Below are 144179 nucleotides of genomic sequence, written 5' to 3' on the forward strand. Positions count from 1 at the left end.
TAGAAATAAATATTTCATTCCAATCAGAGAGTAAATTTTGGCAAATTGAAATCATTCCTGGGAGTTCAACCTAGAGCCTGCTCTTCCAGCTACTGCAAAATTTATTACCCACTTGAGTCCTTATTTTTAAATTATCAATTCTATTATATGCAGCTGAGAATCCAACTACTGTGTTAGCCATCCCTAACATGTCAGTTTGAAGTTATGTCTCCTTTTGTCAGCTCTTTCTAATATTTGAACTCCAACTAGTAAAAACAAACAAACAAACAAGCAAAAACCTTATTGTGCTTGTATGTTCCAGCACTTTTACTAGGAAAGTGAACAAATGCTATAATGGTTGCATAGTGCATCAGATTAAATTATGAAGATATTTATCATTATCTGATGAAAACAAAAGGTGAAAATGTCTCCTAATAGAATTTCCTCAAAACTTTCAATCATATTATTGTTCAAGGTACTACTTAACATCAAAACATTTATAATTTCACTTGTATTTTAATTTGGTTAAGTACTGTTAATAAATTGTCTTTAATATCATGAAATATTTACCACCAATTAGATGATAAAATTTGCTATCAAATGAAAATATGATATTTAGGAAGAGAATAAAGATAAATTAAAATATTGTCTCCAAAATACCTCTCACATCAATAAAAGTGGATATCTGCTTTTCATTAAGCATTACAAATAACATTTAAAAATAATAAAGATAAACATGAGGAAAACAAAAATTATATTTTTTAATACATTTCATCTCAAAGATGTTGAAATACATGTGTCTCTGTTTATTCATAGCATATATAATGTCTAGGTTGACATATAAGCTAATGTCTAGTATATGTTGACAAACTAATGGTTAAGTAAGCATAAAATACTTTATGGTAGCAATTTCTACTATAAGACATATTTTGATATAATAGAAATAGTGAAAGAAGAAGTTACTTCATCTTGAATTCTTGAAAAAGATATTTATTTTCACATTTTGAATATTCATTCCAATTCTGCCCTTCTAGAGCACATGTAACTGTATATTCACGGTAGTGATAAAAAATGGTTCTGAGAATTTCAGGATCAGTGTTTTTAGTGAAAATGATAAAACGAAACATGGACAAAAACCTTAGACATTTCTGAACTTGTTGATTCATTTGAAACTTTTTTACTTAGGAATGCTAAAATATCTTTTCCTAGTTAATGAATTATGGAATTATTTTAAAAAGAAAGTACTAATAAAAATCTACCTTACTAGTATTTCTTTCTTTTTCTCTATTTTTAGCTCTTTTAAATTTTTTAAATATATTTTTGCCATTCTTTATTCTCTCTTCTGCTATCCCCCATAGATGTATAGCTTTGAAGAGCAATATCATCTATATGCACTAATGACTACCAGGAAGGACAGTATCTCAGTCATTTAACCAAATACCTAAAACTAGATAATTCATAAAGGTAAGAAGTTTATCTCTCATAGTTTTAGAGGTTAGAAAGTATTAGAGCATGGTGCTGGCATTTGATAAGGCTCTTTTTACTCATCATGACATGGTAGAAGACATCAAAAGGCAAGAGAAAGCAAAGCACCTAGCTGAAGTCTTTATTCCTCTTCACCTGAAGCTACTAATACTATCAAGGGGGCCCATCCTGTTGACTTCATCTAATTCTAAATGCCTCTCAAATTTTGCTTCTCCAAATAACATTAACATATGAACTGGGAATTCAGTTTCTAACATGAAATTGGGGGTACCCATTCACACCCTACCAGGTAGTAGTCCAGAGCTATTTTTATTTATTTATGAACAAAGTAAACAATATAAAACTCTAATATTAAATAGTTTATATTAATAGTGAGGAATAATTTTCAAAAAAAACCCTTGTATTTGTAGAACTGATATCCTCCAGTTATAAAAGTATTTGTGATTTAAAGGATTAAAATTTTATTCTTTTCCACTTTGACATCCTATCTTCAAAGAGTCACAAATCCTATTTATTGTCCTTAAGAATGGAAGAAAATTACTAATGCAAAATAAGTATAATTGGGTACATATCCTGATCTAAAAATTAGTAGGAGTTTATGTACAATTATCTAAAGGACATAAGGAATATAATGTGAATGACTATTTTATTGTTTTGCTATTAATGTCATAAGAAGTATAAATGACCATTAAAGGATTTATGAAAACTAATTATGGAAACTCAACAAGGCCCAAGTAACTTTACTCAGTTTCCCCGAAATAGGACAATGAGTCAGATTCAACATATTAAAGGTATGAGAGGTCCTCAGTCTGAGCAGCTACCATGGCCGAGGTCCCCAGCGCGGCATTGTCCCAGGCTGGTTGGTATCTTTCAGATGAAGGCATTGAAACTTGCATAAGTTCTCCTGACAAAGTCAATATAAATGACATCATCCTGATTGCTCTCAATACAGATCTGAGAACAATTGGCAAGAAATTCCTTCCAGGTGATATCAATGGTGGAAAGGTAGAAAAGCTCAAAGGTCCATGTGTTTTGCAAATTCAAAAAATTGCAATGTTGCTGCACCAAAGAATAACAAGGAATCTCAGGCTGCACCAAGGGTGATGCCTTTGCAGATGACTGATGGTCATACAAGTTGTGCAGCAGTAGAATTAAGTTATATGCCAAAAATAAGCTTGAACACACCACCTGGAACTAAGGTTAAGCTCTCAGGCATTGTTGATGTAAAAAATGGATTCCTGCTCTTGAATGACTATGATACCACAATTCTTGGTGGTGAAGTGTAACGTCTTATTGAGAAATGGGAGTTACAGAGAATCTTATCAAAACACAATAGAAGCAATATTGGAACTGAAGGTGGATCACCACCTTTTGTGCCTTTTGGACAAAAGTGTGTATCTCATGTCCAAGTACATAGCAGAGAACTTGATCGAAGAAAGACATTGCAAGTTATAATGCCTGTTAAACCTACAAATGATAATGATGAATTTGAAAAGCAAAGGACTTCTGCTATTGCAGAAGTTGCAAAGAGTAAAGAAACCAAGATATTTGGAGGAGGTGGTGTTAGCGCCAGAAGTAATCTCAATATGAGTGCTGTTGGTACCGAGCAGAAGTTGAAGCCCTCCATTCTTCTGGTATGACAGCAGTTGTTAAATTCATTGATTGTGGAAACTATGAAGAGGTTCTGCTAAGCAATATCAAGCCCATTCAAACAGAGGCATGGGAAGAAGAAGGCATCTATGACCAAACTCTTGAGTTCTGTAGAGGAGGAGGTGGCTAGACAAGACGATCCACTAGGCCAACCCAGCAGTTTTACCAACCTCCATGGGCTCGGAACTAATAAGACAAGTCTTTGTGAAGAAAGGAGCCCTTGACTAAAACATGCTGGTCAAAACCTGTTGATAAACCACCTACTTTCCCTTCAGAGTAAGATGGGCCATGGTGGATATTTTTATTTGAAGAAAGAGAAAGCAGAATTTTAGGGGGAGAAACTTCAACATATAAAGAATGGGAAAAAATACTGAAATAAATGAAGCAAATAACTTTTACAAGTGAAAGGAATTTTTTTCTTCTGCCATCAATAAAACCAGTGAGCTATTATTAAAAAAAAAAAAAAAAAGTATGAGAATTTTAAGAAATAAAGACAAGACAGGAAAATAAGTGAAAACTGGGGACACAGTGGGATGATCCAGCTCTGATGGAGACTGGATCTAACAACAAAATGGAACCCACATGCTTTATTTAAATGGTAAAACTTACAATGGGATTCATAGAGAAAGACTTCTGAAGGAAAACAGGTTGGGTCTTAGCAAGTTAAGCCCAGTTCCTCTATTTCAGGACTGCTGTCTGAATGGGTGCAATTTCACCTAGAGTTCTCAGAAAAGCAACCGCTAGGCCTTGAGATGGTGCAAACAAACACATAATTCATTCATGAACTCCTGACAGTAACTTTTTTTCTGTTTTTAAAAACAGAAAAAATTACTTGACAAATGGTGTTTCAACCATCTTCATTTTTCCAAGTGGACTAAAGTCTGCCTTTGAAAAGCATATTAAAATGTATTGTACTTACTTTTTGTATGAAGTCCTCCTACTTCATTTAATATTTTCATTTAAACATTTTGACTTTGAGATTTTTCCTCCATTTATTCATTGGATTCCATGTATCTTTCAATGCTACAATTCATCCTTCTATTCATTATTTTAATTATTATTTATCAACTCCATATAACAACAAATAGAATACTTACTGACCCCCAAATGGTATAAAGTTTGAAGATATAAAATTGGCAAAAAATACATGTCAAATATTGGATAGATAGACCAATATTACTTTCATTCAGATCCATAATGTTGCTTTCTATTAATTTCCTAAAATAATTTTTTGTCCCATCAGAAATAAATTAATGTATCTGAAAACTTGGAAGACAAATTGTAATGCTTTGAGAATCACATATTTAAATCCCATGTAATCTTTAAGTTCTTGTACAATTGACAATATATTTAAACATTCTCAAATTTAACTCAGGATTGATTCATTTCAATTATCAAACTCATGTTGTAATCTATTTTTTAATTTTGCTATTGTTCTATGAAATCTTATCTGGAAATGAACTCCTAGATGGCAAAAAAACGAGTCATGTTTCTGAATTTTTGTCTCATTATCGTGCAGGAAAGCTCCTGAAAAAAGAGTGTTTAATAAATACTCATCACTGGGTGCAGTAGTATTTGCCTGAAATCTCAGATTGTCAAGAGGCTGAGACAGGAGGATCACAAGCTTGGGCAACTTAAGATCTTGTCTCAAAAAGAAAATAAAAATGACTCATGCCTAGCATGAGCAATGAATTCCCTGGAACCAATCCCCAGTACTACAGAATAATAAAAATAAAAATTAATACATAAACAAGTATTTACTTAATTAATTAGTAAATGGAATAATATGGAAATGGCAAACACAGAAGGCACAATTAGGTGAATAAGAATACTAAGGAGATCAATAAGATGAAAGTTGAGTTTTTAGAATCATATGCAGGAAGGTAGAGAGGATAAAGAGGAGTGAATATTAACTCATAAGTATCCTGAGGATAAAATGAAATCTATCTGCAAGCAATTTGAAATACAACAAAATGTAAAGTATTATTTTTTGAAGTCTTCAATTAAGCATCCCCCCAAGTTTTTGTTATCCAACTGTTTAAGAGGAGAAATGAGAACCAATAAATAACTTAATACTTCTAAAATTAGTAATACAATTTATGTGCTCTTCCTATTGTATTTTCCATAGTTCTCCTTCTTAAATGCTACAAAGGAAACATTATACAGTAAATCGCTAATTTATTCTCTCAGTTTGTATCAAAACCCCTAGCCCAAAATAAAACTTATAAAACATATTGTAAGGAAATATTTTAAAAAGCACAGTCTTAACTCATACCACCTTAATTATCTCTACTCAGATTAATTTAACTACATTTGACTTTAGCATTATAATGATGGTAAGTGGAAAATTGCAGTTTTTACCACATATATTCATGAATGGTTCATGCCATAATTACACACATATTCTGGTTTTGCATCTCATTCAATCAAAGTTCCTATTGATTTAAGTGGACAAAAAAAACCTTATGAAAATTCTGACTTTAAAAATGTAAGTAGTCTTGACAGTTATAAAATATCTCTATTCTCTTGTGTCAAGTAGAAGTTCAAGTTTTTCCTAGTTTTATACATTTCAACAAGAAGTAGTGCTAGAAGAAAATTGCACAGAGAAGGTGTAATTTGTTATACACTTGCTGGACGTTAATGATGTGCTAGCAAGTAATAGCACTTTAACTCATGGCAGATGAAGATACCAGTCTAAGATTACATGTGGAAAGAAAACATGATAAACTGGCCTATTTTGAAACAAAATACCTAAATTAGAAATCTTTTCAATGATATATAATGTTAGTAGTATAATGGCACAATCTTTGATTTTTTTTTCTTAGCAGTTATGAGATTCAGTTACTGAAAGAGCTTTGATAAGATTAGGAAATTTTAGAGTTGTTGACTTATCAGAGTACCACAGCTTATCATGTAAATGTAATGCATGCAAATTTATAAAGATAAGAGACAGGCACTTTTATAATCTTACTGAAAGAAACACTTGTCAGGTGAGATGAGAATACCCTGAAACTTGATTCTATATTGACTCACAGTGGATATAAAGAGTACAAATAAACTTGACTTGGAAATGAAGCAAACAATTATACAGAAAGGAAAAGTCTTCTCAGATATCAGGGAAATATCCTGGTGGAGTAGGTTAAAAGAAAAAGAGAAGAAAAAGGTAATTTTAGGAACTTTACTGTCAATGGGGAAGGTTTAAATAAATTAGTCATGAAGAATTAAAACTATGCCATTTGCTCTTCTTTGAATATTATTCCTATCAGGTAATCTTACATGCATTCCCTAAATTGAGCATTTTTTCTTTTAGCAAACTTAATCTTCCTTTCAAAAACTGATCCTCACATTAGACATTTTTATCTATCTGAACTGTACTACCATTGAAATACAGAGCCTCATAGTTCTCTGAACATATTCCTTATATATCCTTGAATATCTGCTTCATTATTTTTATTCTTATATGTTTTTATATATCCTTCTATTTCCTAAATGTTTTCTTTTGTTTTGCTCTCATATTTCTACTTTCATCTACCTTTTTATTTCTTTTCTAACAAACCATACCTCCTGGTAAGGGACATTAACCAGTATGTTTAGGTTTGACTTTGTCACTCTGATCCTCCACATCCTTCTTGTGCATCTCTAAAAGATTTATGTTGTTCATATTTGGAATTCTTTCTCTTTTTATAAGGTATTCCAAATGGTTAGCATTCTTTGATTCCTAAATCAATTCCTAAAAGTTTATTTTCATTAATTATTTTATTAAGAAAATAAGACTGTCATGAAAATAATCAAATATCTTTCTTTTGGATTTTTGAATTGCTTTACATGTTTATTTACCATGATCTGACTCTATTAGGCAGAAGGATTCTCTCCCTTCCTTTTCAAGGACATCTGTCCAGATTTTTCTTCCTACTTGATGTCCAAACTTGGATGTTAAGAGATTTCTCCAACTTACCATCTTCAGAACTGAAGTCCTGACTTCTCCCCACTCCAAACTTCTTCCACTATAATCTCCACATTCTCATTAAAATCAATGCTATTTTCCCATCAGTTTAGGTGAAAAAGAATGGATCATCCTTGACTGCTCTCTTTTATTCATAACCACATTTAATTGTGCAGGAAATCTTATTCGTTCTACCTCTGAAATGTACCCAGAGATGAAAATAGTATATTATTTTGATTATTAAACCTTATAGAACCAAATATTTACAGAAAAAACAGTTTGATTTTTGTAAAAGTACAGGGGTAGTATTTATCATGTCTGAATCTTATTCTGAAAGTTGTGCAGCAAAAAAAAAAATTCAAATATTATATAGATCAATGTAGATTTTGAGAGAGAAAAGATGAATTAAGAGAAAAAGAGGATGAAAGCACATGTGGTAAAACTTTAATTTGGGAAATCTGGGTGAAGGTATTTCGCAATAATTTTATGTTTGCAAAAGTTCTCCGAAGGTCTAAAATTATTTTAAAATACAAATTTGCAAAACAAGGATACGGGATAGCTCAGTGGTAGAGTGCTTGTTTAGCATGTATAAGACCTGGCACTCAATTCCCAGCACTGCAAACACAATACAATATATAATACATTGAATTAATTTTTCTAAAGAAAAATGTGGGTGCATATGTATAGAACCTGAGTTTTCTATCCACTCTTTCCCCCTTCAGTATAAGTTAATATTTTTCTCATTTTAGCTGTTCTAGTAGTTATTTTCACTTATTTATGTCTTGCTTTCATAATTCCCAGTTTCTCATCACAGCTACCATAAGGATCTACAAACTTATAATTCAATGCATGCAGTCCTCTGCAATGAATTGCAATGGTTTCTCAGGTAAAATTCAAAGTCTTAGAATGATGTAAAAATGTCCTGTATATTCTCAGTCATCATTATCTTTCTCACTTCCTCTTGTCCTGTTTTCCATCTCTCTCAATCTGTGACAAGCTCAGTGACCCTGCACATCAAAAATCCTCACTGGATGGCAATGCTATGCACTATCTAAAATATCTCACATATCCCAGTGTTAGTAGTATCATGATTTGGGAAAAACTACTTACTGGTGTTCGGTAGGTGGATATCCATATGATTGAAATAAAGTGAAATATACTCTTTGAGTACCTTGTATTTTCTGAACATAAGAATTTAGCAACTTTGCGTATTATTTAAAAAACAGATTTCGTCCACTCTTATAAAGTCTTTGATACTAGGGACAGAGATAAATATTATGCATTACAAGGTTTAAAGTTCTGGTTTAGTTAATATTTCACAGTTTTATCCTTATTTTCTCTGTCTCTCCCTCTGTCCCCTAAAATTCCTTGAATTCATGAATACATTAGAGACTCAATGTTCATTAACTTCAGTTTTTTACATATCTAAGCCTGTATTCTTAATTGTCTCTCATAGTCTTACGGCAAACAACAACCCACTCTCCTTTATTCAAAATAGTGCTTTGAATGCCATAACCAATCCAAGTGTTACTTCCCCAAGCTGTAGTGATTTGGAAATAGAGTGCATATATTTATTTACTTTATCATTTTTAATATTACATCTCTGAAAGTGACATGGAAAAAGGCAATTGTGGAAATAGATCTCCTGCTCAAATACATGATCTATGATTAATATAAGAGATTGTGGAGTCATAGCACATAAATGGCATCTGAAGTAGTGAGTGATTGAGACTTCTCAGGGAACAGCACAAATTGAAGTTCACAAAGTCAAATACACACCCACACCATGGTTGTTTATACAGTGGGATAAATAAGAACTTTCCAGATGTAAAAATAATTAATAGAAAAGATTTGAAACTGGATGCTACATACCCAGTTAATAGGCCCAGATTATCTTCAACACTAGAGAATTGCAAAATCATTCAATTTTAAATTAAAGTTGAAAGTCTATATTTTTACTCAAAGTATCCTCTGTACATTCTGATATTTGTTTTAGTAGCAATAAAAGTGGTCTCTGGAATGCCTTAAGCAAAAAGCAAAACTTTAGTCAGGGGTAGTGGTACACACTTGTAATCCCAGTGGCTTGGATGCTGAGGCAGGAGAATGGCAAGTTCAAAGCCAGCCTCAGCAACTTGACAAGGTTCTAAGCAACTTAATGAGATCCTGTCTCAAAATAAAAATTATTTTAAAAAGACTGGGGACTGGGCATATGGTTCAGTGGTTAAGTACCCCTGGGTTCAATCCTCAGTACTAAAAAAAAAAAGAGCAAAATTTTGTTGATATTTACCATTACAGAACTGATTTCGAAAGACTGAAAATGTTTCATGCTCAGCAATTGGATAGGTTCAATGAGGAATCTTAGGAGTCTTGGCCTTGGCCTTATAAATTATTTTCACATAGTGTCTCCAAATTAGCTTCTGAATATCAACTTAGGTCTGCTTATATTCTCCCTGTTCTAGATTCATAGTTCCAAAATGAGGTTCTGACTGAGCAAGCCAAGGACAAATACTCTTTGAATCCTTTGCTGGTGAGTAGAAGCAGAAAGGATTTACCTACTTAGGATTTACCCCATCACTCTCAATTCACATGTGTCCTTTCTGGATGACAGAAAGGCACTGCATCCTGTCATCACTATATAAGAAATCATCCTCCAAGAAAAGTGGAAGATCAGTGCTAGACAGCTTAATATCTTCCCCACAGAGAAACTAAAGCCTTATTTAATGCCTTATTTGTCAAAATGTCTATTTCTGGTTCAAAGGCAATATTTTGCAGCATTATATATATATATATAATATTATATATATATATATAATAAATAATATATATATATATTATTTTATATTATATAATAATATAAATTTTATATTATAATTATTATATAATTTTATATTATATATTTTATATTATATAATATATATAATATATATAATATTTTGCAGCATAATATATATAATATATATATATATAATACATATATATATATATAGAGAGAGAGAGAGAGAGAGAGAGAGAAAGAGAGAGAGAGAGAGACAGGGAGAGGGAGAGGTAGAGGTTTAAACTGATAAATACCAAAATTCAAGAAATGTGTATAGGGAACAGACTTCATATGGGACTAATACTGGACTAATATTCCCTATACTGTTTGAATACAAATGCCTGGTATCATTTCATTTGGAAGGGATGAGCAGCAATATGCAGAAATAAATTACTATATTACACTAAAATGTGTCCTTTGAATTTAGATACACATGGATTATGAATGAAGAGGGATTAAAAAATGATAGAAAGTGAAAATAATAATTTAATAAAAACATTGAAACAATGAACTTTTTGAAGTATTTGACTATGAAGGAAAGTAAGGGGAATAGTAGAAAGCTGAATGACCTGTGTGTCCCCAACACCATCAGATGGGAGAGATTTGGGCAAGTTTAAATGATGGTATAGAATATATAGAAAGGGACAGATTAGTGATGCACAGAAGTGACCCAAGAGGAGATGTAGACAGGTTAGAACAAGGTACGAGGATTAGTGATTCCTTCTAAGTAATAAAAGGGGTCCAGGAGAATATTGAACAACAAACTTTTTTAAATGGTAATAGATAGCTGTGGATATCCCTTTCCACAAATGGACAATCTGAAACAGGAAGAATTATCACCTCTTGAGATTTAGGGGATGGTGACTAAGTCCAAGCTTTGTGAAGATCAAAAAATATTTTAAACAGTTGTGAAATTGGAAGGAGTGTATTTTTAAAATTTATTTGGGACAATATTACTATCAACAAAAGTTGAAATCTTGTTCATGATTATGATTTTCCCCATCGTTCACCTTAAATTAATGTCTCCTTGGTTTCTGAATTCTTTCAACACCACCAATCAAATGTCTCTCAACTCAATCACTTTTTTTTCATAATATAGTCTGTAATATTCTTATATACTGTGATTCATTTGATCTCTTAATAATTTCTGCTAACTATAATCACTCCTCATTCTACTAAATATGCAATCGTATTTTATAATGTTGTCATTCATGTATTAAAAAACCTTATTTGAATGGCAGATGTGATAAAGTAGAAAGCTATTAGCACAAGCAAATCTATGACACTTTGGTTTTACACACCTAGATTTCTATTCTAATCTTCTGTGCACTTAAACATTATGCTCAAACTGAGGCTTTCAAAATTGTCTCAAATGAAATCAAGATGCCCATTTAATCATTTGCTTACTTCTGTTCTACACTTCTCTTTTTTTAGTGAATGCCCATTATTCAGAATTTTAATGGAATATTTTCTTCCCTTCTAAACATACCCTTTCATTTCTTTTATTTTCATGTTCCTAACAATTTCACCTTAGATTTCAAAAAGATTTTGTGCATGTCTTTCATATCATGCTTGTCCCACTAAATATTACTTACATTTTTGTCTGTTTCATCCACGTCAATGTCTGCTACTTGAACACATGATCAGTATCTTCAGAATGAGTGCTTTATTTTCTAGTAAATATTCTTATTTATTTATATTTTATAAAATGCATATTTCTATTATTTCAATTTTGATTTTTTTAAAGTTTTATTAGCAAGTACCCTAACTCAGCTTACCCTATCCATGGAAAAGAGGGTTCATTCACTTTGGCTTTGGTTTTATTTTCTGGAAAGTCAATGCAAAAGTAGAAGAGAGCTCCAAATTCCTCACAGGTCAGCATATTTATTGTGAATATACAAGTTTTCTGCAAATGTTTTTACCTGAAATGTTTAGATATTTGAACAGCCCTAGGGTATATTTATTCATGTGGAATAATTATTCCTATAGTTTCATGCAGAGATATATTTACAAGCCCTAAAATTCATGTAGAAAAGTGTCAGTGTCAGCAATGGGATTAGCTGCCAGGTACACTTTGGGAATTCTTTAAATGGGGCTACAGTTCCCAAGTACAGAAAACAAAATGTCTTCCCATATGCATCACCTCAGAGTTACTTCTCGTACTATTGAAATATGGTCAGAGAAATTTAAAATAACACTGGAAAAATAATAAAGTATTTTATACAGGTAAATGGAAATTAAAAATCAGTGTGTATGATCTGCTATTACCAAATGTTTCAACATTATAAAAACAACTCATAGTTTAGTTTCTGTTGATAATGTTATAAAAATTATGTTCATTTGATAAAGTCACAGAACATTGATGTTTCTGATATTTATTATTAATATATAAATAATCTTACTCATAGTAAAAATAATAAACAATAGAAATTGCATTAATATTCAGTATTTCACAAATACATATTGCTTCAATAAAGATTTCTCTGTTACATAAACTACTTAATTAATAAATCCATAGGGTTGTGTAATAGTTAAATCCGTAGAGTAGAGCTTCATCTTTAGTATGACTCATCTTTTTGAACCCGTTTTGTGACATTTGCTCCTTTGATATAAACTAAGACAAATCTAACACCTTAAATTCTTATCTAGTGGTAAAAACTCTTCTGATCATTTTCAACCCCAACCACAATAATAACTGTCATTTAATTAATATGTACAGGCCAATGTAATGACTGAACTCCAAGCTTTGTTCCAAGATGAATCTGCTTCCCTGGTCTAGCTCTAACATGGTGTTAGCTAAGACATTTGGGGGAAAGAAAACTGGAAAATTCCTTCCTTCTGGACAAGTTCTCCTACTCCCTCCTTCCCCATTAACTAGACTGCTTCTGATGACACCAGAGTTAAAAGGAGAGAGCAAAATTAGAGGTAAGTTTCCCTCTGTCCTTCTTTCCTGGTATCAGTGTAATTAGGCTTTGTTACTTTTGATCTTGGTAGTCACCAAGTTGACCCTTTTTTGTTTTTACTCTTCTGACAATTTTATTAATCATTTTTTACCTTCAGTATTGAGATCTGAGCACAAAACACAGTGGTCATGCAACAAATGGTTTTGAGAGAGAAGGGAGAATAGGAATAAAGATAATTTTAAAGTTCCAAAATATGAAGTATAATTGTAAAGATACATTAAGACTTTAAAAACAGGAAGGTTCTGTTAACAGGCTGTCATCAAAGACATGCTAATTGCTGAGACTATTGCGAGTTCTTCAGAGAAACCTGCTGGTGATCTTTGAGTAGACTTCCTCTAACATGCAATATTTTCTCCCTGGTGACCACTTAAAACTCTTTCAACCTTGAGAAATGGCATTCTGGCCAATTTATTATGATTATTATGATTATTATTATTATGATTATTTATTATTATTATTATGATTATTATCCTTTCTAAGAAATATCACAGGAATGATTTAAGATTGCCATAGGATCCTATTCATTGATATGTAATATATAGTTGACAACTAAACCAAAACCAACCTGTAGATGTTCAGAGATGGGTTTGCTGAGGGTGAGGACGAACGATGCCTACCCTACCTAGCCTTACCCAGCGTGCTGCTTACTCAGGCATAGGAGATCGAGCTCTGAAGGCACGGATCTAACTTTATTTAGGTTGCACAGGACATATATAGGCACATTATCAAATCAGGTTAACACACTTGTTAAAGTATAACAGAGTCAGCTTATAGGCAAACTATACTTCCAGGGTCCAGGTAGTGTAAACAAAACAAGCATACCTAAGCAATTCTGCCCAGCAATAGGTCTGAGACAAAGGACTGGGGGAATGGCAAGCTCCAGCAGACAGCATGAGGCAAGGCAGCGTGGGTGAGCTCACATCACAGCTTTCTGTGATGCATGACAGAACGAGGTCTCCCCTCAGCTCAAACTCAGCCTCAGCAACTACAAAGACCTTCATTCCATGGCGAGTCTTTACCATTACCTCAGTTTCTCTTTTCAGACTGTTTGGCTTACTTAGACCATGGTGTCAGTGACTACTGTCAGATAAGCTTGAGGAACGTTCCCTACACCAACCAACTAGCAAAAATAGAACAAAGAAAATGGAAGAACACTATTGACCCTTTCCTTTGTAGTCCATGTATACACAAACCAGTAAGAGGTGCCTAAGATATTTGATTTAAATTTGGGGATCCTTCCTCTAAAAGAAAGAAAAGATACCGTAAAAAAAATCACAAAAATTCTACTTTTTGTATTCTCTCTCACCAACTGTCTTTTTAAAAAAATTTTCCTATATAATTTCAAGCTCCCTCAGGCATAAAGATAATTTCAGGCCACCTGAGAATTCTCACAGGTACTTGAGGCCTTCTGAACAACTTAAGGATTGTCTCAGTGACTGCTGGGTTTCTTGTTATTAAGCTGTCAGACAACTGCATAGTGTTCTGTCCAGAGGTAGATACTGCACCTACTCATCAATCAACCATCAAAGTACTGTAATCTCTGGAAAAAAAACAAAAACAAAATAAGGTCTTGAATCAGGGGTGAATAAAATGCTGACCCTTTCAAATCACCATCTGAATATGTCAAGAACTTTCCCCTCCCCAGATGTCACAAGATGTATGTTCTAATCCTTTCTATGACTTTGTAGGTCTCCACTTAGGGCAGTTGACGGTGGCAGACCACAGAACTCTTCATGTCAACATCACTGTGGGAAGGATGACAATTTAAGCTTGGTAGAAGTAAGAAGTGGGAGGCTGGGTGAGGCCCTGAGCACCAGAGGAAGAAAATTGGTTTCTAAAACCCGTCTTGGGGAAGCAGGCAGCAGAGTCATCTTTGAAGCTCCAAAGTTCCATTGATTTTTAGACATCATTTCAAAAATGTAGATTTGAAAATACAAAAGTAATATGAAGCTCAAAATATGATCATAGAATATTTAGTCCCAAATTCAAAGTCTCCTGAATGTGGGTCCTGTGTGATTACAGACACTACCTTTGGAGACTCCTCCCCTTCATTCCTTCTTCTTTTCTCTGATTTGCCCTTTTAATTTTACAATCTATTCCTCTCTTTCATGTATTTTTTCCTCAATTTTATCTGATACTTTAGGGTGAGTCCCTTCTCTTCAGAATTCCTAAACAGGTACAATACAACCCTAAAACTATCATAAGATTTACCAACTCACCTCCACGTGGGACTTGCTTAAACTTTTCTTAATAGCAGTTAGGGAAGGAAAGAAGTGGGAGCAGAACATACCATATTTCCTTTATGAGAATGAAGAGCATTGAAGATACAGATTGGACTCACAGAACACTGACAAACGTCTTCAAAAACATTTCTCCCTTTAATTTCCAAAAGGCTCTTCTAACTATAAATCACTGGTGTGTAAATGAATGACCTATTTGAAAGCATAGCTCTTTGGTAATAATCCTATAAAATTACTCACGTAGCTCATGTTGTGATGAATAAGAGTAGTTAGCATCTATTCTCCCACAGTTGATTCACACAAAGTTAACATCTTGCTAATGGTGGATATTATTTGTATTAAATAAACAGAAATACAAATATAAATGTGAGCACACTAGACATTATAAATCTATAAACTAAATTATCCCATCTAAATAATTTCATGAGGATAACCCACTTGATTTTGCAGACACATTCTTTCAAATTAAAATAGTTGTTAGGATACATTCTGAAAAGATAACAAACATACTCATTTTCCCAATTAATCTCAGAATAACAAAATCAGATATTAGTGGATTAAATAGCTTAGAAAAACCTTTTAGGGTATGCATTTTATGACATTTGTTTTTTTAATTCTGAAGTTACTAGCCTGGCATTTTGACCCACCTCTGTAATCCCAGAAACTTGGGAGGCTGAGGCTGGAGGATCACAAGTATGAGATCAGCTTTGGCAACTTAGCCAGATCATGTCTCAAAATTAAAAAAAAAAAAAGAAAAAAGAAAAAGTTCTCATGGTAAATGTCATTCACTTCCTTGGTTAGATTTATCCCCAAGAAATATTTTTTGAGGTTATTGTGAATGGGTAGGTTATTATGAATTTGACGATTTATGTCTCAGTAAATTCATTATTGGATTATAGGAAAGCTATTGATTTATGTAAGTTGATCTTGTATGTTTTTACTTTGCTGAATTTGTTTATGAGCTCTAGAAATATTATGGTGGAATTTATTTTTTTTCAAGATGTAGAATCATGTATTCAGTGAGCAGAGATAAATTTTTTCTATTTTTTCTATTTGTAATTTTTAATTTCCTTCTTTTAACTGATGACTCAAACTATACTTTCAAGAACTATTTTGAATAGGAGTGGTAAGAGTGAACAGCCTTGTCTTATTCCTGATTTTAGAGAAAAATGCTTTCAAAGGTTATTTTTTCATTTATTGATAAGACCATATGATTCTTATCTCTAATGCCATTTTTGTAGTGAATTACATTTACTGATTTGGTTATGCTTTACTAACCTTACATCCCTGGGATTAAACCCACTTGAAGATAGTATTCTATCTTCTTATGTGTTTTTGAATGTACTTTGAAAAAATTTTATTAAGAACTTTTGGTATCTACATTCATCAGGATTATTTGTGTATAATTTTTGTGGCTTGATGTGTCTGTCTGGTTTTGGTATTAGAGTAATTCTGGCTTCATAGAATTAATTTGGGAGTTCTCTCTCCCTTTCTGTTTCTTGAAATAATTTGAGACCAACTGTAGTTAGTTCCTCTTAATAGGTAAGATGGAATCTGGCTGAGAACCCATCTGGTCCCAGGTTTCCCTTTGTTGGAAGACTTTAAATTCCTACTACCATGTCATTGATATTGATCTATTCAGGTTTTCTATATCCTCTTGGTTTAATGTAGACAGGTTGTATGTATTTAGAAATTTGTCAATATCTTCTAGATTTTTCCAGTTTATTGGAGTATAAATTCTCAAATAATTTTTAATGATCCTCTGTATTACAGAAGTTTCTATATTTATATATTTTTTTCAACCCTAATTTTGTCAGTTTTGTTCTCTTCACTTTGCTTTTGACTAGTTTGTCTAAGGGCTTAAAAATCCCATTTATCTTTTTTTTGAATTAATCATTTTATTATTTTGTTCTTATTTTTCTTAAATTCATTAATTTTGCCTTTGAACATAATCATTTCCTGTCTTCTTCTACTGATTTTGGAATTGGTATGTTCTTCTTTTATTAAGGTATTGAGATATCACATTAGATCTATGTTTTTTTAACTATAGGCATTTAATGCTATACTTTCCTCTTAGAACTATCTTTGTACTTTCCCAGAGATTTTTATATATTGAATCTCTGTTCTAATTCATTTCTAAGAATTTTTTATTTCTCTGATTTTTTCTATGAGCCATTCCTCTTTCATAAGTGTATTATTCAATATAGAAAGAACACTGAAGTAGGAAATTGAGGAAGACCTTAGAAGATGGAAAGCCCTCCCATGTTCTTGGATAAGCAGAATTAATATTGTGAAAATGGCTATCCTACCAAAAACATTATACAGATCCGGTGCAATCCCCACCAAAATATCAATGACATTTTTCACAGAATTAGAAAAACAGTCCTGAAGTCCACATAGAAGAATAGAAGAACCAGAATATTCAAAGCAACACTGAGCAAGAACAGCAGTGCTAAAGCATCAAAATGCCTGTCTCAAATTATACTACATTCTAAGTTTTCTAGGAATCCCCATACTGCTTTAAAGAGAGGAACTTTAGGTTATGTAGAAGGAAATGAGAGGTTGCAGAGGTATGAAAAATGGTGGAATGAGACAGACATCATTATCCTATGTACATGTATGTATATTTACACGAATGGTATGAATCTACATCATGTACAACCATAGAAACGAAATGATGTTCCCCTTTTGTGTACAATGAATCAAAGCGCAGTCTGTAAAAAAATAAAATAAAATAAAATAAAAAAAGAGTGGCTGCACCAATTTACAATTTCACCAAAAATGTATGAGTGTACCTTTTTCCCCACATCTTCGCCTACACCTATTATTGATTAAGAATAGTAGCCATTCTAACTGGGGTGAGATGAAATCTTGGGGTAGTTTTGATTTGCATCAATTTATTATTAAAGATGCTGAACAATTTTTCATATATCTGTTGTTTGTTAATAGATCTTCTGTGAAGAGTCTGCTCATTTCCTTAGCCCATTTATTGATTGGGTTATTTGTATTCTTGGTGTAAAGTTTTTTGAGTTCTTTGTAGATTCTGGAGATTAGTTCTTTATCCCAAGTGTGTGTGCTAAAGATTTTCTCCCATTCTGTAAGCTCTCTCTTCTCATTGTTGATTGTTTCTCTTGCTGAGAAAAAACTTTTAGTTTGAGTTCCTCATTTCTTATGCTTTGGGAGTCTTATTAAGGAAGTCTGATCCTGAGACAACATGATGAAGACTTGAGCCTATTTTTTCTTTTATTTGGTGCAGGGTCTCTGCTGTAATTCTTTGGTCCTTGATCCATTTTGAGTTGAGTTTTGTGTAGGGTGAGAGATAGGGGTTTAATTTCATTTTGCTGCTTATGGATTTCCAGTTTTCCCAGCACCATTTGTTGAAGAGGCTATCTTTTGTCCATTGTACATTTTTGGCATCTTTATCTAGTATGAAATAACTGTATTTATGTGGGTATGTCTCTGTGTCTTCTATTCTGTACCATTGGCCTACCTGTCTGGGGCCAATACCATGCTGTTTTTGCTACTATTGCTCTGTAGTATATTTGAAGTTCTGGTATTGTGATGCCTCCTGTATCACTCTTCCTGCTAAGGATTGCTTTGGCTATTCTCAGTCTCTTATATTTCCAAATGAATTTCATGATTGTTTTCCTTATTTCTACAAAGTACATCATTTGGATTTTAATTGGAATTGTATTGAATCTGTATAGTGCTTTTAGTAGCGTGGCATTTTGACAATATTAATTCTACATAATCAAGAACATGGGAGGTCTTACCATCTTCTAAAGTTTTCTTTAATTTCTTTCTTTAGTGTTCTGTAGTTTTCATTGTAAAGGTCTTTCACCTCTTTTGTTAGCTTGATTTCCAAGTATTTTTTTTTTTTGAGGTTATTATGAATGGGGTAGTTTTCCTAAATTCTCTTTCAGAGGATTCATCACTTATGAATAGAAGCACATTAGATTTATGAGCATTGATTTTATATCCTGCTACTTTGCTGACTTAATTTATTAGTTCTTGAAGTTTTCTGGTGGAATTTTTTGGATTCCCTAAATATAGAATCACATCATCAGCAAATAGTGATAGTTTCAGTTCTTCTTTTCCTTTTCATATCCCTTTAATTTCTTTGGTCTATCTAATTGCTCTGACTAGAGTTTCAAGGACAATGTTGAGTAGAATTGGTGAAAGAGGACATCCCTGTCTTGTTCTAGTTTTTAGTGAGAATGTTTTCACTTTTTCTCCAATTAGAATGATGTTGTCATGGGTTTAACATAGATAGCCTTTACAATGTTGAAGTATGTTCCTACTATCCCTATTTTTTCACGTGTTTTGAGCATGAATGGGGTGTTGTATTTTATCAAAAGTTTTTTCTGCGTCCATTGAAATAATCATGATGCTTAACTTTAAGTCTGTTGATGTGGTGAATTACATTTGTTGATTTCCAGATGTTGAATTGACCTTGCATCCTTGGGATAAAACCCACTTGATTATAGTGCAGTATATTTTTAATGTTTTTGTATGTGATTTGCCAGAATTTTCTTGAGAACTTTTGCATCTATGTTCATCAGGGATATTGTTCTGAAGTTTTCTTTCCTTGATATGTCTTTGTCTGGATTGGTATCAGGGTGATACTAGCTTCATAGGATGAATTTGAAAGGATTTCCTCCTTTTCTATTTTATGGAATACTAGCTGGTGGAATAGCAAATTGGTGCTGCCATTATGGAAAGCAGGATGGAGATTGCTTAGAAAACTTGGAATGGACCCATCATTTGACTCAGCCATCCCACTCCTTGGTTTATAACAAAGGACTTAAAATCAGCATCCTCCAGTGAGGCAGTCACATCAATGTTTATAGCAGCTCAATTCACAATACCTGAATTGTGGAACCAACCTAGATGGCCTTCAACAGATGAATGGGTAAAGACATTGTGATATATATACATAATGGAACACTACTCAGCCATAAAGAAGAATAAAATTATGGCATTTGCAGGTATAGATAGAGCTGGAGAATATCATGCTAAGTTAAATACAGTCCCAATAAACCAAAGGTGAAATGTTTTCTCTGATAAGTGGATAATGATACAACATGGAGTGGGAGGGGATAAGGGAAGAATGGAGGAAGGATGGATTATGTAGAGGTAAATGAGGGGTGGGAAGGGGTCAGGGGGAAGGAAAGATAATGGAATGAAACAAACATCATTACCCTATGTACATGTATGAGCCCATAAATGGTGTGACTCTACTTTGTACAACTAGAGAAATGAATAGTTGTACCCCATTTGTATACTATGAATCAAAAAAATAATAATCTCACAACCAATAACAAAATGGCAAACAGATCAACCAAAAATAATAATAATAAAATGCAAAAAGAATTACACTACAGAGTGATAGTAATAAAACAGCATGTGACTGAAATTAAACCAACATGATCAATGGAAGAAGTCAGAGTAGAACTCACATAGCTGTAGTCATCTGATTCTTGACAAAGGTGCCAAAGATGTTTAGGAGCAAGGACAGCCTTTTTTAACAAATGGTGCTGAGGAAACTAGATAGTCATATGTGAAAAAAATTAAACTAGAACCCTATCTTTCAGCTGGAATAAAAGTTAAATCAGAGTTGATGAAAGACCTAAAAATTAGACCAGAAACTTTGCAACTCCTAGAACAAAACAAAGTTTCAACACTCCAACATATTGGCACAGCCATCAACTTCCTTAACAAGACCCCTAAACCTCAAAAAATGTAATGAAAAATCAGTAAGTAAGACAGTCTCAAGTTAAGGAACTTACACAGAAAAAGAGAACAATAAAGAATGAAGTTTATAATATTTGCTGGCAAATGGATGGAAATGGAGACTATCCTCCTTAGCAAAATAAGCAGACTCAGAAAGCCAAGGTTCAAATATTTTCTCTTATATGCAGCAAATAAAACAAAATAAGGAAAAAACAAAAGGAGGAGAGGAATCTCATGAAAATAAAAGGGAGATCAGTGGAGTAGTGTAAGGGGATTAATGGGGAAGTAGTAGGCACAGGAAATGAGAGGAACTACAGAATAAAATCGTTCAAATTATGCTATGTATGTATATGAATATGCCAGAGTGAACTTCTACTTCATGTATATCTATGAAACACCAATTTAAAAAATTTAAATAAATAGAAGGAAGATGAGCAAAGCACATTAGGGGGAACAATGAAAAGAGGAATGGAGGGAAAGAGGAAGTATCATTAAATGAAAATAGCAAATTTTATTCCATGTGTGTAGGGTTATCTCAAAATACACCTCAATATTGTGCATAACTATAATGCACTAATAAAACTTGAGGAAATAAAATCCACATATCCAGTTGCATTAAGAGAAAAATAAATACATTTAAAAAAAAAGGATATGGGTATAGCTCTGTGGTAGAGTGCCTCTTGATTCAAACTATTATTTATTTAATAATTCAAGAAATGTAAAATGGACCCCACCAAAATCACTGTAGTATTTTAATTTGATTTCTTAAAAATTTTGATGCTATAAATTATTTTCTTCACTATAGACTACCATCTCTTTAGAGGCTAAGTGACATATGCTATTAATATGTCAATATAGAAAGAAAATGGGTTTGAAAATTGTATATGAAAGAAAACAAATGAATAATTTGGGTGTCATGGCTCATGCCTATAAATCCAGCAGACTCAGCAGGCCGAAGCCGGAGGATTACAAGTTCAAGGCCAGCCTCAGGAACTTAGTGAGGTTTTACACAACTTAATGAGAACCTATCTGAAAAAAAATAAAAAAGTCAGGGGATGTCATTCAGTGGTTAAGCAGTGCTGGTTTCAATCCTGGTACCAAAAAAAAAAAAGAAAAAAAAAAAAGAAGAAATAAATAATAAATAATATTAAATAATAAATTAGTGAATAAATAAATGCATAATGAGGAATTTTTAGATGGTGCATGTGGATAACATGCACAGCTTGAGGGAAAAAATTCCATATCTTAGTCCCAAAAAATGAAATAAATTATGTGAATTTGAAGATTATATTAATAATTTCAGGACTTCGTAAAACTACTTCTAAAGCCTTTCATGATACTTTAAATGCTGCACTTAACATATTAAGTGCTCAATAAATGTACACTAAAAAACATGAAAACATAAAAATCTTGTCAAATAATGAAATGCTGAATATACTAGTCATCCAAATAATATTTTATGTTTGTATTTGGCAATGACATAAAGCAACATGTAATATTTGTTATGTGTAATAAAACTGAAAAATGAGAAATAAAGATCTATAATATATTTATGATTGCCTGAAAAGATACCATGGATCAGAGGATGTATATTTTAAACTGCTTGAGGTGGGTTTGAAAGATTGAGGCAACTATTTTTAGCTACCTCTTATTTCAGAGGTTTTTCTGGTAGAAGGTTGTTTTAAAGATTTTATACACATTGGGAATTTTCTTTCTCTATTTTAAAAGACAGATCAAACTATAGCAACAGAGACTAAAGAGTATTCCAAATAGTGATATTTGGGGTTCATATAGCCCTAGAGTTGCCACCTAGATAGAAGTAATGCTCAGAATAAAATGCCAACCACAGCAATGAAACTAACTGAAGGGAAGTGTAAGTTCCTATAGATCATGATCATTGTTCAAATTAAGCAGCACCCACAAGGAGTAGTGCTACTTGCAGCTGCATAAATAAAATTTAGTAAAAATCTGACTTTAATGTGTGAACTTAAAAATATGTTCTGACCACAATTAGATTAAAAAGTCTTAACACAAGAAAAATATTACATTATATAAAAATTATATTCGTATAAAATGTTTAAATTGGTATGAGATTATTTAAAATATTCTGAGAAAACACATAGAACATACACATATACAAAAAATGGAAAGTGATAAAGGAAGACATGTTTAAATGGGATTTGGATCTATTGTACAATAAAAAAGAAGTAATTCAAGATGAAAAACATAACATATACTATTCTAAAATTTAGGTGTGTATTTTTATCAAAGGAAAGGAGGCACACTGAAAATAGCCTAATGTAAGTAGGGCTTAATCATAAGGTTAGCAATTTCAAGGTGAAGGACAAACAACAAGATACTTAGGTAACTAAAGGATGGCAATACTATCCACAAACTATCACCTTCTGTAGGCCCGGTGGAGGAGGGGAAGGAGTATATCACATCAGTCACCAGTTATTATGACAAATTAAAGATATACATCAGAGAAAACCATTGGACCAGATAGTGAAAAGGGTCAGTGACCTAGAGATTAATGCTATTTTGGCCAAGTATTGAAGTCAGAAGCTTAAGTCAACTTTGTAGGAAAATGCATAACTAAGTAAATACTCTAACCTCATGTTCTCTCTCTCTAAAATCTTCTAAGAGGGTTTCCATTGTCTGAACCCAGCTGAAGCTGAGAAGTACAGAGCAATACCATAAATAATAGAGGTCCATTCTCTGCCACAGAGGAAGGCAGAGGTGTGTGACAGAGAAAGTAGAGAAACAGAAGAGAGAATAAGCAGCTATGAAAAGGCTGATTGTTTAGTTAATATTCACATTTTATTTCATAATGTGTGCTTAGTTGTTACTTATTATTCCTTGGATTTGAATCAATTCATCACTTTCAATATTAAAAAATTGAAATGGCAACCTCATTTGAGATTCTGGTGCTCCTATTTTAGTAGACAAAGATGTAATATCCTCAATAAAAAAGCGTTAATCTGAATCAAGTTTGATTCTCTCGAAATGCTTTGACTTGAGAACTCAGACTATGATTTGCAGATGCATGGATTATTAACAGAGGGATCTCATTGAAGAAACGCGGAAAAATGGAGAAGCAGAGCAGGGAAAAGGAAGCTTTTCTGAATAGAAATGTTTACGAAGATAATAATTCAATTTTCTTAATTGAATAGTAGTAGGAGAAGGAATTTGAACATTCTTCAGTACCACAAATATATTCTAAGGACTTTCATTATTACACCACACTCAGAGGTCATTGATGTCTGTGATCTTGTTACCTCCACAGAATGAGCTTTCTTGTTTTAAATGGAAGACAACGGGGAAGACTTTTTAAGTCAACATTCATTCCTGTCTTTGATTTCTTTTCAGGGTGTGGCCTTCTTTGTAACACTGTGCTACATCCACATACTCACCTCTAACCATTAATATTACCCCATTTACAAATTTCCTTTGTGCTATGAACTGGGGGAACAACTTATCAGGTTACATTTGTATTCAATTTAAGCTAAAAATGTCAGACTATATTAGGCAGATGGAGGGCTGTAATGTTTGACCTTACGGGGTTACAAATGAGAGCAACTTAAGAACTACTTAATACCACAGGTTCCTTTGTTCCAAGAAAGTGTGTGAGTGTTCTGGTAAAAGTGTCTCTCAATTTTCACAAAAATGTTCAAGTGCAAATTAACCTGCCATGAGAGTTTTGTGACTATTAGGTTGATTATTAGATATAGATGATTAACAAATCGCCTTCTCTTTTATCTTTTTTATGAGCAAACTTAAAGTGTTTTTAAATGTATTAATTTTGAAATTTTGGAAAACAGTAAAATTATTAAAATATGTATATTATGTGAAAAGTGAACTGTTTGGTAAGCCTACTATAAATATTCCCTTCAAAATTTATTTTAATGCTCAGGTAAATAAGTGTTACTATACATACACCCAATGTTTAAACTTATTTACATACTCATAAATGTATGTGGTTATACATATATTTTGACCATGTATACATGAGGAGATTTTTATAGTCTTTCTCATTCACTGAAAACCAAATTGTAATACTTTTTTTAGCACTCTGACTTTTATTTGTTTATAAAAATAAACAGTACAAATATAGGGCCTAAAATGTTTATATTAATATTGAATGGATATCAGAAGCAGAATTACTTGCTCAAAGTAAATATATTTGTAAGGGTTGCCAGCACTTTCCAGAAGTTTTATATCCTAGTTAGCTTGTGTGAGACTGATTCAACAGTCCCTGTTCAGCACTAAATATCATGTTCACTTGTTGGCTTATTTACCAATATTTGCCAAATTTACACACACAAAAAAATGGTATGTCTACAGTAAGTATGCAAATATTCTATTTCTGGGATATTTGAATATATTTTTATTTCATTTGAATCAATTTGCATTTCTTTAGGTTCTTTGACTATTTTTCTATTGGCACTTTAGAGTTACTCTGCTTAGTCATTACTTTTTTATAAAAATGATAAGCCTATGTTTGTAAGGTTGATTGCATTTATATTGTTACAAATATTCTAAAGTATGCTTCTTTAAAAATATTGTCACTAGTATGAAAATATTTGGTAATAGAAAGTTCATAAACATCTACATACAGGATCCAGACCTGCTGAATTTTGCTCTCACCTCTAAAAGTTCAGCAGTCACTTATAATTCACTTTCACTTGAACTTTGTGTTTTCTGAATCTGTGTTCACCAGAACAATTTCAGGAGCTTGTCCCAAGCCCACTTAATTTTACTCCACGTGTATCTGCCTACATTTTTCTTGAAATGCCTGAAGGATAGTCAGGGTCAGACCAATTAAACTAAATGTTATCATAGAAGTAGCAAAAGGTTAGAAAGTTTATTTGGTTTGTTGATGACAAAATAGATTGTTTCTTCCTCTTAATGAACACAAGTAATGGCAAGCACTTTAATGAATCTATATCCTACTCAGAAAAGCCAAGTAAGTTGCCTTAGGGAGGTCAATTATTTTTTATATCTTTTTAGTGTTCACTTTATGGGTTTATATGGATAAATTAATTAGCACCAGTACTATGTAGGAAAACAGTATGAAAATAGGCTGTTTTACCTAATGTGAGTAAGCATGACATAAAATAATTAAAATGTAGTCATTTAATGGATATATTCAAATGTGATATTATCAATTTTTGAATCAGTATATGCCATGTACATCTATCAAATGACAGAATTGTTTTATTTTATACTTTTGCTACTTTACTATTTGCAGTTGTACATGAATGTTTACTTACTTTCTATATCATGTACATAGAGTAGAGATAATGCATTTCCTGCTCTTTGGCATGATTAGAATATAAGAACAAGACATTAAGACATGCATTTGTATGATAGCTCAACACTTAAAATCCATGAGATATATGTTACATGTGACAGAATCACAAGAATTCTATTAGATGTAAAGTTAGACCATCTAGGATAGGTCACTTTTTTTAATTTTATATTTTTAGTTATAGATGGACACAGTACCTTTATTTTATTTATTTATTTTTATGTGTTGCCAAGGATAGAACACAGTGCTTCACATGCGCAAAGTAAGTGTTCCTACCACTGAGCGACAACAGCCCACTTTTTTAAAAATGAAAATTTTATATGTCCATTGAATAAAACTTATGAACTATTTGCTCTACATAATTACAAAACAATGATTAACATTCAGTTACCATTTTCTGCATTAAAATGTGCTCTTATTTGTAAGCATTTTAAGCAATTCTTTCTGGGTTAAGCAGAAAGGGTTTATTAAGAGGATACTGGTCACCTTACAGAATCATTAGGAAGGCTGAGAACTAAGCCAGATGCTAAGCAGTAAAAGAAAAGTGTTCTAAACCTTATCTTAATAACTAGTATAATAATACTGCTATATTTGGTCAACACCAGTAATTCCTATAATAATGTCCCCAAATTGTACCTAATAATGAATCTGTGTTTCCTTTTTTTTCTCAACTTGTATAAAACAGTTACGCTACTTCCTGTTTTTATCTGCCAGCAGACCCTGAGCTCACAGTGTCCTAACCTGATTGTCAAAGCTTGGGTCACATGCTTGCATCCTGTTTAATTTGGAGGGTATGAAATCAAGCAAAGAGCATTGTAAACATCTGTGGGGAGTGGACAGGGCTTACTGTCAGGTAGAAGTCATGACACAGAGATAGCCAAGAACATCAGAAAATCAGACATCCATTAAAATATCCACGTGCCAGAACTTGTGTTCAGAGCTTTGTAAAAGAGATCCAATTTTTGTTATGTATGTGAGAATATGGAAAAAAGGAGAAGCTAAGCAAATATCTCACCATCCCAGGCTAATAATCTACATAGCCAGTAGTCAAACCAAGGTTTCCTAATGCCTAGATTGTAAAATTTCTCTTTAGCTCTATATTTAAATAACAAAGACATGACATGTGATTTTCTTAATAGTAATATTTGTTAGATGACAAAATTTCCCAGGTTTTTGTTGAGCTTCAAAGCACTTCCACATGTAAAATAGAGGCTTTGAAGGTAACGACATTTTGAAAATAACATTGAGAGTAATGGGAATCATCCATGTAACTCTGAGTGATTAACTTCATAGTGAGAGAACGTTTTCCCCTAATTAGACATATCAGTAGACATTCTTTAAAGAAACCAAACATCTCTTTTATTACTAAGGGGAAAACTTTATACTTGTGAAACTTTATTTTTGTATAATAAATGACCTAAGTTAAAGATATTAAATGATTCCGGGCAGGTTGTCAAATATCACATTTACACATTTTCCTACTTTAGGATAAAATCACAAGATATCTCAGGAAGCATTAAAACAATGTAATTAAGATCCTATTTTTATTGTAATGATAACCTATTAGATCTGCAAATATAAAATTAAAATTAAAAATGATGCAATTATGAACTTTAAAAAAATGCAGTGTTCCTAATGTTAAACATGGCATTCGTCTGTATTGTGTTGAAACCATTGTGTGTGACTACATAATCTCCCCTCCCCTTATTATAAGGAGAATTGCAAGAAAGTATGCAGAAGATGAAAAGCGAAAATCTATGGCAAAGGTAATGATCTTTGAAAATTTTCCCTAATGAGTAATTTGTGGCTCAGTGGATTTCAAGAGATTATTGGTTTTGGAAATGGATTCTATCAACTAAGGAGATAATGAAAATCATTAGGGCTGAATAAAATAAAACAGCAAATTTATAATGCACACAATCATTCTCCAAGTTTCTACTTCTTACACAAGTTGGAAACCTTGTTTAAAAACACAATTATAGAAAATTGTCTATGGATGCCAATATATTTCTGTGTGGTACATGTTTATATTTATAGCAAGGATTAATATTAGTTTACCATTAAATAATACATTTTTTAAAAATCTGAAATTTAGGATGTTATAGAATACAAAACAGTAAAACTTCTCCATGTATTTGATATTAAGTAATCAATTAATTTATATATACATTATATAAGAATAGATAAATGCAGTGTATGTTCGTATCATATATGTAACACAAAAACAGTTCCCAGCTCCATTTCTGGACAATTTGCCTAATGTTGTAAACCACCTCTTCCTTATCCTTTACATCTTCCTTCATCTTGTACTTTTGATCCCTGTTGTATTCTCTAGAATCAGAGCAGTGCCTCTTACACAGGAGCAACTCAATTAAAATTTGTTAAATAACTATCTGAATGAATAATAGAGATTCACACTTACAGATAAACTATGAAGATTTGAATAGCTTAAGGTTAAAGTGCTTAGCACAACAAACTCCTTAAAACATGTTACAAAATTTATAATAATTTATGAGATAATGAAGAGATAATACTGATAAAGGTAGGATATTAAAACCTTAGTTTGAACATTTTTAACAAGTGGAAAACAATTGTCAATGACAGTCTTATAAAACTTTATAGATTTTCTTGAAGTAGCATAATATGCATGCCAACATATAGCAGCTATTTATTAAAAACTAAAATGAAGAAAACGTCAACTTCATAAAGTTTACCTGATCACAACCATTTCTTCCCCCTACATTTTTTCTTGTATAAGCACCATTGTAAAATCAATTTAAAGAATTTATTAATTTTTATTTAGCAGTGCTGTGTTGATTATAAATGCTAACAGCAAAGGACATTGACTAATACAAAAAACAAACACAGCACTTGGAAATACAGACATGATATATTCTTATTGTATTATTTTAATATCACAAATGATGTGATGAAATAAGAAAAAATGTTGAGTTTATCCAAAGTAAATAAGGTATTATATAAAATGATATATTATTCATCTAAAAGGATATATAAACATACAGGTAGAGGCATTCATTATGCCTCATTCATTATATCCATCTATCCTGTAGGAAAAAATGCAAAACTAATATCAAACTTTCACTTATTTAGAAAGTTTTTATCTAGTTGATTTGTATCAAACAAACATCCTATGTCTTATTTATATGGACCTATTTTTTTTTTAATATGAGCACATATTTTAGGTACTTTTAACTGGAGAAGTTCCAAATAAGAGATATGTGTCCACATTAAAAATATGTGTTCATATTAAAATATATATATAATGTATTTTACAGGTATGAGTTGTAATACTGAATTCTCTTTCTTCAAAAAGCAAGAAGAGAAGGAAAACATGTTACTTCCTTACAGTAGTCTAATGGAAAGTGGGTCATATGGTTCTAGTGCAACTATTTCTAATAGCTCTATTGCCACCTATCCCTCTTATAGCAGCATGCTGGCATTTGATTAACATATTGATATTTCTGTATTGAAATATTTTAATTTTTGTGAAAAATCAGATTCATGATTTCAATAATATTAAAAACTAAATAAAATTTGAATATTAAAATTGGTGGAAAATGAAAAAAACAATTTATCATGACTTTATAAATATTCCCAATTATCTGAACCTCAGATTTTAAACAATATAAATCACATATTTCTCATTTTATGTATTTGGTTTCTTTACGGATTTGTAATTCAGTTTTAAAATTAGTCTTACTCATTCTTTCAAATTTTCTCTGAATCTAAACTTGATCAAAACTCACACCTATATACATGTACACACACACACACACACACACACACACACACACACATCCCACAAGAAATACTGTGAATCTAAACTTCAACAATTTAAATTCCCTTTTGATATTTGTGCTAGAACGATGAGGATTATTTAGCATATGTGAACACAGGCCATTCATGATTCGTAGGAACTTGAGAAAAAGTGTTAATCACTTAGTACTATGGTTTCTTCTTTTACAAACTTGAAGTAAGATTTATTGGTATATTATACAACCTAACATTATGCTTATTCCATTGTAGGTACTCATATATTACATCTTCTTTTCATTTATCATCAAAATATCTTCATGCTCATCAAAGTGTCTGTAAGCTAATCATATAAATCCATACCTAATATTTGAAATCAATTGCTTGTGGTGTATTTCAACATATATTTATTGATTTAAAAAGACAGGGAGAAATAACTAACATGGTTTTGCTGGTTTTTTTCCTCTTCATGACATTCAATCAACTAGAAAATTCATGAATATCATTTTTTATTTGTTCTTTCCATGAGCATCTTAATGACACTCTTGCCTCATGACAGAACTTTCCCCAATGGGTTGTTATATAGGTTCATAGTTTGATATTTTATACCTGTAATGGTTAATTTGAATTGTCAACTTGATTGGATTAAGAGATGCTAATGATTAAGAGGCTTCTGGGTGTGTCAATGAGGGCATGTTTATAAATGACTGGAATGTGGGATAGTGAACTGAGTTGGAGACCCTCTCTAAGTGTGGGTCGCACCACCCAATAGGATTAGTGATTTCGATGGAATAGAAGTTGGAAGAACAAGAAAGCAGATGCAAATGCAGATGCAAGCTAGACCCTTCTTGAGCAGGTTCTTGATTGCTGCTTCAATCTTCTGAGGATATCTGACTCTGGCTCCTTCCCTCTTCCAAAATGGACTCTGCCAGTGATTCTCCAGGTAGTTTCCAGAAGCCTTGGTCTTGGACTAGGGTAGCACTGTCGATTCTACTTGTTCTGGGGCTTCTGTGTCTTGGATTGTGCAGCTGCTGGTTATTCCAGCTGTCCTGGTGCAGACGCCCATTGAGGATTATCCAGCTTCTGGTCATGTAAGCCAATATAATAAATTCCCTTTTTATAAACATACTTCTTGTTGATTCTTTCCTTCTAGAGAACCCTGACTTATACAATACCTTTCCTATTCTACTACATTTTCTCCTTCTTTCCTGCTTTGTGTTGTTTAAGTTAGAATTCCCCAAATTTGCTTTAAAATCTTACAGTTTTCATAGTATGAGTTTAATTATGAAGTTGTTATATAAGATGAACCTCATGAACTATAAGACTATATGATAGAGTCTGAAACTTATTATGATAACATATATACAATTTCTGTAGTCCAAATGGTTATAGGAAACCAGAAATGAAACTAAAGTGAGGGTGGTATAATTTTCTCTAGGATATAAATTACTCAGTAAAGATTTGATGTATATATCCAAGATAACACTTACAGACATTATTGACTGGGAAAATTAAATTGTGATTCCCAGATGCTTTCTTAATATTTTCCTTTTGCAAATGGATATGTTTATCTCGTGTTTTATATTCATTCATTAAATACAGTCAACAAATAGCAGCAATAATCACTAAGTAAAATCCACTGAACTAGAGAATAGGATTTTGTATCTCCATTATGGTCTGAAATTTTGATTTGATTGTCAAACATGACTCTCCTCAGCTACATCTATTCTTTTTCCTTTTAGGTATATTTATTTATTTATTTTTTGCTAATCTTCTCTTCTTGTCCAACCATTTGTATCTACAGCATGACCTTAGTAAAAACAATTGGAACCCAACCATTTGTATCTACAGCATGACCTTAGTAAAAACAATTGGAACCCAACCATTTGTATCTACAGCATGACCTTAGTAAAAACAATTGGAACATTCACATATTTTTCCATATGCATAATTAAAAATTTAAATTATTATAATAAATTTATTAATAAATGAGATATTAGTATAATATTTACTTAATAATTTTGATATTTTAATATAAAACATGTTAGAATCTTTCAATAGGAGAAGAATGATATAATGTACATTGTTTATATAGCACAGGAGTTATGGTATTGCTGGTCATGTTATTTATGTGTACTCTAAGGAATAACATCATTAGCATCAATTAGGAAATTTTTGGAAATTTAAATTCATGAGATCCACCCTAAAAGTTGTGACAGATTTCTTGGAGGTCAGCCAAGCTCTGCAGGCCATTCTGACGGTCTGATTGGTAGGATTTAGATTACCTGGCCAAGGTTATAACTACTTATGGGTAAAATAGATCTTTAAGAAGAAAAGTAATTCAGTTCTTAAGTTCAAAATTAAAAAAATAAATGCAATAATTATAAAGTAAACCTTAACTATACACCAATTTTTATAGAACGAATGCAACGTGTTGGCATATTTATTACTTCAATGTTTAAAAATATCATTTCAGACTAACAGCCTGCTAAACCCAACTAAGATAAAATAATTTATTTTTTGTAGCAATTATTCTCTGTTGACCACAGGCCTTTATTAACTTGAGAAGCAGGAATGAGAGATATAACCTGTAGATGTATATATTTTATCATGTAAATTTCTATAAGAAAATGTTCTTCAGAAGATCTTGAAAATTGCTGTAGATGATAAGTGTTCATGAAACTTTACATTGTAGTTATGACATTTGTAAAAATTAAAATTGTAATGAAAGTTTTTCCTCCACATTCTTCTCTTACTTGAGATACTTTTGTCAGTAAAGCGTAATGGGATGACTTTATGAAGAAGACCAAAATAGTAAGGGTGACATATTCATCAAAATTTTACATTAACAGATACATCTTTATTACTTCTCATTATTGTTAACCAAATTTATGCATGAAAATTTCTGTGAACCACTTTATAATTGTTAAAGGCTTATAAAATTTGCTTGTCAAGCTTGAAAGTTAATGGGGATAAAAGTAAGGCAGAAGAGAAGAGGGAATGAAATGAAAACATAATAGTAGATTCATAATTCAGATAGTGTTTTAATAATAAAGCTATTGATCCACCCCATATTAAAAATAAAATCATAGGTGATAATACCTATTATTGATATCATCAAAGCATTTGATCAAGTTAAACGGATAATTGCAAAATCATTATATGAATATGAAATTATAATTATAGTTTTCTAACAGACCTATTCCAAATATATTAAAATGTTTAACACATTTATTATTTATGAAGACTATTTTGTCAGAAAAAATAAAATTAACCTATAAAATATTCTATCAAAATTAGAAAATTATTTCCTAGATTGCGCCTGATTAACAATTTATTTAATAAAAACCTCTCATCTATATAGGAATATATTGAAAATATCTCAGTGTGAACAAGGACTCCTATGAAAATCTACATTTGATAATCTGCTTAATGGATGAAATAGTGAATTTCTTTAAGGTCTGCAGCAAAGATGTATAATCTCATCTGTCTTTATCAAACCTTTTCTATAAATTCTAAGAAATTGAAATAAAGCAAGGAAAATGAATGAAAAATTCAGATTAAAACGAAAGTTCTAATGTACTAATATATTTCAAAGGAGGCAGGTAGAGATGAAGAGAGTAACACAAACAAATAAACAATAAATAATGACAAAATAAATCAAATTTAGACATAACACAAATTACATTTTCAAAATTTCTTAAATTTGGAAAGAAATTTAACAACAATGTTCATTGGATACATTTTGATAGAAATAAATACAATGAAGTTTTCTATAGTTCTGTGGTATTATAGCATTATTCTATCCATTCAGTCAACCATCTTATTATTCAGTGACCAGAACCATTTTGAAAATTTTTGCTAAGCAAAAATTGTTTTTAAAGTAAGCAAAGGATCTCATTAATGTTAATACACAAAAACCCTAGCAGCAATCTAAATAGTTGTTTAAGATTAAATTAAAGGAATTTCTCAATATGTAAAGAATTTTAGTTAAATGTTTTCACATTTTGCAAGTCATTACTTACAAATTGCTTACTATGTTTTTATTCAGAATGCAATGAGAGTATCCCTTCTTAGTATTTTTGTTCTAATAAAAATATGCAATTTCTATTATTTTATTTCATAAGATATAATATTCCCATTCATTTTTCTTTTTAAGGGTTGTTTTTAATATTTATTTGAGAGTTTGAAATAATTATTACAGGTAAGCAAATTTATATATCCATCACCTTTCTGTTTTTTTTTTTAATTTGTTCTTATTAGTTGTACATGACAGTGGAATATATTTTGACATTATACATATATGAAGTATAACTTCTCATTCTTCTGATTATACATGATGCAGAATTACATTGGTCATGTATTCATATGAGCATATAGGAAAGTAATGTCCAACTCATTCTACTATCTTTCCTATTTTCATTCCCTCCCTTCCCTTCCTTCCCCTTTGTCACCTTCCATGGTTACCTCCTTTGTTTATGTGTACACATTTGCACATGCATGGGGCAAGAGCTCTAAAAATCCACTTTCTTAGCAAATCTTCAATATACATGGTGATATTATTAACAATAGTCCTGGATTTACATAGGATCTCTGGAATTATTCATTTAAGTAATTGCAAGTTGTATCTTTAAACTATATCTGTTGCGTTCCCCTACCCTCCTGGATAATCACTGTTATACTCTTTGTTTCTATATATTTGATGTTTTTATAGATTCAATATGTAAGTGAGATAATGCAGTATTTTTCTTTCTGTACCATGTTTTCTTTTCTTTCTTTTTTTTAAATAAAGGCACCTTTGGGATTTCATAATTCTCTCCTTTCTGCTTGCAAACTACTGCCCTCCATGATTCTCTCCACTCTGTGAAAAAAAATCCACTGATATTACAACAGCAGAGAAACACCGGACTTTTTTAAAAATCACAATGTATCTTAATTACTTGAGCAGAAGATACAAATCAGTATCTCTCAAATTAGTATTTGATATAATTAGCAATATTGCTACAAGTTATTCACATGCTTCTTTTGTTAAAATACTTTCACTTTTATACTTTTCATAAGATAGATTTGCTATCTAGAAATCAGTAAAGAAAGGATAAAAGAATTGAGTTTATTTTATATATTTATAGTAATTTGATATTATTTCCCTTGTGTTATCTCATGGATCAGTAATTTAAATATCAGGATTCTGTACTACATATTTTTTAAAATTTTGCTTTTTGTCATATTGTTTTTCTCATTCTAATCTCTGTCTTTGAACTTGGAATTATGTTACAATTTATGTTCCTAAGTCATCCAAAGGAGATAGAAATTACCAAACAATGGCATAAAGCATTTGTTTTATAAAAGTGCAATCCTTGTTTTCTATTTAATGCATATAATTATAATATACAAAAGTAGATAAATATATCGTGTATCTTTATGCCAACATGACATAAGTAGGGTATTTTTATAACTTAAGCTAGTTCAAATAAATTTGTATGCCTTAACATATTCAAGTCTTAACATCTTAGATGGATAAAGTAGCCCGCCATTTGCCCTTTCCCCCTTGTGATCACAGCACTTCAATTGCCACCAAGGATCCAAAGGCATTTCATGTGTTCAGATATTGACAGCTCTGTAATGAAGATATGTTAATAACAAAATGGCAAAGCTTTCAGGGCTGTATATATTATGAAAAGTTTAATGAATAGAGCTACCTACAGAGCCCTGTTTACCTGAGTGACATTTTATTGACTTTTGATTTTCTTTTTTGAAAAATATGTTCATTTTGCTTCATGAAAACATGCACACATTCATGCCTCTTCATTAATTCCAATTGTATTGTCTATTTTGGTTGCCATAGAAAAATATCACTGTCAGACAACTAAAACAACAGAAATTTGTTCTCGCAGTTGTAGAGCCCAGACATTATGAGGTCAGGGTGCTGATGTGACTGGGTTCTGGAGAGAGCCCTCTTCCTGAGTGGCAGAAGGCTGCCTTCTATTAGATGTTCACATGGATCACATATATAGGTATCATGGGGCCCCCATCTCCAAATCCCATCACATTGTGGCTTAGAGATTTAACATATGAACATTGTGGACTGAGGCACAAACTTTATGTCCATAACAAAAAATTTTTTTTTAAACTGGAAAGAAGGATTACCAATTAAAATATTACTAATTTTGAATGGCTAACCTATTTGTTTTGGGATAAAAAAAGTGGGACTAAATTTTTTCCCTTGTTGCTGTATTTTATTTTATTTCTTTGCCTTCCCTTATTTATGGCAAAGTTTAATTTTTAATAAAAATGATGATAATAAAGTAATAGTAAGAAGGGCATTAGTGTTCTTAATTACAAACAACAGAACTTGCTCTATTTCAGGTAAAATTTTAACACACTGAGTGGTTATGGGAAATCACTATAAGGATTATAGGCTGGTGACCCAAACTAGGGAAATTTAAAAAATGAGATTTAGAGGATTTGCCAAAAGAAAAATCTGCAGAGAAAATTGGTAGACCCTAGTCTACTCTCACACATGTCCTGCATGGGGAGGGAATAAGTAACCCTCGGAGACATGGGTCAACTGGAAAAGTAGTATTAAGAAATAAAGCAAAGAAATAAAACCCATGATGCAAGAAATATATATATTGCAAGTGAGGGTTTGAAGGTGGAAAAGACCTAATGGGTCTGATTCTAACAGGGGAAAAAACCCACAATTGCTTTATTTGTAGTAAAACACACCAAAGAAATTTATTGTGAGGAGGGGTTTTTCAAGGTAAATAAGAAGGGAGAGGCTGTGTGGAAGTTCTCATGATTGGGGACTGATCACTTGTGCATTAATTCTTCCTCTTCCATGCAGCTGGAACCTCAAGGATATTTAGGTGCACTGGTATCTCTTTCACCCCAGGGCAACAGGCATTTGAAGCCAAAACTATGGAACCCATAAATTCCACACCAGGCATAGAATCTGCCCCATTAACAGTGACCACCTGCAAGTGGACATGTCTTTCAGCCCCACTGTAATGAGAGGAACCCAAAAGGACAGTCTAGTTATTTCACAGGTCCCAGTGCATGGTCAGTGAACTCCATTGTTTTGGATCCAAGGTGCTGCAGAACATTAAGAAGCAGAGTGCATGAGTGTGAAAGAGGATACACGAGGAGCCAGGGACAAGATATATAAACTTCAAAGGCATGTCCCCAGTCACCTACTTCCTCCAACCAAATACTACCTGTCTGCAGGTACCTCCCAGAACAAATTATTAACTCATAAAATTAATTAATTTACTATTTAGTTTATATCTCTTATTATCTAATCATTTTAGCTCTGAATATTCCTGCAAGGACATATTAATTCAGGGGGGGTGTGGCAGGCACCTCATATCCAAACCACAACAGCATATAGAAGTATGTCATAATGAATCACACTACTGTCTAAAATTATAATACAATCAATGAAAAAAACTCTAAATTCTGACTTCCAGATTTATGAAACTGATGGAGCTTCACCATTCTAGAACTCTAATTTAGGGGCTAAGTTATTGTCCTTTCCATTGTGGGGTTGACCTCACTGAGGAAGGTGCTGTTTTAACCTCAGTTGCAAAAAATAGAAAGAGGTCTTTGTACTTCTTCACTTTAGGTATTCAAATTCAAAGGTGCTGCTTGCCTGTTTCTACATTTATAATAATGTAGTTATCTTTAATGAGATAATCATTCTCTTAACCAGAGGGAGAAAACTCCTGTTATTATCATTAGTTGTGATGCTCTAAGTTCAATCTTTGGATAACATTCTTAAAATTCACTTTAAAAATTTATAGGAATTAATTTTAGCATTTTATAATTATAGAAAAATAAGTGGAAAGAACAGAAATCCATATATATTATGTCATCTGCATCCCCACCATCAGTTTCTCTTATTAATGGTCTCTTGTACTAGTATGGTACATGCTTATTTTTTTAAATCAATGAATTAGTATTGATACATTATTATTATTAACTAAAGCACATAGTATCATTTGGGTTCACTTTATATGATATATGTTCTATAGGGTTTTTAGAATTTTTTTTAGTTGTCAAGGGACCTTTATTTAATTTATTAACTTATTTGTATGTGAATCAAACCTAGTACCTCACACATGCTAGGTGAGCACTGTACCACTGAGCCACAAACCCAGCCCTCTGGGTTTTGAGGAAGGTAAACTATCATTATAAGGTAAACTAAAGTTTCATATGGAGTTTTGGTGCCCTAAATTTTTCTTTTTATCTAGTTTTTCATTTCTCCTTCTTACCTCCCATACCTGTTAAATTCCCTATTTAACTCATCATTTTACTGTTTCTAAAATTTTACCTGTTTTATTATATCATGTATTTGGAATCAGGCAATTTGCAACACTTTGATTGGCTTCTTTCACTTAGCAGCATGTATTATTAAAGCATTTTTCTTGACTTTTCATGGCATAATAGATTTTGTTTATTTTTTATTGCTGAATAATATTCCATCATATGGATATATCACCATTTGTTTATCCACTCCTCTGTTGAAAAGACATTGTAATTGCTTTCAGGTTAGTATAAATATTCACATATAGATTTGGATATGAACTTAAGTTTCCATTCATTTGAGTAAATATCACAGAGCATAACTGTAAAGTCATATGGTATGGATGTTTGTCCTTTCATAAAACTTCCAATTTTTCAGAGTGGCAGTACAATGTTGCCATCCAATTAGTAATGAGTATTTCTCTTCTTCCACATCCTCATTAGTATTTGATATTCTCAGTATTCTAGATTTTCCTATTCTACTAAGCATGTAGGATTATACTGGTGCTGTTTTTGTTTAAAATTTACTAATGATTTGCTTTTTAAATACTGCTTAATATGCTTCTTCGAAGTTTTTTTTTTTTTTTTTTTGCATTTCACTCATAATCTCATTGTGAGAATCAGCAAATTATGAAGTCAATGTTAGCAATGTCTAAGATGAACTCACCATCTAAATAATTACTCCAGAAAAAGGCCTAACTATTGCAAAACTGCAAGTGTAGATACTTGCGTGCTTTCCTTCCAGCAGCTGTTTGTACGTACCTATCAAGATTCATAAATTCTCACTTCTAACACTCATTATTGCCTCCAAATAGGGATTTTCTTTCTGTTCTGCCTTTAGAGATGGATATATAATTCATTGTAACTTAGAACTGAAAATGAGAATATGATGGAGTAAACCTGAGATTCCTAGTTTTATCTGTAGTGCATTAATCTCCAACAAATAGCAAGAGATCTATTTTTCAATGATAACTAGAATCTACCACCCAAGTCAATACTGTGAACACACCAGTTTATCTATTGATCCTGGGATTCATTAGTGAGAGATTCAAAATTAACCGAATCCCTCAGAATAACTTTTGGTTTTATTTTGAAAGTATCACTTTATTTCCAATTATGCTGTCTTCTCCTAACATCATAAAAGTATTCTAGAAGCCCAGGAAGCAGGATTATTAAAGAAATTATAAGGAGTTGGAATTGCTAATTCACCTGATTTGATAAGTACATGCTATATGCCTGTATTTAAATATTTTACTCTGCACCATAACATGTACAATTATAACACAGTAATAAAAAATAAAATACCCTTCTTATGCATACACATGAACTCAAAGAAGCCTAGCAGGTGTTGTGTTGGAGCATGAACACAATCTTTGAAACAAGCAGTGGTCACACGTGGAAACGATTTAGTATGATAATAATGAGCTTCCATAAAAGGAACACACACACACACACACACACACACACACACACACACAGACAGAAAAAAAGAGAGTGGGGTTGGTGAGAGTGATAAAAAAAAAACTGTTATTACTATTTTCTCCTTTCAAAATATAGAACAGATAAAAAGCAATGCTAAAGTTATTTACTTTTTGATATTTCAGGATTGAAACATATTTTATCCATACCACTTTACAAATTATTTCTTACATGACTTTCCATTATCTCCAGGATCAGAGTTAAACTCCTTTGAATGGCAAAGAAAACCCTTTCATGATCCAGTGTCTGCAAATATTCTGAACCTGAATTTGTTTTAATCTTATCTGAATTTCAATACTCAGTTTCTACCCCAAATGTCCTCACACTTTAAGTGCTATATGCTCCAGAAATTCTTAATTAACCACCAACTTTTGAGTATCCCATTCACCTCTCTATCTCTGCAGCAGCCCTTTCCTCTGTCTGGAAAGCCCTTTGGCACATTTACTCGACTTCCATAGAACAGATACCTGTGCCTCAGAATGTACCTCAAATGTCACTCTTGCTATGAATCCTTCATTTACATTCTCTAGCAATTTTAATTATTCTATTGTACTCTTAGGGCATTTAATACATAAAACATTTGTTATATTGCTCTGAAATTATGTTTTTTACCCAACTTCTTACCTACTAAATTAAAAGAATAGAAATTATGTCAGTCTCTCAAGTATCTCAAGTGATTAGAAAAATAGGTACTCATTTCTTAAGTGTTGAACAATTGCCATTTCAGACACTAATTGAAACAGTTTTTAATGTTAAAAGTATTTCAAATGGAAATTTGACCCTGAAAAATTCATTTTCAGCATGTTTATTTTTTCATTTACTTATTGAAGATATTACAATTTATTATCTGATTTGATAGAAACATAGATACAAGAAAAGCTAAATATAAATAAGGAATCTTTCATTCCTCATATTAGAATAGATGTTCTGAGGATTTTGGTGGTTTTTTTTTGTTTTTTTTTTTGTTTGTTTTTTTACTAACAAGAAGAAAATAGAAATTTTCACTTACTTCTACTGGCATATTTTTTCAAATTTAATATCTTTGAAAAATATTTTTAAAATTTACTCAAGAAATAAGCAAGCAATATTGATAAATGGATGAATAAGTACATAGTTTTGGTTTGACATATAATGACTGATTTTATTAATTTTAGTACTGATTCTTAGCAAAGATGTAGGACTTATTTTGGTAGTGGGACTACTAATAGAACAGATTAAGTATTTAGTTATGAGTTTCAAACCTGAAACTAACAAACATTTTAAAAGACCATTTTTTGATTTGACAAAGGCCTGGCATATGAATATACTGGATAGCTAAAATATGACCCAAACCTAAAGTAGTTAAAATTATCATCAGTCTCTGGTTTAACAATGCAATTTTGCAATTTGATTCTCAGTTAGCCCCAGGGAAACATGTTAAATACCAATAAAATGATGGCAAATGTCACATTCTGCAATATAACAAAATAGACAAATCCTCCTAAGTTACACCAATATAATATAAAACAAGTTTCAGTTGACAAATCTTGATGTGTGCCTTATGTTTTCGTAAAACCTGAAAGAGAAAGTAGGAAATGAAGCATCACGACAATATGCTGGCGCAAATTTGTTTGTTGATGCCCAGACTATAAGAGTAGGACTGTAAGAGTTAGGTCCAAAGATGATTAAATCTGAGACCTAAAAAGTAAGCAAAATGTGGTGAACCTTTTATTAATATATGCACATGTTACACATACATTCATTCTCTAATACCACAATGGCCACAAAAACCCATATATTGAAATAGCTAATTATTATGAACTACCATTGTGATATTTGCTTTACACAATTTATAAAAATCTGTTTAGACTATATCAATGAAGAATGAGGTGGTGGGAGGCCAGTAAGGAGCTAGAATTCAGTTTGGAGACTTACATAAGTGCAGCACCCACACAATCCCTCGAAATCAGAATGTGAACAACTATTTTCTGCCTTCTTGCCTGGACCTTATAAATGAATGCAGACACAGAACATACCGACTTGATAGACAACTAAATTCGAATCATTAGAAAATATTTTCCTTTTACTGGTGATTTCAACTTTAGGACATTTTGAGGAATGAGAGAATCAGGGTTTGGATTGATGAAGTAATATAGTCAAAATCATGAAGATAGAACAAGAAATAGAGAATTTTACCTCTAAAAGTTTGAAATTCAAAATCAGTGTTCATAACAACAGGGCTGTCCAGTTCCAACAATAACCCTGAACATTCATATTTAAGAAAGGGTCAGTGAAGCATAAGTTATAGGGCAGTTTTAAAATTAAGTAAGTTGTATAAAATGTCAGTTACATAAAAATCATAAAAGACTTTATTTTATTATTCATATTTAAGTTTTATAGAAAACCATATCAAATATTTATATTTAAATAAAATAATACTATTTATTGTTATAGCTATATTTTTAATTTGGTTGAATGATCTTCTAGAACTCACTATTAATTAGGGTACTTTGTAATACACTTAAAATGTATGTTTAAAAGATATTTTTAAATAATTTGCATTATCATCTAATTAATGTGGAAATAAGAAAATTAAACTCTTGAAGTCACTGCTCTTAGCTATCCATGATTGTTTTTCAAATTGTCATTTTAATTTGTTCAAATTATCCAGGTGCTATTAAACCAGGAAAATTGGCTTGTGTCATCAGACTCTGCTCAACAATGATTTAATGAGAAAATTTTAAATTAAATTCCTTTTAATCTAGACAATTTCTATTGTTCTTTTCCCAGGAAAAAACCTGTGGAGGAGTACAGATCAAAGACGTTATCCAAGCAGAGAAGAGACACTCATCTAGGTTCTGTGTTCCAATCACAGTCCTGAGCTGCCTCCCTAGGTACCAACTCCATGTCCTACTCATCTTGTCCTGATATAAGCACCTCTGAGGATTGTCATATTACATAGAAATAAGGGCATTTTATTCATTTTTTATTGAATTAATTTCTCCCATCAAGTTATTGCAGACAACAGCCTAGTCATTATTGACCCTACTGTCATATAACCTAAGGATGAGGTTTTAAATTCAAGGAAATGATATAGAGATAGATAATAGATGATAGATGGAAGTTCTCTTCCTATTATCGACCTAGCAATTATAATCAGACTAAACAAACAAACATAATAAGCCATAATTACTGTAAAAATGTAGAAAGCAAGATTTTTTTCAGTCCTTGAACAACAGATACTCAATAAGATTTTAGGTTTTAGATTATAAAAATACATGAAACAAGTTTCATGATCATACTAGCTCTCTTCCTGGAGACAACTTTCTGACCACAGTGCAAGGAGCTGGAATCTAACTGGACCATGGCAGTACTGTTGACCAGAAAAAGTTGTGTTCACTGATTGGAATTACTAAAGTGACGGAATTCTATGGAGTCGGTCACCAAAGAGAACTCTGTTTTATGCAGTAGGACAAATTGGGTGAATATTATCACAAGATCTGGACCTAGGACTGGGCTTCCAGTACAGAGAACAACCTTACAAAAGGTCTATCAGAGAATAGTTGCTAGAAGTTTAACAACAAAACAGAAGTAACTGCGGTTAAGCAGTTCTGGAAAAGATTTAAGGTCTGGCATAAATTAAATTACTTGATGAAAGTTTAACATCTTTTGGTCACTCCAGTACTGAAACTGAGACATGGGCTATAACACTTTCAATTCTAGGCCTGCCCTATCAAATCTACAAAAAATTCTTGAAAAGAACTGGTAGGCATATAGTTTACAGTTCTATAATCTCACAAAGGCACAGGGGAAATACCATGAATCTTAGACACATTTTTTTCCTATAAATACAAACCAGACAAACATAAATTAAGGTAATCCAGAAACAGGTGACACATCTACTAGATTAAAATGATCAGCCTCTTGAGGAATATAATAGAATATAGAGTGTCTAAAAGGTATCAGTAATATTCTTTATATGAAAAATAATTCACTCATATTAATAAACAGAATATGTGACCAAGAGTCAAAAACATACATAAATGCATATATAACTAAGGTAATAGAAAAGCATGAAAAAATGTCCTAGACTAGAACACTGGCCTACTATGTATAAGAACTTAGGTTTGATTTCCAGCTATCACAAAAGTAGATAAAAAGTATAAACTTTCAAAAATTAAAAATAAATTACCCTAAAATGGTAGATGGATTTTGACTTAAGAGACAAGAACTTTTATTTTTATTTTTAGATACTTTAATATGATTTTATTAATGCATTGTAGTTATACATAGTATTGGGGTTAATTTGATATAATTTTACATGCATGGATTATAATTTGCTTCATTTCATTCTCCACTGCTTCCTTTTTCCTTCATCTCCTCTCTCTCACAGTTCCTCTTTCTCTTCTCTAGTGGTCTTCCTTCTATTTATTCATATTTCATTTTTTTGGCAATGTGTTGAAATTGACCATAGTGTATTTACTATAAAGCAGCTCTCATAAATATATTCAAAGAATGAATTAATATCTTAATGAACAAAGAGAATTTTAACAGAAGACTGGAGTCAGTTATAAAAAATTTTAGACCTTAAAGTATAATCAATAGTCAATTCCCTACACAGAAAGCAGAGGAGAAAGAGATTGTAGAAAAAATGAAGAGATTTAAGAATCTATAGATTAAACTGTTTATCATACACATAGTATGACTTCCAGGAGATGGAAATGAAGGTGGATACACAGAAAATAAATAAAGTATAATACAAGAAAGACTGAAAAATGCCAAATTTGATAAAAATTCTAATTATAGATCTAATAAACTCAGCAAAACTCTAAATATATGTTCAACTAAAATCTGGCACACAGTTATCAAATAGGTAAATATAAAGAGACATTCTTGAAAGTATGAAGGGAAAAATGACATATTACATACAGGTTATCAAAGATAAATGATGGCTGACTTACACCAGAAATAAAAGGATCAAAAGGTAAAAAAGGCATTTAATGAAAGTCTAACAGAAAAGAAACCATGACCTGTCAATAACTGAACATCCATTAAGAATATCCTTCAAAATGCATTTTTAGGTAAATAAAAGTTTCCCAAATTTGACATTAGCAGGAATACATTATAAGATATGTTTATCTGTTTCTCAGACTAAAAGGAAATCATACTAAAGTAGAAAGTGGAATCCATAGAAAGTTAAAAAAAAAAAAACACTATAAAAGGTAAATGTGTATTATACACATCAAGATTTGCTATTTTAAAGATTTAACCAAAGGATACAAGTAAAAATTAGTATGATGGATTTTAAAGTGTGAAATATATTCAGGAAATTACACACTAAAAATAAAGATTTTATTATAGATAAAAGTGAAGGAAGAAGTCATGAGAATATTACAGAGATAATCCATTTAGGCAAAAGACAAGTGAGGGAAAGATCTGGAAGCAAAACCATGTAGAGAGTATTCAAGCTTCAAAAAGGAAGTTGGTGGATGTTATGGTTTGGATGTGAAGTGTCCCCCAAAAGGTCACATGTGAGACAATGCAGGAGGTTCAGAGGAGAAATGATTGGGTTGTAAGAGTCTTAACCCAATCAATAAATTAATCCCTGATGGGATTAATTGAAGTGCTAGGGTGTGACTGGAAGAGATTGGAATTGAGACGTGACTTTGGAGTACATATTTTCTATCTGGAGAGTAGAGACTCTCTCCCTGCTTTCTGATCACAATCTGAGCTGTTTCCTTTTGCTGCACTCCACCATGATGTTCAGCCTCACCTCAAACCCCAAGGAATGGAGCTGGCCTTCTATGGACTAAGGCTTCTGAAACCGTGAGCCCTCAAATAAACATTTCCTTTTCTATAATTTTTCTGGTTGGATGATTTAGTCACAGCATCGAAAAAGCTGACTAAAACAGTGAAGTTGGTTTGGATGGGAGGGGAAGGGGTCTTGGACATTGTAGGGATTTGGTTTTTATTCTAAGGACCATATTGGTTGTTACAATGAGAATAGAGTGTAGATGAGTAGTGAGGTTCTAGAAGTGGGTAATAAAATGTGACCAAGTAATCAAAATCTTAATGTATTTTCAAGATGGAGCCAAAAGGAATTATGAAGCATATTTCATGTGTAGAGTAAAATAACAAGAGAAAACAAGGATACCTTTTAAAATATTTTCCTTGGTGATTTTTAAATGCATTTGCTATATTTCCTGTGAAGCCTGAGATTAAAAACAAGTGGATGTCATAGGATGGCTTACTCAGATTGATTAACCTGAAGAAAGTTTAATAAAGGAATGAATTTATTTTCAAAGACCTAGAAAAATCTAGAAGTGTTCACAAAACACTCGGGGGGAGAGGAGAGGGCAAATTACAGTACAAAATATATGTGCTATATCAGAACAGATAAAGGGAAGGAGTGGTTATCACAAACCATATGCAAGAATTCTACCAACAGGACAACCTAAAGATAGATGATTTCTTCATAAAGTGATGGTAGCCAACACATGGTGATCTTTCAAAGAGGAATCCCAGACAATAAAAATCTCAATCTTACTTGCTCTCTAGAATTCATTCTGGTACTTCTCATTATTCAAATCCAACGGGAAATAAGAAGGCAAAGGAGATTTTTTTTTTAATTGTAAACAAATGGGGTACAACTTGTTTCTCTGTACCTGAAGTAGAGGCATACCATTTGTGTAATCATACATTTACATAGGGTAATGGTGTTTGATTCATTCTGTTATTTCCCCCCCCCACACTCCTCCCACCCCTCTTTTCCCTCTAGAGATTCTTGATTCTGATAGTAAGGATTAAGCCCTCTAAGGTGAAAAGCAAAATAGGAAAATCATGGATAGCATTTCACACACACACACACACACATATATATTGACTCTTATATGTTACATATAATTTATGTAGTACATATATATTCAAAACGTGCACACACACACACACACACACACACACACACACACATACACAAAGAATCAGGAAAACTACTGGAGTAAGTTCTAATCTGAAGGATAAAATTCTCAAGAACAAAATAGGGCAGATGTTTCCGTTTGAGTTTGGAGATAGGAAAATACCAATGTCCAAGGTCAAAGCAGTCAGGCAGGAGAGTTCTCCCCTTTTGGTGAGAACCAGACTATTCTGTTTTGAGATGATTGGATGAGTGCAACCCCAAACAGGAAAAATAATCTGTTTATTGGTTATTTGTTCAGATCTTAATTTCATCCAAAACCACTTTCAGAGATATGCCAGAATAGCACTTGCAAATACTTGGGTCCATGACAAAGTTAGGTTAATGATTAAAATTGACACACTGAAAATCAATTATGAGGCAGTAAAGTGGAAACATGGATAGTCTAGAATAGTTAGGAAAAGGAACAAATGAGAAAATAGTCAGTATACATGTGATATATAAACCATGTGATTAGACATGTATTTCTAATTAAAAAAATAAATAACTTGGTCAATCTAGAACTACATGGATAAATGAGAAGAAATTTTGAACTTGACTGGTCAAGTCTGTCTGCTGAGGTGAAAAAATCATGAAAGAATACCCGTGAGAGAAATAAAGAGTGATTCAAGAAGTAGTTAGCAGATTAACTAGATTTAGCATTATGGACATGATTTCACTGAACAATATCGATGCCCTGATCCTGCAAACAAAGCAAGAATCACCAAGCCTAAAAGTTTTGGACTTTTTGGCTTTGATTCTACCTCCACTTAGAGAATCCTCAATATTGACTTGGCAATAGAGTTGTCATTAAGTGAGTTAGACTTCTTAAAGTAAAGGTTCTTCAAGCATTTTATCACCAACATAAATCTAGAAGTTTTTTGAATATATTAAGTGTTAGAAGGCCAAGTGAAAAATATACTGTTATTTGTTGTATTGGCTTCATTTACACATTTATCTTGTTTTTTTTTTTTTCTTTTTTTTTTCTTTTTTTGGGTGCTGTGGATCGAACCCAGGGCCTTGTGCTTACAAGGCAAGCACTCTACTGACCAAGCTATCTCCCCAGCCCCATTTATCTTGTTTTTAATGAACATAACCTTGTGGAAAATAACTCACCATGCACTGCAATCTAATACAACTGTTATCAGTTTTATCTTTCAGTGAGTTTCTGCATGTAGGACCTGCAAGTATATGGGGTGGGACCCACCTGTTGACTTTGTAATTGTGAAGTGCCACAATTATCTCAATGCAGAGTTCTCCACCCTACCCCCACCTTCCTGCCTGTCCTTGTTACAGAGTGGAGACAAAATTTACTCTCCCAGGGCCTAAATCTAATCAGTATCTCTGACACTTCAAAATATTGACCAGTCATATTCATATTCACCTCTTGTGGACTATATTTTATATTTCATGGTGTATAAATATCAGTAACAAATGTTGCATGTGATTTTTAATAATGCTTTATTTTAAGTTCTCATGAGTTCTGCAATTCTTTCAATCATTTTATATTCATGAAGATCCACCACCAATTTAGTTTATTCTTCATAATACTGAAAAATCCTTTCAGAGACATCTAGAATTATTTTTTTTCTTCCTACAAAAATACAAAAATCTGAAATTTTGGTTAATGTTTTGAGGCACATTCTCACAATGTGTGTGCATAGAGCAAAGGCAGTGTTCCTTCTGATTGGATATGTACTTTTAGTTCCTTCTGAAATACTCACTAAAATTGGTTTCTTTTTAGTCTTATAGTTAGCAGTAATTTCCCTTGTAACTGCTATAATTGGATATTTTCCTTAACATTCTATGCTGCATTTTAAAAAACTTCCATCACTGCTTTTGAACAACTCCAGAAGAGCAATATTATTTTTCTTTCTGATTTTCTAATTGCTCTTGTATTGATTCTAGTTTAAATTTATTTCCAATGTATTGTGGATGCCCCTAAAATCTACAAGCAAAATTTGAATATTTGTTTGTATTAAGCACTGTGTATGATTCGGAGTCTTTAAAAAGGTAACAAATGTAAGGTAAATATGTAAACTAAGTCAATCTACCATATTAAAGTGCATTACAGAAATATAAAGTATGAATTTTATTACTCTTTGCTTTTCTTAGTTATAAAGACCTAGGGTCATGGATATAGTTTTATACTGACTTCTGTCTGAACATCTCATAGAGTTAACAAAGAAAGATGTCATTGGATTAGGGTATACAACGGGATGAAAATTCTATCTGATTACTCTTCTATAGTCCAGAAAAAGAAAGAGTACTTTTCATAAGTATTTACAAATACATAAAAAGTACTAATATGGGACTTAAAATCTTCAATTTCATTAAGAGGAAAATGTTTGAAATCATGTCACATTTCCTCTGGTAATGATATATTTTGCACGATGTCTTTGATAGCTTGGAGGACAAGACAAAAATCTAAATGTCTTTTATGAACATAAAATTATATTCCAGAGGTTTACATTCTGATTTCCAGAATGTAAAGAATGTGGAAAGATCCAAATTACAAAAAAGGAGAAGGGGAAGAGGAAGAGTCCAGATCTATAGCAATCCACATTAAAAGATTCAAATATATAATTCAATTCTTGACCAAGAAATTCATATTTCAACGATGTACTCCTAATAATTGAAAAGCACAATAATAATCATGTCTGCAGTTTAATATAAGAGAATGGTAATGAATTTCAGATTCAGACAGCACACATTCACTTGACACTGTTAAAAACTTTTCTTTTCATTGACTGAAACCATTGCCCTTCATACTGAACCTTATATGGAAAACAGTGCACAATACGTACTCTGGAAATGTGAGAATTCTAAATTTTTATTATTTTCTTGATTTCCCTTTCTAAAACAGGTCACAACCTGAAATTCCTGAGTTAGAATTTATTCACTAATCATAAGTTCTCATAGTTCAATGTATTAATTTTAACCTTAATTTTATTTTAAATTTTGTTTTCAACCTGATTTTAGATTAATATTGTTTAGTTGTATATTTAGTACTGTAAAACATTCATGAGTTATTATAAAACAACTATTAAGCTACAGAATTTTAAAAGCATAATTATGCATTGCAAACTGATTGATAAAACAGGCAGTACAATATGATTTACATTAAATTCTAAATTATCCTATATAGTTAATGAGATAATACAGAACGAGAAGGAAAGATTAAAAAATTATTAATCTTTATGATCCACACTTTCATTATCTTTTTTGAGAGGCATAAAAATATCATTAAAATAGCAAAAAATATGCAAAAACTAAGCTACATATTGAGGGAAAATATATCACATTTGTCAAAATTCTACCATAACAACAGCAATATATTTGAAATTAATAACTTTTTTTCATAATTATTTAAACTATTTTTGCATCTATAGAATTAAATGAAGAATAATATTTGGTAGAATTAGAATATTGTTTTTGTAAATTTCTGCGTTAAGCCTTATAAAAATTATTTTGACAACATCTCTGAGATCTCTAATACGTGCTTTGGGACAACAAATTTCCTATGATAAGGAAATGAGTGTTTTTGCAATATTATTATCTTAACTATTCACAAATATAGTATTGTAATTAAACCCTATTCTGATATTGTATTTCTTTGAACACAGCTACTTTTGTGAAAAACAATTTTGTCAAATTGAAGAAAACAGCTTTTTTATTTATAAAGGTTATAATGTACAGAAAATTTCATTATCATTATTTTTAATTGGTTCTTTTTAGCTATCCATGACATCAGAATCCTTGTTGATATAATTATTCAAACAAGGAATATAATTTTATTTAGAGTCCCTTTATTATGAATGTACAGGTGATGGATTTCACTGTGGTTTTTTTTCATATCATTTTATTTTTTAAATTGTTTAAAATAAAGAGTTGGAAGGATATTTAAAACTATTAATTTTGAATTTTCTAGATGTAGAATGGTCCTTTTCAATATTTGAGCATATTGATGGCAAATTATTTCTTTGTTAACAAAAAAGTTGAAATCATCCTGACATTTAAGAAAGTGTGCTTCCTTTTCTTTAAACTTTAAAATATTGGATTCTATAGAAACTTTCTATTTTGTTGAAATAATTGTTTGACAGAGTTAGTCATTCCACTGAAAAATACAGCTTTGTTTGAAGAGTATTTAGATCACTGTTAACTTTAAATTTTCTACAACTCAAAAAAATCCTTTTTATCTATGCAAGCACAGAGTTGGCAAGCCTAGGTAAATGACAGGATTGTGTGCATTATTTAAAAATGTATTATATTGCAAACAAAAATAAAGGTTTTCATTCAAGTAGTTTTTAGGATCTAATTAGGTAAGTAAAATTCTCAGCGTTTTGACAATTTCTATGCATGTCACTAAGGAAAATAGGACTGATTGATTAAATAAATTAATATCTCAGAAAGTAAATATTCAACATACACTTAAAGCGACTTTAAATGACAGAGAACTGTTTGTGTTATTCTGTTTTTTAATTAGGTTGTAGACTTTCCACTCTAGTGCCTAATTCAAACCTTTGATCACTGTCTTTGAAAATCACTCCAAGCCTTTCACTTTTGCTTGACATTAGTTATTGGTATGTTTTCAAATCCAAAGTGCTTCTCTTTCTTCTGCTTCATTTTCCTGATAATGGCATGTCCCTATCAAAATTTTCTGATACTTTCCTGTCCTTCTATCTTTATCTTCCTAGGCTTTCCTAGGCTAAATCATTTTATCATTTCTAAAAAAAAATCATTCTCATTTCATTTTCTAGAGTTTCTTCATTCAAAAATTCTCTTTCTCATGGACCTTACTGCTTTTCTCTTCATGGACTTTCATTCTTAAAAAAATATATTGAGGACCATGATGTCTATAAAATCTTGATTTCTTAAGCATGTAGGGGACTTTTGCTTCTCATCTTGTCTTTAAATCATCACAAACTATTTTTTATTTTCATCCTATTGCTAAAATTATCCTCTCAGAAAATGAGATCCTGCTAAATATATGAAATAAAGGAAAAAAGAGCATGTATGACAATACTAGAATTATAAAAGATAAATATATATAAATTTTATCATGACAAATATATAACTTGGATGAAGAATCCAACACCTATAATTTATAATTGAACAAACTAGTACCAATTACAAAATTAAGCTAAACCAGTTTTCTTTTCTAAAAGAATAAATTAATATTAGTTACTTTACTCATTTTGGTTTTTCAGTTCAATTTTTTAAAAAATGTATAGGAAGATCTTATGATCAAGCCTACTGAATTATAAGCATTTCCTAAATATTAGATGATTATATATATGTATGCCTGTCTACATATAATAGAAATATTTATGTGTTGTATATGTATATGTAGAAATACATAGTGAGTGTGATATTAATACCATGAGATTCTTAGAACTTATTTAGCTAATGTTATGTAACTAAAGTAAGAATTCTTTTTATTTCAAATAAAAACAAAGTATTTAGTTTCCACAGAATAATAAGCACAACTGTATTTATCAATGCTGACATTAAATCTATATTTCTACTTACATTAAATTGATTACTTACTATTGGCAGAAAATCATCTCTTTATTCATATAATAACCAAGATTAAATTCTGTCAATAATGAAGATTTCTAAGAATAGTAAAATTTTGTGCGATTTTAATATACTTTTCTTCTGGAATTAAATATGAGGCTATTATATTTCATTGCTGTACGTGATCACAAATGAAACAAGTTCCTTTCAAAAGAGAAGCACATAAGTGACAAATTTGCTCTTAAACAAAATGTGGAAGATCATTTTCCAATTTTCAAAATATGAATGATATGTCTTCACTATGTTTATCATCAAGAAGAATATTTCTTCATTACTACAATTTCCCTCTCACAGAGGTCATAGCTGGAAAGAGTTACTATGGAATAGTGGACTAGCAATGCAGTCAAATATTGCCAAGATTACAGTGTGGTATTTCTAATTCAGATTTCAGAATGTGCAATTTCAATCAGTCCACATTCACTAGTTATGATATCATATTTTCCAAGTTCCTTTTATGTTTATTTTGCATTAAATTTCATAATACATCATATTTGAAATCTAAATTGTAATATGGCAATATAGAAGGAGTATATGTAAATCACATTCAGTGAATCGTTATGAGAATTTATTTAATCAGAGAGAGACTACCTTCATATGCTATGATATGATTCATGTCTTGGCATGATGCCTCTCAGCATTTATGTTCATCACAGTATTAGAAACAAGAAATAACTGTTTATGTCAAACCATTCATTGATTCCTTGCAATCTGGTGCAACGTGTACTTAACATACCTAATAACACGTCTGGATATTGTTTCTTGAATGTTTTTGAGGATTGATTGGTTAACGTGTTATTTGATTGACAACCTCATTGCTACTCCACCTAAACGACACATTCTGGAAAATTTCTTTTCACCAAAAGTGGGTACTACTAAGTTTAAGTTTTGTTTTTGTAATTGTTTACGTTAAAAATTTCTTATTTTATAAAGCTCCAAGGGCCTTGCCAGCATTGCTATGATTAGTTTTGTTCTGTTTTGTTTTGTATTGTTTTGCTTATTCCCAAGACCCTCATTTTGATGATGTGATGCCCCTCAATAGGCACAGAAATGGAATCTTATCTTTAGGGAAGATTTTATGGATGAGGATAGGGACTTACTTCAAGCACATACAATGTAAGGGAAGCTGCACTTATTTATATTATAAATTTGAATCTCATTCTTTACTGTAACAGAAACTAATCAATCTTATCTTCATAGGAAACAATGAGTACAGAACATATATTATGGAATCAACGTTTAATGTGATGCAGTTTTATAGAAGCCTGTGTTTTAGAGCTCCAAAAGACTGATTAACTGAAAGTGTTCATGTGAATGTATTTTATTTAGCTTCAGTAATTTTTATATGGGTTACAATCCATTACATGTGCTTAAGAAAGTAAATTTGATGGAGGCATAAGAAAAAGTACTATAGAATGCATATTTCTTTGCAATGGAATCTAATGGGGATTATTAGAAATTACAGTTTATTATTCCTAGGCATAAATTTTGAAAATTATCCCAGACTACAAAGTAGGAAAAATGGATGTTTTATATATAAAACAGATGAAATAGATCATATTTTAACTACAAAATTTCTAAATTAATCTGTTAAATATGGGCATAAGTGAATACTTAAAGGCCATATGTTAGTTAATCGATTTGTATAGATCAAAGTCGTACTTTGGCTCACAGTTTTGGAATTTTCAGGCTATGGTGAATGGGCTCCATTGTGGGCTTGTGGTGAAATAGTCCATCATGGCAGAAGCACATGGTATAGCAAAGAGTTTTCACCTCATGGTTAAAATGTGAAAGAGAGAATGATGAAGAGACCAAGGTTCCACAATCCCCTTGAGGGTACACAATTAAAACAATCCACTGCCCTACTCTTAAGGTTTCTACCAGCTCCCAATAGCACCACACTGGGGTATGAGCACTTAACACCTAGACCTTGGGGGAAAACTCCAGATCCAATGTGTACCAGTGTCCAGAAGGACCCAGGATATAGTCAGTATAAGGACAAGCATGAAGTTACACGGTACACTCACATTTCTTAAACTGCAGATCTTATGTAGACAATGGTCCTCTGTCTTTGTACACACATCTCTGAAATGAATACACAGAGAGAAGATACAACCTTGGTAGAGAAGTAATCTTTAAGTAAACAGAAAATATTTACCTCCTACCAACTAGGTAAGTTTTTCCTTAATAGTATCAGGACTTGTGTTTACTGAAATTCAATTACCTAATAAAATTAAGGAGTCTTTTTGTGTTGGTCATCTTGATACTATGGGGAATAGTGCACCCACTTAAAAAGTATAATATCTAAAACATATGATCAAAATTATTTTTGATTACAAAAATGTACTTGGTTGAAGATATCTGTGTGTTGTCCTGATGACAATAATTACTTTTAATTATTATTAGATTTAAAAGACTCATTTTCCTATGAAGGTACATGATATGTATGGTGGAGTTTAGGCATCCTAGACAGAAAATGAGAATTGAGCATCTCAAGACTGAATTGTGTTTCTGTCTACTACTTGAACTTTACTTAAAATTACTTAACACTATTTGGAGCCTCAACTTCATCCCCTGTACAATGGGATACTAATATTTATAACAAATTGTTATAAAATATTTATAAACAAAAGGGGTGCATATGCTGAGTACTCCAATGGAACACTCAGCATAAGCATGTCTTTTTATTTAAGCAATTCTCTTTCTGTGAGTATTGGAGGGAATTAGGGACCAATTTTCTCCCCGTAAGATCAAATCAACCTGTTCCTATTTCTCCACAAGTCTGGAATCTAAAGTATGTGTGTGTACATTAATTTTAACTTCCCAGATATTTATGTCTGAAACTTTCAATATTGAACAGTGTTTCAGTGACTTTGGAGAAAGTGAGAAAGGTCTCATTGGGACAGGGATGGTGGTAAGTATCCAAGAGGGGTGAGGGAATGTCCGAGACAGTCCAGCTATGGCCCTTCTTTAAGCGGCATGCAAACCCAAATGTTTCATAATGTGTTTCTATCCTCATGTTGCCTAACTTCTCGTAATTCCTATATATTTTCTCAGACTGACAAAAATCTGCTTATAAGTCACCGAAGAGTCATCAAGAAACTATTTGGCTAAAGATCTTCAAGTCCATTTCTATTTCTGTGTTTGCTACTAAATGGTATACATTCAATCAAAGTGTAATTGGAATTATAATATATAATATTTTTTATATATGTTGTTCTTTTGGTGTAAGTAATTCATGGAAAACATTAAATTTTAATTAAATACTATGACTTGCATATACACTGTTTAATTTCTTGCTATCTGTACTAGAGAGTAACTTTTCTCTTTGAGGTAAGCATATTAGTTTTCTAAACTTGCTATAAAAAATTTGCCATAAGTTTACTAGTTTCAGACAACACAGATTCATTATTTTACATTTCTAATGATTAAAAATCTAAAGTGGGTCTCACTGGACTAAAATCAGTGTCAAAAAATTGGCATTCCTTTCTATACTCTGTAGTGACCAATCCATTTCTTACTCTTTTCGACTTCTGTCTGTATTCCTTGATTCATTAACATTTTGTTTTCAAAGCCAACTACATCAGGTAAACTTCTCCTAAAAATACATCAAACTAATTCCTCTCCTTCTTCTTTCTTCCACATTTAAGGGCCTTTATGATTACGTCAACTCATCTTGACAAATCATGATAATCTACCCATTTTAAGATCAATTGATAGCAAATACTACCATATGAAACCTGAATACCTCTTTATCAGTTTAAGTATTCACAGGTTTTAAGGATTAGTGTGTGAATATCTTGGGGGGATCATTATTCTGCCTACTGAAAAGAATGTTTCAATAAAAGATTTGTGTGTGTGAGTGGTAAAAACTACATGAAAATGTAAAGAAATAATGAAGAATTCAAGGCATTTTAATTCCAATCAAATAATTTTAACCAATTTTAATTATTTTACCTTGTTTATTGGAGAAAAATTATAACCCCTTATAAAAAGAAAAAAAAAACACTTTATAACATTGAATCATTGAATTATTTAAAATTGAATGTATTTAAAACAATCATCTTGAATATTTCTAAATCACATTTATGTTTTCTCTCTTTTAGCCCTTGTCTAGGTTCTACATGAAAAACATCCTTACCGTTTTAATTTTTGTTAGTGAGTCTGTTTCCTTTTTGAAATAGTTCAAAGCTACACCCATTTCAAACAAAAGGAAATAAAGTGAGTTAGATTAATTCTAACATCCTGAATAATTAGAGATATTAATGTCTGCTATACCTGAAAGAATGACTAACGTTCTTCCCAACTTCACAAATTATCCCCCTCCTTTTAAAATGCTTTTTATGGACAGCATTTTAAACACTGACAATAAAATCAAAATATTTTTTTGAATTTTTTGTTTTTTGGAATAATTCCATAAATATATTTCTAATACTATCATTGACCTACTAATATATTATGTCAGTAATAGGGTTTAAAAATAGTGGTATGATTGACCTGTGGATGTAATTTTTAAAATTTTTCACCTTAATATCTTCAAGTCATTCTTCTCTACATTGCTTTTGGAGAAATTTTCTGTATGTAAAAAACAACTGTATTACTAAGTATTGAAAAAAGTAATTCATCTTTTACATATGAACAATTATAGGTAATAGTTAATTTTTTGATCTATAAGTATTTCAAACATATTAATATTTATGTGTATCACTTTTTAAATTACCACTTTTTAGCATTATTTCACATCTGGAATATTTGCTTATATGTAAAATCTTGAAATCCTATAGGAACGAATTATGCAAATAATATTATATAGTGGAAAATATTAGAGTTCAAATGATATCTATCTCTTAGATATTACAATGACATGAAAATTCTGGAATAAGATTATGTAAATTGTAGATTCAGTCTTCGTGATCAGTGTTTGCAGGTTTTCACCAAAGAGTTTTTCCCTCTCCTGAACTATGCAGGCAATACACCGGGTTAAATCAACTGACCTCCTCATCCTAATTTCCTCTAGGCTATTTCATTTTCTGCACTGTTCTATTTAACCTCTAATGCATTTTTCAGAAACTCTTTAACCTTCTCCAATAAATGTACAAGCCTTTAGGGATGTTTGGAGTTTGTTATTATTTTTTTTAATTGATTGGAGTTTTCTTTAAAAAATAAAGAGAAAGTTTGCGGGAGCACTCTTTACAGTACATTGAGTGGCCAGTAAAGGTTAATTTTACTGTCTTCTATTGTTACCAAATTATTTTAAACTAATCTAATGTGATATGTGTTTTGCTGATAGAATGGGAAAAACATATTATCAAACTAAAAGAAAAAAATCATGATACCAGACTGTAGTAATAATAAACAATAGGATAAAGAGGAACATAGAATTTATAGCTGCTATTTTAAACAGAGGAGATAAGTTGTAAAGGATGAGGTCATAAGTAGATTTTTTTGCAGAACATCAAATTGTCAACTTCTCTTTGAAGTACAAATTTTACAGCTCCACATACAAATCTTACCTGCTATGATGTAGAATAAAATGCTCATGCAAGTTTTAAAAATCATCTTGAAGGAATAAAAGCAGGGTATAAACAATGTATTCAATTTATATGGTAGTATTCACTCCCAAACAAAACAAAACAAATTATCATCAGCTAGCTACTACTAAACAAGCAAATTAATGGTGGAATATATTCCAAAAGGCAAATTTCATAAAACTTACATCTGTATCTATCATACTGACAACTACTTGTTGTTATTAGTGAAATTTGACTCCCATATTCTGCTATAAACTGCAAAGACATTTTTCCCCATGCATGATGAAACCTGGGCCTTAGACACTGAGCTACGTTTCTAGTATTGTAAACTGTTTATTTTCAGAGAAGTTCTCCTTAAGTTACCCAGGCTACCCTAAAATTTATAATCATCCTATCTCTGCCTCCCAAGTTACTAGTATTACAGGCATGTACCACCACACATTAACTAGTATATACCTACCATATAGTAGTTTGTAAATATATATGTATTAAATGAGTTCACCTATTTTTACCCTAGTAGTGAAATAAAATAGTTTTGAGTTGGAGTTTAAACTTTTTGTTTTGCTATATTATTTTTCAAGAAGATAAAAAAAGTGTAAGAATTCAATATATTAGAGAATTTTCATTTGATAAGAAATTATTAACTATATTTAAAAATTCATGAGTTAGAACATATTATATTTAGTTTAAAACAGATATCTTGGCATATGTCTTTGTGTGGGAGAGAAAACTGGGGGGATTTCCAGGAAATGGATCTAATTTGAAATGTAACCTCTTTTTTTAACATAAATAAAATTTATGTTTTATAACATAAATAAAATTTCCAATTGGATATATATACACACATGCATTACAAACATGTTTTAGAAAATTGACACTTTTGAAAAGGCAGAAATTTCTCAATACTAAAATTTGTGTTGATGCAATAATTCTTTAACTATGGATTAATGAAAAAGTAATGGAAAAATAGGAAAAATTGGTGATAGACATAATAATTTAAAGCAAAATTATGTGTAATTGTGCATACCTTATATAAAATATACAACCCATGTTCTTGGATAGGCAAAATTAATATTGTCAAAATGGTCATTGTATCAAAGGCGCTATACAGATTCAATGCAATTCCAATTAAAATCCCAATGGCATTTTAAAAATAGAGAAAGCAATCATGAACTTCATCTGGAAGAATAAGAAACCTCTAATAGCCAAAACAATCCTGAGCAGAAAAAGTGAAGCAGGAGGTATCACAATACCAGACCCTAAACTATACTACAGATCAATGGTAACAAAAATGGCATTGTATTGGCACCAAAATAGATAGATAGGCCAATGGTACAGAATAGAAGACACAGAGATGAACCCACATAAATACAGTTACCTCATACTAGACAAAGGAGCCAAAAACATACAATAGAGAAAAGATAGCCTGTTCAACAAATGGTGCTGGCAAAGCTGGAAATCCATATGCAGCACAATGAAACTAAACCCCTATCACTCACCCTGCACAAAACTCAACTCAAAATGAATCAAGGACCTAGGAATTAGGTCAGAGACTCTGCACCGAATAGAAGAAAAATTAGGCCCAAATCTTCATCATGTTGGCTTAGGACCAGACTTTCTTAACAAGAGTCCCAAAGCACAAGAAATCAAAGCAAGAATCAATAAATGGGATGGATTCAAACTAAAAAGTTTTTTCTCAGCAAAGGAAACATTCAATGATGTGGAAAGAAATCTTACAGAGTGGGACAAAATCTTTTCCACACCCACTTCAGATAGAGCACTAATCTCCAAAATTTATAAAGAACTTACAAAATTTTACACCAAAAATACAAAGAACCCAATCAATAAATGGGCCAAGGAACTGGACAGACACTTTACAGAAGAAGATAAACAGGTAATTAACAAATAAATGAAAAAGTGTTCATCATCTCTAGTAATTAGAGAAATGTAAATTAAAGCAAGTATAAAATTTCATCTTACTCCAACGAGAATGGCTATTATTAAGAACACAAACAATGATAGATGGTGGCGTGGTTGTGGGGAAAAAAGCACACTTTTACATTGCTGGTGGAGTTGCATATTGGTGCAGCCACTCTAGAAAGCAGTGTTGGAGAATCCTCAGAAAACTTGGAATGAACTCACCTTTTGACCCAGTTATCCTACTCCTCAGTTTATACCCAAAGGATTTAAAATTAGCATACTGCAATAATGCAGCCACATCAATGTTTGTAGCAGCTCAATTCACAATAGGTAGATTATGTAAGCAACCTAGATGCCCTTCAATAGATGAATGGAAAAAGAAACATGCACAATGGGGGGGGGGGGAAGAAGAATATTATGGCATTTGCACGTAAATGGATAGAACTGGAGAATATTATACTGAGTGAAATAAACCAATCCCAAAAAACAAAAGGCTGAATGCTTTCCCTGATAAGTAGAAGATGATATATAATGAGGGAGGGTGGTAGAGGGTGAGAGAAGAATGGAGGAACTTAAATTTTATAAAGGGAAATGAGAGGGGGGTATGAAAAATGGTGGAATGAGACAGACATCATTACCCTATGTACATGTATGATTACACAAATGGTATGAATCTATATTGTGTAAAACCATAGAAATAAAATGATGTACCCCATTTGTGTTCAATGAACCAAAATGTAGTCTGTAAAAATTTATTTTTTTTTTAATTCAAAGAACAAATATACAAAAGTTACTAGTGTCTCCATTCTAAGTTTTCTGAGGAATTTCCATACCACTTTCCAGAGTGGTTGTACCAATTTTCAGTACTACCTGCAAGGTATCAGTGTACCCTTTTATTCAAAACCTCACCAACATTTATTGTTGTTTGTATTCTTGATAATTGCTATTCTAACTGGAGTGAGATGGAATCTCAACATAGTTTTAATTTGCATTTTTCTAATTGCTAGAGATGTTTAACAGTTTTTCATGTATTTGTTGACCATATACTTCTGTGAAGTGTCTGTCCAGTTCCTTTGCCCATTTATTGATTATGTTATTTGTTTTTTGGCATTAAGTTTTTTGAGTTCTTTATATATTCTGGAGATGAATGTTCTATCTGAGTTTCAGGTGACAAAAATTTTCTCCCAGATTTCTGGGAGATATCCACAATAGTGGAATAGGGGAGATCCTGTTCCTGGCCACTCCATGGCATGAAACCAAGAAAGCAAACAGGCAGTTTTTCCACAAGGTGGGTGAACACAAAAAGGTTGGTAGGAACTTTACTTGAATCAAAAATTAAACATTCAAAGCAGACTGGGGAAACAGGAGGTTGGATATAATAAAATGTGGGGGGCGAGACCTGGGGCCCAGGGTTACGCCACATGCATCCAAAGATGGCGACTGGCAGAGAGCCAAAGGGCATGCTGAATGCGCCTTGAGAAAAACAGGAAGCGTTTACCATTGGCTGTATGATAATTAGTTCAGCCGCCTAGCACGTGGACAGATATATCTTACATGTATGCTTGAGCTCGTGATCGCTTGATCTTTAATAGGATTGGATGGACATATCTGGTTACAATTGCTTATGCATGAGACTGCTGATATATTGAGGGTGTTATCCGAATAAAGCGGAAGCTGCTTCATGAACCTCTGAAGAGTATGTGTCGTTTGTCCCGCTGGTCAGCGGCAAGCAGCAATAAAATAAGAAGAAAATACCCAGTGGCACAGCTGAGCCAGAGGCTCTAGCCAGAGAGGTCCCTCCATGAGTATAGTAGAAGGATAAAGAAATTAAAGGAACCCACAGTTTTTAGAGGCCTACCTCCAAAAAATGGAGTGTTTAAAGACCAAGGACATTCTGCCCCTGAAACCTGAAGGACTCGCTGCATGATATACTGTGATGGGCTGACAGAAATGACTCCATGAGAATGTTATAGGCCAGACTCTAAGGGAAATGACTAAACAGACTCTATTTTGCTCTGAGACTCCATGTTATGTAGGAAATAAATTTTTCCCATGGGAACATCCTGCCTCTGTACCCATCAGCAGTTACTTGGTGTGGCATGTTTAATAATATACAATGGCAACTCCTATGTAGTAAAGAATTGCTCTCTTTTGATTCCTATTGCTCCTGAACAATGTACCATGTGAATGGTGATTGTGTGGATGTTAATAACCATTCTTTAGCTTGTACCTAGGTAAGGGTCATTTTGACCCACTTCCCCCTCTGTCCATGATCTCATGATGTTAATGTGTAATTTTGAATCATAGCAACAGACACTTATGATTGATGTGATTTTGGGTATAATAAACCCTACAACCTGTGGTTGGGACTGTTCTCCCAATAGCCATTTTTGGGGGCATTGTGTGAGACAGTCAGCTGGCCAGCTTAATAAAGACTCTCAAATTTGGACTTCTCAGTGGTGATCAGTCTGTTCTTAAGTTGCGACCCATACCAATACACGTGTGGGGAAAGAAGCTGCAATCATCTCCAGGCAGTGTGCAGGGAACAAGGGAAGGAGTCATTTTCATCTGTGTTATAGGAGCCAGAAATTAAGGAAGCAAGTTCCTGGCAAACTCTAGTTTGACACAAAATACAGGCATAGTAAACACACACTGTGTGACATCAAGTGCTTAATTTACCAGAAGAAAATCAAGCATGGAGAGAGGTTTACACATGGGACAAAAACCCACCTGTCTCTATGCCTCCCCCTCCAATCTGACTGCTTACAGGAATGGCTTGGAGAGATATATCTGGCTGGGAACCCTGAAAGGCAGGGGTTGGAGAAATTTGTTTGAATACTGAACCAAAGACAAGGAAATGTGGGGTCTGTGGGTGTTGTAGGGGACTAAGAATTGACTGCTTCACCACAAGAAGTGGAAGCCAGGAAAGATTCCTGGGGTATAATCTTCCAGCATGGGCCAGCAAGTAGTGGGCACTTGAGGTTTGATGATTTAAAATCTTCAGATCTATTAGAAATTGGCAAAAAGCCTGGAACCTATCTAAGTCTAAACCCTGTCTCCAGGAATTCTGCCTACAGGATTATTTCTCTCACTTCAGCAATCTAGCAGGTGGAGCATTACACTCCAGAAGATATCACCAAAAAACTGTTGGAAGAGTAGCTGAGAATATGTTGTACTCCAATAAAAAGAATCGTTTAACTTTTAACCAAGATTTTTTTCTTTTCTTTTTTCAAAATTATTTTTCACTGTTTAATTGTGGCCTTAATGGTACATGGACCTTTATACAATTTCCTTTTCTTCCCCTTCTCATTGCTAGTATTTTTGAAGTCAGTTATTTTACATAGATTAGATTTTTGTGAACTAGAATATTTGATTAGTATATTTTAGTTTTGTTCTGTATTCTTTTATTTTTAATTTAAAAATTTTTTTTCTTTACGTACATTTTTTCTTCTATTTCCCTCTTTTCTTCTGTTAACATCCAATCTCCACTTTTCTGTCTTCCACTCTTACTTTAATCTTTTACTTCTGTCTTCTCTCTCCTTCTTCATAATCATCACATCCTCATCCTATATCACTGCTGTTCTTTTTTATCCAACATTTTTGAATACAAACTTTTGCAAACTTGCTGTCTTTATTGTATGCTGATCATAAAAACTGATCATATCATTACCATTTATTGTGACAATTAACATTGTAGATATCATAGTAGGAACTACTTGATTTAATGCTATAAATTGTTTGCATTGGTTCTTGTTATTATTTGCCTCCCCCTAAACAGCGAGGTAGAGGAAATCTTTAGGGATCCTACAAATCCATGGCATAGAATTTCTACTACCTCAGATCTACTGTTATATGGGTAGACACATAAACAACATGAAAAAGCAAGGGAAAAATTGCCCCAAACAAACCAAGCTACTCCAATAAAGCAATTTGTTGACAGCATAGTGGAAGAAATGTCAGAGAAGGAGTTTAGAATGTACATAGTTAAACTGATATGTGAATTAAAGGATTATGTGAGAGAATAAATACAGGTAGAAAAAGATCCCTTTGATGAAGAGATAGAGATACTTAAATAAAAACAAACAGAAATCCTTCAAATGAAGGAAACAATAAACCAAATTAAAAATTCAATAGAAAGCATCCCCAACAGACTATATCACTTGGAAGACAGAACCTCATGCAATAAAGACAAAATATATAATTTTGAAAATAGAGTTGATGATGAAGAGAAGATGTTAAGAAACCATGAATAAAACTTCCAAGAATTATGGGATAACATGGAAAGACCAAATGCAAAATTTATCAGAATAGATGAAGGTGTGGATTAACAAATAAAAGAAATGTACAATCTTTTCAATGAAATAGTAACAGAAAATTTTCCAAATCTAAAAAATGAAATGAAAAATCAAATAAAAAAGGCTTACAGAACCCCAAATATGCAAAATTAAAACAGACCCACATCAAGGCACGGTATTATGAAAATGCTTAGCATATAGAATAAGGATAGAATTTTAAAGGCCATGAGAGAAAAATATATTACATATAGGGTGAAACCAATTCAGATCTCAGCTCATTTCTCAACCCAGAGGCTCAAAGCTAAGAGGTCCTTGAATAACATATACCAACTTCTGAAAGAAAATGGATGCCAAATAAGAATCCTATATTCAGCGAAATTAAGCATCAGCTTTGAAAATAAAATAAAAACATTTCATGATAAACAAAAATGAAAAGAATTCACAACCAGAAAGCCTACACATCAGAATATTCTCAACAAAATATTTCATGGAGATGAAATGGAAAAAAAAGTTAAAAGTGAAAACCAGTGAAGGGAGAAACTACACTAAAGAAATAGTCAGTCAAAGGAGAAACTAATTCAACTTAAAAACTAGAAATAAACCAAAACAACTGAGAACACAGCTCATATCTTATTAATAAACTTGCACATTAATGGCCTAAACTCATCCATCAAAAGTCATAGACTGGCAGATTGGATTAAAAAACAATACCCAATATTATGTTGTCTCCAAGACTCACCTCAAAGGCAAAGACATCCATAAACAAAAGGTGATAGGATGAGAAAAAACATATCACTTACATCGATTGAGTAAATTAACAGGATTTTCTATCCTCATATCATATAAATAGACTTCAAGCCAAGTTAATCAGAAAGAACAAAGAAGACCATTTCATACAGTTGAAGGGAATTAAACATCAACAAGATATAACAATCATAAGTATTTATGGTCCTCAAAATAGAGCATTTATGTATATCACACAAACCCTTCTCAACTACAAGAATAAAATAGACCATAACACAATAATATTTGGTGACTTTAACACACCTCTCTCACTACAGAATAGATATTCCAAACAAAAACTAAACAAAATAAAAACAAGAACTAAATAATACAACCTATAATTTAGACTTAACAGACATATATAGAATATTTCATCCATCTATGAATGAATACACTTTCTACTCAGCAGCACGTGAATCTTTCTTTAAAATATATCACATTGTATGTCATAAAGCAACTTTTAGCAAATATCGAAAAATAGAAGTATACCCTGCATTCTATCAGATCATAATGGCATTAAATTATAAATCAATGATAGAATAAAAATAAAAGCTACTCAAACATCTGGAGACTAAATAATATGCTATTGAATGACCAATGGATAGCTGAAGAAATCAGGGATGAAATAAAAAGAATACTTAGAGGTAAATGAGAATAGTGACACAACACATCAAAATCTCTGAGACACTATGAAAGTCTTTCTAAGGCAAAACATTCATTGCCCTGAACTCATTCATTAAAAGACTAGAAAGTCATCAAATAAATAACCTAATATTACATCTCAATAATCTAAAGAAAGAAAACAAATCAACACCAAAAATAGTAGAAGACTGGAAATAATTAAAATCAGAGCTAAAAATCAATGAAATTGAAACAAAAGAAATAATTAAAAAATTGACAAAACAAAAAGTTGGTTCTAGAAAAATTAAATTAAAAAAACGCTTAGCCCTGCTAATGAAGAGAAAGAGAGACAAAAGTCAAATTACTAAAATTTGTGATAAAAATGAAATATTATGATGGACACTAGTGAAATGTGGACAATAATTAGAAACTATTTTGAAAATTTATAGTCCAATAAAATAGAAAATCTTAAAGACATTGACAAATTTCTAGAGATATATGACCTATCCAAACTAAACCAGGAGGACATTCACTATTTGAGCAGTTTGATCTCAAGCAATGAAATAGAAGATGCCATCAAGAGTATACCAACTAAGAAAAGCCCAGGACAAGACATATTCTCAATTGAGTTCTACAAGATCTTCAAAGAAGAACTAACACCAATACTTCTCAAATTATACCATGGAGTAGAAAAGGAGGAACCCTTCCAAACACATTCTATGAGTTCACTCATCACTCAGTCATCACTCTGATACCAAAACCAAACAAAGACACATCAAGGAAAGAAAACTTCAGACCAATATACCTAATGCAAACATAGATGCAAAAATTCTCAATAAAATTCTGGCAAATCACATATGAAAACTTATTAAAAAGATAATTCACCAAGATCAAGTGGGCTTCATCCCAGGGTTGCAAAATTGGTTAAACATATGGAAATCAACAAACATAATTCATCACATGAATAGACAAGAATCATATGACCATCTCAATAGATGAAGAGAAAGCAATTGACAAAAAACAGCACCCCTTCATGTTCAAAACACTAGAAATCTAGGAATAGTAGGAATATACCTCAACGTTGTAAAAGCTAACTAATCCAAGATTTTATCTCACCCCAGTCAGAAAGGTAATCATCAAGAACATAAACAACAATAAATTTTGGAATACATATATGATGGGATTTTTCTCAGGCTTAAAGAAGAATCAAATTATGGCACTTGCAGGTAAATGGATGGAGCTGGAGAATATCATGCTAAGTGAAATAACCCAATCCAAAAAAATCCAAAGTCCAAATGTTTTCTCTGATATGTAGATACTGATTATTTGAGGGGAACTAAGGAAGAATAGAGTTGCTTTAGGTAGATGGGAGGGAATGTAGAGGGTTTATGGGGGTAGGAAGGATACTAGAATGATGAAACATTATTACTCCATGTACATATATAACTACATGACTGGTGGGATTCTACATCATGCATAACCAGAAGAATGAGAAATTATACTCTGTTATATATGATATATGAAAGTGCATTCTACTGTCACATATAACTTATTAAAACAAATTTTAAAAATTAAAAAAAAAATCAGAGCCAACCTCATTCTAAATGGAGAAAATTTGAAAGCACTCCCTCTAAGAACTGGAACAAGACATAGATGCCCTCTTCACCGCTTTTAGTCAACATTGTCCTTGAAAATCTAGTCAGAGCAATTAGATCAATTAGACCAAAGGAAAAAAATAAAGGGGTACAAATAGGAAAGAACTCAAACTATCACTATTTGCCAATGATGTAATTGTATATTACAAGATCCAAAAAAGTTCACAGGGAAGTCCTGGAACTAATAAATTAATTCAGGAAAGTAACAGGATATACAATCAAAACCCATAAATCAAATGTGTTCCTATACATCGGTGATGAATCCACTGAAAGAAAAATTAGGAAAATACACCATTCACAATAGCCTTAAAAAATAAAATACTTGGGAATCAATCTAACAAAAGAAATGAAAAACTTCTACAGTGAAAACTACAGAATATTAGAGAAAGAAATTGAAGAAGACCTTAGAAGATGGAAAGATCACACATGCTCTTAGATAAACAGAATTAATATTGTCAAAATGGCCATATGACTGGGCTGGGGTTGTGGCTCAGTGGTAGAGCACCTGATTAGCATGTGTGAGGGTTTGGGTTTGAGTCTCACCGTGACATATAAATAAATGAATAAAATAAACATCCATCAACATCTAAAAAAATGTTAAAAAGTGGTCATACTATATAGGTTTAATGCAATTCCTATCAAATTCCAATGACATTCTTTATAGAAATAGAAAAAAGCAATCATGAAATTTATAAGAGACTAAGGATAGCCAACACAATCCTTAGCACGAAAAATGAAATGAGGCATCACACTACCAGACCTTAAATTATACTACAAAGCCATAGTAACATAAATAGCATGGTATTGGCACAAAATAGATACATAGACCAATGTACAGAATAGAAGTCACAGAGACAAACCCAGGCAAATACAGTTATCTCCTACTAGAAAAGGGTGCCAAAAGTATACCTTGGGGGAAATATACTCTCTTCAACAAATGGTGCTAGAGAAAAAGGAAATCCACATGTAGCAAAATGAAATTAGACCCCTATCTCTCACCTCACGGCAGATCAAAGACTTAGACACTAGAACAGAGACTTTGTGCCTAATAGGAGGATAAGTAGGCCCAAATCTCTACCATGTTGGCATGGGAACAGACTTCTTTAACAAGATTTCTAAAGCACAAGAAGAAAAATCAAGAATCAATAAATGGAATGGAATCAAGCTAAATACTTCTTCACAGCAAAAGAAACAATCAGTAACATGAGAGAGCCAACAGATTGGGAAAAAATCTTTACCACACACACCTCAGGTAGAACATTAATCTCTAGGATATATAAAGAACTCAAAATACTTAACATAAAAAAAAAACAACAAATAACCTAATGGATAAATAGGCAAATAAGCTGAACAGACACTTCACAGAAGAAATACAATTGATCAACAAATATACAAAAAGTATTCAACATCTCTTGCAATTAGAGAAATGGAAATCAAAACTACATTGACATTCCATCTCATTCCAGTCTGAATGGCAATAATCAAGAATACAAGCAACAATAAGTGTTGGCAAGGTTGTGGGGAAAAAGGTACACTCATACATTGCTAGTGGGACACTGCAAAGTGGTGCAACCACTCTTGAAAGCAGTATGGAGATTCCTAAGAAACATGGAATGGAACAACCATTTGACAAAGTCATCGCACTCCTAGGTTTATATCCAAAGGGCTTAAAATCAACATACAGCAGTGGTGCAGCCACATCAATGTTTATAGCAGCTCAATCACAATAGCTAAACTATGGAACCAATCTAGGTGCTCTTCTATCGATGAATGGATAAAGAAACTGGTATATATACACAATGAAATGTTATTCATCCTTAAAGAATGAAATCACAGTTTTGGATGGAACTGGAGACTATTATGCAAAGCAAAATAAGTCAGTCCCAAAGAACCAAAGGCCAAATGTTTTCTCTAGTATGTGGATGCTAGTTCACAATAAGGGTGGGTGGAGAGTAGAGGTAATTTGGATGAGACAGAGGGGAGTGAAGGGAAGGGAAGGGGCATGGGGGTAGTAATGATATTAGAATGAACTGGACATTATTATCCTACGTGTTTATGTGATTACCTGACTTGTGTAACTTTATATCATGTAAAACCAGATGAATGAGAAGTTATACTCCACTTATGTATGATGTGTCAAAATGCATTCTACTGTCATGTATAACTAATTAAAACAAATAAAAATATGTAGAGAGAGAGATAAAATTCTCTCCAATTATGTAGACTCTCCATACTCTTGATTGTTTTCTTTGCTGTGAAGAAGTTTTTTAGTCTGATATCATTCCATTTTTTGATTTTTTAATTTTACTTCTTGCACTTTAGGATCTTTATGAGTCAGGTGGTTCATAAGTCAATATGATGCGATGGTGGGCCTACATATTCTTCTAGTAGATGCAGGGTCTCTGGTCTAATGCCTAGAACTTTTATTCAGTTAGATTTGAATTTTGTGCAGGATGAGAAATAGGGGTTTAATTTTATTCTACTACATATGGATTTCCAGTTTTCCCAGCATCATTTGTTGAAGAGGCTATCTCTTCTTCATTTTGTTATTATGACACCTTTGTCTAGTATCAGATAACTGTATTTATGTGAATTTGTCTTTGCATCTTCTATTCTTTTCCATTGGTCTTTGTGTCTTTTTTGGTATCAATACCCTGCTGCTTTTGTTATTATAGCTCTGTAGCATAATTTAAAGTCTGATATTGTGATGGCTCCTGTTTCACTTTTCTCACCAAGAATTGCTTTGGCTCTTCAGGTTCTATGAGTTTTCCAAATAAATTTCTTGATTGTTTTTCTATTTCTATGAAGAACATCATTGAAATTTTAATAGGAATTGAATTAAATCTGTATAGCATTTTTGGTAGTATGGTCATTTTGACAATATTATCTCTCCCTATCTAAAAACATGGGAGATCGTTGCATCTTCTGAGGACTTCTTCAATTTCTTTCTTCATTGTTCTATAGTTTTCACTGTAGAGTTCTTTCACCACTTTTATTAGTTTGATTTCCAGATTTTTTTAATTTTACTTTTTGAAGGTATTATGAATCAGATAGTTTTCCTAATTTCATTTTCAGCTCATTTATCATTGGTGTATAAGAACACATTTGATTTATGGGTATTGATTTTAAATTCTGTTACTTTGCTGAAATTGTTTATGAGTTCTCAAAGTTCTCTGGTGGAGATTTTTTGTCTTCTAAATACAGGATCATGTCATTGGTATACAGGGATTGTTTGTGCTCTTCTTTTTCTATTTGTATCATTTTATTTCTTTATTTTGTCTAATTGCTCTGTCTATAGTTTCAAGGACTGTGGGGAATAGAAGTGGTACAAAATGGTATCCCTGTCTTCTTCCAGTTTTTAGAGGGAAAGTTTTCAGTTTTTCTCTATTTAGAATGGTGTTGGCCTTCGTTTTCACATATATAGTTTTTAAAATGTTGAGGTATTTCCCTCCTATGCCTAGTTTTTCTAGTGCTTTGAAAATTATGGATGCTGTATTTTGTCAAATGCTTTTTCTGCATCTATTGAGATAATCATGTGATTATTTTAGTAGATGCAGGGTCTCTGATCTTGTATCCAGTTAGATTTGAGTCTATTGACATTGTGATTTACCTTTATTGATTTCTGTATGTTTTGAACTACATTGCATTCCTGGAATGAAACCTACTTGATCATGATGCACTTCATTTTTAATATATTTGGCATGCATATTGCCATTATTATATTAAGAATTTTTGCATCTATGTTCATAGGGGTATTGTTCTGAAATTTTCTTTCTCCCGTGTCTTTGTTTTGAGATCAGGATGATACCAGTTTCATAGAATGAGTTTGAAAGGGTTCCCTCCTTCTTTATTTTGTGAAATAGTTTGAACAGGATTGGTGTTTATTCTTCTTTGCAGGTTTGGTAGAACTCAGCTCAGAATCCATCTGAGCTCAGAATCCTGATGTTTTCTTTGTTGGTAGGCTTTTGATGGCATACAAAATTTTATTGCTTGCGACTTATCTGTTTAAATATTGTATGACTTCCTTATTCAGTTTGGGTAGATCCTATATCTGTAGACATTTGTAGATTACTTCAAGGTTTTCTATTTCATTGGAATGTAAGTTTTCAAAATAGTTTCTGATTATCTCTGTATTTCACTCTTATTAGTTCATCATCATTATGAATTTTAGAAATTTGAGATTTTTCTCTTTCTCTTGGTTAGCATGTGTTTATTAATTTTGTTGTTTTTTTTCAAAGAATCAAATATTTTATTTTTTGATTTTTTATGTTTCAATTTCTTCTTTGAATTTTTTATAAGATTTGTAAATACTGTTATTTTTGAGATTCATGTCATACTTAAATTTTTTATAATGGGTAATATTTCCTTTTATAATAAATATTACTGCTTTCACAGTTGGTGATAAGTTGAGGAATACATACAGTTCATATTATCATTGGGAAATTTAATATCTTTGACACTTTATGTTTTAATGTCAAACTAGAACTTAGACTAAAGTAATAGCATGATTTTTATGAACCTGGTCTATAATTTAATTAACTTGAATTAGAGTTTGATTATATGTATAACTTAGGATTCTATATAAAGAGAAATATTTTTTATTCTTTATAAATACACATGACAGTAGAGAGTATTTTGATATAAACATTCATAGAATAAGTACATAACTTGTTCCAATTAGGATCCAATTATTGTGGTTGTAATTATTTCTTTTATTGTTGATTATTTCTTTTTCCAGGGCCTTGAGATGTAATGTTAGAATATTTATTTGGTGACTTTCTATTCTTTTAATGAGTGAACACTGTGCTATAAACTTTCCTCACAGAACCACCTTCATAGTGTCCCAGAGATTTTGTATGTTGTATAAATATTCTCATTTACCTCTATTTTCTTTTTAATTTCATCCCCAATTTCTTCTGTTATCCTTTGATCAATCAATAGCACATTTTTTAGTCTTCAAGTATTAAAATAACTTCTATTTTTATTATATCATTGATTTATAAGTTCATTCCATTATGATTAGATAGAATGCAATATTTTTTCTCTATTTTGTTGCATTGCTAAGCATTGATTTGAGGCATAAGATGTTGTCCATTTTAGAAAATGATGCATGTGCTACTGAGAGGGGAGTGTATTCAGTCAGTGATGGATAAAATATTTGATATATATCTATTAAATCTAAATTATTAATTATATTATTTAGTTCTAGAACTTTTCTATTTAGTTTTTATTTGGATGATCTATCCAGTGATGAGAGAGATATGAAAGTCACCCAGTGTTATTGTGTTTTTTTTTTTTTTATTTGATTCTAGAAATTGAGAAATGTTTTTTGATGTACATAGATGCAACAATGTTTGAAACATGGAAGATTTTTATTTTATCATCAAATCTGAAGCTTACTTTTGCTGGATATAGTATACTTGGTTGGCATCCATTTTCTTTCAGGGATTGCTATATATTATTCCAAGACCTCCTCACTTTCATGGTTTGGGTTGAGATATCAGCTGAGGTCCAGATTGATTTCTTTACAAATGTGACTGGTAATTTTTCTCTGGCATCCTTAAAACTCCATTTCTTACTCTGTATGTTATGCATTTTCATAATAATGTGGCTAGGTATGGTTCAGTTATAATTTTGTATAGTTGGGATCCTTTAAGCCTCCTATATTTGATTTTCCATTTCATTCTTTAGGTTTGGGAATTTTTCTGATATTTCATTGAAAACTTTGTTCATTCTTTTGGTTTACATCTTTGAGCCTTTATCTATCCTGATAAATCTTACATTTGGTCTTTTCTTGTTATCCTATATTTCATTAAATTTCTGTTTATGGTCTCTTAACATCTTTTTTTTTCTTAACATCTTTTCTTGATGGTCAACTTTATTTTGCAGATTATATATTTTGTTTTCATTGCCTAAAACTCTTTTATATCGTTTAGTCTGATGGTGATGCTTTCCGCTGAGTTTTCATTTTGTTTAATTCCTTCATTTCAAGAATTTCCACTTGATTCTTCTTTAGTATTTCTATCTTGTTATTGAAGTGATCATTTACTTATTGGATTTTTCTAATTTCACTCCTTACCTTGTCCTTTATCTTGTATATCAATTTAACTATGAATTTTCTAAATTCCTTATCTGTCATTTCCCCCATTGTGACATCATTGGATTCTGTTAATGAGGTATTTTGATTTATTTAGCATGTTTTGTTCCCTTGCTTTTTCATACTGTGTGTATGTATACCCATTTATCAGTAAAAATCTGAAGTGGCAGAGTTTTTTCCCTATGAATTTATAGTGTTCCTATAAATTTCTAGTACCTCATGCTTTAGGGAAAGAAACAATAACCACCAACATAATTAATATTCAGCATTAAACTAAATACTTAGTTGCTGTTTTGGCATCTACAATGTTAATTGGCACTATAAATGGAACTGGTATATGTAATTGCCAACAGTAGAGATATTATATTTACAGAAGGGTTTACTATTTCAAAAAGAGGTGAAGATGGAGAATTTAGAGGGGATGTATGATGTAATAATTGAGAGGGAGGATGAGAGAGAGTACTAGTAAAGACTTAAAGAAAGAGTGAAAGAGCAAACAACAGAATTTGGCTGTTAGAAAATGAAAAGAGAAGAAGAAAATCAAGGGAAATAGAAGGAAAGCAATATAAAAATAATATAAAATAACACTAAGGTATACTAATCAAAAACTCCTAGTCCTCAAAAGACAGAATCAAGAAAATACCAACCTTCAAGAAATGCTGGAAATGAGTGAGACAAATATGTATACATACAAATGTCCATGGACAATTCAGCACACAAGAGTTAAAAAAAAAAGTTTCTTAATGGAAATTAAGGAATTGTTTCCATTGCAATAGTCAAAATTGTCTATAATATTATATGCTGCTTGTCTGTTCCAATTGTCTTTCTATACAATTTTTTCTTGAGGTACATATTGCACATAAGAATAGTAGTTGGGGGCTGTCAATCATTCTTTTTGTGGAGCTAGTCAGGTTACTATTCTCAATAGTATGTTGTGAGGCAGGTTAAAGGATGTTGCCTACTCCACTCACAGCAATGGGTTGTTTTAGAGTTCTGTGAAATGTTTTCCCAGAAGTGGAGCTCTTAGTGGTAGTGTTTGGGCCTAGCTAGACTCCCTGCTGCTATGTGGAATATTTGGTGAAGCTCTTAAATCAGTGTACCTCCAGTGTCCAGCTGCTTCCAGTTCACACTGGACATTTTTATCACTGAAATGTCCCCTGGGTTCTGCTCAAGCAGCAGAGGAGCTGGTCCTTCATCCACTTCTACCTCCCCATGGCTCCCATATCTTGGCCATCTGGGCTCAGTCCCAAAGCACACATTCACTCTCCCCTTACCTGATCAGGTCACCATTTGTCCCCATCTGGTACTGTAAAACATGAGACTAAAGTGTGAGAGATACCCAGGATGTTTTAGGTCTGAGTGTCTTGAATTACCCTTGGTACAGCACTTTCTACATATGAATTTAACCTGGTTTTCTAGTCACACTCTGGGTCAGATTTTCAAATCCAGCTGGAATTACACAAGACTGGGCACCTGGGTTTGGACCCACATCCACCAGTCACAATAATGCAGTGGGAAAAGGTGGCAGCTCTCTGCAGGCTACTGGTAAACAGGCAGCATCACTCTCACATGAAAACCAAGTGTAACTAATCTGCTGAATGAGCTTGACGATGTCCCAAATCACTGTTCTCTCCACTTCAAGACTTGCCATAGTGCCACCCGAAATGCGATCTCTCTTAGATCCCCTCTTCAACCTGCCTGTGGTGGATTTGAATTGGCCTCTGGTGCCAGTGGTGGATTTTTTATCTTATTATTATTTTTTTTTATTTTAATCTATCCAAACTTTTGAGTTCCTAAGCTGTTCTGAGAGTCAAGTATTAAATCCCAGTAGGATTTCTGTTTTCAACGACCTCAAAGAGAAGCAAGACTTTCCTGGTCTTGCACCAAGGAGCAACTTGGACAGTTAGTAACCTCCTCTACTCCACCATATTGACCCTTCTCCAGATTATTTTTATAATTGCAGGTAGAGATGACTCTTACAAATTGCTATGGAAATTCTTTGAGAGAGAATGTTTTATGGAACTAGCAGTAAACTTCCTTCATATATAACATAAATTCATTTAAAATGTATATAATGGAGTTTTTAAATTACATGTGTTAGTTATTTCCAGTTAACCCTCAAAATAGTGGATAATATATCTTTCAAATTAATGTAAAAATCAGTGGAAAATATGTCTTTCAAATGTAAAAATAATCTGTGCTAAGGTTTATCTTTCCCCCTTTTCTTGGAACAGAACTGAAAGATAGCTACATCATTTTCTCAATCATGTGTAGAATATATATTCTATTTTTAAAAATGATCTCATAGAAATAGAGAGTGGAATGGTGATTACCAGAGGCTAGAGCACTTGGTAGGGTTTTGAGAAGAGATTACTCAAAGGTAAAAAATTACAGTTAAATGGAGAAAATAAGTTCAAGAGTTCCATTGTACAACCCATGTCTCTGGTTAATGAGAATATATGACAATCTGGGAAAATGCTAAGAGTGGATGCTAAGTGTTCTCAACCTATTTCTTGTGACTACAGGATATCAATCACAAATCTTGGATCACTGGATATTATTGATTCATGGGTCCACTATTAATACCTTTCTAAGGCTAATTCTTAAAATTATTTTCTGTATGTGGGACCTTAAATAGTTATTTCAATGTTCTAGGTTTAAGAATAAAATCCAAAAAATTTAATGTCCTGAGAAAAGAGAGATACTTTAATGTGACATAATTAATATAATTACTAATTCAGTTATTCAATTATCATATGTACATTTATAAGTCTTTCTGTGTAATATTTTCAAAACTTTCTTTTTAAGTTTTAGAAGTCTATGGACAAGAAACGAATGGCAACTGGGAGGGAATCTTTTGGTGGTGCGCAAAACCTTAGATAATGGTTATATTCTATTTCTTGTTCTGGAAAGTAGTCACATGGTTTTGGTTATGTTATCTGTAAAAATTCATTAAACTGTACACTTAGGAATTTTTGTACTTTTTCTTCACATCAGACATTTATTAAATGAATTACAGAATTCATGCAAAATGTTACTTTGTATTTTTCTCATGTTTATTCAACAATTTAGTCAGATTTTTAAGAACATATTTTGGAATAAATGGATATCAATGCACATGCATATATATATTTATATATAAATAACATATAGGTGTGTATCTGATGGAGTAATTTTATGCTTACAACCAAAATTGAGAAGAGGGTATAGGGATTTCTTATAACTTCCCTACACTACTTACACATGCAAATCCTCCCACATCATCATAATCCTCCACCAAAGTACTACATATGTGACAACTGATACTCCTACATTCACATATCATAATCACCCAAAGAATGTAGTTTACATTAGAGTTCACTCTTCATATATCTTACTGGTTTGGACAAATATATAACAACATACATCCACCAATTAAGCATTAAGCAAAATGTTTTCATTTCCCTAAAACATTCTGTGATTCACCTATTTATCCTACCCCTCCCTCTGTCCCCTGGGAACCACTGAACATTTTATAGCCTAACATATTTTGCCTTTTCTTCTTGATATAGGTGGAATCACAGCATATAGCTTCTTTCAGTTAGTAGTATGTATTTAAGTTTTCTCTATGTGCTTTGTTGGTTTGATAGCTAATTTCTTTGTATAACTGAACAATATTCCATTGTCTAGATGTACTGCAGTTTTTTCTTTCATCTACTGAAGGTTATCTTGGTTGTTTCCAAATATTTGCAATTATGAAAATAGTTGCTATAAATATCCGAGAGCAGCTTTTGATGTGAACATGTTTTCAACTATATTGAATTAATGCTGATTAAGCATGATTGCTTGATTGTGTGATAAGTGTTTAGTTTTGAAAGAAACTACGAAAATCTCTTCCAAAGCTAGTGTACCATTTGCATTTCTATCAGTAATTAATGAGAGATCCTGTTGATCCAAATCTGCTCCAACAATTATTATTTTCAGTGTTTTAGATTTTGGTCATTCTAAGTAGAGGTTATCAGAATTGCTGTTTTAATTAATTTTTTCTTGATGACATTTGATGTGAAACATCTTTTCACATGCTCATTTTCCATATCTATATCTATGACTTATGTTCTAATTGAATTGTTTGTATTGCTAATGTTGTTATTTAATTGTTTCTTGTGTATTTTGGATAACAGTACTTTTTTTGATGTGTCCTTTGCAAATATCTTCTACCAGTCTGTGTTTTCTTCTTACTTTCCTGACATTGCCCTTCAAAAAACATTAATTTATCATTTCAATGAAGTCCATTCTGTCAATTATTTCTTCCATGTATCTTCTTTTGATGATCTATCAGTCACCCTCATATCTGTGGACATGTAGTTTTTCTCCTATGTTATTTTCTAGGACTATGATTTAAACATTCAGGTTTAGGATCTATTTTGTTTTATTTTTGTGAGATAGGCAAGTTTTCTTTAGATCCAAGCTTTTATTTTTCAATCTATTTTACTTTATTTCATTTTTGCTTATGGAGGTCCTATTGTTTCTGCACCATTTGTTGAAGGGTTAATTTTATTCTCTTTGTTAGTTTGACAAATATCAGTTGAAGCTATCTATTGGATGTATTTCTGGTGTCTTTATCTTAGTTCTTCATCTATTCTTTTAGCAATACCACTCCAATTTTGAATACTGTAGCTTTGGTAATTCTTGACTTTCAATAATATCTGTTCTCTGAGTTGTTCTTCTGTCTTAATATTGTGTTGGCTTTTATGGTTCTTTTCCATCCCATATAAATTTTAGAGTCAGATTGTCAACAGTGGTTTTAACAGTGAATTCTTTGAATCTATAGATTAACTCAGGAAGAAGTGATACCTTAAGAATATTAATTCTTTCTATTCATGAACATAAAGTATCTCTCCATTGTTTGATTTACTTAAATTCTTACTTTGAAATTTTGTATTTTTTGAATATAGATCTTGAACATATTTTGCTAGATTTATACGTAAGTATTTCTTTCTTTGAGGGTTGCTAATACAAATAGTACTGTGCTTTTAATTTCAAATTCTATTGTTCATTGTGGGTATATAGGAAAGTGAATAACTTTTGTATGTTAACATTATATCTTGTAACCTTGATATAGTAATTTATTTCCTTTGTTTTTATCAATTATTTCATATTTTTACATAGTTGATTATGTAATTGTCAAGCAGATTTTTTAAATTTCAAATCTACATACCCTGTATTTTCCTTGCTTAGTACACTAGCTAGAATGTGCAGTATAATGTTGATAAGTGTGGTAAGAGAGCACATCTTTGTCTTGTTCCTGATGTTAGTGAAAAGCTACTTGTTTTTTGCCATGATGTATGACGTTAGTTGTGTGAATTTTTGTAGTAATTTTTTTATGAATTTGAGGAGTATACTCTCTGGTACTTGAATATTTTTATCACGAGTGATATACATTGATATGGTTATGTGATTTTTCCTTTTCAGAAAGTTCAGTATTTTCTTATAAATATCTGGCTGTTATAGGTGCAAATTTGGTGACAATATGAAGAATTCTTACACTAAAAATTGGACATTGCTTCCTTTTAAACAAATAGCTTATATAAATTAATTGATATTTCTTCACAATGATGGTAAAATAAAAAGTATGGATACCAAGGAATTAGACAAATGGAAGAGACAGAAATAAAGTTTTAGAGTGTGACTGAAAAGCATTTGCAATAGTACTAACTCACAACAAGAAAATAAAATAGCTTAACTGGGAGAAAGAGAAGTCCATATTATAAGGCATGGGATATCCCCAAATCCTGGGAAATAAAAGCACCAGAAACAGGGAAATGATAGAGATTTTGTTAAAGAAACAGGAGAGTTGGTTAAAAGTCTTTTTGGGGACAGCAACTCCTCTCTCTCTCTCTCGCTCTTTCTCTCTCTCTCTCTCTCTCTCTTTCTCTCTCTCTCTCTCTCACACACACACACACACACACACACACACGAAGACAAAAGAGACAAAGTATTTACTTCTTCCTTAATTAAACTTCCCTCTGGGAGCTACTGTTTAATTCTCTGGCTAGAATATTGAAGCATCACATCAAGAATGTTTCTCAGGGAAATCTCTCAGGTCCAAAAGTATAATTCTACTGATATTGACCTGAGAGTTCCCTAGGACCAGTAAACTAGATAAAAAAGTGCACACTGATGCTCACACGTATACATTCTCCTACACATTGGTGAGTGTTTAATGATACATGATTGGTAAATGAACAGAAAAATTTTAAAAAGGGCACAAAAAAGTTGATTGCTTTCTCTAGAATGAAGTGTTTCTTAGAGAATTATACTCATGTTACTGCATGTGACTATATTTCACTGAAATGGTAAGACAATTAGATTTTATTTTTTATAGGGTATAATAATCATTCTGAAAAACTTAAAGTAAGTGATATAAATATATTATTCAAAGATATATAGTCAAATAAAGGAACAATTTAAAGGAAATGGAAATGATGACATCCAAAATATGCACAGGGGAATTATCCTTTTTGGTGAAATTGTTTGTGGAACTTTTTAAATCTATGAACCTGGAAAAGTTTGATAAATTTAAAATTAATAATGCTTAAGGATATTAAGAGCCATGAAAATTTGTCTACCAGCTTCTACATTTTTCAATTCAGGCACATTATGCCCCTAATAGTTAACCCACTATTTGTAAAATAATATATTGTCTAAGTCAGGATAAAGAAGGATACCTCTGGCCTACCTGGAAGGTCCCATTCCTGAAGAAAACACTTGGCAATAAGTTTCCATATATGTATATAATTAGTGGACCCTCTTGTCCTATTATTAACATGAAATATGGTCACCCAATTTCATTACATGATATATTGCAAATATGTTTTTCTTATACCTTATAAATAACAGAATAACAACATTAAGATAAATGTATCTAATCAAGGAAAATGCCCCTTGTAGAATTTATGAGATTAAAAACTTTATGTTAATGGGGATCTTTAACACTGACTTTCGTAAACTTTCTAACTTCAAGTTCATTCTCTTGAATGAGCAAGAAGCCAGTTGTGGAAATATGGAAAAGAGCAATATGTAGATAATATATTAAAAGTAAACAAAGATTTAAATTATATTTAATATATTTACATGCACAAAGAAAGTATATTCTATCTTTAGAGTTTTATTTTCATCTTTTATCCAAGGTTTGGTTTTGCCAATGTGGCAATGAGAAAAATATAATCTCCGCTTTCTAGCAAAGTAAATCCTTCAGGAAATGTTTAATCTTGTTCTTGTCTTATTTCCTTTGCTTTCTGAATTCAGGATCAGCAAACCAGGAATATAGGTCATAAGTGGATCCCCTGAAGATTATTGTAGGAATTTGTCCTTGTTTCATTTATACTTGCTTATACAAGATATTGTAACTCTATATTGTGGATGGAACAGATGCAATCATGTTTAAAATTTTGTTGGAAACCTTCATATCTAGCTCCGTGGATGTGGAATTTTTTTTAAACATTTTTGACTTTTAGTCAACTGGACAAGCACTTCAGTAAAGAAAGAAAATGAAGAAAAATGAAGGGAAGGGAGGAAAGGAGGGAGAATGGGAGGAAGGGAGATAGAAGTTTGAAAATTGGAAATGTCCATAATTTCCTTGGCAGTAGTGAGTAAAGATCTGTTCCTCAGTTCTGAATTGGGAGAATTATCAATGATTTATCCAGGCATGACTGAGACAGAGAGAAGAACAATGTTAAGAACGTTAAAATAATCCACCAAGAGATATATAAACAGTTATTCAATTGGCATACAAATATTAAATCTTGGAGCAAGTTTGAGAGTCAGTAAAATGTATATTTGAAGTGGATATAAACAGAATTATGACTTTCCTGGGGAAATAGCTAAGCACTATTAATTTGGCAAAATATTTGTATTTCCTTCCTTTACATTCATTCATTTTCTGTTAATGGTTTGGTATCTGTAAAAAGTCATTTACAAATGATAATAACCATTCTTGCCTGGCATTATTAATCTCCTGAATAATGTGTTATTTTAAACCTAGGAATTACTCAATTGTATTTTGTGCTACCTATAGCATAGAGGTCCTCATAACAGACAATCTTCTTACTTGACAAATGAGGAGGCAGTCATAATTTTGTCCTTGGAAAATATTTCTGGCTATAATCCTGTTAGTGAAGAGAACGTTTGCTTTTCTAAGAACAATATTCCATTTCTTTCAAATAAACCATGACACTCAAATGTCATCACCTGCCAGTAAGTGAAAAGTGTGTTGCCATTACATCTATTTGTGAAGCTAATAACAAGTGATAGTACCTCTCCTTGAGAGTCACAAATATTAATACATTCACCAATTATAGCTCATAACGAAGAGAAAATTACACTTCTGCACCTTGAGACCAGAAGTTCTTTATTGGTGTTATGTTCATTCAGGATGAGCTAAAATAGGTTTTCCCCTAATGAATCCACAGACCAGTTCTTGAACAGCTTTAAGCCTTCTGGGCACTACATTCCTTCTCGTATGTATGCTCAATTCTCAGTAGGAACTGAGGGCAGTAAATATATGGAAACATTCAGAATAGAGATTGTAATTTTTTTAAACAAGTCACTATAATGTTGTCAGTGTTTGAACTACTATTGCATAGAAATTCAAAATGTATTCAACATTTTAGAGTTTTAAAGACTAAGATTATTCTTGCTTATACTGTTATATGGTCTTTCTAACATTTGTTGTTCAAAGCAAATTATAAAATGCCTGCTACCTTGAGTGGACATACTCTTTATATACACTACTTGCCTGTATCTGAGAGATACAGAATTACTCTCATTGAAGATCTTTTTATTTTACTTACATAAACCTGTTCAACAATATTTAAAGAATAAATATAAGATAATCCATAGAGAAACACTACAAACCTCAGAAGTTATACTACCATTGGACAAAGCAACCAGGAATCTTTGTGCATTTTGTGTTTCTCTCTGTAAATCAGCTCCTATCTTTTTCTCTTAACTCATTTTTCTGAATATCTTAACTTACAAGGAAGAATAAAATAGCTTAAAATTTGAGTTTATGTGTTCAAACTATAAACTTATAATTACACCACAGAATAAAAAACAAACAAAAAAAAAAAACTAAAACTGAATGTAGTTCATGAACTTCCTCATATTTCCAGCAGATAAATTTTGATTCTCAGTTGTCTATCACTACGGAGTCAATTATAGTGGAGGCCAAAGATATGTAATGTGAGTCTTAGGACACTAGTCATTTTCCAGAGGAAAAATGATGCAATGTATGTTATTAGGTAAATGTTCCAGGAGATTTGTAGTATTGTATTGTTTCTTAAGGTTTTGATAATTTACAACTATGATTATATTTTGTATTGTTTCTTAAGGTTTTGATAATTTACACTATGATTATATTTTTTGTTATGGCAGATGATCATATTGAGTAGGTTAAAAAATATTAAATTTGTTTTAAGGACTCTATATAGCGAACACCTATTGCTAAAAATCTTGTATTTGCATTTAGTTCCTTTAAATTAAAAGGTATAGAGATATGAAATTATTTCTGCTTTTAATTACCAAAGAGACAAATAGTTGGAAAACATTTAAGTTTTATGTATGTTGAAATACACATAAAGATGAGTATTCACTCAAGAATAGGTAGAGAAGTTGTTCTTTATCATTTCAAATGTTTGTCACAGTCACATGTAGTAAAATATACCAAGTGTCAACCTTGACACAAAGCAGACATTGGATACAGAATTTGAAATATGAATGGCAGGATTGCACCTGCTAGAGTAGAATCATTTGAGTATGTGTAACTGAATAAATTGTATACATAAAGAAAAAAATGTGTCTGAATAAGTTATAATTTATAGGATTTATAAAACTTGGTTTTTTGATTACATCATCTCACCCATTTTCCTTAGATCCTTTTGATGTGAAAAAAGTTTGGCCTTTAATAATGAGAATATTATCCCATTTTGAGGTGGACCAAATGAGAACTTAATTTAAGGTCTGTAATGCTAGGATGTTCATGAATTTCATTTCCATTCCTAGAGATACTGAAAGATTATCTTTCTCAGTCTTCCTTATAGTTATATTGAGAGAGGTGAATTCTGGCTCATTGTAATGTAGTCTGAAATAATGTACATTCGCTCAAGTCTGCTCATAACACTATCTGCTGGATGCTCCACATTTCAATTTTTGCACTGTCTGGTTGAATGAAGAAATCCTACAGAGAATTCTTAGGAGTTTCCAGGAAAGAGGGGAAGAACATAAAACAATGGAATTTTTATGCTCATTTGCCACTTAAGGAATGTCTAGTAGACATATTTCAAATGTCATCACTCATGATTTGATGGAAAAATAACAATTTATTATATTATGTCTAAAAGATTTTTAACTAATTTACATGCCAGCCACCATTCATGGGCCTGACACATACAATAGTATAATTGCTATCTTATTCACATTATAAGAAAGCAAGCAATATTTTAGGAAAGTTAATGCTCAGTCTTATAAGGTCAAATTTATTAGTCAATTCTTGAAAAGAAATTGAGAAACAGATTATTCTTTCACGTTTTTAGAAATATTTTTATACAATTTTAAATTGACATAGTTTTACCATTGTACAATAAACATTTTGTGAAAGGAAAAAGTCCACTGTCAGGAGAATATATCTTTTAGAAGATATGCTTTGATTTGTAGTCCTACCGTCTAGTAGCTGCAGGGCCTAAGGCAAGTAATTTTAAGTATCTGGGTTTCAATTTCCTCATATGTAACATGAAAGAGCTAGAGCAGACTCCAAGGTCCCATTCAATTCCAAGATTTAATGATCTAGGAATAGCCAGGACTTGGCTAGGAAAGGGAATTGAAGAAATAATGCAAAGAAGAAAGAAAAAGTTTACAGGTTGAAGAAAATGATGGTGTAAGTAGAGCTAAGGCAGAGAGCATAGGAAGGAAACAACACTTCTAAGTTTTAGGTACTCTGCGTACTAAAGTCTTCATGTGTAGAGAATTATGTTAAAAAAATTTAGGCTGTGAAATCAAAACAGATTTCAAGGTATGCATCTGCTATGTGGTCCCAGACATATATCTAAATCTCTTCATAATTCAGTTTTTTAGTCCATAAAAATGTATGATAGTAACTTTTTTGAAGTAAAACTGAATTTGAAAATTATCTAAGTTAATACATACAAAGTGCATAAGATAGCATGAAATATATGAGATGTATTGTGAAATGAGATGGGTTTACTAAAATATTAATTACTCAAATTCTTCAATTCCCATGACAAATTAAGTTTTTACATCTCTGACTTAGAAATGTTCTTTTAACTTCCTGGGTAAGCTTTGTGAAATCACTATGTGTCTGCATCTTTAGTTTCTGATCTGTGAAAAAACAGAGTCAAACTGAAATATCTGGAGACTTTCCAAACAGTAAAAATATCTGTCACCAATATTCTCTATATAACTAGAAGTTTCTAGAATTGACAAAATAGTCAAAGCAGAAAATCACTACAAAATTACTACTGTATTTTGCCTATATTGATGTGATAAGGACCAGAGAAAAAAGAATATATAATAATCTTTGAGTTTAAAATAAATGAGTAGGAAAATGAGCAGAAGAACAGGGTATGGAGCAAATATTAAAATAAAAAGCTAAAATTCTAAAAAAGGACCACAGTACCTGAAAGATTCAATTTCAAGAACATGAAATAAAAATGTATTATGATATTTAAAAAATCTGTGAATAAAATATATCTTAATTTTCCAAAATATTCTAAATGATTTAAAAGACTGATTTGAAAGAAGATATAAAGAGTAGTTGACTTCAGTAGTAAGCACAAAAAATCAGATTATGAATATTAAAAATTAATTGAAGATTTACAATTTGCTACCTTGTAACAAACCAGAACTAATATAAAAGTAATACATTCAAATTACTGCAAGCAATATATGAAACCTTAAAATTTAACTCAAGTTACAAGTCATTTGATAGTTAATTTAACTTTCAATTCACATAAAATAAAAGGAAAATAATAATTCCAAATTTACCATTAGGTTAATATGACTAATTAATATAGATTGGTGTTTTACATCCTTATACTTTCTAATGGTCATTTTAGTTGAATCACATTTCTTAACTTTTCTGTGGGTTGCTGTTGTTAAAGAGGAGTTCAAGCAATTGCAATACTGATTTATTCATATAAATTATAAGCTTTAAATCAATGTTTTAATATCTTCTTGAGCATTACAGGAGTCATATGGGTTTGACTGCAGATGACCCAAATCCTAAATGACATGATGCATGAAAGAACATGAATTATTATTATACACATGATAAATATAATTACTACTAGTCAACAGAATTTTGAGAAGCAGCACTGTATTTGGAGGAAGATGTTTGGTAATTACTGTAGAACTTTGGGATTAATAAATATAAAACATCCATATAAAAAAAGAAAAAATAACATGAAATTTAATTCAATACTTATGTTACAAAATTATCTGGAATATTTTTCCAAATCTGCACTTGTTTTTCAAATATAACAAATTTTAAAACTTTTGGTCTATACATTGTTGTCTCTTTATTCTCAACTCATATTAAAAAGGGGTGAAAAACATGGAGTAAAATGTCAAAATCCACATAGAAACTTAGCTATGCATCCCCAGAAGTTGTCAACTTAATTTGTTGACCTATATAATTATGAAGATTTTTGTTTCCTGTGTCCAAGTTATCAAATTTGATTGACTTTTATACCCATGTTCAATGGATGATGCTGAATCAATAAACACTGATTAGAGAAGACAGGTTCTTCTGAAAAAAATGGTGTGGAAATAGAGCAAAATATATACCAAGAAGCATAAAGCTGTCTGTTTAGTCTAGGAAGTTAAAACTATGTTGAATCCACTCGTGCCACAGAGTAGCATCACATGTCTATAGGTGCAACAGGCTCCTATACATTTACTTAGATTTCTTTCAGAAAATCATCAGTTAAATTCAATACAAGGATGTGAAGTAACCAATGATCTTTCTTTTCTGTAAATACTCAATTTTCTATATAAAAGAAAGAGAAGGATTTTCAGCCTGGAAAAAATGCGATGGTGCCAGTTGCTCGATACTCATCCGCTTAACTCACTCTTAATTTTACCTAGGATTTTGTATTCTTTACCAAAAACAAAGAAAAGTTATCTCCTTCTAATCTCAACAACTCATTAGTGTCTTATGTTAGTTTCATAATTATGTCAGAGTAAGATGATCTTAAGATCACAGAGGTCAGTACATTGTAATGCCCCACTAATTGAAATGAAATGTTCATGCCGGTGTTCAAATATCAATGTATAGGGTATGAAGGCCCCTGGGAATATAGTCTGTTTTTAATACTTTTCAGTTTTTTACTATTTCTAATCGCTACTTTTCCCGATGCATTTTGGAGAAATAGCTTTATTCCTCTGGCTACATCTGAACCATTCACTCTAGAATGCACTCCTAACTACAGGTCCAAATTTCATTGTGGGTTTTTACTCTCTATCATGCTGTCAATGAATGGTAGATGGTCCACTTTGTTAAGGTATGACTCTCTCTGTGCTGTGTTTATAAGTGTGAATATCCTTTTAATGCCTTACTACTGCATTCCTCTGGGATCTATGTATTTTCAGAGTGTAATAAAGAATTTGAGTTTTCCAAAAGACTATAGTGTAGGTACCATGGCAGTCCAAGCACACTGTCTTTACTAATCTATCATGGTCCCTAATTTGTCTTCTATCTCCAACCTGGACATTTCTCAGAGAAGATTGCCATGTTGAAATAGATAAGCCTGCGGAAGGGCTAACCCACTCTCTAGGCAAAGATTATCCTGACATTAGAATGTATTACTCTCCACCAGCCACAGGGACTTTCCCACAAGAAGAGGAACTGTGCCATTGCCCACTGCACATTTTTTCAAATTCTGAGTCATGTTATATAAACATCAAAAATGGGAGAAACGAGAACATTGGCCCATATATAAAATAATGAGGGCATCTTTGGCTTAGATGCCTCAAATCCAGCAGAATCATCCAGAAAGGAGGAGTTGTTTCAACAAGTCCATTCCCTTTTTAAGTCTTCTAGCCAAGATGAGATACAACATATATGCCTGTGTCTTTTTCTGGATCATTCATTAGATAAACCTTTAATCACACATAGAGATATTCATTCACTGTTACACAACTGTATATGCATGCATATTTTGGAACATAGGATTTTGGATATAGTAATGAACAAATTGCCAGGAACCCTCTTTATTGAATTGCCATCCATTTGGGACACAGAGAAAACAAGCAAGAAAAATGTGTAGTATAACAGGAGGTAATACGTACTAGGTAAAATGTAAAGCAAGAAAGAGGGACAGGGTGTATTTTAGAGATACTGTGTTTTTAATAAGATCTGAGAAACTTTATAGAGAATATGATATTTCAAAACAGAGGACCCAAATTAAGGGAGTAAATGATTTCCATGTGTGGAGTCAATGAATGGGTAATCTCCAAAACTTATAGAAGAATTCTTAGCATGCTTGAGGCAAATGAAGGTAACCAGTTTGGCTAGAAAGAGTATGAGAGCACAAGAATTTAATCCCAGACAAAGCACTGGAATGCTTTTATAGTATGTGAAATAAAAAGCACTGGGGGATTTTCAGCAGAACAGAGATGTGATCTGACCAAGTTTAACAAAATCATGCTGACTATAGTGTTCAGAAGAAACTGAAGAGGACCAATGGTGGAAAAAAGAACAGTTAGAAGTCTACTTTAATAGTCAGGGACTTTTGCAATGATCAGGAGTCTACTAAATAATACAGTAAAGAAGATCTACTGTAATAATTAATGACTACTGCAAAAATCACCCAGCCACATCAATAAGCATGGGCTACTACAACAACCAGGAGACAACAGCAGCTAATGCAATAGCCAGAAGGCTGTGGCAGTAATCAGTTAGAGATGATAGTTTCCAGATAGGGTGTTAAAACAGAGAAGATGAAAATGATAAGATTCAGAATTTATTCTCAAAACAAGTCCCACAAGATTTCTAGGCAGACTGCATGATGGTGTTATGATGATAAAAGGAGGGCAAAATAATGACACTGAGGTTTTTGTGTGTTTCCTTGCTCTTGCTACCAAACTTAAGAATGAAGTTTCTCCTGAGATGAGGAAGATCATGGTAAAGCAGGTGTGTAGAAGTGAGATTTGAGAACTTCAGTACTGGAACACAAACTCATTTTGAAGCAAACTCAAAAAGTGTGTCCCAAGATTCCCAGGGACATTGGATTCTTTACAAAACTACATATTATTTCTCAAAAAGATATTTATCTTTTTCTTTTAAAAATAAATAAAGCCTTTAAAGTCCTATTGCCAAAAATTCTTCTTTATTTGAAACTTCCTCAAGTTTGTTGGAAGACATAAATTGTTTTTGTCTATTTGTTTTAAAATTCACAATTGCTATAGCTACTTCATAGATGTGGACGTCTGTATAATAAAGTTCAGAAAATCTCTATTGAGCAACTACTATGGGGCCAGAAGATGTATTCAAAAAACATTGCAAAATGTTAATTAGTATGACATCATTGTGAGACTATAATAGTTCATTCAGGCCAGTAATTATCAGTGTTTGTCTTTTTCACCTACAGAGAAGATATTTTGTGTTATTTTCTCACTATTAGAAATCAAATACTTTACATTATAAAATGGTTGACCAAAATATGTTACTTTTTTAGGTTTCAATAACACTGTTTACTTCTGTCTTGATAATAGTAATTCATTAAAAATATTGTGATATCCAGCAACAAAATATGTATCTATACACCTGAGTACTGAGGTTATGTTTTTCTCTAGCTCATGAAAATTAGACATGAATATCCAATGAATGGTTCTTTGTAAGTTTTTGAAGGGAAGGGATTTTAAAATTAACAGTGGATTTTATTGGCATTCATCATTATCACCCAGTAGTCTTAAGATTGTAACTAAATTATATGAAACATTTTTTCAAGAAAAAATGCCCCACACATTTTCAAAGTATTGTGAAATAATTATGCAGTAGATTATAATAGAAAACATATTATCTATATTCTTTTAAGGTCAATAATACTGTTTAAAGGCAGTGCAAATTATTCATTAAAAAAAAAGTAAAACACTTTTCTTGGGAAAATCATCACATAATTATTCAAATTTAAAATTTTAATTTCATATATATTTGTCTACATTACTTTATTTTAAAGACATTTCATTTCAGCAATTTTAAGAATGATGGTAATACTCATTAGAGTAGGTTTTTTTTTTTTTTCCTCTCCTCCATTCATTCCTGGCTATGTTCTTATTATATACAGCACACATGATATCAGAAATATTGTAAGTAAGGGGAACAACATGTTCTCAATTATTTTAATTACTTTGTTTATAATAAAAACTGGATTCTAAGGCAAATTCTGTTTTAGTGAATGCTACTAAAGTTTCTTACAAGAGTATGTTATTTTGTTGATGATATAAAACAAATTTCAGTACTTAAAAGAATGCTAAGTGTAAAATGCAAGTTAACATATATTTCATGCAGTTATGTTTTCAAAGTTATTAATAAATTATGAACTGTGGTTTGAAGACAGGTCTGCTCCACAATTGTTTCCCGGGTTTAGTTGCTTCTCTTTATATAGTAGTATATGTTATCATTTTCTCTTATACATTTTTGTATGACTTGCAGAGTTTTAGTTAATATTAAATATAAATTGTATACTTTTTAAAATCCTTTACTCACTGAAAAATAAGAATTTATTCCTTTTTCCATTTCTCTTAGGATTTTCAAATAGTTTCAAAGAGTATCATGTAATAAGATCATGTTTTTTAAGTCACTCAGTAAGTGAATAAATGACTGATAGTGAAGATTGATGGGGAGGAATAAGTTACTTTTCACTCTCTACTGGAACATGTACTTTAGCATGCAAAATGCACCCATGAAATCCTCCATATTAAAAATAATCTGAAAAATAATAAATAAAATCGCCCTTACCCCCAAGTTCTTTTGAACTTTTCTCTGGTTCACTTAAAAGCAAGACTATTGAAAGAGATATCTAGAGTTCTGAGTCTGCCTTACTTACAATTTCTCATAAGTCCAAACCAAAGTGCATCCCTTAGAATGCTATTATAGAAAATTTCCACAAAAATCTGTCTTTGAAGTGAAATAGTGTGATAGCTTCTAGCACTAGTTTGTAACATAGATGTGAACATCAGCAAGATAGGAGAATACGAATTTCCAGGTACTAACTTCCATTCCCACCCAAAAACATCAATTCAAACAACCCTCTACATGCAAAAATATTTCCACAAAGGCTGAGGAAAACAGTTGGAAGATTAGAGCACCTAGATGTGGCACAGAAATTAAAAAAAATATTGAGAAGGTTAGGGAGGACAACTCTATATTGTATCCATGTCTCACCTTTTCCAATCATAGGCAACACAGTATGGAGAGAGATACCCTCTTTTTGAGGAAAAGAGAGACTACCAAGCACTAGATTTTGCTTTAGAAATTAATACCAGGCCTGCTGTAATAAAATCCAATGCCGAGAAGGCCCTTATGACTCCAGAATCAAGATCAATAAAAGAAAAAATAAAAATAAAAAAAACTCCTCCTTCATATCTGATGTTAGAAATTAGTCTTTCCTTTTTTTTCTTCCTTATCCTTACTAGATGCTATAATTTTATTTATTTTACAAAAAGATTTACATTTTTTTGATTTCCCTGTTGATATTCCATTTTAAATTTCATTGATTTCTGTCCTAATTATTTCATTATTTTTTCTCCGCTTCCATAGGTTTATATTTTTTTCTCTACTTTCCTATCATAAATATTTAGTTTACTGATTTTAGATTTTATTTTTAATATATGCACATGGTGTTCTATATTTCTTTTACATTTTCACCTGATCTCAAATATTTTTATAATATTCATTTCATAATTTTCATTTTGTACAAAATATTTTTAAATTTCTTGAAATATCTTCTATGATATATGTGTTATTTAGAATTGGGTTGATTAATCATAAAATAAGTGATAATTTTCTCTATGTGTTTCTGCATTCCATATCTATTTTTACTTTAATGAAAGACATATTCTTGTTAGGTCTATTCTTTAAATTTGAAAGGTGTGTTTTAAATTCAAAAGTTTTATATATAATGGTTAGTATTCCATTTGACCTTGAGAAGAATATGTATTCTACCAATATTGGATAAAGTATCCCATGAATGTTAATTAGGTCAAGTTTATGGTTAGTGTCAGTAGGCAGACTATAGGGAAGCATACAGGTGAAATGTTAACACTTACTGATATTCTACCTATTATATGAGCCAGATCCCAATTGAGAAGTGTCAAAATCTTCAACTATAGTATAATAATGACTTTATATATTCCATCTTGCAACTCTATCATTATTTGGCACATATATCATGACCTATATTGTAAGTCACAAATGCACAATTATATTTTAAATCCTTTCTACTTTTCAAACTGTCTTTGACACTTAAGTTACAAATGTTGATAAAAAATAATATATGAGAAACGAATATTGAACATACATTTAAAAATAATGCCACATACTTTATTAGAAGGAATAAAAAAACAGAAGATGATAAGCCAATAATATCAACAGTCAAAACCTATGTGTGATTTTCAGGCTATACCATAGGCAATGACAAAGGCCTTACCTTGCAGGTCTCAGAGGAATAACTGTCCTCCCCACTGTAGATACAGTGCATAGCTAGGCCATTATATACCTGGTAGGGATGAATCGTGAAGAACTCATACCTCCTTGCCTTCAGTGTACATGCCCACAGTGAAGGATGTCATCTGACTTTTTCTGTCTCCTTAATTCTTTAATTTTTAAAATTTCTGCCTTCTTATGCACTTCTTGATAATATATCTGCTCTATGTGCTCTGTATACTTTAACACATACCTCCGCACTATATAGAATGACATATAGCCCCCTTGCTGTATATTCATTCATAATATTTATATTTTTATATGATCATTATACTGAAATGCTTTCATCTGCCTGACTATTCAAGATTCAACACACATAATACTGTCTTTATAATTTAAGTTCTTGAGTACCTAATATGTTTTGGTTCTAGGACATTGTTTTAGTCTGCTTTTTTGATGCTATGACTAAAATACCTAGTAAGAAATATTTTAGGAGGAAAAGTTTATTTGGGGGCACATAGTTTCAGAGGAGGCAGTCCATAGATGGCTCCAGATCCACTCCTCAGAGCTTGAGGTAAGGCAGAACCTCATGGCAGAAGAGTGTTACAGAGAGAGCAGCTCATACAATGATCAAGAGGCAGACAGCATTTAAGCTCAGTTCCATAAATATATACCCCAAAGGCATACCATCAGTGACCCACCTCCTTCAGTCATGACCAACCAGCCTACAGTTACCATTCAGGTAATCCCATCAGAGGATTAATTCACTAATAAGGTTAAGGCTCTCATAACCCAATCATTTCACCTCTAAACCATCTTGCATTGTCTCGCACATGAGCTTTTAAGGAACACCTAATATCTCAACCATAACAGATGTGATAATATGTTCTAAAACAAATTTTAACTGATCTTTTTCTTTTGATAATAAAAAGTCTTTTGTCTTTAATTTATTTCTTCTCCAGTATGTATCATACTTTCTGATTTGGAAATTGTACTTAATATTTTTATTGGCTTAAAAAGAATAGATTTCTGATATATTTACTAGACCAAATGACAATTTCCTCTTTCACTAATAGTATCCTTCCCAATATAAATATTTATCAAATTTTATTAGGTACATGATTTTCTTTTTTGCTATGTCCCCCTTCTTTGACCTATTCTTTTTATGATCACCAGTACTTGTAATTAATAATGTTACATTATATGGCAGTTATTTACAATTTTTCTTCCTTTGGCAACTATATTCCAAGCTCTGGTCTCCATTCCTAATACCTTTGTCCTCTAACACTGCAATTTTATATATAGCGCATTGGAGTAGTCATTTAATTTCCTAGATGGGGAACAGCCATTATGTTGCTTCATAATAAAATTCAAACTCTGTAGTCTAATCAAAAACAGAACAAAACAAAACAAGACAAAACCCTCACTTAGATCATCAATATAAACGTATGTAACCTATCACAAACATGACAGCTGATAAAATTAAAACAGCTTTGTTTTTTCTCTCAGTGCCCATTTATCATTAATACAGAGGATGGTTGTCCTATATTTTCCTGGATAAGATATTGTCAGGTTACATAACTACTAATTCTTAAGTAATAGATGTAATTATGTCCCTGTTCATAAAAACAATAAAAAACAATAAAAAATACTGTTGACTCCACTAGATACATTGTAGAAAGTGTTAGTCAAAAACTAACTTTTATTCAGTAAGAAATTTTATCTTACCCAATAATTAGATAGCTTTATGTTGAAAGACAACAGATGAAAATGTCTCTCTCTTACTTCGTGTCTAGATCACTGTTTCTCTCCCCTTTATTTTTTATTTTTTCTATTGTAAACAAATGGGATACATGTTGTTTCTCTGTATGTGAGGTAAAGGCATACCATTTGAGTAATCATAAATTTACATAGGGTAATGTCGTTCCTTTCATTCTGTTATTTTTTCCCTCCCTCCCCACCCCTCCCACCCCTCCCACCCCTCTTTTCCCTCTATACAGTCCTTCCTTCCTCCATTCTTGCCCCCCTCCCTAACCCTAACCCTAACCCTAACACTAATCCCTCCCACCCCCCATTATGTGTCATCATCCACTTATCAGCGAGATCATTCGTCCTTTGGTTTTTTGAGATTGGCTTATCTCACTTAGCATGATATTCTCCAATTTCACCCATTTGCCTGCAAATGCCATAATTTTATCATTCTTTATGGCTGAGTAATATTCCATTGCATGTATATATATATATATATATATATATATTTTATTTTTTCTATTTACATATATATATATACATGTGTGTGTATATATATATATATATATATACACACCACAGTTTCTTTATCCATTCATCAATTGAAGGGCATCTAGGTTGGTTCCACAATCTGGCTATTGTGAATTGAGCAGCTATGAACATTGATGTGGCTGTATCTCTGTAGTATGCTGATTTTAAGTCCTTTGGGTGTAGGCCGAGGAGGGGGATAGCTGACTCAAATGGTGGTTCCATTCCAAGTTTCTGAGGTATCCCCATACTGCTTTCCAGAGTGGCTGCCCTAATTTGCAACCCCACCAGCAAAGTGTAAGTGTACCTTTTTCCCCCACATCTTTGACAACACCTATTTTTGCTTGTATTCTTGATAATCACCATTCTAATTGGGGTGAGATGGAATCTTAGGGTAGTTTTGATTTGTATTTCTCTTATTACTAGAGATGTTGAACATTTTTCCTATATCTGTTGATTGCTTGTAGAACTTCTATGAAGTGTCTGTTCATTTCCTTAGCCCATTTGTTGATTGGATTATTTGAATTCTTGGTGTAATGTTTTTTGAGTTCTTTATAGATTCTGGAAATTAGTGCTCTACTGACATATGAGTGGCAAATATTTTCTCCCACTCTGTAGGCTCTCTCTTCACATTACTGAGAGTTTCCTTTGCTGAGAGAAAGCTTTTTAGTTTGAATCTATCCCAGTTGTTGATTCTTGCTTTTATTTCTTGTGCTATGGGAGTCCTGTTAAGGAAGTCTGATCCTAAGCCAACATGTTGAAGATTTGGACTTACTTTTTCTTCTATAAGATGAAGGGTCTCTGGTCTGATTCCGAGGTCCTTGATCCATTTTGAGTTGAGTTCTGTGCAGGGTGAGAGATAGGAGTTTAATTTCATTCTGTTGTATATGGATTTCCAGTTTTCCCAGCACCATTTGTTGAAGAGGCTATCTTTTCTCCATTGCATATTTTTGGCCACTTTGTCTAATATGAGAAAATTGTATTTATTTGGGTTTGTGTCCATGTCCTCTATTCTGTACCATTGATCTGCCTGTCTATTTTGTTACCAATACCATGCCATTTTTGTTACTATTGCTTTGTAGAAGAGTTGAAGATCTGGTATTGAGATACCTCCTGCTTCACTCTTCCTGCTAAGGATTGCTTTAGCTATTCTGGGTTTCTTATTCTTCCAGATGAATTTCATGATTGCTTGCTCTATTTCTGTAAGGTACATCATTGGATTTTAATTGGAATTGCATTGAATCTGTATAGCAGTTTTGGTAGTATGGCCATTTTGACAATATTAATTCTGCCTATCCAAGAACATGGGAGAGCTTTCCGTCTTCTAAGGTTTTCTTTAATTTCTTTCTTTAGTGTTCTGTAGTTCTCATTGTAGAGGTCTTTCACCTCTTTTGTGAGATTGAATCCCAAGTATTTTATTTTTTTTTCGAGGCTATTGTGAATGGGGTAGTTTTCCTAACTTCTCTTTCTGAAGATTCATCACTTATGTATAAAAATGCATGGATTTATGAGCATTGATCTTGTACCCTGCTACTTTACTGAATTCACTTATGAGTTCTAAAAGTTTTCTGGTGGAATTTCCAGGTTCCTCTAAATATATAATCATCTCTTCAGCAAACAGGGATAGTTTGAGTTCTTCTTTTCCTATTCGTATCCCTTTAATTTCTTTGGTTTGTCTAATTGCTCTGGCTAGAATTTCAAGGATGATGTTGAATAGAAGTGGTGGAGATTAAATAATACACGATTATATATGATGAATGGATAACAGAAGATATCAGGAGGGAAATAAAAAAAATTCTTAGAAGTAAATGAGAACAAAGACACATCATATCAAAATCTTTGGGACACTGTGAAAGCAGAACTTAGAGGAAGATTTATTTCATGGAGCACATTCAACAAAAGAAGAAAAAAAATCAATAAATAAATGACTTAACACTACAACTCAAAGCCCTAGAAAAAGAAGAGCAGACTAACACCAAAAGTAGTAGAAGACAGGAAATAGTTAAAATCAGAGTTGAAATCAATGAAATTGAAACAAAAGAAACCATAAAAAAATTAACAAAATAAAGAGTTGGTTCTTTGAAAAAATAAACAAAATTGATAAACCCTTAGCCACACTAACAAAGAGAAAGATAGAAAACACAAATTAGTAAAATTCAGAATGAACAAGGAAATATCATGACAGACACGAGTGAAATACAAAACATAATTAGAAGCTATTTTGAAAATCTATACTCCAACAGAACAGAAAATCTCGAAGACATCAACAAGTTTCTAGAGACATATGAATTACCTAAACTGAACTGGGAGGATATACACAACTTAAATAAACCAATTTCAAGCAATGAAATAGAAAAAGTCATCAAAAGCCTACCAAGAAAGAAAAGTCTGGGACCTGATGGGTTCTCAGTCGAGTTCTACAAAACCTTTAAAGAAGAGCTCATTTCAATTCTCCTCAAACTATTCCATGAAATAGAAGAGGAGGGAACCCTCCCAAACTCATTCTATGAAGCCAATATCACCCTTATACCTAAACCAGACAGAGACACATTGAGGAAAGAAAATTTCAGACCAATATCCTTAATGAACATCGACACAAAAATTCTCAACAAAATTTTAGCAAATCGCATTCAAAAATGTATTAAAAAGATAGTGCACCACAATCAAGTGTGTTTTATCCCAGGGATGCAAGGTAGGTTCAACATCCGGAAATCAGTAAATGTCATATCACCATATCAACTTAAAGTCAAGAATCACATGATTATTTTGATAGATGCAGAAAAAGCATTGGATAAAATACAGCCTCCCTTCATGCTCAAAACACTAGAAAAAATAGGGATAGTGGGAACATTTCTTAACATTGTAAAGGCCATCTACGCTAAGCCAATGACCAATATCATTCTAAATGGTGAAAAACTGAAAGCATTCCCCCTAAAAACTGGAACAGGGCAGCAATGCCCTCTTTCTCTCTCTGATGGAGGTGACAAAGGCTTCAGAATTCTAGAACTGATTTCTGGGGGCAAGGGGCTATAACAACATGGGATGAACTAGCTTTATACTTTGTATACCTGGCAGATAAATCAAGTTGCTTAGTTTTCTTCGGCAAAAGCCTTTCATGGACTCTAAGAAGCTTCCCTGATGCCTTCTTTTCTTGCAGTTCTCTTGGTCACTCATATCCCCAAAGAATGCATTACTATTCCTGAAGATATGTTGCAACTGCATAACTGAAGCTTTTGTATCCATATCCAGCTACTTTTTGGGATTTTTACACATTTATATGGTACAAATATCAAAATAAACCCTTGTCTTTCTCTGTTCTTCCTGAATCCCATCCTGACCACAAAAATTATGCACATCATTTGCTGTAACAGGACCTTAAGAGGTACATAATTCTGAACAAGTTGAAGCACTCATATTGTTACCCTCCCACCTTTTCTTGATTGGTATCATTTTCTTCATCCTAGGGATACTCCTCCTTCAGGTAATATGGAGTGATATCTTGGGGTGTTCATAAAAAAAAACTATTGTTATTCCCCACATATCTAATGATAAGCCAATCAAAGTTTATTTTTGTACCTTGTCCAAACTTTATCCATTTTTTAGGAAGAATCTCATTCATCAGAAACACATTCATTCACAATGATCATATTTCTTTTTATTAGTTTGTAAAGTTATATGGGATCTAGATATGTAATGTAATCAATTTGTAAATCTTTTTAGTGTATGAATATATCATCCAGAGTACTTGCCCCTTTAGGTCAGGGAACTTGTTCTGTATTTCCTTTCATTCTAAATTGCTTATACTTAGTTAATAAATATGAAGTGTTATAAAAAATGATGATAGAAGCTTTGAAACTCTCAAAGGTATGTTTCAACTAGAAAATTGATGTGTTTGTAATAAATTTAGCATACAGATATGTTTGCACATGTACATATATGCACACGTATCTGTATATATGTGCATGCATATATATACACATATAACTATATGTTTACACACACATACAGACACACAAACTATGCACACACACATACTTTCTTACCCAGTTCAGCTCCTTAGCCAACAAGTGTAACCATTCTGCATGTTCTACCTAAAATATTCTTGATTGTATTACAAAATGCATGAATTTTAGGTAAAACTGTTATTTACTGCTTCTTGTGAGTTTAGACACTTTCTTCCTGAATGTATTAACAAATGTTACATTTCTTAGTGTTTTCTAAAATGCCATGCATAATTTATACTTAATAAATATTTCTGTGCTGTTGAAAAATGTTGTTTATAAAGATGATATCCATAGTATATAAATTTTATATATATGCCTAAAATATGATTGCATTATCACTGCAAAAACTGAATTTTGTTAACATTTATATTCATTATTATTAGTATAAAATGTTGAAATTTATTCCATGTGTATTTGAAAAGGTGTTAATAATGTGTTTTTGCAGGTTATGTAGAATTTCGATGTATAATTAGAATTTTTTCTATTATTTTTTCACAATCTTCTTTAAATTAAGAGGGCACGTTTAGCTAAATTGCAACACATCCTGGAAATAAATATTTTGTTGAAATGTTTTTGAGTTTTAGTAAAACATGCAATAATTTTTTTTTTCCATCGAATTCTGTGGTAGATATGGTGGTAGTACTTGATCTAAGCAAAAGACGAATGTTAAAATTTTCATGTTGGCTAACGATGAGAAGACACTGAGGAAGTTTGTATGAATGAAAATGAAGCAATGCAGACTTTTCCTGGAAATTTTATTTTTCAGTTTATAGCTGTGCACATATACCTTTAAACATTCCCAAAGAACCCCATTCAATTTATTTTTTATTCTACAAATTTCATCAGCCTACCTATATTGCATTCAGAATACTAAGAATGGGGTTGTAATTAGAATAAGATACATTCCATGCTTGTAAAATTTTAGCAAAATGGATTCTACTGTCATGTAAAACTAAGAAGAACCAATTTTAAAAAAGTAGAAGAAATTTAAAGTTCATTCTTATATGAAATGTTTATCCCTTTGAATCTTTTCAAACATGAAATGTTGATCCCTTTGAATCTTTTCAAACAAGAGAGAGTTACTGGGTCTGACTTGCTTGAGTTTTCTGATTTTCTTCTCTATAACCAGTAGTCAGGCTTTGCAAAAATCACAGATGTTATTTTTTTTTAAAGTCTTAGAATAAAGAGAAAATATTACACCTGACAAGAAATGTTACAGAACTTGCAAATGAACTTACTGCATATAATTCATAAGGACATGTTACTACTCCATATTTCACTGTTGTTTTTGATTCATTCTCAAAGGCCAGTCACGTTCAGAGACTCTTGGGTTCTTGGAAACAACCAAAGAGATGATTGTTTAACAAGTACATTAGCTTAAGTAATAGCATAAGTTCTAACTTACATGGGGCATTTATTCATTTTTTTAGATGGTAAAGTACATATGGGGACTGTTAGCATTTCATTAGTCTTTCAAACTTTCCAATGGCATTGCTATACTTGGTAAAATAGTTAATGTTTGAAAATTTTGTATTCATTGCTGTAAATGGCAATTTTATATTTGTTCCTGCGATGTCCAATCTGGAAAGGGGTCAATTCTTTATTAAACATGAAATTGATACTGGCTTCATGAAGCTTTATTTTCTATTTAATGAGTTGTATTAAATAGGTGATGTTGTTCACTCAGGTTCATGTGGTGTATTCCATGCAGAGCTAGATCTAGCTTTGGTCTTACATATAGTGAAAGACTTTGTTGGTTAGTGTTCTGTTTTCTAAATTATTTATTGACTCAGTAGCACAAGCTGTCTCCACAAAGCCAAATGTTCACATGCAGTAACAAATGAAACACCATAATCTTAACAAGATTATCATAATAAAGAGTCATCAGAGAAATTAAAATTATCTGCTTTAGTTATGAGATTATAACCCCATTAACTCTTCTGCATAAAAAGTGGGAATTAGGGAATAGGAGAAGAGAATCCATAGATGGCAATTAAAACTCCAGAGCAAATTACAGGGAGCGTGGGGGGAAAAAATTCAACATGGATTCAGATATTTCAGGTAATTTATCTAGTAGCACATATTTATTGTAGAGTACAATTTCCAAACTATAAACATAGGATGCATAATATTTTGGTTTTGAGTTTTGTTGTTATTCAGATTGCCTAAACAAGCAGCACTGAAAGCTACTAACTTAAAAGAAGACCCTTATTTAAATATGCCTAGAGCTGTGAATTAATTATGGCGTAAATAAGTTATTAGAACAATATTGTCACTGATGCATTATTTATAGATAGTTGTTGAAAAGTTTGTAACAGCAAAAGTACTGAAGTGACATTTCCAAAGACATTAACATGAAAATGAGGAGAATTTGAAGAGAAAAAATTATTCAATGTGCAACCTCTTACTAAGATAGTTTTCAATAATGTATACAGCCACTACATTTTTTTATTTCTAATATACACATGTAATATTCATAGGCCTGCTCTAAAGCTTTCTTCAAATTAAGTTTGCATGTATAAATGAAAAAATAGACACCCAGTGACAGTAAAATTTATATGATAACAAAATTATATCCAGACATTGTTACCACTTGCACAATAAATATGCCAAGTACAAAATATCCTTCAAAGTTGTTATAGACCATGCAAGTTTTACAATGAATACTTAACACTTTCTTACTGTGATATTAATATTTTATGTTTTAGATACACCAATATAATTATATTAAATTTTAGGTGGTCTGTACCTTTTGAAGATTAAATAAAAGAGAAAACAAGGGAACACATTATATTCACTGAAGCATGTTATTAAATTTCAATATAGCAGCAATCTCACTTGTTTATATTGTAAAAAAGGATAACATTATGCTACTGTGTGGAAAGATCTTACAGAAATTAACTTCTGGTAAGGGATTGTACAGAAACAATCCTTGAAGTAATTCAGACAAAAATACTACCTACAGGTATAATGGTTGAAAGATAGGGCATATGAGAGTAAAAATGAGTTCTTAACATTTTTGTGCATTCAATTTCAAATCTTCAATGGTCAAACCAAAGTCTTTGAGTAATCCATTATACATGCTGTGTATATTAAGATATACAGTCCCACCACAGTTCTGCAGGGTCATGCATTACTCAAGCAACCATGAAGAAAAATGCTGTAGTAGTTTTTGTTAATACACATGGTTGTATTGTTATCTACTTTAAAATATCATGTGCTTTCCAGTAATATCAGAAAATGGGTATAATAAAATCAAGAAATCATTAGTATTTTACCATTAGTGTTTAATTTCAGTTTCATATTTTCATACTTTGAAACTCTGTCAGTTGATTAACATATCTGGAAAAGCCAAGGTATAAATGTTCTTTAAGTTATTATACATTACAGATTTCAGCCGTATCCCAGGAAATTTACATCTGCTTTTATAGTTTTGGAGGATATTGTTGGACAGTTGGGATAGAGTCTTTGTTTCTGGATTTATTTGTTTAACTATTTTTATTTTCATTTGTACTTTTTAGTTTTACACGAGAGTATAACTGTATTATTTATACGAGAATGGAATGTATTTTATTCCAATTAGGATTCACTTTGAGGTATATTTCTTAGGTTGTTCTTACAATGTGATACTGTGTGGTTTCTACTAACACAATAATATCCTTAATGAACATTGCTATTGCTTTTCCATTCCATATCCACTCCTTTTCTCAATTTGTCTAACATAAATTGTGTTTAATTCAGTCATCCTTTACACCTAATGTTTACTCAGAACCAAAGTGAGTGACTCTATGGTCATTTCATAGGTAGCTCCTGACTCATCTAAGCAGCTATGAGGTTGCCTTCTTGAGACTAACTCAAGCAGATGTGAAATTAGATGGGAAATATTATCTTAATTTTGAAAAGGCAATGCAGGTGATAATAGAAAAAGGCAAAATTATTTTTAAGCATGGGAGTCACTAAGGTACCAAAGAGAGAGGGAAGATCCTATGACATCATTGTGCCACTGTTACCCACTTGTAACTTCCTCTAACATAACCTAATTGTTATTTGAGATGATTTGAGTAAGAACATTTAATAAGGGTCTATGATCTTTGTTCAGGTTTGAATAAAAGAGATCCCCCCAAAACTCCTATGTTAATGCAAGAAGTGAAATATTTAGATTAAAAGAAATGTAAGCTAGTTAGGCAATTAGTCCACTTGATGGATTAATAATTTGAATTACTGGGTAGTAACTATAGGCAAGTGGGATGTGACTGAAAAAAGAGGGTCACTGGGGACATGCGTTAGGGATTGTATATTTTGTCCTTGACTCCTTGCAAGCGCTCTCTCCCTCTCTCTCTCCGCTTCCCAGCTACCATGCCCTTTGTCTTTATGCCATATTGTGCTGCCTTACCTCAGGCCCAAGCGATGGATTTGGCCAATAATGGACTGAACTTCTGAAACTGTGAGCTCAAAATAAACTTTTCTTCCTCTAAGTTGTTCTTGTAGGGCATTTTGGTCACAAAGGTGACGAGCTGATGAACACCGTCTTCTAATTATTTTAAGTACTACTATTACAGAGTCCTTCAATGATAACACAGTCTTAAAAGAGAGATTATTAACTATATGGTACCTTCGAATTAAAGAGTTTTTTAAAAACCTGAATAAGCTGTGTTTATATGAGATACTTCTCACATATTCTTTTATCTCTGTAACAACATTTATACTGAATAATTTTATAATATTTCAGAAGATGTTAATATCATATTGGAGTTTGTAATTTTTTAAACCACAGTAACACTGTTCCCATTTTATTTTGCCAAGTACACTTGCAAGGGCAGACTCTCGAAATGATCCCCAACCTGTGCTCCCCATTATAGATAATAGACAATTACTTCAAGTAAAGTAATTAATCTAAGTGGCATTTTTTAAAATGATACTTTCAGAAATGTACCTATAAATCTTTGAAAATGTATCTGGATGAAAGAAAGCATAGAAAATGACATTTTAATATTCTTTATTTGAAAAGAAATAAAATAAATGTAAATTCTTTCAATTTGTCAAGAGACATATAGGTGCGTGGTTTGAATTCCTAATTATGGAGGAGTCTTTCTCCAAGTAGTTTCTCTGATAATGATTTACCTTTTAATCTATGTCAACATTTAAGGTTCATAAAGAATGTGCCATTCAATTTCTTTTCACTTGATTCACATAGTTAATTTTAGCACCGATATTCTTAAATAGACACATATGCAATTAACTTTTGAAGCTAAGGTTTGGCCCCCAAATATGAAAAGTCACTTTGAGGAGAGTACATATATGATGAACTGTAGCCCTGGTCTTTGAAAACTAATCATAAATTTAAAGCAATTTCTTAACAGTCACCTGGGATGTCAGGGAGACTGAGATCTCTAATCTTTCTGCCCTTTTCTTTCTGTTACTAGAACATAATGCTAATTATAACCGCTATTTTTATTTTACAAGCATTTATTATGTGTCAGTTATGTGTAAAACACTGGTTTAAAAAATAGTGCTGAGGGTGTGGAGACCCACAACTTTCCCCTTCTAGTGGAGAATGCATTATCACTGGGTGACCTTACAGCAGTAGAAACATGGACGCAATACGAATTTCAGAGCAAGTGACTCGAACGAGGAATAGTCAGAAGTGTCTTCATGCAGGAGACAACTTTTAATCTAAATATTAAATAATAACTGGTAGGTGCTAAAGGGAGAGGAGGGAAGAAATATCAAGTAAAGACAGCAGCATAGTCTTATTCATGAAGAATGATACTTCACGAGCCTTCATGAAATCTAAGCAGGAAGTAAAACAAAGTCTTCAGCAATAGTTTGATTTAACATATTAGTACTTTAAAATTTAAGTTTAAAAATTGGTAAGTTGATTTAAATAAATGCCTTCCATATTTGATGTCTCTAATCAATATACTATTCAAGAATAAAAATGTTACATTGTAGTTTAATCAGAACTACCCTGAACATGAACTCAGGTTTTTTGTACTTCCTTTCTGAGGTAACTAAGATAACACAAAAGACTATATGATTATGTGGGAAATCCTTGAAGTTGTTTTCCTCATATTAAATTTTTGTTTGATTTTCTTTGAGCCAGTTATTCACTTCTTTTATAAAATTATTAGATTTTTAAATGAGTTAAGAGTGAGAATGTATGACAGAAAGAATGAATGAAGGCAAAATGTATAAAAGTTAGACCAGATGTACACAACTTAGAACCAGAAACTAGAATAATCTTAATGCATAATCTCTTGGTTCTAGATTCATAGAGAATATTGAGAGGAAGAACAATGAACATAAAATGCATCCTTTATATTCCAAGTACTGTTTCTTTTACATTACTTCATAGTTATTAAATGTATATTTTGCAAAAATATAGAAAATTCATTGACATTTGGCACATGTGAGAATTGGAGATTTATGAAAATATTATGAAAGACAAACAAATCAATAGATGTATGAAATAAAATAATTAATGATAAGGGGAGTGAAATATAATAACCTTGAAATATTTTAGTTACTGAAAATATATGGCATTTTTTTCATTTTTATCTAAAAGTTAATCCGTCTATACAAAAAGAAAGTTATTATTTTACCTTAATTGTGTTTGGATAAACTTACATCTTCCTAACTGTAAAGTTGACTTTAACATGACAAGATTTACAGCCATTGAAACTTTCATTTTTCTGTAACTTTTATATATGAAATGTATGGCAAACTAATGCATCCATGCTAATTGATCACAAAAAATGTTAACTTAGAAAAAAAGTGCAAAAAAGATCTCAGCTTTATTTCTCAATTACTATTTCATGCCACTGTAGTTGTATCTTACTAATTTCAGCAAAGATTAAAAAAAATCATCATATTCTTAGTATTTTACCAAGAACTTGGCTACAAAGGGCTTTGGACTGTTAATATTCTCGAGTTTGTACAACTCAGAACTAAACGATCCTTACTGTCTTGCACCACCTCAACCTGTCAGTGCAACTGCTATGTGAAGATCAAACAGCTTTTTAAACTATAAGGAAATATGTCAGATGCTGTAGACTCATTAGCCCTTGTAGAAAACCTATCACATCTTAAGAAACAAAATACTCAACAATTTTCTTTTGACAAATTAAATCAATAAATGTTACGATTTCTGGAATTCAGCCATGCATTATCTTGCTGTGATAGGGTCACAGAAAAGGAAAAAAAAATATTGAGAAGTCCTGTATCAAACTTCATTTACTAGATAATATTATTTGGCATGCTCTGTCAGTATGAACATGTACAGATGATAAACAGAAAGCATTACTTCCAAAATAGTAGAATCATCTAAATATATAAGCTGATTTCATAAAAGGCTGAGTAATTTCATGGATGATTGAGCCATAATAGACCACCCCAAAAATCTAGAAAATTCTTATGTGCACAGTCTTTGAGACCAATATCATAGAAAATATTAGTGCCAAACAGAGACTCAGAGGTTACTAAAAGTTATGAAATAGCGTCCTTATCTGAGAATAATACATGAAATTTGATAAAGTGATGAATGTAAATTCTGTGCCTGTTTGTCTATTGTCTGCATACCATTATGGGTGCTGTCTTATACAACATTACAGACATATAAGGATACAAATCTGTGCCATACTCCAAGAAATTGCATCTTTAGGTATACACAGTAGTATTGATGAACAATTGCACTGTACAAAGTGAAATATTAAACAAAAATATATGGTGCCGAGCAATGTGTTTATCTTTTTGTTGGCCCCTCACTCTTCCTCTGATTGTGTTCAATTTACTAGGTGGAAACTTAGTGATAAATGTGCAATACAACTTATTCATATCTGTGTCCTTTTTCAATGTGAACTTGTGAAAATAAAAAGCAAAGCTTCATTTTTGCATCCTCTTAGAATTGAGTTGTCTGTGTTGAACAGACACAGACATTATGGCAGATTCAGACATGAGTCATGAGACATGAACTCGATAAGGTACCTTCCATATTCTGCCCCTAAGAACACCTACTCTTTGTACACTCCTTTTTGGAAACCTGCAACAATACTAGGGAAAGTGCAATTTACAAGGAGTATCCTATAGCAGGCTCTCCAGTCAACAGTCCTAGATGAGCACATATTCCACGGCCAGCTTCAAATGTCAACCTTGTCAATCAACCATCTTCCTCATCCAATATAGATGAGCTTTCAGATATTGGAGCTATAACAGAGTTAATTACAAATGCATGAGGGATTCCAAGGAAGAACTATTCTAATGAATCCAGTCAATCCATAGATTGGTTATATAATGACAATTAATCATTATTTTAATCTATCAATTTCTGGAGTTATTGCAAAGCAATAGAAAATGGAATAGTGAAAAATAGTTACAGTGCATATCACTGGAGGATTTTAGAAACTAAGAAAGGGGAAAAAATAAATGGAGTGCAAGTATGTGTGTGTATGACATGTGTACGTGTATGTAATGTTAATGATATGTTAATGATATGAGGTAGGAATGAAGTTAGTATCTGAGCACAGAGATGGAAAAACAATATTATGAAAGAATAGCACAAAGGTGACAAGCGATGGTGTGTGGTGGAGTTGCATTGTGTTAATTTACTATAATGGCTTCCTAAAACAAGTGCCATTTTTCACTGGACAGGAAGAATTTCTTGGTTTGGTCAAATAAATTTCTCACATTTTCTCTCAGATATTAAAAATTCTTTGTTGTTTTCAACTTTCTCTGGTGGGTTGCTCCAAGTTCATATTGTGTTTGTTTTTTAACACTGCAAAGGCCAGCACCAATTGTGGATAAGTTCTATATTCAGTTGCAATTGTGTTAGCAAGTGACAATATTTCCTTTTGTAATGAACAACTGTCATCAGGTTTGTCAAATTTGTTATCCTGTATTTTGTCCATATCTCCCCCAAAATGTATCAGAATACTAATTTATTTTAAATTATTTCAAGGAGAATATAAATTTTTGAAAAATTTTGTAATTAAAATTTAATTCTCTTCACTTTCACAGAGTACTTAATCTATATAAGGCTTTCAAGGAGATTTCTGAAATCAAAGAATGAGTTGTGAACTCCAAAATTTAGGAAACTACTAGAGCAACTCTCTTTAACACAACGTGTTGAATTAATACTACTCAGCTACTCAGCTAAGTGCAGAGTAGGCACAGGGGTAGAAAACAGCTAAAATTAGAAATATATCCCTATAACTTTTAAAGTTCCCATTTTCTATAACACCAAAGAAGCTCAGGCATCCATTCATATCTTTTCCACTAAAATGATTTCCATACAATGTTACTCAAATGCAGGTTAAATTTAACACAAGAGGTTCTTCAGAAGAAAAAACATAATTTGTTCTAAAAGTAAACTACAGAAATTCAGATATAATAATATTATTAACTGTAATCAATGTTAACTTATATATTTAACTATAATGAATTTCACAAATCACATGAAATTGCATTTTTTAAATATCACATTGTCTCCTGTTTATATATTCTGTCTCCTATAGACTAGGCAGTAAGTGACTGACTATGGTCTGTCTCTTAGCTTGCAGCCTTTAGATAAACTTCTAGGTTCTAATTTTTTAAAATTTAATATCATGGTTAAAACACAATAAAACAACTTAGACTGACATTGAAAAATATTTTCATTTAAGAATAAAACATTAACTTTTGAAGATGAAAACAAACTAATTCTGTCAATAAAAAGGTTTCAATAATGCTCTTTGAAAGCAATCACCTTTTGAGTTTGCTCTTTGTTAAACTTGCAGAAATCTTAGATAACATTTTTGAACAAAGGTTAAGTTTTCAACAGCAACAAAAAACATGAATCATTTGTAACTATATTTCTTATATAAATTAGTGTATAATCTATACTGCAATGCCTTTATAACTTATTTTTAGAAAGTAGTAAACAAATAAATTTGAAACAAATGGACATTCTACAGGTAGAGGTAGTTTTCAGAATTATAAATCATTAAGGTCATTAATATTAATGTGAAGTTAATAGTGTAATGTAATCCTATAAGGATTCAGATTTATGGCATTATAAACAAGTAATAGTTTTCTCTATTTGTCATGTACATGTATTAAATATGTTCTATATGTAGATAATGTGCAATGACAATAAAGGAAAATAATGAAAATGACCACTTACATCATGTTATTAATTCCTTTAGTATTTACCATCAAAGCACTTGAGTTTTTATATATCTTTTTTGCTTTTTGTTTTCAATAAAGGAATGAATTACAAGCTTTACAGATCTTAAGTGTCCCAATTCAGTGTATTTTGACACATGTGTAAATTCATGCAACTCATTCATATATCAAGGCACAAATAATTACAATCATCCAATAAAGTAGTCTCATGTTCATCACAAGAGAATTACTATTGTACCAAAACAACATAGACTGCATTGTAACATAGGTTAGATTTTCCTCTTCCAGAATCAAAGAATTATATGTATTTTCCTGTTCTAGACCAAAGAGTAAAAAGTATATGAGTTCTATTGTATCTGACTCTTTTATCTCAGTAAATTTTTAAGATTTACTCAGGTCTTTAGTGTATCAGAAATTTGTTCCATTTAGTATACTAAATATTAGTATTTGATTAATAATTTCATTAATAATTAATATTTCATTATAAAATATATGCCAAAGATTGTTTATTCACTCAGTTGCTTTTAGTCATTACCTTTTTCCTGGTTTTTGGCTCTTATGAAAAAATGTTTTCATTTCTTCTGCATCAATGCTGCAATTGAATTACCTGGTAACATATAAAAGACAAAGTGTTTTGCAGAATGGTTGTACAACACACCCATACATATGCAATACTAACCAATATTTGGTGCTTCAACATTCCAACTTAAAGATTTAAGTGTCTTTTTATAGTGATAATTCTTTGTGGTTTTAGGTTGCATGTCAAAATGGTTATTTGTTGAGCATTTTTTCTTGTGTTTATTGGCCATTTGTGTATTTTCTCCTTAGGTATATCCTATCCAGTTGTTCCAAAGTTGTGTGTCAAAATGACATTTTTTTCCCCATTCAACAGCTTTGATATCTATATATTATTTTTTAAATTAAATAAAATGAAGATATTGTTTTAACTTTATATCACAATCTGCCACAGCAATATAAACTCATTATTTAATCTAGATTTTTGAATCTTTATTATATGTATATTCTCTTGTCTAGCCTATCATTTCTTTTTAATTTCCAAAGCAAGATCCAAGAACAAACCTCAAATAATCTTAGAAATTACAGGTAGCAGATAAATGAGAAAAATAATTGAGACACATGGTGAAGTTAGGCTTCATAAAAGACATATTAATCTCTCTAACTCTCCATGTGATACATAAAAAGAGCATTAAATTATTTTTGTTGCTCTAGCATATGATATTTTAATATATACTATTTCAAAAACTGCTCAATTTGTAAATTACTTATAATTGCTACAAGGAATTTGAAATTTCGAGAGTTTAGTAAACTGCTTAAATATTATCAATATTTTACAAACTAAAAGATGATTAAAAATGGAAATCTCTGATATTTAGATAAGCCAAAAATTATCTCACCTTCTGATACTGACAGTATTATTCTTTTTAAATGAGGAAACATCAATTCAGAATATTGGTAATTCTTCTGCAGTTAATGGTAGAATAATGTTTCGTATTCAGTATGGATGATGCAAATGCCTATGCTTTCTCTCAATATGTGCTATAAATTTGTCTAATGAAAATGCTAATGCACTGAGACCACATGCTTATTTAGACTAAATTTTAATTACTTGATGTGTACATAATAATTAACCATACAAACCGATAAAAATATACAGTAAAGTTTGAAGTCATATATGCTAATTCTATATATGGATGACAGAACTTAAAATTATTAAAATTTAATTAAAATGTGATTAATTAAATTAAGTAATTAAGATTAGATCTAATATTAATTTAGGTGTTGGTCTTAGCACAGAAAGAGGGTACTAGAAGGATTAGAATGAGTCACAATTTTGGCTTCAACCAGGATACTAAATGTTAAGGGAAAGGTCATGTGGGCAGCATGGTGGGATCACAGGTTAAGCTCAGGACTATGGACTATGTAGTGTGAGGATATTTGAATGTTTTTTGGGGGAGATACCACCATTGAACTCAGAGGCACTCGATTCCTGAGCCACATCCCCAGTCCTATTTTCTATTTTAATTAGAGACAGGCTCTCACTGAGTTGCTCAGTGCCTCACTTTTGCTGAGGCTGACTCTGAACTCCCAATCTTCCTGCCACAGCCTCCTGAGCTGCTGGGATTACAGGCATGCACCACCATGCCCAGCTCAATATTTTACCAGCAGTGTTTCTGCACTAATGTATATTTACAAAATATCCACAGATAGGCCATCACATTTAATTGATTGTATGTCCCCCTACATATTAGAATAAGTTTTAACAATCTAGGGTGTTATTGTTACCAATGCTACTTAAAATTGTAATTATGCAAATATGCTGGTCATTTTCATTCCTATATCAAAATACTTGAGACAATCAACTTAAAAAGGAGAAAGCTTTATTTCAGATTGCAGTTTCAGAGGTTGTAGTCCATGGTTACTTAACCACATTCTTTTGGACCTACTGCATCATGACAGGGAGAACATGGTTGAGCAAAAAACAATTAGGGCCAGTAAGGAAAGAAAGTTGGAAGGAGTTGGATTCACACCATGATCTTTGAGGGCATGCCCCCAATGACCTAGGATTCCCACTGGGCTCCACCTCTTAAAATTTCTGCCACCTGCTAGCTGGAGAACAAACCTTTAATAGATGGGACTTTGGGAGCCATTTGATGGTCCAAACTATAGCAGCACTGACCCTTCTTAAATAGTTATGATTATTCAATAAATTCAAGCTTAGCTACTAGACTTACTTATAGTTTAATTGTTACAATTGAGTTGTGCATACTCTTGGCAATATATGACTTAGGTTTAAATATTAATGATAATATCTTCAAAAGTAACACAAAACTATTCAGCAATAAAACTGTAAGTTATTGGGTTTTCAGAAAATCAGGAAAACAAAATAGAAAAATAAATTTTCATCATTAGAATAATGTTGGAAATTTCATATTTTTCTGGTGCTTTACAGAACTTAAGAATGAAAAAATGCATCTCTGATAAAGATGTTTTATTCTTGAAATGATTACAGAAAGATATCTATTGTTCAACAAGCAATGCATATAAAGTTATGAAAGTTTACCAAGGCTTACAGTAGCAGAAATTCCAAAACAAAATAAAAACGGTGTGATCACCTTACTTACTATTCAATTGAGATTAAGGCATCATGTTATCATTGTTTAACTGAGAGCAGATTTTCTTTCCATATTGGAAGATAGAGTAATAATGCATTGAATGATCATTAAGGTCTAAGAATCAAAGATGTGTCAGCTCATGCCTGTAATTCCAGCAATTCTGGAGGTTGAGGAAGGAGGATTACAAGTCTGAGGTCAGCCTCAGCAAATTAGAAAAACCCGGTCTCAAAGTAGAACATAAAAGTCATTGGAAGAGTGGCCCAGTGGCAAAAAACACAAATACACAACAATAACAACACCAAAACAGACCTCACCAAACCCTGGGTTTGAATCCCAGTGCAAAAACAAATAAATAAATAAAATTGTACCAGCTATTCCAATTCTAAGGAATCAAAGAATGGCTCAAAAATGACTTCAATTAGAAATCCTGGAGGTGTGAAGTATGCATTTCATCTTATAAATGCAGTTGTCACCGAGACTCATTAAGACTTAGGTCCTGAATACAAAAAGATGAATATTCAAATGGTGAAACACCGTTTGCTATAACTCAGCTTCTTCTATATAATGAGGAAAAGAACAAAGGTAGTTGGAAATTTATTGGACAAAAATAAAACAAAATGTGAGAAATAATGCTGAATCACATATATAAGAGATTTCATATGACCATTGGGATGTCCATAAACCTCCTGGCACAGAGTAAACAATACATGTAAAGAAAGGAGAAAGATGAACTCATTGTATTTATTTGGCAACTACTTCTTTTAGATATTCTATGTATATATCATAAATATTACAATGAGACATTCAAATTATTAGTAGAATATAATTTGTGAAATGTAAAACTAAAAGAAAACAGTATCTTAAATTTTCTGTGAATAATTTTGAAGCAACTAATAATAATTACAATGGTAATAACTTTCATACACAGACTTCCAATTTGTTGAATGTAATTTTGTGTCTTGTAACCCAATTGCTTTCTGGATAAGGTAGCAGCTTAGGGACTGAGTAATTGTGGAAAAACCCAGACCCCATGTATGAGATCCAGTCACTTGCTGCCATGGAACTAAAGAATGAGGCAGACAGTTCTAACACTGCACCAAGTTCAATTTATTAGGTCTTACAAAGAGAAGTGTGTTTTATGTGACTTCAATACATGTGGATCTCCGCACCCAAGACAGGAGGAATGGCTTCATATGTGAAGTTGGACAAAGGTGGGTCACAACCAACTAGAATCCATTTAGCTTTTCTCCAAAGCTAGTAAAATATCCAGTGTCAGTTAAGAAACAGACAGGTGGCAGTGGATGGCACATCGCATAGCTATCTGAACAACTTTGATCTACAGTAAGTTTAATATGCATATTGGTCACCTGGCAAGTAAAATTATAATTATGACCTAGAAGTCTATAGTCAAAACTGGACCCCTACAGTTTCTCTCAGGATTTTATTAATAGATTTGAAAAGTCTTTTTCAAGTTCTGGCTCTCAGCCAGTAAACACTAGTTTACTAGTGTATTCTTTAAGTTGAAGCATGCTAAATAAAATAGACATAGTCCCAAAGTTAGTAATGATGAATGTGATTGTTTAAAACTGAAGCTCACTTTGAAAAAAAATGCAGACAAGGAGAGAGAGTCTACACCTCTGCAGCTCTAGCTTATTCAAGAAATAAGCACATGTTTAGTTTGAATAAGCACTTTGAAAATTAGAAAAACTGACTTTACTCACAAACTTTTAAAAAAAATTCTTAACTTATAAGGTATATGACATTAGATAATTCTTTGGTTTCTATTTACTTACTTGTGAAAAGGATTTAGCAGTATTTCCAGAGATTTTGTGACAATAAAAACATAATATATGTAAAAGCATCTTGTGATCTTTAGAGCGCTATAAAAATGAAAGTTATTGTTTCAATTATTCAAAACAGGAAGCAGAAAGGTTATTCCTGCATGACATTCTGGTGTGATATTAAATGAGTGAATTCATGCAGGGATAAGTGGAACACAAATCCACTAACAAGTTCTGCAAATGGGAGGTTTGGTTTCATAGGCAGTTGGGACTCAAATTGATGTATATAATGTATAATCCTTAAAAGAGGAGTAAAGGAAAAGTTTCCATTTTCATATCTCTTTAGTAACCATAACCAATGATTCAAAAATCATAAATTCAAACATTTTATTTTATTTAAATATAAAAAGAAACAGAAATAATTCTCTAAGTTTTATTAGAATCTTGGAATTAAGAGGAAAATCTTTAATTATGAGTCTTCCTCTACTTTCCAATTTATTTTTCAAAACTATTAAGTGTAAAAATTAATGCTTTAATGACATCTTAAAATTTCAGGCTTTCTTTATTTTTTAATAAAATTATTTGGAAGATTGTTAACATATTTTAAGCGTTGAAATGATGGTTTTTACCACAAAATGTATTTGAAAATGAAATGTGTATCTACCAGTTACTTGTAATACTTTATAAATTTATGAGACTAAGCTATTGTCTGGAAATCAGTATTAGTATTTTCAAATAGTAAACTCTCTATATCTGTGGATTCCCTATCTGTGAATTCAACCAACTATAAAACAAAATATTCAGAAAAAAACATATTTATGTTAGTCATATTCAGACATTATTCCCCAAACAATACAATATATGAAATATTTATGTAATTTTCATTTTTTATTAGGTATTATAAATAATCTAGATTACTTAAAATATATGGGTTTGATATGACAAAGTATAGATTATATGCAAATATGCCATTCTTGGTAAGGGATTTGAGCATATCAAGATTTTGGTATGCTCAGGGACTGGTGGTGAGTGTCCCTGGAACCAGTGTCCCAAGGATACCAATAGAATGCTGTAGGAATAGTGGGAGCTTGAAAGTAATCAGTTACTTCAGAGTTTGCTCCATTTTTGAATACATTCAATAAAATGTAAATTATAACATAATGTGCAGTTTGTTTTGTGTTTATTTTATTTCTGCAAGGTGCAAAAATTTAATGTTATTGATCTATATTACAAGCATTAGGAGCAAATATAAAAAAAAAAAAAATTCCGGCTCAGTTGTTGAATGTTTGCCTTCCCTACATCCAACATGCATAAGGCCCCATATAGGATAACTAGCACAAGAAAATTAATCTTGTCAATAGATTAATTCTTATTTATAAAAAAAATGCACTTCATTATTTCTGTCTCTTCTGGAGGACAAATTAAGATAATAATGAGTGGGCTAGGGATATAGCTCAGTTGGTAGAGTGCTTGCCTTGCAAGCACAAGGCCCTGGGTTCAATCCCCAGCAGCCCCCCCGCCCCCCAAAAAAATGATAATAATGACAGACTCTATTCAGCAAACTACTCACACCAACTACTAGGTACCAGGGAACCAAATCATCCTTAAGGTTAAATCGAGATGGTTTTTAAAAGACAATTCTTTATGAAGAGAAATGATGTCCTCTATTAAAGTCTACGTTTTCAACATGAAAAGTTTTTTACGTGGGTCTATACTCAAAGAGACAATGAGAAAGGGGTGTTATCAATCTCAAAATAGGGACTCACTGCTAATGTACTATCAAACAAATAGCCCTGGATAGTTGGGTACAAAATGCCTTTTGAGTAGATAAAGATAAATCTTGATTTTCTAAATAAATGTAGGTCACAGCACAAGATCATGAAAGCAATGTTTCTATGAAGAGAAGGATGAAGTGTTGGAATTACAAAGTGTTGGAATTTCATAATTTCATGAATTGAATTATCAAGGTCTAAATGTGAGGGTCCATTATGTGAGTTCTTTTACTTAAAACTATAGTTCATGGAAAGTATGGATAAAAAGAAATTTTTTTTTTCAATCCCATAGTGATCTGATGAAGTCTACATTGCAACCAGCAAGTATCAAAATTTAAAATATTGCTAAGATATTTTATCACTAATATAAGGTTTCAAAATGAATGAATGTGCTCTTTTTAAAAACTACTTGGAAGATAATGGTGACTTCTTCCAGAAGAGCTCTCCTGTGAACACTTGTATTCAACTGGCATTGAGGTAAAAACTAAGCTTTCCAATCGGACTGAAATCTGGGAACTTCTCCAGAAAGTCAGGGAATCACCAGTGCAATTCATCAGTGCAAATAATTCTTAATTAACTGTGTTGAGAATGTCTACTTAAGAAAGAAAGCTGTCCTTTATGCAGAATACATCTCTAGAAAGCACGTCTGTTATTTTTTATTTGAAAACTTTTTTATAAGTAAAATGGAGTAGATGAATATAAATATTTACTATCTTTAAACACCTTCAGAAATGTCAGATGTAAGTTATCTGTTACTATCTCCTTTGTAGAACATGTTGGTCAGGCAGGGTAATGCCTCAGAAATTCTTTCCTTATGAAAATATTAGATTTTCAAAGATTTTTTTTCCAGTGTAGAAAGTTATTAAATTAGATGCTAGTCATCTAATTAAAGGAAATGTATCTGGATATTCTTAAGATGTGCCTTCATCAGGATATAAATTTGCTCAACACTTTTTAACTTAAAGAATGAATCTGAAGAGTTCTGAATATTATGTATATATTTATTAAATATCTATTATTAAGACCAAAACAACTTTTCAGTATCAGCTGTGCTGAATTTGTGCTGTGTCATTTGGATCATGATTGACATTGATAACATACTTTTAGCTCATTTTTCAGCAAATTGATCACCCACTCTAAGTCATTCTCTGAAGTGCAGAGAGACTATAAGAAAGACAGGACTTGGACTTCAATATTGTCACCCATTTAAATCAGGATGCTATATGCTTCTGCCATTATATTTTCAGGCCATGGACAAAACCATTTAAAATATTCAGCATTATTTGGCTCTTAACAGAAAGTGTTAGAAGAGTTTTCCTCCAACTATCTGCATGCTGTATTTTAATGATTAACTAATATGTTTAAAATTAATTTCTAGTTGGGCTAAGGATATAGATCTGGTGTGTAGAGTGCTTGCCAGTCAAACACAAGACCCTGGGTTCAATCCCCAGCACTGAAAAAAAAAAAATTTCTAAAGACATATGTTCTACCAAAAATTGACATAAAATTATATTCATCCTTTCATATTAAAAACTTTTGAGCTAGACCTCATAGCTGTTCTTAGAATCCATTAGAATTAAGGACTATCTACTTTTATTTGACTTAAATTCTATTGAAGCAGCCTACTCTATAATCACCATGTATTCATTGCAAGAATTCTGTTCCTAGTTAATAGAGACCTTGATGGAGGTATTAATGTGTTCTCAGCTAAAATACATAGAGAAATACTAATTTGACAAAATAATAACATAATAGGTTTCATTCAATTAAAAGAATAAGGAATAGTAACGGAGATTGTTTTGTACTTTTTTCCTAAACATTATTTTTGCTATGGACAATTCTAGATTAATTATAAAATTTTAATAAAATATAGTTAACTAACTATTTAAACCTTAAAATACTACTATTTATTTGATTTTTTTCATAGTTAAACCTTGAAAATAATTAGATAATCCTGTTTATTTAGTAAGATCTCTTTCTTGCTCAAATTCCACAGTTAGATGGTTGGGTTAGATCTTAGATAATTGACAATTTCTGCAGTGTCTATGAAAAATGTCTATAAGTTCTACAGAAAACCAGACTCCAAGCATCTATGAATAGAAAATCAATGATAATTTTTTCTTTTCTCTCATGATAAGTCTTGGTGTATTATTAGACTTAGAGAAAATTTGTGGTATTTGTACTCTCTTTGATAGCCACAGTGATTGATTATTGCAGGTTAATATACATGTGACATTATTAAAATTAGGCAATTCATTGACCAAGGGTTATATTAATTTGGAGGTCTGGTATTTTATTACTCCTCCAGCTATCATTTGAATTTAGTATTAAAAGAATAAAAGAAAAAAATCATGTCAGCTTTCATGAAACTGAAGATGCAGCTTTTCAAGCATTAAATAAGAAAAAGTTCATTGTGTCTTTCAGTACATGAACAGAAAATCACAGAGGGAAATTCTCTTGGATATTCTGATATGTATAAACATAGTTGAAGAGCCACTTTCATCGCTTTGATTACAAGATCCTCTTGATTTCTAGCTGTATTTTTTGTCTTATCTTGATTTTATTTTTCATCTTTATGACCCTTAGTTTTCTTTCTTCCATTAGAAAAAAATATATCCATCCAATGTCTAGGTAAACATCTGCTAATAATGTCAGAAAATTCCTGAATTAGTTACATTAAACTGAATCTACTCAGCTGTGTAATTATAAAACATAAAGATATACAACTATGTATCTCGGTAATATGTGACCAATATCTTAGGGATGGTTAGTCAGAGGAGGATACTTATATTGTACAGGAAATAAGACCTTACTGAATCTGGTATATAAATTTATACTAAAGAAATTTATTAAAAAAAAAAAAAAAAAAAAAAAAAAAAAAAGAAATTTATTTATGTTGTTGAATATATATATATCCAGTTAAAAAGTATATATCCAGTATACATGGTTTATATATAAATATATCTATGTATGTATATACATACATATTTGTGTGTATATGTCTGTACACCTCTACAAATGTGTTTGCACACACACACACACACACACACACACACATACACATACACATATACACCCCAAAATATATACTACTTTTGAAGTAGTCTGGACTCACACCACTGGCTATCTCTGTATGTTTGAGCAAGTTACCAAATCTTTCTGAACCCATTTTACCTTCTGGAAAATGTGCACAAGGACTTTCCATTTTTTAAGGGCTAGCTATGGTAAGGATTATATCAGCTAATGGATGCAGGGAAGAAAGCTACACAGACTCTTCTCATGGTAGACAATTAATATTAAACACCATTCCTCTTTATTACAATTGCTGTTTAATACTATCACTTTTACTGAAGGAAATTGTTGTGCATTTGTGCAGGGAAGAGTCTAATTTAGAAGAGATTGTAAAAATGTGTGGTTTCTAATATAATGAAAAAATAACAAAATAATTTCGAAAGGAATTACTGCTTTATTTTTTTACCTGAGTCGGCTGAAGGAATATTATCTCTGAGCACAAACTATTATTAACACCAACAACTGTTTTTGTCATTTCTTAGTATTTCAAATTATCTTAGCTATGCTTTAGGACATATTCAAATAAGTTAATCCAGCATCTGTGCTCATTATCCTTTCAGCTTATCATAGAACAATCGTACTTGAAGTTTCTAAATATGCCAAACTAGCAAAGTGATAAGGTAATCAGCACCCCTTCAATGCATTCTAGATCTCCCTGTTAGGGACTCTCTCCTTATACATTTTGAAAAAAATCTGTTCACAAGTTGGTGTGGGACATGAGAATTTGTTACGTGATAGATTTTTGTATTAACTTTTATATTAAATTGAACAATGATTGAAAATTCCACCCATTTTTTTCTTAGTTTTTGTTGAATTTATGCAACAATATTAACATGTATCTCTGTTTTCTTTAATATAGCCAACAGAAGAGGTGAATTTTCTTTATCTTATCAAAGGTAAAGCTCTATTCTAATTTTTTAAATCAATTTAAACTAATTTCTTAACCATAATTAAAAAGTAGTAATTAGCATTTATTAATTTTAATTAATATTTATTCATTTCATATTCAACAAATATTTTATGAAGTATGTTCTCATGTTATGTTCTGGTCTCTGGTCTATTCATTACAATAACTTTTCACATTCCTAATGGAGAAATAAATTAATTATGCTTACCATTTCATTCCTAAATACTTAATGCAACCAATAAGCACCATCATAAAAACTTTGCCCAATTTTGCCCAAACAATATGTCCAGGTTTTCCATGGTTTTTTTTTTTTTTTTTTTTTTTTTTTTTTACTACTGAGTCAGTTAACTATCTCAAATAGCTCTAGGCTTGTATTGGTAATTGTGACTTTTCAGATACTTACTTTAATTGGCAATTCATTTTGACATCACTTTCCTTGCCATCCTTGGATTGTTTTTTGAAAATAACTTTCAAAAACATATATGATAAGCCATGGACATGTTTTACAACAGAAAAAAAATTGATAGATTCAATTAAGACTGTTAGTAGATAAAGTTCTAGCCCTGGCGATCCTCCTGTGGGAAGAGGTTTTTGGAGACAAAAGTTTCAGAAAGTGGCAGGTTTATACTTCAGTGGTCCAATTGTTTGCTTTTCAATACAAACTGCTACCTATCTCAGTTTTATGTTTCATGGTCCTCAGAATAGATGTTTTGGAAAGGAAATGTGTAGTTTTACAAATAATTGATAGGCATAGATTTAGTCATTATTATAATTGACAAGCATTAGCATCAGTTTTCTACTCTTACAGAATGTACAATGTAATAAACAAAAATAATATTAGGTTAAATATAATATTGCTGTCAAGGATTTTGCTGGAAAGTGAATTAATCAGTATAAGGAAGTGGGAAATAATTTACCATAAGATATTGCTATAATCATGCCAGAAGGTGACATATACCATATGCAAAATGAGTCAATTTGCATCGCCTCCTAGTTACAGATCTTCAAAACATTACTAAAATATCTACATTTTACACACATTTTTAAAAATACTTTGAGGTCACAGCAGAATTGAATGAAAGGTACAAAGACTTCTCACAAAATTTATGTTTCACCTGCACATACTTAATCTCTCCAATTATTTATACCCCTCACCATATTTATTACATAAATGAACTACATGGACACGTTATTATCACCCACAGTGCATAGTTTACATTAGGGAGCACTCTTTGTATTTTGCACTTTGAGATTTTCGACAAATGCATATTATTAGGCAGAATAAATTCACTGACCTAAAAATCCCCTGTGCTTTATTATTTATACTTCCTTCCCCTATAAAAACACTTATTTCAAATATCTCCATGATCTGTTAATTAGTTTCACCTAAATTTTAAGAGTCCAGTCTGTTTTTTATATCAAATTCAGTGTTTGTCTTATTAGAGCATAGGTACTTAACAGTAGCCCAGTGAATTCATATATTTAAGCTATAAATGAAGAAATGGAACTTTTAAGGGGTGAGTTAATGTTATGGTTCAGACATGAGGTGTCCACCAAAAGCTCATGTGGGAGAATGCTAAAAAGGTTAGAGTTGAAATGATTGTTTTTTTTTTTTTTTTAATTTTACTTTTATTTTTTTATTATTATATACAAATGGGATACATGTTGTTTCTCTATTTGTACATACAGTCGAGGCATACCATTTGTGTAATTATATGTTTACATAGGGCAATGATGTTTGATTATTTTTTTTCCTTCCCCCCCACCCCTCCCACCCCTCTTTTCCCTCTATACAGTCCTTCTTTCCTTCATTCTTACCACTCTCCTTATCCCTAACCCTAAACCTAATGCTAACCCCTCCCACCCCCCATTATATGTCCTCATCCGCTTATCAGCGAGATCATTCGTCCTTTAGTTTTTTGAGATTGGCTTATCTCACTTAGCATGATATTCTCCAATTTCATCCATTTGCCTGTAAATGCCATAATTTTATCATTCTTCATTGCAGAGTAATATTCCATTGTATATATATGCCACAGTTTCTTTATCCATTCATCAACTGAAGGGCATCTACGTTGGTTCCACAATCTGGCTATGATTGGTTTTTTAAGAGACTTAATCTAATCAGTGTGTTAATCTCCTGATAGGGACTGGCTGGGTGGTAATCTGTAGGCAAGTAGCATGTAAATGGAGGAGATGGGTCCCTGGTGGCATGTCTTTTGGGTATATATTTGTCCCTGATGAAGAAAGTCTGTCTTTGCTTCTTTGGGCCATGGTCCCCTTGCTTTCCTCTGCCACACACTTCTACCATGATGTTCTGCTACAACTTGGGCACCCAGCAATGGAGCCAGCTTCTAAGGACTGAGACCTCTGAAACCATGAGCAACAAATAAACTCTTCTTCTTCAAAAACTGTTCTCATCATGTATTTTAATTACAGCAATGAAAAAGATGATTAAAACAGTTAACTTTCCCAGGGTCATTCAACCAGAGAATTGTATGGTTTCCTTGGGTAGATGATAATATCCTCACAACACTTTATGTATACTTAGCATGATGTTCCATAAGAGAGATGGAAGTCAATGAATTTTCTTGACTGACTAATCTTTAACTGAAACTGATTATAGCAACTATAACCAAGTAAGATTAGCATACCATTTCCCTAATTTCATTTTTCCAGACATAATAAAATGATACAGAAAATATACTGATTGAATAAGTTTCACACTGTTCTTTTTGATACTAACAGGAAAAAAGGAGAACCAAATAGACAACTTCCCCTGCTCTGCCTAATATGAAATATGTACAGCCTTGAGTTTCATCTATTAGGGAAGAATAAAATGTGATACCTAAGACATACATTAGACTTATAGGTATAGGCCTTGGAAAACACTAAGTTGTTCTGAAAAATAAGCCAATATACTAAGTGCTTTCAGAACATTTAAAATAATGTGGTTTGGAAAACATCATCAGGGAAGAGTCCAAACACTAGTAATTGAGTTAATGTGTCATTTTCATTAAAGAGTTCTATTTGCAAATGTGGGAAAGATTTGTGAGTTATTCTTATCCACTACTCTTGACTTGGTCTTTGGAAAGGAAAAATGCTAAGTCATTATAGGCACACAGTACTTTATATTGAAGATCTCTGTGATCAGACCCCTCCCCTATTCCCACCCCAGCTTTTTTATTTTCTTGCTACTCCATAATTGAAATAAATATATGTGACACAGAATGATGATAAACATTTTTATGCACTGTCCTAAACCTCTGATTCTTAGTGTTGTGGCCACCAGTCACCTGTCCTCAAGATTTACCAAATGAACAAAATTTACAGATTCAGAATTAATTTTAACTGTTCTTTTCCTAAATTAATATTTTAATCAAAATGAAACCTATGTTGAAATGATGCTAGAATATGTGAACAACATAAATATGACCAAAGAATAGAACTATAACTAATAAACATTGTGAAAAATTTTTGCATAGATTTTATGAAAAAGTATTTTTAAAAACAATTCAATGAATTCAAGAAAATAATACTTGGTGAAGAGTGAACTGGCAGAGCTTAGAATAAACATGAAGAGCACAATTTACTATAATAGAAAAGTGACAATTATAAAAGCAATTAGAAAATAAGTTCTGCTAAAAATAAAGTTATAAACTGGAATAACTGATATGACATATTTAAGCCCCCCCCAAAAAAAAACCCAGAAAATAATTTAAAATGATCAGAATAATTGATGATTTTTTTTGGGGGGGGAGTGGATACTAGGGATTGAATACAGGAACACCCGACCACTGAGCCACATCCTCAGCCCTATTTTGTACTTTGTTTAGAGACGGTCTTTGTTGCCTTGTTCTTGCTGAGACTGGCTTTGAACTTGTGATCCTTCTGCCTCAGCCTCCTGAGCTACTGGGATTACAGGCATGCACCATGGTCCCTGGAGATGATAATTTTTACTAAAATAAAATCTGTACTAGATGACATCAAAAAGTTGAACTACTGGCTGAGGAGATAGCTCAGCTGGTAGAGTGCTTGTCTTGCAAGTACAAGGCCCTGAGTTCGATCCCCAGTACTGCAAAAAAAAAAAAAAATGTTGAACTACTTTTTTTCTAAAATAAAATATTTCTTATAATAAGTCTGTAAAATTATACCATGTCACAAAGTAATAACAAATCAGGGAACTGAAGAGAAAAATAAATGTATGTAAGCAAGCTAGATATGAATTAAAAAAAAAACAAACAAACACATTCTTTGTGTAGGTCACAAATGTACAGCAAACTATAAATGAACACAAAGACATATTACAATTATTTTAGTCAAAACTTGAATGCTTCAAACACTTGCATCTTCTTCCATCATTATTTTTCATAACTTTTCCAGTTTCAGTCAGTTTTACCTTTCTGGAAACTGATGTCATTTTAATCTGTGATTTCCCAAATTAAATAAACAAAATGATTTCTGGATGTCATTTATATAGTAAGAGCAAACACAAAAGCTTGATCCTGAGAGATCATCAATAATTATTTGTAACTAAAGTACACAAGAGCATATTGTCACAATGACATTAACTAATCATTTGAGGAAAAATTTTATAACAACATAAACATAAAGAATCCTACACAAGCTTTTTAAAATTAATTAATAATCCCAAATGCTTTAAACAATATTTATTAAAATCTTTTTTGAAATAATATATTCATTTTGCAATTCATCATAATTCATAATTAATGACAAAACATAAAGGAAATTCCAAGAGAGATTATTTTCTTTTAAAAAATTCAGCATAATAATGAATAAAGCTAGTGTGATAATCTCTTTGAGAGATTTCTAAAATGATAAAGTATGATTTAAGGAATCTGTGGCCTACTCTTAAATTAATAATGACAAGTGAGAAAGTGTTATATGTGCTAGTGTTAAATCTAAATATGTGCCTGCGTATGTAGTAGTATTTTTTCTTCCAAACAAATATGGGAAAACGGTTGACTTTGTTAAGTACTTTCCTTATATATTACAAATATCACTTGATATGCAAATTTATTTGGAGAGCATCAATTAAGCAGAAAGAGTAAATGAAGTATGTTAATATGCAATGATTCTAAACTACCACAGGGTGGTAGGAGATTCACTTTCCACAACATTTATCTAATTGGCAGAACTAACTGCTTTGCTACACTTCTACCACATTCAAATCCCTTATTAGAAACTATATTATTGTTACTGCTCAAAAAATGTGAAGAAAATCTCAGAGGCAAAATTACACTTTAGGATATACTATTCTTAAAACAGAAGTTCAATTCAACTAGGAAGAACCATATTCATGTATCAACTGTGTTCTCTTTGCTTATTTGCATGTTTTCCTTGTTTATCATGAAAGGTAATTTACAGTTAGTAATTAATTTAGGGAAGGCTCTTAAGATACATAAAAAAGTTATCATAATTTTATGTTGTTATGACATTTAAACATTATTTCACCATGATACTCCCAAATATGGAAATGTGCGTAAGTAATCACTAACAGAATTTTTTGCTGGGGAGGATACCAGGGACTGAACTCAGGGGCACTCCTCGACCACTGAGCTACAATCCCAAGTCCTGTTTGTATTTTATTTAGAGACAGGGTCTCACTGAGTTGCTTAGCACCTCACTTTTGCTGAGGCTGGCTTTGAACTCGCAATTCTCCTGCCTTAACCTCCCAAGTCCTGGGATTAAAGGTGTGTGCCACTGCACCTGGCACTAATTCAGAATTTTGAAGCTAGAAAATAATTCTAAAGTATTTAAGGATCCACTTCCTTATTTTATAGAGCTAAGAATTAACCTTAGAATAAATTAGAAAGATCACAGAGGTTATGGAAGAAATAACTGAAGCAGATAAATACGTTTTGTATGTTGTGTACATTCATTTTACTATATTGAATTAATGCATATATATAAGTCATCCAGGGGTTTTACTATTATACTCAAAGACATACAGAGAAAGCAGGGTGATGACAAATGATTGTAATAATGAATGCTTTCATTATGATCATTTCCTATGTGTTTATAATGGATTGATATAATCAGTGACATATGATTACATTATTTGGGTTTGGGGCATGAAATTCCATTTTTTGATATTTTTGATGTGGTCAAAATCCAACTTGTATACACTTAACTATATGAGAAAAATGAGATGTAAAACAGTTTACTAGACTTACCTATCTAAATTGGAAACATTATTCTGCTTCCCAAATGCTTGAAAAATGTGTTTCTTGTCTTCCATGATTAAATTAAGTGAAATATTCAAGACATTTTACCTTCTGACTTTTAATGTTTATGTATACATACACACAAACTTACATATATACATGTATTTCTCTCTGCTTGTGTTTCGTTTCTTTATCTCTCTTTCTTGCTCGCTCTCCACATATATATGTGTGTGTATATATATATATATATATATATCTCAATATACAATTCAAACTCTAATGGACATTTGGACACCAAATTCTAAATCTTTTGCCTTCGGTAAATTTGGATATCATGTTTTGTCCAGAATATGAATCAGTCAGATCTCTGACTGCTGGTATTGTATGCACATGAATGTCTACCACAGGCAAAACTAAACTGTACTGAAAAAAAGCCTGAGTTTGCATTATAAAAAGACACAATAGGTCTTTTTAATAGAATATAAATGTTTATTTTAATTGTGATGATTATTTGAATATACACATTTGTCATAACTCATCAAACTGTATGTACGAAGTAGCTTCATTTTATTTTTGTTAAATATACATCTATAAAATTTATTTGGAAAATAGTATCTATTTTAGTATCTTTGTAGGACTTCTGAATTACTTTTAATATTTATGACTGGTTAATTTTTAATGGTATATGGGTGTTTCTTATCAATTTAAATAAATAATGCTACTAATTCCTTATCAACTAAAATGAATACTTGCTTGAGTCATGTCTTTATTAAACTAGTATAAATGTTGTCTCAGTGATAGAGGCAGTTGGAGCACTTAAAACCTTGGACCTGTGAAGAAATACACATGAGGGATTTTGCAAGAGACTTGAGTGTGCTATATTTCATTTACCAAAATATATGCCGACCAATATGGGAAGAAGAAAAATGAATGCTATTAATCAAGGCATGCCTGCCATCTCTTTGGCTTTTATTCTACATTTCTTAGTCCCCAGGTAAAATGTCAAGGCCTACCCAACCCCGTGTTTGCACCATCAATGATTTGTAACAACAAATTAGTTAGTGCAATCAAAGACAAAAGCATTATTTCCTTGCAAATGAAAACTCTGTTGTTAGCCATATTGTTGATGGAATCACTAAAGTGGTTAGCACCTAAATTTAGAAGAGAAATGACTCATTTGTCCTTATCAAATCTGTGATTTTTTTTTGAGAGTGGACTGCTAATTATCTGTTATATTTGTATGTTTAAAATATTTTTATTTCTTCCTACTGCCCTTCTAAGACAGTGCCTTTCTGAAAACAGTGAAACTAAATATCATAACCACCTCCCCTGTAACATATTCACTAATTCTATGTCTTTCAGTGAATCTTGTACAAACTTTTTCTTATTCACACACATAAACATTTTAAATCTAGAGCAAAGAAAAAATACAGGAATACATTTCAGAAGCAAGCATATGCATGTACCTAGTTCATCCAGTGCCCAGAAGATGAACACACACATTTGCAATTTCATTGTCAAAATCCTTTGAAAAGCATTAAGTACTAAATTAACATAATAAATATTCACCAGTATTATCCATTACCAGAAGCAGCACCAAAGACCTTGATTATCAAGTTTTACAATGTCTCCATTGTTCGTTTGTGAGACATGAGGAGTGAATGAAAACATTCTCTCTATTAACAAAGGGAAAATTATATTGGCTATTCTGAAAAGTCAAAATAATTAAAGGATTTTGAAAAGAAAAGCTGAAAATTTTTATTCATGTTAAAATTTTACATAAATATTGAACAACTATTCTGGGTGAGTTCATTACCTTCTTTCAAATGATAATTCATATTCCATGATACTTCAAAACTATTAGTAACATTAGAGTCCACATAAGATGGCTAATCACCAAATATAATATCATAAGTGAATAAACTGACATATTAACTGCATGAATCACTCCACTCTTAAACCATTGCAATTTGAAAGATAAAAACATTATTTCTCTTCACCCTTATCCCCTATGAAGCTACAACTTTCCATTACTGGTAAAAGTTTAGACTTCTAGGACCAGAAAACAAATATACCTCATCTTATACATAAGTAATCCATTTATCTTTGAAAAGTACGTTTCAAAGTCTTTTTTATTTATTTATGTTTTTGTTAGTGTATTAAATATATATAATATCAGAATGAATTTTGACCTAGGCATATAAGCATGGAATATAATTTGTCCCACTTCTCCTGTCTCTCCTCTCCTCTCTTCCCTTATCCCCTTTTTTCCTCCTTTTATTGGTCTTTCTACTATTTATTTATACTTTTTAAAAAGAATTTGTGTTTTATAGACATATATTAGAGTGAAATGCACTGTAGACTATTCACAAATGTATATAGTATAGTTTGGTCAATTTCATTCCAACATTCCTCTCTTTCCCCATTCCTCAAAATTATTCTACTCTAAAGTAAGTTATATAATGAAATAAGATTAAACAGCTTTTTTACGGCGAATTCTCAAATTTCAGGAATTTTGCTAACTTTTGACAACAGGTTAGTAGCTTGAAATCAAGCATGGCAAAGTATTTACACCATGGTTATCAACAAATATCACAAATTAGGGCTTATCTTTTACTAGCCTTTAGCTAGTTATTAATCATTTGTCAACATGGAAGAAAGGAGGAAATGAAGGAAGGAATAAAAGAAAGAGCGAAGAAAGAGGAAGGAAAGAAGGAGCAAAGGAAGGAGGAAAGGAGGGAGGATCTAAATGATTTAACTTACATTCTCACAATTCTTAAAAATAATCTTTCATATATTTTTGACTTAGTTTGAGAAACCACATTAAAATGTAATGCTTTTTGAAAACACCATTTGGAATATGAATTTAGTTTTCTCTAACATTTTCTTCATCTCTTAGAAGATTATGAATTTTCTGTAACACTGTGCAAGCATTCTTTTCAGAGAAAAAAGTTTCATGTAAATGTGTTTCAGAGAAGAGAATGAAAAATTTTCCATCAAAAGCCATGAATATTTACACCTTTAGGATAGAAAGATAAGGAGAATATTACATATTTTCAATCAACTTTATTTTAGAAAGTGATACCATTTTTTTTTCATTTATCTCCATTACTACCGTAACAGTCTCTTAATTGTGTTTTCTTGATTGCTCATCTGCTTGTTCAGAATTATTCCTTTTGAATACATTCTCTGGGCTACTGCCTGAGGACACTTACTAAAATGTAAGGACAATTGTCATGTCACTACATCATTTGATTCATCCCCAATAGCTTTCCATATTACAGATTTGTAAGCAATTATTATGCTGTAATATATGCTCTTGGTACTTACAAAATAATTATCTCCTTTTTATTAAATATTTATTATTTGAACATTTAATAGTGAGTAACCATTGTATCCTTGGCATTAGACTGGTCCTGAGATAGACATTGATAATATATAAATGGATAAGGCATAGTTTAGGAATTAAGGAATTTATATACTGGTTTGAAAAACTGACAGGAAAATAGATAATTACATAGAAGGGTTTACAGTTTAAGTAATATTACAATTCAAATTCACAAATAAAATAAAAATCTTAAAGTTTTTTTTTTATTTTACTACTAATTCTTCCCTAATTTTCTACCAATAAGTCACTAGGGAAATGAAAAAAATTAACTATTCCCTAAGATTAAAGCATATAGGATAATGTAAACACTCCTGAGGATACTGCTTATTCCCACTTAGAAAAAAAAAAATAATCACAAACAAATTCTAACTATGCTTCACTTCCCTCATTACCTCTTCTGAAATGAGGTTATTTATTTGCTTAGGGTAGGGGTCATGTGCATGATTCCATGTTGAAATAAAAGGAAGTGACAACATGGTTTCATATTTGGAAATTCATTTTCTTCTGTCATATATATATATACACAAATATATATGTATACATATACATATATATACCTATACATATGTGTGTGTGTGTGTGTGTGTGTGTATGTAAAATTCTCATTCCCATGTGGGCATGGTTTTCTCTACTGGAATTCCTGGTTACTTTTGACAACTGGCACTATTATATATAACCCTCTAGATTCATTCAGGGCCAGTGGTGTATTCTGGATGACTCACTCTGACCTCACTCTGACTTGGAAACAAACTATTTCCAATCTTTCAATGTATTTTAGAGGTATTGTCTCCAGAAGGTCAAAAATCTCAGTGCTTAGTAACTCCAAACTTTGTTCACACTCATTATGATCTCCTTATCAAAATTCTACTGGGCCTAGAAAAAAGGCAGGAGTGCTACACTTCCCTCTTGCCATCACAAAGGAAAAAATAAATGGAACTGGCAATTATACCCATTTACATTTGTCTCCAAAACCTATAAGTTTAACAATTTTACCAAATTCAAACATTAAAATTACAAACAAATCTATGTGGAGAAGAATAAAGGGAAGAATGGTTACATAGGAGTCATAGAAGTCAGAAATTGTTGATTCATGAGACCATGACCTTCCTAATATTGTCTTTAATTTTCTATGTACTTAACTAAAATGGATAGTTTTCTATTTTTTGAATATATAATTAAGAAGAAAATTTAGATTCCTATCTTCCCTCAACAAGTTGTATATTAAAAGAATTGAAGATAATAAAGAAAAAACTTCACCATATTATCAATCATTTTGTCTTCATTTTTGTTTGTTTGATATTTTGGTACTGGAGATTGAACCCAGTGGTGCTACACCACTGAGCTACATTCCATCCCCAACACTTTTTGTTTTTATTTTGAGAGAGGGTGTCACATTGCTAAGGCTGGTCTTGAACTTGAGATCCTGTTGCCTTAGTCTCCCACGAACCTAGGATTATAGATGAACTCATTATCTATTTAATAAAACATTTCTTTTGTTAGTTAACCTTCATGACTAATTACATTTGATCTCACCTCAAAAGTAGGGGACAAATTAGAATTAGGATTTATTTATTCATTTTTACATATTGTTTACTATAAATCTATCTTAATTACTTTTGCTGGAAAATTTGTGTATATATTTCCTTCTCCTGGCTTCTTACATTGAACAACAGCTATTAAAAAACTTTTAATAAGAGTAAATGGGCAGGATCCAAGATGGCTGACTAGAGGGAGGCTGCATTTCTTGTCGCTCCGTAACTCCGGTTTCAAGCAGAGGATATCTGTTTCTCAGTGAGGCGGTTTTTGCTGCTTATCGATCCTCTGGTATTTACCCCATTTGTCTGCTGTGATGACCTACAGTCTGCCAGCATATCGACGCCTTTTTTGAGTGCAGATTGCTCACTGTCAGGCGTCTATCATCCGCCATTTGCCTGCCTCTGGCTGGTCCATCACCTGCCTTACACCTATCCATCACCCAACACATGAGGTTCACCTCCCGATCATCCGACAACAGTCAGCAAACTGATCGCTGACTGCCAGGGGAGCACCAGCTGCCAGCTGTTGCCTGAAATTTCACTCTTACAGTACCTGCAGGTTTGATTACACGTGGCTGCCGCCATTTTGAGAAAACAGCGAGGCCCTGTAGGACCCCTGGCAAGACTGACTGAGAACCATCTCCAGGATCCCTCAGCCCCACCGATCACTCCCTGTCTCTGGGGCCCTCACATTGACTGACTGCTCCCTGCCACCAGGACCCCCAGACCAACTGACTGCGCCCTATCACTGGGACCCCAGATCGACTGATTGCTCCTGGCGTCCAGAATCCCACAACCACACTGGACCTCCAGGACCCCTGCCAGACCAACCACATCCCGCCTCCAGGACCTCCAGCTGACCACGTCCACCCCTGAGCTGCAGCTCCCATTTGCCAACATATTTCGAAGTCAGAGTGGCCATCTTGGATAATCCTGGAAGCCCTAGCTCCAATGTTTGGGTAGGGAAAATCCCATCCTGAGACGCCTGCTGGAGGCTTGAAGCTCACTGTCAGGTACCTCTCATGCATCAGGCTACTGAACTCTGGGAGGTTTCATTACTATATGAATGTTATACAGTAGATTTTCTTTTTTCTCCTTTTTAAAAAATTTAAGTTTTTATTTCTTTACTTTTCTTGCTTTCTTTTCCTTTTGTTTACCTGTTCCCTCAGAGTCTCTTTCTACCTTTTTTGCATGCTAATATCCGATTTCTTTTCATTACACTCTCACCCTTTCTATTTCCTAGAACTTCTGTATATTCTTTTCTTATTCCATTAACAGCCACATCCTACATCCCTCTGCATCCTCTTTGTCCTCCATTAGAAAAGGCAGATCTTATTGCAAACCTGTTTGTTTTACCGAAGATAATATTTGAACTCATTCTGTTTACTATGACAATTTTTTAATTGTCCTCATAGGGGTTATTTGGTCTAGGATTGCCTAGTGTCTGATTTGGGCACTGCTAATATTGATCTCCCCTTAAAGAAAGGGTTTTGGAAACCTATAGGGCCACTATAAGCCTATAGGGGGAAATCTTCAATACCCCAGATCTGCACTGCTAGAAGGGAAGATACATGAACAACATGAAAAAACAAGGGAAGAAAATGATCCAAACAAATCTAGATTCTATATTAATAGAATCTAATGACAGTATGTTAGAAGAAATGTCAGAAAAGGACTTCAGATTATATATGATTAAGATGATTCACGAAGCAAAGGATGAGATTAGAGAACAAATGCAGGCAATAAGTGATAATACCAATAAGCTGAAAGAGCACCTGCAGGAAGCAAAAGATCATTTCAATGAAGAGATAGAGATTCTCAAAAAAAACCAAATGGAAATCCTCGAAATGAAGGAAACAATAAACCAAATAAAAAACTCAATGGAAAGCATCACCAAAAGACTAGACCACTTGAAAGACAGAACCTCAGATAATGAAGACAAAATATTTAATCTTGAAAATAAAGTTGCTCAAACAGAGAAGATGGTAAGAAATCATGAACGGAATCTCCAAGAACTATGGGACATCATGAAAAGACCAAATTTAAGAATTATTGGGATTGAGGAAAGCACAGAGATACAAACCAAAGGAATGAACAACCTATTCAATGAAATAATATCAGAAAATTTCCCAAACCTGAAGAATGAAATGGAAAATCAAATACAAGAGGCTTGCAGAACACCTAATGTACAAAATCACAACAGATCCACACCAAGGCACATTATAATGAAAATGCCTAGCATTCAAAATAAAGATAGGATATTGAAGGCCGCGAGAGAAAAGCATCAGATTACATATAGGGGGAGACTGTTGGGTCTAATGACATGTTAACTAACTCAGGCTGACTCCTTACTTCCTGGTGAGTGAGCAGGATCAAGGCCTCAAAGGCGGTTTCAAAGGTTCATGAAGATAAACCGGACTACCATCAGGGATTGGTTAACAACAGTTCCGCAAACGTGATCAGTTCGTGCTTGCCATATAGTCCAATGGGACTCTCACCTGCATGAACCCCTGCCTTGCTGACCTTTAAGCTGAATGATTCCCGCCTAGCCCCCACCCTACATAAAAGCTGTGCGACTTCCTCAATAAACGAGTTCCTGCTGTGACGGGTGTCCCTGATGCGTCTGATTGTCCTCCACCTGGAGGGCTGGGAACGGGTGGTCAGTCGGCCTTACTTATCCTGATCTGACCTTGTTGGGGAGTGTCCCCTTCCCTTACCGCTGGTCAAGAAGGGCAAGGGGGCTTAAGACCCCGACAGGAGACCAATACGGATAGCATCCAACTTCTCAACCCAGACTCTAAAAGCTAGAAGGGCCTGGAACAACATATTTCAAGCTCTGAAAGAACATGGTTGCCAACCAAGAATCCTATACCCAGCAAAACTAACCTTCAGTTTTGAAGATGAAATAAAATCCTTCCATGATAAACAAAAGTTAAAAGAATTTACAAATAGAAAGCCTGCACTACAGAATGTTCTCAACAAAATATTCCATGAGGAGCAAATGAAAAACAGCAATGTAGGTCAGCAAAGGGAGGAAGTACCTTAGAGAAAAACCAATCAAAGGAGAAACCAAGCCAAATTAAAAACCAAAATTAAGCCAAATGACTAGGAATACAAATCGTATCTCAATAATAACCCTGAACATTAATGGCCTAAACTCAGCAATCAAAAGACATAGACTGGTAGAATGGATTAAAAAGAAAGACCCAACAATATGCCGCCTGCAAGAGACTCATCTCATAGAAAAAGACATCCACAGACTAAAGGTGAAAGGATGGGAAAAAACATACCATGCACATGGACTCAGTAAAAAAGTGGGGGTTTCCAACCTTATATCAGATAAAGTGGACTTCAAGTCAAAATTAGTCAGAAGGGATAAAGAAGGACATTTCATACTGCTTAAAGGAACCATAAATCAGGAAGACATAACGATAGTAAATATTTATGCCCCAAACAATGGTGCATCCCTGTACATCAAACAAATCCTTCTCAATTTCAGGAATCACATAGACCACAACACAATAATTCTGGTTGACTTTAATGCACTGCTGTCACCACTAGATAGATCCTCCAAACAAAATCCAACCAAAGAAACCATAGAACTCAATAACACAATCAATAACCTAGACTTAATAGACATATATAGAATATTCCATCCATCAACGAGCGGTTTCACTTTCTTCTCAGCAGCACATGGAATCTTATAAAAAATACACCATATGTTATGCCACAAAGCAGCCCTTAGGAAAGGCAAAAAAATAGAGATACTGCCTTGTGTTCTATCAGATCATAATGGACTGAGAGTAGAAATCAATGACAAAATAAAAAACAGAAATTACTCCAACACCTGGAGAATAAATAATATGCTATTGAATGAAACATGGATAACAAAAAACATCAGGGAGGAGAGAAAAAAATTCTTAGAGGTCAATGAGAATGACGATACAACATATCAAAATCTCTGGGACACTATGAAAGTGGTACTAAGAGGAAAATTCATTGCATGGAGCACATTCAAGAAAAGAATGAAAGGTCAACAACTAAATGACCTAACATTAGAGCTCAAAGCCCTAGAAAAAGAAGAACAGAATAACAGCAAAAGTGGTAGAAAACAGGAAATAATTAAAATCAGAGCTGAAATCAATGAAATTGGAACAAAAGAAACAATTCAAAAAATTGACAAAACAAAAGGTTGGTTCTTTGAGAAAGTAAACAAAATAGATAAACCCTTAGCCACACTAACAAAGAGAAGGAGAGAAAACTCAAATTACTAAAATACATGATGCAAAAGGAAAAATCACGACAGACACGACTGAGATACAGAACATAATGAGAAGTTTCTTTGAAAATCTGTATTCCAACAAAATAGAAACTACCGAAGACATTGACAAATTTCTAGAGACATATGCTCCTTCCAAACTGAAACAGGAGGACATACACAATTTAAAGAGATCAATATCAAGCAATGAATTAGAAGAAGCCATTAAAAATGTACCATCCAAGAAAAGCCCAGGACCAGACGGATTCTCAGCCGAGTTTTACAAGACCTTCAACGAAGAACTCATTCCAATACTTCTCAAAGTATTCCAGGAAATAGAAAAGGTACCCTACCAAAATCATTCTATGAAGCTAATATCACCCTCATACCCAAACCAGGAAAAGACACATGAAGGAAAGAAAATTTTAGACCAATATCCTTGATGAATATAGATGCAAAGATCCTTAACAAAATATTGGCAAACTGTATCCAAAAACATATTAAGAAAATTGTGTACCACAATCAAGTGGGATTCATCCCTGGAATGCAAGGATGCTTCAACATCCATAAATCAATAAACGTAATCCATCATGTCAATAGACTTAAGGATAAGAATCATATGGTTATTCCAATTGACGCAGAAAAAGCGTTTGAAAAAATACAACACCCCTTCATGCTCAAAACACTAAAAAAAATAGGGATAGTAGGAACATACCTGAACATTGTAAAGGCTATTTATGCTAAGCCCATGGCCAACATCATTCTTAATGGAGAAAAACTGAAACCATTCCCTTTAAAAACAGGAACAAGACAGGGATATCCTCTTTCACCACTTCTTTTCAACATAGTCCTTGAAACTCTAGCCAAAGCAATTAAGCAGACCAAAGAAATTGAAGGGATACGAAAAGGAAAAGAGGACCTTAAGTTGTCACTATTTGTGGATGACATGATTATATATTTAGAGGATCCAAAAACCTCATCCAGAAAACTTCTAGACCTCATCAATGAATTCAACAAAATAGCAGGCTATAAAATCAACACGCATAAATCTAAAGCATTTTTATATGCAAGTGACGAAACAGCTGAAAGGGAAGTGAGGAAAACAACCCCATTTGCAATAGCCTCAAAAAAAATAAAATACTTGGGAATCAATGTAACCAAAGACGTAAAAGATCTCTACAATGAAAACTACAAAACATTTAAGAAAGAAATTGAGGAAGACCTTAGAAGATGGAAACATCTCCCAAGTTCTTGGATAGACAGAATTAATATTGTCAAAATGGCCATGCTACCAAAAGTGCTATACAGATTCAATGCAATTCCAATTAAAATCCCAATGACGCTTACAGAAATCAAGCAAGCAGTCATGAAATTCACCTGGAAGAATAAGAAACCCAGAATAGCTAAAGCAATCCTTAGCAGGGAGAATGAAACAGGTAGTATCGCAATACCTAGAACATCAACTATACTACAAAGCAATAGTAACAAAAACAGCAAGGTATTGGCACCAAAATAGACAGGTAGATCAATGGTACAGAATAGAGGACATGGACACAAACCCAAATAAATACAATTTTCTAATACTGCACAAAGGTGCCAAAAATATGCAATGGAGAAATGATAGCCTCTTCAACAAATGGTGCTGGGAAAACTGGAAATCCATATGCAACAGAATAAAACTAAACCCCTATCTCTCACCCTGCACAAAAATCAACTCACAATCAATCAAGGACCTTGAAATCAGACCAGAGACCCTGCATCTTATAGAAGAAAAAGTAGGTCCAAATCTTCAACTTGTTGGCTTAGGATCAGACTTCCTTAACAGGACTCCCATAGCACAAGAAATAAAAGCAAGAATCAACAACTGGGATAGATTCAAACTAAATAGCTTTCTCTCAGCAAAGGAAAATATCAGCAATGCAAAGAGAAAGCCTACAGAGTGGGAGAAAAACTTTGCCACTCATACTTCAGATAGAACACTAATTTCCAGAATATATAAAGAACTCAAAAAACTCTACACAAAGAATACAAATAACCTTATCAACAAATGGGCTAACGATATGAACAGACACTTCACAGAAGAAGATCTACAAGCAATCAACAAACATATGAAAAAAATGTTCACCATCTTTAGTAATCAGAGAAATGCAATTCAAAACTACCCTAAGATTCCATCTCACCCCAATTAGAATGGCAATTATCAAGAATACAAGCAACAATAGGTGTTGGAGAGGATGTGGGGAAAAAGGTACACTCATACATTGCTGGTGGGGTTGCAAATTAATGCAGCCACTCTGGAAAGCAGTGTGAAGATTCCTTAGAAAACTTGGAATGGACCCACCATTTGACCCAGCTATCCCACTCCTTGGCCTATACCCAAAGGACTTAAAATCAGCATACTACAGAGATACAGCCACATCAATGTTCATAGCTGCTCAATTCACAATACCCAGACTGTGGAACCAACCTAGATGCCCTTCAATTGATGAATGGATAAAGAAACTGTGGTATATGTATACAATGGAATATTACTCCGCAATGAAGAATGATAAAATTATGGCATTTCCAGGCAAATGGATGAAATTGGAGAATATCATGTTAAGTGAGATAAGCCAATCTCAAAAATCCAACAGAGGAATGATCTCACTGATAAGTGGATGATGACACATAATGGGGGGTGGAGGGGGGCAAGAAAGGAGGAAGGAGGGAGTGTACAAGAGAAAAGAGAGGTGGGAGGGGTGGGGGGGAAGGAAAAAATAACGGAATGAATCAATCATCATTACCCTGAATTAATGTATGATTATGCAAATTGTATGCTGTTACTCCATGTACAAACAGAAACATGTATCCCATTTGTTTACAATAAATATAAATTTAAAAAAAAAGAAATGCAGAAAAAAAAGAGTAAATGAATCCTATTATTAGTTAAAAACAAAACCATTACATTGTACTCCATTTTGCATTGTATTATCATGAAGGCCAACTCAAAATATCACGTGATGTACTTTACAAACAAGCCCAACATATTTTTCTTATTTTTCATTCTAGCTCTGAATCCTTTATAGTCCATGGTTCTGCCACTCCCTGAACATGTCTGTCCTGTCATTATATCTAGCATGAATTTTGTACTTTCTGTCCTATCATCTTTGAATGTTCATTTCCCACATCTCTGCTGGAGGCGGGTGGTAATATACTTATTGCTTAAGACACAAATTGAAAGTTGTCAAGAACTACTTAATCTAGCCAAAATTATTCCTTCAGATTCTTTGAAATCAGCACTTTGCAAACATATGATATAGTCTTTATCACACTGCTTTGTGAGTGCAATTGTTACAAATCCATGTTTCCTGCTTGGATAGAGTATACTTCATTTAGTAACTAAAGTCTTAGAATAGAATATTTAATATATTATCTTGAATTTTATGTATTCTATGGTCTCTAACTTGTGTTTGGATAATCATCAAGTACATTTTAATAAAAGTGTTTCATAAAATACCAATAATTAAATAAGTTAGCTATTGTGATTGATTACAAATATAAAAAGAGATTTTTTAATATTGAAAAAATATTTAGGACACTTATCTAGATAGAGGAGTCCGTAGTTACTTCAAATGAACAAATGTGATTACTTTCCTTTTTGGAATTTTCAAAAACCTAGGTAAGGCTTATTTACTTTTCATTAATGAAATGGTTTTTCTAGTTACATTATCTTTGTGAGAAATGTTACTTGAATCAAACCTCTAAGTTCAGTTTTAAGAGGACACATTTTCTCCAGTATTTTGAACACTGTCATATTTTCTATTTTGCTTAAGAAAAGATCTTAATGTATCCATAAATCATTTCTCAATTTTAAAATCCAAAATTGTATTAGACATCAAAAGGATTGGGCCATTCAGGGACAATATTTTGTCTCCATTCCAAAATGCATAAAATGATTCAAAGATTCTTCATGTTATAAAATTCTGACATTGTAGGGGAAAAAAAAAAGATGTCTAAAGAAAAATATAACAGAATTCTTGGTATATGAATAATGCTAATCATAGGCATATCACTAATTCATTACAGACTATTTACCCCATTTTGCTTTCCCAATAAGGAATTGTGAGCAGATCTTCAGAAAATGTTACTAAATACTATAATCATTAATTAATTATAGTTCTAATTATCCAAAACTCAGCTATTGTTCAAGGACAACTTTGGCAACTTAGTGAGACCCTCTCCCAAAGTAATACTGTGTTGTTAGAAATTTGTAATGCTTTCTTTTTGGCCCAATACCTGTCTAATTAAGGCAAGCCAGCCTTATCACTGACTTGATGTCATCCATACTTTATAATAACATTGCCCCAAAGTGATTCAGAGTCTTACACTACTGTACAAACTATTCCATAAATTTCTTATCATGTCTTTGCTTTCCACTGTATATATTTATTGTGTACAATCATAATTTCCTTCTCAAAGCACAAGACATGGTACAAATTCTATATAACAATAATTTTCTTAATACATCAATTTATTAATCATCTTATGGGTAGTTAATGCATTGTAACATCTGCCTGCTGCAAACTGTATTCAATATTTGTATATTAACTTTCTTTTAAGTCAGTTTTTAGGAAAGGAAATACCTTCTTAAAGGAATATTTGGCAGTGAACCCAAATTAGAACACTGGATTTATAGTGGTTAAACAAGTGAGAGGAGAATTTTACTTCTGGTTAAGAAGAAGTGAAAGGAATCAAATTTACCATTCTACCTAAAACTACTAAAAACTGGAGAAAGCAAATTCAGTAACAGTATTCAGACAATGATTCTTAGATATATGGAAGAAAAAAATTAAACCCTGTGCTATATTGAATCATGTCTCCCCCAAATTCTTGTCTTCCTAGAAACTGTGAATGTAATCTTATTTTGAAATAGGGTTTTACCCATGACATCAAGTTGAGATGAGGTCATTGTGACTAAGACTGGGCTCTAATTCAGTTCTTATAAGTAAAGGAATATTTGGACACAATGTTAAATTGGAACACACCATATGACCAAGGACAGAGAGACTGGGAATTATGGTACTAAAAGCCAAAGGTTATCAGAGGATTGCCAGCAACCACAAGAAGCTAGGAGGAAGCACAAAAACATCTTTCCTGGAGACTCAGAGAAAGCATGACCTTGCCAAATTTTAATTTCAAACTTCTAGGCTCTGGAACTTTGAAAGAGCAAATTTTTATTGCTTAAAACCATCCAAGATTTTGGGAATGTTACAGCATCCTGGGAACTAGGCCAAGACTGTCACAATTTACTACCTGGAGAGAAATTCCACACTCAGTTCAGGGAGGGAGAATTCAGGAAGAACATGGAATTCTCCTCGTGTTATCAACACATAGAAAATTCCATGAAAATTAAAATTTTTGGAGGACTGAAAAAAAAAGACTTTCATAGAAATATAACTCCAACAGTCTATAGAGGGTTCCCCTTTAATTCTTATTTAAGTTATGATCTGCTCATTTGTGGAAGTACCTAAGATGGCATAAAGAGCCATGCAGAACTTTATGTCCTGAAACTCAAAGAGCACAAAGACTAGTTCATGCCTCAACCCACCACAGTAGAATAAATTACACTTCATAAAGTATGGATTAGAGTAATGTGAAACTCAATAATGGAGATAATGAACTCTAAACTGAACTCTTCACCTTTATAACAAAACAAGCCTTGAGTTGTCAAAAACCCATCAGACAATGAAGAATAAAGAAAAAAGCAAATACAATGAAAAGAAAACCAAGTAAAATGAAACCAAAACCAAAATGACAGAGACATTAGAATTAGTACAAAAATGTTTTTTAAACAATTATTAGGCATCTAGCTTCAGCTCTGACTAGTGTAGAAGGTAGGGAGGACATTGTCATTTACATCTTTAAGAAAACTCATAACAAACAAAAATCAGAGAGTTGAGGTCATGGGCAAACCATGATGACAAAATGTGATCTATAGAAACAGAAGCAGTCCGAAAAATCTCACCTAAGATCCGTTCAGCTGGAGCAAAACTTGCTGGAGTCAACAAATGATAAGAAAAGTGAAATGATAACTATAGTGAATTGCCAGAATCTGCATGTGGATCAGCATGGGAGATAGTAGCTTAGAGTGGGCATCTCAGGACACATCCCAAATTCTTAGGGTATATATATGGAAAAGGTACATAAGCTCTGAAAACGGTAAGAAAAAGTAAATAGGATGAAATACACTGGGAATCTTCTCTCTAGCAGAGGCTTAAGCTACAGAAGAAAAGACCAGCAGAGATTCATTCCACTTGGAGGAAAGAAACTTTGCCAATATCTGCCCCCTGGGACTTCCTATCTCAAATAAGTGGGAGAAAAATGCTGAGAAACACTTGTGAACATTACATCCCAGGGACACAGGCACACTAAGACTGTGGTTTAATCATAAGATTACAGAATACTTCCTCCCACATGTACCTTACCAACAGAGAAATAGGACTAGAGTACAATAATAGTGGATTATAGCAGAAAGCACTGCAACTCTCAGAAGTGTACTTAAGGAAGCCCAGAATCAATAGGAGGGATGAAAACAAAGACACTGGAGGAAATGTGAAGCCTCTGGCACCTATGGATACACCAAACACTAAGCATAACAAAACTTTAGTAGTTAGAGTAATACAAAAACTCACCATTAAAGAACTATTTACCTCAGTTTCTATCATTTATTACATCATGTTTGGCTCTCAACAAATAAAAACCATGCTAAAGAGAAACATACGCTCACAAGCAAAAAACAACACAAACAACAACAGAAAAAAAAAAAAATAGAAGGACCATATGCCTAATCACATATGACACAGGTTTTGTAAAACAGAAATTCAAAGTTTGAAATGTAAAATGACTGTGATTAATATGTTAAGACTTTCAGGATAAAAGAAGACCCTATGCAAGAACAGATGGAAAGCTTAAGCACAAATGAAACCCTAGGAAAGCATCAAGAGGACATGTTAGTACTCAAAAAATGCAGAAGCAGGAGTAAAAGATGTTTTGATGAACTTAACAGAAGATAGTGCATGACTGAGGAAAGAGCAAGTGAGTTTTATAACTCCCCTATACAATGAGAGGCTAGAGGAAAGGTGGAACATGTCAGATAGAAACAGGGAGAGGATAAAAACATTCCAATTCAAACACATAAGGATAAATACAGACACACTGAATAGAACTCACAGCACTTCAGACACTGCACAGGAAAGTAGACTCCTAGACATAGACTTAGAAGGAACCAAAATAAAAAATAAGGAAGCAAATAACAAGACATTATCTGATGGAGTAAAGGAGTAATCAAAGGAAAGAACACATATTTAAAGACATAAGGGACACAATAATCCAAATTTTCAGAAAACTATAAACATTAGATGAAATAAATTCAATGAAACACTAATTAAACTATACCCAGAGTCATAACCAAATTTTTAAAGCCAGAAATTAAGTATAAAATCTTAAATCAGAGGTAGAAAAAACTAAAGCAGAAGGTTATATATATGTGTGTGTATATATATGTATGAATATATATATATATATATATATATATATATACACATTATAGCATGTTTCAATACAGAAAACAGTGGAACAGCAAGTTTAAATATTAAGAGAATAACAAAACAAAACAAAAATCTCTTAGCTTAGAATCTATGTGCAGAGGAAATATGTGTAATTAATGAAACTGAAGCAAGGTCTCCTTAATATATCTAAGAAAATGTTAGCACAACAGAGCTATCCTTTAAAGAATGTTTCAGGCAGAAAACAAATGATTTCAAATGGAAATCTGTGTATATAACAATGGAGAAAAATCATATTAATAGAAAATGCATATTAAAAGTAGGCAAACATTTTAGTTTTGAAATATTTCAAAATTTTATTATTGATAAAAATCATAACCACATATTGTTGATTTTTTAATATATGTGAAATATACTATGTGTTGTCAATAAAATAAAAAGCAAAAGAAAAGTAAAAGTATATTGTTGCAAGTTGTCTAGACTTTACAAGAAAACATTATTTGGATTTAATTCTTAAATAGGACTGCTATTAAGAAATCCTATTATAACCAGGTACTGTGGCACATGCCTGTAATTCCAGCAGGTTGGAAAACTGAGGCAGGAGAATTGCTAGTTCAAAAGCAAGCATTAGCAATTTAGGTAGGCCCTAAGCAACTCAGTGAGACCCTGTCTCTAAATAAAATATTTAAAAGGGTTAAGGATGTGGCTCAGTGGTTTATTTATATACTTTCCTAGTAAGTTTTTGTTAGCCTCTGTTTTGAAATTTAAAAAATATTATTCTTTTGTAACATATACAGAAAATTCAGTTGTTAAATTGTCATGGGTAATTTTGTAACTGTCTTCTTCCTGAACTATATATAGTTCCATTAGCTGTGACTTTAAAAGTTTTTATTTTATTTTATTTTTCACTTTTCTTGAAGTAACTGGTTCACAGAAGTCTTATCTATATAAAATATCATATTGATTTGGTAATATTTGTATCGCATACCAATTATGATTCTAATATTTGCACTATAATTTCTAGCAATTAAATGGCAGGCCGATTGTGTTAGTAAAATATTCATTCATAAAGGTGTTTGTATTTCAAAGTGAGGATTGATAATTAATATGGGAGATCATATATTTTAACTTTCATTGTTGTTTCCAATCCAGAAGAAATGCAAAAAAAAAAGTCTAAAGTTAATATAAAGCTTTAAAGCTATGCAATTTTATAATTATATATATAATCTGATACATTACATAAATATTTTAACATAAAGTATTTTAATAAAAGCCACTTTTACAATTTATACCATATTTTCTATACATAGTCATACAATTTTAAAGGTGAAAATAGTTCTTTGCAAAATTCAGTTGGCTGACTTTGTCTCATTTGATTTTCTATGTGACTATCACATTGTCCCTTATTATTGCTTGTGTTCTTTTAACCTTCATTAAAATAAATATCTGAGTCTAGATTATAAAGTAAATTTATCTTATTCCTAAGCATTTAGTATAGTCACTATTTAATGAGTTTGAAACTAGGGCAGATAATGTTTTAGGGAGTATACTAAAATATTTTTCTCAACAGAAGAGCATAGACAGCCCTCAGTGTGTATTTTTTTAGCAGGTTGGGCTTGGGAGAACTTAGCCAGGTAGTAATTTATTTTTAGTTATTTCCTTACTCTAATAGAAATTCTTGCAAAAACATGAATGTAGGAATTGTAATGTATCTCTAAAAATACATATATCGGCATGTAACTTATACCCACATTACTTTGGACTGTGATGTCACTTAAAAGTAGGACTTTGAATATGAGTAAAATAGACTCTGATCTAAAATAACTGATGTCTTACAAGAACTTGAAGTGAAGATCTGATGGAAGAACTCCATGTAACAATGAAGGCATAGACCAGAGTTACATAGCTACCAGGCAAACAATGGCAAGGATTTATGGCCACCACAGAACTTAGGCAAATGCAAGGAAGGAGTCCTTTAGAGATATAGAAGGAAGACTGCCATGCTGCTACCTTGATTTCAGACTTCTAGCCCCTAAAATTGTGAGGCAATAAATGTTATTTCAAGTCATCTACTTTGTGGTACAGCCATCTCTTGGTACTTAGGGGGGATTGATTCCAAGATTTCTGCAGATACCATTATCCTTGGAATCTAGTGTCCATTATTTAAAACGATATAACATTTGCATATAGTCTATCTACATCCTTTCCTATAAATGAAATCTTATCTGAATTGCTTATAACTAATACTATAATAACTAAGCACTATATAATTGTTATTCTGTGTTAGTTAATAACATAAAGAGTAAAGTATGTGCATGTGCAGTACAAACCTAATATATATATAAAATATGCAATATATATATATGATTGATTATAAT

The 144179-nt window shown here is 32.2% G+C and overlaps 1 non-coding gene across 1 annotated transcript; it reads left to right on the forward strand.

The window, feature by feature from the left end:
* Nucleotides 1-325: 325 nt before the first annotated feature.
* LOC124986045 (small nucleolar RNA SNORD77) lies at nucleotides 326-392 on the forward strand. The gene has a single exon (XR_007108955.1). It is a non-coding gene; the product is annotated as a small nucleolar RNA SNORD77 (small nucleolar RNA).
* The last annotated feature ends 143787 nt before the right edge of the window (nucleotides 393-144179 follow it).

The sequence above is a fragment of the Sciurus carolinensis genome, chromosome 5, assembly GCF_902686445.1.
Source record: "Sciurus carolinensis chromosome 5, mSciCar1.2, whole genome shotgun sequence".
NCBI classification, from domain to species: Eukaryota; Metazoa; Chordata; class Mammalia; order Rodentia; family Sciuridae; genus Sciurus; species Sciurus carolinensis.